This window comes from Brachyistius frenatus, unplaced genomic scaffold, assembly GCF_029030835.1.
Source record: "Brachyistius frenatus isolate BFR_SWC_R1_liver_20210118 unplaced genomic scaffold, ASM2903083v1 Contig_9, whole genome shotgun sequence".
NCBI lineage: Eukaryota > Metazoa > Chordata > Actinopteri > Embiotocidae > Brachyistius > Brachyistius frenatus.
Window position 1 is genome coordinate 1,363,963 of NW_027210608.1, and position 144,179 is coordinate 1,508,141.

Genomic DNA, 144,179 nt, shown 5'->3' on the forward strand with positions numbered 1-144,179 from the left:
CAATCAGACCCGACCAGTGATGCTGTAATATGATCTTCATGTTCATATAAGTTTGGGGATGTTTGTCAAAATACTGGATCCTTTCTGCGACATAAAACATTATGAGATGTCGTATTACCTAAACCGTTCAAAATCCAATGTTTATTCACTTAATTGTTCAGTTTATCATTTAATCTGATTGTGGTTTTAGTTGGTTTATGATTTTGACGTTATTGCTGTCCGAGGGAGGAGGGAAGGGAAATAAACTCCTGCACAGGCAAACCTTTGATCCCTATAACTAACGCGTGTGAAGGCAGAGTAAAGCGCTGTTTCGGTGGAAGCTGTGGATCCAGTGAGATCGAGCTGCCGTCCTCATCCTCCACTTAGAGGTATTGTTCTGTTTTATTGCTCTGCTCAGTTCACTTAAAAACTACTTTTGATCAGTTCGTTTGTTTGTTTATTTATTATTTTGCTTTTGTCACTTTATTGAAGATTTTTACCTGAACTAGTGCATTTTCAAATAACATTTTAATCATGTTTCTGTAAATTTCATTAGATTTAGTTATATTTATGTTTTTTTTTTTTTATTAATTATCAGCAAAAAAAATAACAACTCTGTTAGGTTTAGTTCAGCTCGATGCATACTGCCCTATTTTTCCATGTTCCCTTTTTACAGCTGTAGATATATTTTTGTTATATTTATGTTATTTATGTTATTTATCTATATATATATAGCTATATATATATATATAGCTATATATATATATTGTGCTGAAATTTGCATTTTTCTTGCCTCAATACTCTTTTTAGTTGATGACATGCACATTTTTATGTGGTATTAAAAATGTTTTAAATAGTTGTTTAACTATGTGGTAAAATAGATAAAAGCTGAGATTCCACTGTGTGCTCTCTACTGTTGTGTCAGAAGTGCAGCTCCTCTGAGGTCCTTCACATGACTCTCTGAGCTGCATGTGATCGTTGTTGTCAGAGTGTGGATGAATTTAGAACAACATCTCTGGATTTATGACTGAAGAGCGTTCACGGTCAACTGTTGGTTGCACTATCTGTGGTTTTGTGTGGGTTCATCCTTTATTGGTCTGTGTTAAAGGTAAGAATATAACGAGTCTTTTTTATTGTCCTCATACAGTCGTAGATTATAACACACACATGTATTATAACTGTACTTCAGTCCTTAGTTTTACACACAGTAGTTACATATTGTTTTTTTCTGTTGTGAAAAGGTTTACTGTAATGTAACAGAAGTCACACTGCCTGCCTTTAATTTGGCTTCAGAAACTTTCACACAGTGTAAATGGAGGTGAGGGGTCGACATGAAGAGGAGGCCTGCAACTCATTGACTCTATTTTCCCATGTTAGTTGTGAAGTAGAGAAGAATGCTGAGTCATGGTATCACAGCTACCACAGCATACTCAGTTGCTGTACATGATTTCCTCATTCTTTCCAGGTTCACGCTGATGTATATTTTTGATAGACTTTACAGTATAACCTTTAAAGCAGTGAGGGCACATTTTTGTGTCTACATTGTGAAAGATTGTTCATTCATCATTAGGTTTCTCTGGCTCTGTGAGGTAAAGGGATCCTCGTGGGGTCACTATGACACCCTGTAATGTGTGTCGTCATGGGCAATCCCGTTAAAAAGAGTCCTTAATGTAAGGGCCTTGTGAAAACATGATACATTGAACACAGTGAACCATTTTTTAATGCGCATGGCAACTGGTAAACGCATGATTACATTACATTACATTACAGTTCATTTAGCTGACGCTTTCATCCAAAGCGACTTACAATAAGTGCATTTCAACCATGAGGGTACAAAACCCAGAACAACAAGAATCAAGAAAATACAATTTCTTCAAGAAAGCCAAACTACAAAGTTCTATCAGTAAGTGTCATTTTAAGTGCTACTAAAGTTCTACTATTCAAGGTAAAGTCTGAAGAGGTGTGTTTTTAGTTTACGGAGGAAGATGTACAGAGTTTCTGCTGTCCTGATGTCATTGGGGAACTCATTCACCATTTAGGAGCCAGGACAGCAAACAGTCATGATTTTGTAGAGAGTTTATCTCAGTGAGGAGAAACAAGCTGATTGGTGGAAGCAGAGTGGAGGGAACGGGCTGGGATGTAAGGTTGGACCATGTCCTGGATGTAGACTGGACCTGATCTGTTCACAGCACAGTACGCAAGTACCAATGTTTGGAAACGGATGCGGGCGGCTACTGGTAACCAGTGAAGGGAGCGGAGGAGGAGGAGGAGGAGGAGGAGAAAGAGGAGGAGGAGGAGGAGGAGGAGGAGGAAGAGCGGAGTAGTGTGAAGCTGCTCAAAGACAGCAAGGAGGGCCGTCTCTGTTGAGTGGTCTGTTGAAACCAGACTGGACTCGAGGGGGCAGGTGGTTGGGGAGAGGGGGGGTACCAAGGTGAGAACTAGATTAGGAGACAGGAGGGTGAAAGAGGAAAGTGAAGGGGATGAAGATGGAGATGATGGAAATGTAGTTACAGAAGCTGGGTTTGAAAATGAGGAGCGTATGTCATCTATCTTTTTAGTAAAGTAGTTGACAAAGTGGCTCGGTAGAAAGGTGGAAGGAGGAGGGGGGCGGGGAGGTTGGAATGATGACTTTGTTATGTTGCATTTGGCAGCTTCACACACAGAGTGCTGATGTTACATAACACAGGATGAGGCATGATAACAGCCTCCACTTTGTCATTAGTAAAAGTCTGTCTGGTACATCAGGGCCTTAAGTTTGTCGATTATACTTGTGACACAATGTCAGCTGTTTTGTGATGGAAAAAAAGATTTGTTTCTTCCTCTTGTTTGCATTGTGGCTCTGGAAAGTTTCTTGTCAAGCAGGCTCTGAAAAGTTTCTTTGGGTTTCTGTCTTATTTGCAAGTGATTCCTTTTTGTTTCACTTTCCGCATCTAATTGACAAGTCCCGTGTGTCCTTATCTTGTGACCTACAACCAACTCTGTATTACCATACGGAAGCAGATACAAAGGGAACGGGAGTGATGGTCTACTGTTTGTCAACTGTATAAAAGCTGCCCTACGGAGGAGATCTGGGAGCACTGCTGGACACCTCTCTTTGAGGGTGTATGTAGTTGCTTCTTCTTGCAAGAATAAATGTCCGATGTGTTTGATTTTGAACCAAGCCTCTGGGTAATTTTTCTAACATTATGATACTGACTTTGCACACTTGTTTTCTTTGTCACAGGACAAAATGAAGACCGAAAATTCTTTGGAGAATAACAGTACTCGAGGAGTTTCTTTTGTAAGTAGAGAACAAACAGCAGCTCCCAGCAGAAAAACCCTGACATCTCCACGTGTTGCTTTTTCTGCCTCAGATCTTTTCCTCCCATTGTTTCGCCTGTGTCCGGTGTTTTTGCTGCAGCTGTGTTTGATCTACTTTTTGAGACTTTGAAGCTGGCATATTGACCAAAGACAGCACACATAGTCTGTTTATTTCTCTGGCCAGCTCTGGATTTCAGTCAGATTCTTTAACTCTGTTTCTGACTCTTCAGGTAGAAGATGGTGAACGCCGGAGAACTGGATCCATGGTCTCCAGTCCAGAACATCCTGACGTGGATAAGAATGAAAAAGCCCACACTTCCACATTTAGAAAATACCACCAGAGCCTTCAGACCCTCAAGCCCTTCCGCTGGTCCTCACCACAGTCAGTTTCATAGTCTTAAGGTAACATTGGATATTTAAGGCCTTCCCTTCACACGGCTGATATTGGATGATTTTTTTTTTTTATGTCTAGGTCCCAACCTTTGGACAATGCAGGTTTCCTTTCCTTTACAACCTTTGCCTGGATGACCCCCATGATGTGGGCCATGTTCAGGAACAAGCTGGACATGTCCTCTCTCACCCTGTCTCCTCTGGATATGGCTGACACCAGCGGAGAAAGGTCGGACACTCTTCTTGCTGATTCGCATTTCTTAACTATCATTTGATGCCATTACAGTGTAGTTCTAAAACACAACACACCATAAACGTAGTGGCGGAAATTTGTATCTGGAAAAGGACATGAAAACATGAGAGGAAAAGGTCCAAGTCGAATGGAGGACGTGTTGATTGGTGAAAGGGAATGTCCTCTAAGAGTGCATGTTTTTTAGGCTCCAGAGACTCTGGGAAGAAGAGGTGGCGAAGGTCGGCCTGGAAAAAGCCTCACTGGTCCGTGTCATCCTTCGCTTTCAAAGAACCAGGCTGATTCTGGCTATCATCGTCGGTATCCTGGCCATGGTGGCGGCGTTTTTGGGCCCGGTGAGTGTTGGCTGGATGAAGTGTCCAAATATCACTTGAACTGAGAATCATGTTTGATTAAAAAGCAGTGGTGGAGGACGTACTCAGGTACTTTTATTGTAACTCAGACTGAAGTAATGGGCAGTAATTGGGCAAATCCAGACTAAGGTGCCAGTAAAAACAAGGCAACATGTATTTAGCATGCAAATGAGTTGCTTACTGTGTGACTTTTGAAAGGGTAGTGTTGCCTCAAATCAAACATGGCTGTTTAATGGAAATGACTTCCGCAACCTTTGAATGCATCATCCACAAAAATATCCGTCGGCTTTGTTTGGTAATTTTACTAAGAAACATGTGTTTGGGCTTCCTTTTCCTTGTGCACAATAAAGGTATTGATGGCTTATATCTGACAGCAGCAAAGCGCTGTTTAGTGAAAAAAAAGACACTTTAATGTGGACGTGTACATTTATTGTGGTGGTGACCACAACAACTAATTCTGTCTTTGATTTTATAATATTGTGACATGGCATAACTCTTGTCTTTTGCTGGTTTTAAAGGCTGCATTACAGTAAAGTGATGTCATTTTTGGTACATATCAGACTATAATTACTGTTTTATTATTTGCCTCAACCCCCCATTATATCCACATTAGTGAGGATTGTTGATCAAAAATCCCTTGATGTAAATATCATGTGAAAGCAACATTAGTCGTCCCTATAATATATATTTATTGTCCAGCATTAGTTTGAAATTGGTTGGTGGTCTCTACTCGTCCTTTATGTCACTCAGATGGTGACTGTAGAGGGTGAGAGGTGTCCAATGTTTCATACTCAATATTTTGACTGCTATGAGTACACCATCATCTTGTCAATGTGAACGCACTTATGCACACAAAAGCGCAAAGATGCAAATTGAGATGCAGCCAAAGACTAAAAGGCAGCACAATGACATCGTGCTCTTTTCAAGTGTGACAAAGCTCCTTCTCCCTCTGTCCTGTCAGGCTTTTCTGGTCTATGAGATCTTAAACTATATCGATGACCCCGGGAAGTCCACCATGTTCCACGGTGTCGGTTTGTCCGTCGCTCTGTTCGTCGCCGAGTCCTCCAAAGCTTTCCTCATATCCCTAATGTGGGCGGTGAACCTGCGCACTGCCGTCAGACTGAAAGGCGCCTTCTCTTTGATGGCCTTTCAGAAAGTCATCTCTCTGCGGGTGCACAGCGGCATTTCAATGGGAGAGGTAAAGACCGGGTAACACGTGTACACCTATATAATGCAGTGTACCTGCGTTTGACTCACAAAGTTGTACTAAACAGGATTTAAATTGAACTGCAGAATCATTTCACCCATCATTTGTGATATCTTCTTACGCTTGGAGGGCAATAGTTAGTGACAAGGTAACATTTTTGAGTATAATTGATGCATTTCTCAGGGCATACATCTTTTATTCGTGAAGGTGACTAGCTCTGGCAGTGCAGTCTGTCTCTGATCCTCTCTCTGACTCTCTCCCATCCAGATGATAAATGTCATGACCAACGATGGCCACCGGGTCTTTGAGGCAGTATTGTTCGGGAGCTTCGTGTTGTCCACCCCGGTGCTCTTTGTTGTGTGTATTGTCTACGCCTGCTACGTCCTGGGCATCACCGCGCTGACTGGAGTCTCCACCTACATCATCTTTGTCCCCCTACAGGTCTTTATGTGAAGTATATAGATAGATACATTTTTATTATCTCCTTTGTTACTTGATTTCTGTAGTCAACAATAATGTCTTCTTTTTTTTTTTTTCTGTTTTCAGTTTTTCTTGGCCAAGCTCATCAACATATTCCGATGGAAAGCCATGGTGATGACAGACAGCCGTGTTCGCACAATGAATGAGATTCTCTCCAGCATCAAGCTCATCAAGATGTACGCCTGGGAGGATTCTTTTGAGGAGAAGATTTCAGGTAAGACGGATAGCTGCATGTTGACCAGATAGATACGTTTTTTTTTTTGTTTTTTTTTTAATCATTTATACTCTCCGTTTTTATCAAAACACCAAACCAACCTACGTATCGCAATACTGCTGCTAGAGGAGGAAGACGAGGCTACCAGATCCTCTCTCACCTTCGTCCCCCAGTACCGATCCAAAACGAGTATCATGGTGTGCTCATTTCCCACCAGTCCATGCTCTGACAGTGGACAGCAGCGTGCCTTGTTTCATATCCATCAGAATTCCCGTTCAGTGGAAAACTCAAAGGCAGGTTGTAAAAGCAAAAGGGGGGTATATACAAGAGATGGTTGAAGGTTACAAAGCAGCTGGCAGGCAAACAAACCAGGAGAGACAAAATCCAGAGTTCAAGTAAGATCAACAACAGCAATACGTAAATGTTTTTTCTGCTTGTAAACTTTTGGAACAGATTCTTCACAGCTTTACACGTTATATGAGTTTCTCGGTCTTGTGTTTATGTTTCTGTACCTTTTAGCAAAAATATTACAATATTCAAAATATCTCAGCAGCTTAAATAAAGTCATGTGAAAAAAAAGCTTATCCCCGGTTGTTCCCCCATTGAAGGTGTTCGCTCTGTGGGCGCACTGGACAGCTGGAGCAGGACGGCTTTTAAAATGTACAGCAGGTAAAAGACCAAAAACTTTCTCTCTTACAGGTTTAAGGGAAAAAGAGAAGACACACCTGCGGAACATCAGTTACGTCCAGAACATAAACACCAGCATCACCAGCATCATCCCCACGCTGGCCACCGTCCTCACCTTCCTGGTACACACTCTGTTGGACTTACCGCTTAAGACGTCCGTGGTGAGTATCGCAGCGACGCAGTAACACAACCTTTGCCAACAGGGTGATTTTAGTGGGTACTAGAGATGAGTTTATAAGGATACAGCAATATTCAGGCCTGAGACATTAAATATGGATGATTATCTTTCAGTTTTTTCCACATTTTTGTTCCTGTCCAGCAGAGCAGGGCTATTCAAACTCCATAGCAACAACGCTGGAGAGGAAGGTCACTGGGGGATCAAGGGCCGCACGCAATATTTTGTTAATTAAAGGCTAAAAATAACTCTTGATGTTGATGATATGTTAGTACATGGAATAAACTAATCACAGGCATCCTTTTTATGGCTGTTATGGCGTCAGTTTCCAACAGCAAAATGCAAGATGTACATAGTAAAACAGTGTGGGCTTGTTTAAGCAGACATGAGATGCTGATAACAGATTAATATCTATATTTAATAAAGGTGAAAACAGTGAAACAGTATCCAGACAGGCTTCTTCTTGCAAGCCATAGAAAACGTTCAAACGGGCCGTACCTGGCCCACAGGCTGCAGTTTGAGTAGCCCTGCTTCAGAGTGTAGTGGACCATATTGTGTGACGTTTTAGTATTGAGCTTTATCATTCTTTGTTGTTTCCAGGCCTTTACCACCATTGCCATCTTCAACTCCATGAGGTTCTGCCTTGCTCTCATGCCCTTATCTGCCAAGTCCCTGGCTGAGGCTACTTTGTCAACAACACGATTAAGGGTAAACTCTTTTGATGGTGCCCTGCCCAGCCGTTATGACTGGTGTTAGTAGTATTCATTACTACTATCAACTTTTACCATGATGTCATTAATTAATACAGCCTGCAAGACTGTAATATCTTACCCTCTGGTGACAGTTGAAATGTTCATAATATACAAGACAGATTTATTTAAATACAGAAATAACAGCTTGTTTTAACAGTTGTTTGGTCACTCTCATTGATCTCACTTGCAATCAGAAAACGCAATAATAAAAACCTGAAAAGGTTTGTAAATGTAGATTATGTCTCTTTCAGAAAATACTGCTGATCCAGAATCCAGAGCCCTACCTGCTGCAAGAGAAAAACAGTGTCTCAGCTATAGAAATGAAGAATGCTACATTTTTCTGGACCAAACCAGACAGCCGGGACGACCCTCTGCCCAGCTCGGCCAACGGGGTGAAAGAAGACAAGACGGATGAGACGTCGGAGAATATAAAGGCTGAAAGCTTACCGACCCTGAGAAACATCTCCTTCTCACTGTCTAAGGTGTGCTTTACCTCTGATGAGAAGAAATGAGGTTAACGAGACTGAAGGTAAACTAATAATCTGTGATATTTCCTGAAGGGCAACCTGCTCGGTGTGTGTGGGAACGTTGGAAGCGGAAAGACATCACTGATTTCCAGCATTTTGGAACAGGTTGGTTCCTCCTTTGTGTTTTTTGTGCTTCTCTTTTTTCCTCTGACAGCATTTCTGACATTTCTATTATTTTACTGTACAACTCTTCTGTATTTCTAATTTAAGTGATGTGGTGTAAGATACTCGACAGCTTTCCTCATGATTGTCTGTTATATTGTTCTATTTCAGATGAACCTTCTCAAGGGCTCCCTCACAGCTGACGGGACGTTTGCTTACGTTTCCCAGCAGGCCTGGATTTTCCATGGGACTGTACAAGAGAATATCCTGATGGGGCAACCTTTGGACCAGGCCAAGTAATTCATCCCTCAACCCACATTAATTATTGTTCTTATTCTTGTGCGCGTCCCATACAAAACTGATCTTTACAAAATGTAAAAGTAAAAAAGCTGAGCAAACACAAAAATACAAGTTTTAAGTTGCAAGTTTTAGAACGCACGCACCTCATAGTCGACGTGCCCCACTCGCCGTGTGACCACGAAGGGTCCTCGCCACTTTGGAGGAGTTTAGAGCTGGAAGAAGGAAGCAATACAAGCACTTTTTCATCTGGGACCTAAATTAACAGTAATGGGTACAAGGGCGCTTTGGGAATGGCCGGCTGGTTCACTCGCTGACACTCCGGGCAGGACGAACACTGACGGAGCACATCCAATAAAATTGCATCATTTGCTGCATTCAAATGGAGCTCGTGGTTACGACAAGGGAAGTCGTGTCCACTATATACTTGGCGTTCAAGCAGTTGTAAAAACACCGTTGCTCGGCAACAGCACCGTCTAGAGGTCACAGAGGCGAAACATTTAGCAAGCTAACAGGGAGGTAATGTAATGCAGGAAATGCAAAGGCACAAAGGGAGAAGATGAGGTTGTTGATAAGATCAACATTTTCCACAGAGGTAAACTATTATCTAAGTTATGAAGGCAAACTCCACATGACTAAAATTACAATATATTAACTTAACATCCAACAAAAAAATGACTTCCGTGGCTTCTGTCATTTCCATAAACGTCAGCAAACAAGTCACAACTCGTGAACTCAAAGCTCATAAAAAAATGTAGAGTTCTGACGTAGTGAGTACGTAGAGTACATGCTAAATATTCCCCAATTTAAACGCAGCCATAATCTGATCTGGTGTTTCCAGTATCCCATGTGACCAGCCGTTCAGTACTACTGCTGATATAAATAGGAAGAGAGAGTAATCAGTGAACGCCTGAGCTAATTACCTCCCTCCTTGGCACTGTTCCCTGGACTACTCTCACCACCTCCCCCTGCTGCAGCTGACCCACAAACCATGACCCGCTACCACAGAAGTATTGAAGGAGAAGGTTTTTCTAATACCAGCTGAGCCTGTTATTTGCCCCCTGTTCCTGTTCAATCAAATCATTAAAAGTCTGGACCAGATGCAGTGGTGGGACCTGAAAAGAACTTTCATGCTTGCAAAGCTTTCAGTATAGCTGCATGAAAGCATTTCTGCAAAGAAGAGTGGGCTAAAACTAAACCACACAGCCACGTCAGAAACTCTTCTCCAATTATCAGAAGTGTTTGGTTACAGCTGTTGCTGCTAAAGGTGGCACAACTCCCTAATTTTCTACTACTTTTTCCTCATAAAATTTAAAACTTGCCTTTGTTTTATGTTCATTTTTTCAGATCTGGCATAGTTTGATATGAGATACACACATAAACAGAGATCAGGAGGGTGTTGAATACTGACAACTGAAAAATAGAAAGAATAAGAGGTATTATTAAATAAGGGCGAAACGTATTACTGCACTGACACAGACTATGAAAACAAAGCTGAGTCAAATGTCTTTGTACTTGAATAGGTTTCTCTTTTGAGGTTATTTCACTTGAAAAAAATGTAACTGAGAGAAAGTTCATCTTTTCTCTGTGAGGTAGCCAAACAAGATCAGAGATCATCTCTGTTATCTGACAGGATTATTACTGGACAGATCACATGGCAGAAGCGACATGAAGGGAGACTATTGACAGTGCACACTGTGTAGGCTTGATAGAGACAGTTTTCTCTCACAAAACCTCTCATAACCCACCAGGGACTTTATGTCTGAGCAGAACATTTTAAAGCATTATTAGGATGCTTATGACAATCAGTAAACTGATCTGAATAGTATATAATAGTAATATTTTTTTTGTCTTAAATTAAAATGACAATGTAAAAGAAATAGTGACCTATAATTTCTGTATGGGTTATTATTAGACTCATTAGATGATGCATACAAAATATAATTTATTTTCAAGACAGAATTTTGGGTTTTTCTTAATATTTCTTGATGTATTTTTGATACATTTTTCTAAAATAATTTCAGTCACTTTTTATTGTTAGCTTACTTAAATTGAATACGTTACTCTTACTGTACTGCCCCCAGTGTCAGCTAATGAGCTATCTTCTTTTCTTCCCCCACAGATATGACAGAGTTGTGGTTGTCTGCAGCCTCGAAGCTGACTTGAAAATCCTGCCGTACGGTGATCAAACTGAGGTAGGCTCTGTCTAAACTGACAGTTTCAGATCCCTCTAAATGATTTCTTAAAAGTGTTGAAGAATGATAAACCTGTATGTGATGTATCAAAGCACCTGAGGTCACTTCAGCATAGAGAAAGACACCTGACTGTTATCGCTGAGCGACATCTAGCCTGATTCCTTTTAGTAAAGTAATTAAAAACACTCAGAATGATGTGAAATGAAAATTGACATAAGGCTTTAAATAAGTGACTACATTTCTACCAATAATAATTTGTCCATTATAAAGAGAATTATCATATAATGCCTGCTGTGTGCATTTAGTGTTATTCTGCTTCGTGTTTTCAAAGCAGAATAATGGCAACCAACACTGACGTCACCCATTAGTTTGTGAGCAGCTGTTATGAAGCCTCGAGTTCAGAATTTGGCCGGCGCCATCTTGCTATTTCGGAGCGGTTTGGAGCCGGTAGTGACCATATTTGGACAAGCTGGGGGGGAGGGGGAGGAGGGGAATCTGACTGATTAGAGACCCAGCCATACTTTATTAACAGAGAATTTCATGAGACAAGTTGAATGGGAGTCTATGGAGCCGGAGGCTTTTTGGAGCCAACCTCTAGTGGCACCCGATGGACTCGCAGCTTAAAGCCCTTCTGCATTGGCCTCCTTTTTCAGAGCCAGAAGCTACGTCCACTTTTATATACAATCTATGTTTGAAAATTAGTCTGGATTAATTTTCTATGTTGTAGTTTTATCATCCTGAATCCTACATACTGGACCTGGAAGTCAAGTTAAAAGATTCATGAATATACAGTCGTAGTTGAGTCACAAGTAAACACGAGTATCATTTTAAACTAATGTTCTGGTCAGAATAGTTCAAGAGTAACACAACACAAAGATCCTCAGTTCCATGATTTCTGGATAGTGTTGGGTTTTTTCTGTTCTTTGACCAGATGACTCACAGTTCAAAGTAACTGCACTAATATGAGTGTCAAACAGTTACTCAGACAATCTATGTATTTTCCAAAGAAAATACCGTTTTCTACATAAAAACTGCTTTTTAAATTATTATTTTTTTTTAAATAGAAACACAGTTAAATGAAACTGAAAAGATACTGTGGAATTAGCTGCTTGAAGTTAAAAAAAAAAAGAGCAGCATGAAATGTTATGACTCATGATCACAGTGAACTTTCCTCTAGCTGATCATATAAACATTTAAGTACATTATTTACCAGTGTCACACTTTTTGTATTGTTTTCTTCATTTTACTTCTACTAAAACCAAGGCATACCCCGATTTTAAACATTAGTTGGAACAGTCAATGATTTACTCAGGTGGTCTTTATTTGGACAGTTTTAAAAACCATTTAACCTTCTATTTGTGTTAATTACGGCACAATCTGTGATACAAAATGGTTCTGGACAGCATCTCAATCCCCATCAAAAAAAACCTTAACTGAAAACAGTGACAAGCATGCCACTTAACCTTTTACTACAGTTCCAGAGACTGAACAATGATCTGCTGTGCAAAGTAAAGTTCACAAAAATAATTATCGCATTGCACAAATGATATCTTATTAGATGCTTGCCAATTGATTTAGGACGTTTCTGGGTCAAGTCCAAATCGGTTTGATGTTTGGAGCCGCCAGTACTTCGCTCTCATCAGTTTCTTCCTTCACTTGCCCTCTTTTTTGCACAGATGTGTCATAGATGTGTTTCTTCTTTTGGAAAAGTGGAAAAGTGAAATTGGTGGTTTGGTTTTTAGCAGCTTTCTGCTGTTTTGTTGGCAGATCGGAGAGCGAGGGCTCAACCTGTCAGGGGGACAGAAGCAGAGGATCAGCCTGGCCAGAGCAGTCTACTCCGACAAGGACATCTTCCTCCTCGACGATCCGCTGTCTGCTGTTGATGCCCATGTGGGGAAACACATCTTTGAAGAATGCATAAAGAAGCAGCTCCAAGGAAAATCCATCATACTGGTGACCCACCAGCTGCAGGTAGGCAAATAAAACTGCTTCGCTGTTCAGAACACACTGAATCTGAACCTGAACAGGTTACTGTATAAAGAATATTACGTTTTAGAAATATAGTTGTTCACTTTGTCGCCAAGAGTAACATGAAAACAGCAACAGTTTACAGACACTCAAGCACATAGCCCAGTAAAAGGAGGAGACAGACCTTTGTCTTTCCCCGGTGATTTTTATGAGGTGTAGATTAATTTAATTTGTTTTTTTTTACTAATATCTGGGACTGATTGGTGTACTAAAGCATCACACTTGTTGCCTACTTATAAGACCTGACAGTGAATCTGCCTCTCGCTTTGAATTGTGATTTTATATTTATTTCTTATTTGCTTCTCAGTCCATTTGACACGCCCGGGGCTGCAGGTGAAATGATAAGACTAAAACGTTCATACATGTCAGTCATGAGAATACATCTAATAATCAATTAATTTAATGAAATATGTGCATGTAATTAGTCGTGATTGGTCAGACACTGCAAACACCTCCTCTTTTATTTGAACGCGCTCAGAGCCGAAAACAGAAAGCCTGAGTTAACAGACAAAGTTGATACAAAAAAACGTTGTAACACCGACTATCTCTGACAGCGAGTTTCCGCTTTGTTGAGCAACTCAGACAAAGACGTTGACGTTGGAGTGTCGTTGACGTTGGAGTGTCGTTGATGTTGGTGTTGTTGACGTTGGAGTGTCATTGACGTTGGTGTTGTTGACGTTGGAGTGTTGTTGATGTTGGTGCGTTGGTGTTGTTGACGTTGGAGTGTTGTTGACGTTGGTGTTGTTGACGTTGGAGTGTCGTTGACGTTGGTGTTGTTGACTTTGGAGTGTTGTTGACGTTGGAGTGTTGTTGACGTTGGTGTTGTTGACGTTGGTGTGTTGTTGACGTTGGTGTGTCGTTGACGTTGGAGTGTCCTTGACGTTGGTGTGTCGTTGACGTTGGAGTGTCCTTGACGTTGGTGTGTCGTTGACGTTGGAGTGTCGTTGATGTTGGTGTGTCGTTGACGTTGGTGTTATTGATGTTGGTGTTGTTGACGTTGGTGCGTTGTTGACCTTGGTGTTGTTGACGGTGGTGTCGTTGACGTTGGTGTTGTTGACGGTGGTGTTGTTGACGGTGGTGTGTCGTTGACGTTGGAGTGTCGTTGACGTTGGTGTGTCGTTGACGTTGGTGTTGTTGATGTTGGTGTTGTTGATGTTGGTGCGTTGTTGACGTTGGAGTGTTGTTGACGTTGGTGTTGTTGACGTTGGAGTGTCATTGATGTTGGTGTGTTGACGTTGGTGTTGTTGATGTTGGTGTTGTTGACGTTGGTGCGTTGTTGACGTTGGTGTTGTTGACGTTGGTGTGTCGTTGTTGGAGTGTCGTTGATGTTGGTGTGTTGACGTTGGTGTTGTTGATGTTGGTGTTGTTGACGTTGGTGCGTTGTTAACGTTGGTGTTGTTGACGTTGGTGTTGTTGACGTTGGTGTGTCGTTGACGTTGGAGTGTCGTTGATGTTGGTGTGTTGACGTTGGTGTTGTTGATGTTGGTGTTGTTGACGTTGGTGCGTTGTTAACGTTGGTGTTGTTGACGTTGGTGTGTCGTTGACGTTGGAGTGTCGTTGATGTTGGTGGTGTTGACGTTGGTGTGTTGTTGACGTTGGTGTGTTGTTGACGTCGGTGTTGTTGACGTTGGTGTGTCGTTGACGTTGGTGTGTCGTTGACGTTGGTGCATTATTGACGTTGGTGTTGTTGACGTTGGTGTCGTTGACGTAGGTGTCGTTGACCTTGGTGTGTCGTTGACGTTGGTGTGTCGTTGACGTTGGAGTGTCATTGACGTTGGTGTGTTGTTGACGTTGGTGTTGTTGATGTTGGTGTTGTTGACGTTGGTGCGTTGTTGACGTTGGTGTTGTTGACATTGGTGTTGTTAACGTTGATGCTGTTGACGTTGGAGTGTCGTTGACGTTGGTGTTGTTGACGTTGGAGTGTTGTTGACATTGGTTATCCTCTTGTGTCTTCTAGTATTTGGAGTTCTGTGATGACATCCTGGTTCTGGAGGAGGGGCAGGTCCGGGAGGCTGGAGACCACCAGGCCCTCATGAACGCCAACGGCCGCTACGCTCAGCTCATCAGCAACTACCAGATGGAACAGTCCAAAGTAAGAGTCACAAAACCTGCTGTAAAAAAACATACTTCACCTTAGCTTGTATTGTTTAACTAGCCGTGAAACCGAGTCATCAGTTATTTATCATTTTATTATCTCAGTAAAATGAAATTGTTTGCTAAAACAAGGGACAATATGTTGTCAATAAAGTTTGTTCACAGTGACTGAACTGTAACACTGTGTTTTCGATTCTCTCGATTATCAGACTCAGAAAGAGGAGGAGGAGGTGTCACCTCACGATGCTGCCGAGTTAAAAGAGGTTGATCTCCAACATCGAGCCAACAGTGGGACCGTGAACCCGGGTATGACAACCAGCAAATTAAAACATCTGTGGATTTGCAGAGGACTTCAAATCAATGAAAATCACGCTCGTTCATGATAGAGTTCAGTATGAAGACACACCAGTGAGATTGTAGCATGTTGAGGTCACTTGCAGAAATAAATCCCTAAAAGTAGTTTAGGGAGAAGAATGAATGAGAACATAAATGTATTGATATGGTAGGATTGATGCAACATGTTGCTGTAATCTTGTCATAATTCTCTGTGGAACAAAGTGTCATCGTGAAAGTGTAGCTTGTAAAAGAGCAATTGTATAACTAGGAGGATGTAAAAGCTTGGGAAGTCATGACAAAGCTTTGTAAAGCAATAACAGAGAGTCAGAAACAATACAGTCCCGTCTGGTCAATGCAGTACACTGATTTTATTACATCACTTCTATAAATCTGTTATTGGAGTCTACAGAGAGAGATCAGAGGAGAGACATGAGACATTTAACAAAGGTACCCAGCTGGGTTTTTATTGTGGTTGGTAGTTAGTACTTTAACAAAGATTTTAAAGAAGAGGAACCAGAACTTCCTGTTTATCATACACATAATTCTATCATGATGGAAGCACCTTTCTTGATTTCTCCTGTTTCTTTCCAGCATCCAGCTAGATTTCTGTATGTTTACTGTAAACAGCACAAGCGACATCGTAGTTATAAAACTGTCATAAAAGGAAGTGTAGTGATAGATATATATGTACGTTGTTCATCACAAGAGGGGGAAATTAAAATATCCAGCAACTCAAAAAATTAAACCAATAATAACTAAATAGATGAACACAAAAAAAGTTCGCAAAGTAAAAACACAGTCTGTTAAAATCCTGGAGGTCCTGAGAGAGAGTTGTGATCAGCTAAATAATCTGTGCTTCCTTTCAGCATTTGACATGTCGGATGAAAAGGATGACGGAATGAAAGCTGACCAAATATGTAAGTCTACAAAGTTAATTAAACTCTGGTGTTGGTGTCGGGTCAGCTCTGGGTTCAGATTTAACGTAAATATGAAGGATATGTATTGAAACATAACAGACAAAGAGTGCACAACTTAAGTGACTGCTATGCTTCATACACTCATTGGAACCCAATTTACTTGTGTTTGAGAGCATTTCTGTTCCAAAACCGTCAACGTGACATTGACGCCTAGTGACTGCAGTGATTGGCCAAGTGTGTGAGGTGTCAGTAAGCATGGTTACAACTCTTATTTTCATTCCTTTAACATCTACATCTGTATCTTGTGCCTTCCAAGACAGAACATGTGTGCATATTTAAGCAATTATCATGTATGTACAACTATCTTTGTATAGACTCACTATTTTAAAGCACATATGTGAGTTTATGTACTGAATCATTATTGTAGTAATACTGCAGTGGGTTTAAAATACAGGCTTGCTTTTTCTTTTATCATCCAAGTGTCTGTATGAATATAACACATTGATAATACTTGTCTAGTTATGTCAGGCCAAACTGTGTAACACCAGTTATGTCAGGCTGTGACACATTGTATTTACACTATGTTACTGTAAATCAGTGATCCAGTCAAGCTAGTCAGTATATTTTTACTTTTTAGTTTTATGAGAATGCAGTCTGATCAGTCAGTATATGAGCTGATGTTAATGGAGGTAATTTGAATCGTTCTCTGATTCTATGAAATGGTTTTCTTCCTCTGATGCAGCTGTCAAAGCCGGTGATCAGCTGGTCAGTCAGGAGTCGTCCACAGAGGGCGCCGTCTCCTGTGGTGTCTACCATCAGTACTGCCTGGCAGCTGGAGGTCTGACATAACACACACACACACACACACACACACACACACACACACACACACACACACACACACACACACACACACACACACACACACACACACACACACACATTTGCATGATTCTGAGCAATAACACACAGTTCACGTGTAAACCACCCACTTGGTTAAGTTTGGTGTTACTGTGTTGCTTGCAGGCTACTTCATCATCTTCCTCACCATCCTGAACATCGTCCTGCTGATCGGATCCACAGCCTTCAGCAACTGGTGGCTCAGCTATTGGCTGGGGCAGGGTAACGGGGTGAGGATCCTGTCTCTCTCTCTCTATCATACATCCACACACTCTAAACCCATCACGGGCTCTGGTTGAGATGTGAGAGCTACTCACATGTTGTCTGTGTTGGTGGAGATGGAGGTTGTATGCTTTTCGAGAACAGTCAAAAAGGTGGGACTAAAATCATGATTATGTTAAACACCAAAACCAGTACGGACGGTCTCTGTTTATTTGATGCCCAGCTCACACAGATCAACTCAGCTTTATTTATTAGCAGAGTCACAGTTGAGGGGACACAGTCTGTTTCAGTATATGGTGCAAGACATAAACATGAACATACTGATTCCTACAGAGGGAAACAGGAAGCCTGTTGACCGCCCCCACCTGTTAGCTGTTATTATCACTAGAATACATTGATTATTATTAATTTTATACATTGATATTGCAGTGGGGTCCGAAAATCTGAGACCACCAGTGAAGATTCCTCTATTTTGCATAATTTCTAATTTAATCCAAACTTGTTTTATATCAATTTAACAATTTTAGTGACTTTAGTTGAATCTGTGAGAAACATAAATTGTTCCTGCTTTAAGGACAGCATGCACTCATGGACAAAGTTCGATAACCTCTGTGCTGCTTAAATTTTCTAACTTAAATTCATAAGTGGACTTTTTCCCCATCATCCACTGTGAAATGACGCCATCTCTTAGTCCACCCCGGGAGTTTGGCCTTGTTTCCCCTCCTGAGAAGTGGTTCAGAGATGCTGCTTGTCCTCTCAGAGCTCCAGCAGACAGCTGTCTTTTGACAGGACTTTGGCTGACTGGAGTCTTGTGTTCTTTGTTTAGCAAATTCTGTATGAAATTGCTTTTTTTTTTTTTTTTTTTTTTTATCTCTCAGGGAACAAAGTTTGATGTATTGATCTCCTGATGGCTTGCTCACTTTTGATCTGCCTGATATTGATACAACTAATCCAGTTTCCATGAACTGTTTTAGAGCTCCATACACATACACATTTCATTACCCTTCAGTCTAACTGTGATTTAATGCAGAGAAAGCTTTTTGCTAAGAATAACAGTCAGACATCTGATACTTCCACTTTGTTCTGATGCCGTGTTTCTCGCTATCACAATTCAGCTTAGTCAGCAACGTTCTGCTAGAAACTTGAGGCAAAGTGTTCTAAAATTGGGAATAGGACACAAAGTTAGACACTTTTACAGGTTACCACAGTTTAACAGGCAGAAGTAGATACAGGGAATGTCCAGAAGCTCAGAAAAGTCTGTGATCCAGTCTGTGAGGTGAACACAAATTCCAAAAGGGAAAAAAACAACATAAAACTAGCTTGGAAGGAACACTGATGATCTGACAAAGGAGGTAGGGAGCACGTAGACTTTATACACAGGAGGTCAGGGGATAACTGAACACAGCTGGAAACAATCAGGGCAGGGAGGACAATCACGAAGGTGGGAAGACATGAGGACAGGAAGTAAAGACAACAGAAGTGAGACAAGAAGGTGAGTTATCGAAATAAAACAGGAACCAAAAGAGGAAGAAAAGACAAAACTAAAAGATGAGGACAGATTAAAATGGACTAATAAACTAATAAGATAAAAAGACACAACGAAACAAACAATGATGCACCGTGACACTCATCACATAAATAAAACAACTGAATTGACCATTTGTATAAAAAAAATTACAAAATTCCTTAAACTTGATTGTTGACCTAAAAGTAGTGCAGAATCTTTCTGACTGTTTCCAGGTTTACATGAAAATATGAGAAATTGTGGTCTCAGACTTTTGGTCCCCACTGTGTGTGTGTGTTATGAAATATGTGTTATGTGTATATGGCAACAACATTTACAGAAGCATAAAAAACATTCCTTGAATCAAGTTGTCATATATTTTCTCTTTGGTCTCAGTCTTCCAACAGCACGGCTTCGAACCACGGTGACATCTCCCAAAACCCAGATCTGCACTTCTACCAGCTGATTTACGGCGTGATGGTGGTTGTCATGGTGATGCTGGCCATTATCAAATGCTTCTTTTACACTCACGTCATGTTGAGAGCGGCCTGCAAACTCCACGACACCATGTTCAGAAAGGTACCGTGGAACGTCTGAACCCCTGTACGTGCAGTAACGACCATCGAGCTGCTGATAGTGAAGATTTATTTTTGTCTTTTCCTTTCTCAGATCATTGCCAGTCCAATGAGTTTCTTCGACACGACGCCGACAGGCCGCATTCTGAACCGTTTCGCTAAAGATCAGGAGGAGGTGGACACGGTGCTTCCCCTCCACATGGACCCCTTCTTACAGTTTGCTTTGATGGTGTCATTCACCATAGTCATCATCTCCTCTGTCTTCCCCCCCATGCTGGCAGCTGTGGTTGTCATCGGAGCTTTGTTTACCCTCATTCTCTTGTGAGTTTACACCAGACATTTTTAAACATGTCACCTATGTCACTACTGGGGCTTTGATTTAGGTTTAGACCTCCATATGAATGACTGTATCTTAGAAGCATGCTCGTGACAGTGAATAGCTGTTAACTGAGTGTCTGTTGTGATTTATCTGCAGTATATTCCAGGGGAGTATTCGTCACATGAAGAAGATGGAGAACATCAGCCGCTCTCCCTGCATCTCTCTCACCACCTCCACCCTGCAGGGCCTCAGCACCATCCATGCCTACAACATAAGAGACAGCCACATCAAACTGTAAGATAGCAGAGCTCCTCAACAAAGACTGAAGCTTAATGTTTTAAGTCCAATGTTTGCTCTGCTCTTCTCAGCTTCACATCCATCCAATGCTAATGTCTCAGTGACCGTGTCTCTGATTTTTAGGCCATCTGGTCTCAAACCCTCATCTGTCCTTTGTCACGTCGTAGGTTCAAGTCCCTGAGTGACATCAACTCCAATCACTATTTGCTGTTTCACTCCGGCACCCGTTGGCTCGCTTTCTGGATGGACTTCATGGCTGCCTCAATGACCTTGTTGGTGTCTCTGTTTGTCGTGCTGAGCAGTAATGATGTCATCAGTCCGGCCTTGAAAGGCCTGGCCATGTCCTACACCATACAGGTACGTTTAGACAGCAAACTAACGGGTTTACTTTTTCAGAGACATGTTATAACGTGTCTTTACGGAGTCTTCGTATGTTGTCCAGTTGACAGGCATGCTCCAGTACGTGGTGAAACAGTCAACAGAAGTGGAGGCGAGGTTCAACTCGGTGGAGCGACTGCAGGAGTACATCACGGTCAGACTTCTCTCCCGCCACCATCTGTCCTGGTCCTGTGGAGACCAAAGACAAAAAAAATTCCCCCCTTTCTCTTCTCTCAAAGTTGTTATTTGTTACGTGTGCAGGGTTGCACGTCTGAAGCCCCCAGGCGCATAAAGGCGGCTCAGATCCCAGAGGACTGGCCTCAGGGCGGAGCCATCACCTTCCAAGACTATCAGATGAGGTACAGAGAGAATACTCCAATTGTCCTGGACAGGCTGGATTTCATCATCGGAGCTGGAGAGAAGCTGGGCATTGTGGGAAGGACGGGCTCCGGTAAGGCTCTGAATCCTGGAGGTGTCACCCATATCTGTGCTTGTTCATTCAGAGGGAGAGTGGCGTAAATGGGGAATATGGAAAACGTCACGTTGATTTACACATTCAAATAGTTTAGTGATCAAAGAAACTCACAAATGTCAAATGATCACAGAGCTGAATCACAGTCCTGACTTTAAACACAATCTTAGGCAGCTCTGACGCAATAGTTTAATGTTCACTGCTCCGCTCTGTACTTTGTGTCTGAAGGGAAATCCTCTTTAGGCGTGGCTCTGTTCCGACTGGTGGAGCCTGCAGCAGGAACCATCCTGATAGACGGAGTGGACATCATGGCCATCGGCCTGCAGGATCTGCGCAGCAAGTTGTCCGTCATCCCGCAGGACCCCGTGCTGTTTAGTGGTCCAGTCAGGTAGTCTTCACTAAACCCTCAGCTCCACTGAGGTTTATGTTTATGCACGAGTACGCACTGTTATGGGGGTATATCACTGCCATAAGTCAAGAGCATGTTCTCTCAGTTTGAGAGCATTATTTCTTGTTTCCAATCTTGAGTGCAAGCGTACAGTTTTGGAAGAGAGCCGAGCAAATCCGCGAGCGAGCAGCGACTATTTGAGTCCGAGGGAGACTTTTGAGAGAGAATATTACGATAATTGATTGTCGAAACAAGAAATATTGCTCTCAGACTGAAAGAGCATGCTCTTGACTTATGGCAGTGATATACCCCCATACACTGTCCCCACTGCTGGGGGTTGGTCACTGGCTGATCAACAGGCTGTGTCTGCCTACAGATACAACCTAGACCCGTTTGCTAACTACAGTGATGAGGAGATCTGGACAGCGCTGGAGAAAACCTACATGAAGGACTCAGTATGTTACCACTACATTATGAAGCTCGGTGCATGAACAGAACTGTACAGCCTTGTTATTTACTTTGGTCTATTTGTTTTTTTAGAGGTAACATTTTCAAAGACTTTAGACTTGGTCATCATCTCAGCACCATCTATAGAATCACAATGACAACTCTCTGTGATACATATCTTTATAGTAATCTCATACCGGGTGCGTGCACATTTGGGATTTGACTATGTACTTCAAATTTTGTTCAAATAGTTTTATCTTTGATGGAGTCATTTTTAACATTTGAAATAATTGTTGGCTAGGCAACCTCAGCGTTGTCAACAAAAACAGGCCGGGAAAGATTCTTTAACTTTTTCAGAAGACCATTGGTGCTAACTTAAATAATCTTGCCCATGTTTATCAAGTTACAATCAATCAGAGGGACACTTTCAGCAGGAGGGCCAAATCAAACAGATTGTGGTCTGGTTACTTTTGCAACACACTTTAACAAATAACTGATGGACTATGTGCTTTATATGTCATTGTAACGTTATTAATATGACATAACTGTGTGTTATATGTCTTCTCTATCTTACTTTCTTTATCTCTATCTCTCTCACTATCTTTCTCCCTCTCGCTACTTATCTTTCTTCCTATCTATAACGCTCACCATCTCTCTCTCTATCTTTCGCTATTTTTCTGTCTTTTTTAACACTGTCCATTAGGGGTGAAAGTATTGCTGTTAAATATGACTGTGTGTCCTCAGATCTCCCGGCTGGAGGGGAAGCTACAAGCACAAGTGTTGGAGAACGGAGAGAACTTCTCTGTGGGCGAGAGACAACTGATGTGTATGGCTCGTGCACTGCTCCGAAACTCCAAGGTCTGTAAACATGTCGCTTGTTGAATCCTCTTCATTGGCACACCTACCAGTTTTACTTCTAATACACAGACGACTGGCTCGAACACTGCTGCTACATACTCCAATAACATGCATCAATCAAACTATGAAATTGTTGTTGTTTGTTTTAATTTGTATTTCCCTCAGTTGCCTCATGACCACCTCTATGTTTAGGCAGTAGGATTACTTATTATGTCTTTTCCACTTTTGATATGTTTAATGCCATCCAAGTTATCTTCCTCTCAGTCCCTTCATCGACACTAATCATCCCTCCTGCTGCCTCACAGATAATCATTTTAGACGAAGCCACGGCCTCCATCGACGCAGAGACGGACTCTCTGATCCAGAACACCATCAAAGAGGCCTTCCAGGACTGCACGGTGCTCACCATCGCTCACCGCATCAACACCGTGATGCACGCAGATCGCATTCTGGTCATGGACAACGGAGAGGTAATGAACAAACACAAAATATACAAAGGTAAACTTCATGTGATCCCAAACCTGGACGTGCTAAGTGTTCTGTCCAACAGGCGGCGGAGTTGGGCCATCCAGATGTGCTGAAGCAGAGACCGGACTCTCTGTTCTCCTCCCTCCTCACTGCTGCTAACACGGTGAACACGTGAACCGCAGGAGAGCCGAGACACCCACCAACCCCGGTGCAGTAATCACTGCAACAAATCACTCATTCAATTTCAAAACCGTTTCTTAATCAATATTGTTACAGTGTAATCTGGACTGCTGTGTTTACTGAGTTTTCTTTCTTTTTTTTTTTTTTTTACCTTTCAAGCTGTGTTAATAGCAATGTGTTTAACTTTCCTGTCAGCACGGATGATGTTCTGTCATAGGTTTTCAGCGAATATGATTTGTTTTGTGTATTTAAAGCATATTATTTATTTTTGAGAACTTTGCTACCACTTTGGAAACCTCTACCTGTAACATATGAATGTACATATTCATACTGCATTTCATCACTGATATGGAACTGAAAATAAAACATTATCACCCACTCTTTGTTAAATGACAGCAGCCGTATGCCGCTGCTGACACAAATGAGTGGAAATAAATTCTGGAAATGTATTTACACTATAAAACATTCTTGAACACATTAATAGCTTTATTGTATTTTATGATGCTCTCTAGTTTTGTAAAGTCTGTGAATTTGTTGCAGGATCGGTTCATGTGTAAAGTTTGCTGCTTCAGTAGCGGCTCTTCTATAAGAGAATTTCACACATATGGGCATCAAATCCAGCCAGTGTCTCATGAGGAAAGAGGTTTTCTGCTGTGAAATCCTATTAGGACATGATATTCCTCTCAGCTGTGGTTCCTGTCTTTTAGCGGTGGGGTCTCGTCCCCAGCCTGCTTCCTCCATCCCTCCTTTATCTCTCCGCTCTCCATCCTCTCACCTTCTAACCTCATACAAACCACGGGGCTAAATATGCAGTTTATATATTAGGATATATAATCTGCACACATAAAGATATAAGGGGATGACTCACTTTTAAAAAAGCATGTTAAGAGCTCATCGAATGAGTGCTTCATGCTCAGTTCTTTCTCTTGTTGCATAGAAATCTTGAGGAAGAAGGTGGAAAATGTCTCTGAAGTGCTTTATATTTTTCTCAGTTTTAATAGATGCTGGTTAAAAACATGCATTGGGATCAGTTCAGCTGATGTGGACACACAGGACCTTAAAAATACAGGGAACCTCTGGACCTTCTGAGGGGAGTGACAATGCAGAAACCCACCGTGATGTCACGCAGTGGTCTGGGAACGGCTGTTTTGAAGCTTCGTGTCGGGCATCGTTTTGGAGCCAGAAGTGACCATATTTGGATGAGCTGGGGAGGATCTGACGGAGAGCCTGAGGACACCGATACAAAAAACCTCACTGCACCCCGGGCATGTCAATCAAACCAGACACACCACGAAACATTGCTCCCTTTGAGGCTTAAAGTTAGTTAATTATGGAGTTATTTTCAGGAGTGAAGGTAGTAAATGACACCATAATGACTTTTGGATTTGAATTTATTGACTTTGCATTTCATTAGAGAAGTTAACACGTTTTGAATGGGAGTCTATTGGAGCCAGAAGTTTTTTGGATCCAGCTCCTCGATACCCACAGTGGTATTGCACCTAAGCATTGACTTACATATATTTTTATATGCAGTCTATGGTTTACCTGTGAAATTCAACTGTTTGGTTAAGAAATAAAGTCACAAGCTGGAGTAAAAATAAAAATAATAGATGTCACATAAATTAAGGTTTAATGAATTAAAACTGCTGCAAAAATAGGCTTAAATAAAGCTGTCATTTTTTGTCCTGACAGAACAAATCCACAGAAGCATCTTCCGAATATTGTCAAAAAGATTATTAAGTGCTACTCAGACTTATAACCCACCTTAACTAATTTTAATGCAGGCCTAATTGTGCACTGTGGATTACGTGGGTACAAATCTTAAACAACAGGTTTACAATAGAAACCCGGTTTTCCATTCGTCATCAAAGTAAGATATTGATATTGTCTGACCCTCAGTACAAAAGAAACAGATGCTGGAGTCACAGACATTCACTGATGATCAACAACATTGATAATGTTAAAATCGTACAGGGATAGTACTCATCAAATGTCTTCTGTTCCCAAATCATATTTTAAATATGAATAAACAGTGGATAAAACATAACTGCATCACTAATGTGCAATGGGTGCATGTGAGTGAAGTTTAGAAGAATCACATGAATGTCTGGCTGAAGATGTTAAAATGTTCACAGACGGTCCTGGTACTGTAGATAAATAAATCAAACAGGAAAACTTTTATGAATAAACTATTAATAATGTGACAGTTAACATGAACTCTAATCATTTTTTTTAGGGTGTATAAGATGACATAGTAAATAGTTTTACATAATCAGCTACAGCATGAGACAGATTGGACAGCAGTGTGATACAGAACTGATTTATTTCTGTTATGAATTCAAACTATCACAGCCAGCATGTTTAAACCTACACATGCTTTGATTTCAGGCATACATGCTGTGAATTTCATGTTTGGAAAGGGACCAGTTTGCCTTACTGAGCTGCATATGACATGTATATGTTAGTTGTAATAATGTAATATGAAGTTATTTGTCTAAATAAATCATGTATCTATACGAAGGTGACTTCATTGTGATAAGATGTGCATTTGCAGTTTCTTTTCCCTGTCAGACAGGAGTATTTTCTACATCTCAGAACATGTTGCATCTTCATCAAACCAAACTGGAAATGATACGAGTCCCCGTGTATCCATAGTGACCCAATTAATCCAGAACAGAATACAGCTGATGCTGCTGTGGAAGAAAACTTCACTTAACCACCAAACACACCAGAACTAAAACACCACTGTAGCCTTTATATTCTGCTTTTTGAGTATCCCGTATACTTTAATGTGTAAGTATTTCAGTATTTCAGCTGCCATGTGGCTCAAGGACACATGATGGCACTACAGCCTTTCTTCTCTTCCTTAAGAGGGCTGAAAGGTTTCATTTTTACTGCGACTGATCCTCCGAGGACACAAATATACGCTCTCTAAGAAATTCTCAGAGGTAATTTTTTATTTTACCCAAGGATTTAAAAAACATACTTTTTGGGGGCTTTTTACATCACTGAATTTTCATTTGTTATATTTTGCACATACAAGCTTATTCACACCTACTGTTCATACTGAACACATCAGTCTCCCTGTGGTTATAATTCATTGTGATATGTATACATGTTGGTGATGAAATATGTTGGTGTGCCAAAGTTACAGAGGAAATGACACATTTTAAAAGAAATGAGGGGCTGGGCATCTTTTTTCTTCAAAAAGATGTCTGACTTTATCTCAAGGTAAATGTGATTTCCCTTTTTGTAAATTCTTGGAGAAAACTTTTTTTAATCACTTAAGCCCTAGTTTTTGTTTTGTTTGTTTATTTTATTTACTTCCAACAGAACATCCCAAAATTCATTCAATAACAGCTGGAAAACTATAAGGGCAAGTTGATCAACCATGAGCTCTGTGAGACACTAGTACAATAAGTCTCTTAATCCGAGAGGCAGAGTGGGCAGAGTGAGATTTTAAAAACCTCCAGCAAGAATCAACATTTTTGTTTCCACCTGATGAAAAGCCTGACTGAATTTTTCAATACCTCATTGTAAACAGCAGCCCTCTGGTTATGTATAAATAATGCACCACCTCATCTGCAGTCAGCAGGCTCTCCTACCTCATCTCTAACTTATCTAATCTTATGTAATGCTTGTGTAATGCTCTTTTACTGAACCACTGATGGGTTTGTATGACGGAATTCAATCTCATGTCAGATTCAAATAGTCACAAACTCCTCTTTGCTGCCTCTGTAAGAGTCAGTTCAGCACTGACAAAAACATGACTGGAGGTGAAGGAAGAACTGCTGTACTTCCTCAGGAGGAAATACACCATTACAGAATAAACTGAAGGTTGGATTGCAAATCACAAAAGGAAAAGAAAATAGTTAACATGGTGGCAGCTCAACCAACACACACACAAGCCCTCTTTTTGTGTCCTTAAACACAACTTCCCATCCATTTTCTGGTGGTTTATTGCAGATGAACTTGACCTCTGACCTCTGTAACAGCAGACAGGATAGTTTTGTTTTCAGTTTGTTTGTTTGTCTGTTTCTCAGTTTGGCGGCAGTAAACCTACTAGTCTTCTTTTCATGAAACTTAGTGGACCAATGAAGAACCCATAAAACTCTGGAGCAGATCCAAGAATTATTTTGACTTTAACTAAGACTTAAAGTTACAGCTCACCAACACAAATCTCTGTACAGAAACTCAAGTTGTTGGGTTTCTCGTTATAATATTGTAAGGTCTCGACCTTACTGTGTAAAACACCCTGAGATAACTCATGTGATTTGGTACTACAGACATCAAACTGAATTGACTTGAATTAAAAAAAAAAATCCAGCAGATAGTAGAATGGCTAAATACTGACAAAACAAAGGCAAGTCAAGAAATATGATGACCCCATACAATTCACATTTAGTAATCCTCTGGGATACATATATATTTATTCAAACTTAATAAAGCAAGCAGTCGTTATGGAGCGCTCGAGGTCAGTAGTTTCATCGGGGAGAAGCATAGCAGTACACCAGCTGAGATTTGAGGTTTCATCTGGACACAAATGTTTTTTGACATCATTGGTAAATAAGTCCTGGCATACAATATATATAATAGTTGCAGTAGTAGTTGCAATAGTTGGGTTTTTATATCATGGAAAAGTAGACGACTGGCCTTGGTGGAGGTCTACACTCTCGGAGTGCCCTTCTGGTTTAAACATTCATGTTTACTGTGTTTATCCTTCTGCTTGTCAGATCTGTTTTGCCGTTCAAGTGATTTTTTTGTAAATTTTTCAGTCATGAAAACCTTTCATACTAATGATATTCTCTTAAACATGTTTAATACATGTGATCTCCAGGCAGCTCCACTGGAACAGTCAGGATTTCAGTGAGGTGTCCAAAGCTTCATCAGCAGTGTTGGTGAGGAATCTGCTCTGAGCAGATCTTCTCAGCTGCCTTATGCATCTGAACCAGTGACCTCACAGTCACAAGCTTACTTTCCCCTGCTTTAGGCCAAATAAGATATCAATGGATGAGTTATTATACTGGGCCCGTGTTTGGGACCAAGGCGACTCACATGCTATGCTGGTTTCTAAAAAGTCTGCTCTTTACTATTTTTGATATAACAATCCCTGGTTTAATTGAATCGCATTCCAGGTTTAAAATAGGACTGTTATTATATCATACAGCCATGGACAGATGCGATAGCAGTCTCTGGGATCCACAACCCACCAAAGACACCCAAATCTAAATGATCCTTTTTGTCTCTTTGTGCTCAGATTGTGTCTTTATGCAGTCATTTAATGTGTCTTTGTTGGCTCTGCGTCTTTGTGGTTGATTCATGTCTTTTGTACCTCTGTGTAATAGATTTTCCTCTTTTTGTATTCATTTTGTGCCTTTATGCAGTTTTATTGCATTTCTTTTTGATTTATTTGGCTGTTCTGAGGTTATTTTGCCTCTTTCGTGGTCATTTTGTTTCCATTTATGGTTGTATTACTTGTAGTCATTTTGCATCTTTTTGTGCTTGTTTTGTGTCTCTTTTTTAAGATGGTGTAGTCTCTTTTTGGAACTTTTATGTCTTTCGTAGTCAGTGATGTCTTTTTCAGTGAAATTTTGCAAGTGAACCTCAGGGGGGGGGGGGGGGGCCCTGACTCATCTGGCCCCTAGGCCTGTGCTTGACAGGCGCCTTCAGTAATCCACAATACGCCACCAGCTCCAATTTTAATGGGACTGCTGCTCAGTGTTTGCCCCACAGGCGCCGTTACCTCCCAGAAATCTGGTCCTGAGTTCAAGCCCTGCAGGCTGCTGTGAACAGTTTGCATGTTCTCACTGCTGCTCAGGTTTTCTCCCACTAAAGACGTGCGTGCTCGGTTAAATATTCCTGTCAGTACTCACGGGCACAACACGTAACAACACGTATCAGAGTTTACTCACAGAGTCACATTTAAAACATACAGATAGAGTCACATGCACTCTGACTGAAACACTGTACACACACAAAAGCGCACGTTGCTCTCTCGGTACAGTCGTCGCTGTGTGCGGGACGGTCCACGGTTATGATCCTAACGCGCGCGCACGCTCCGGTGGGAGGAGCCAAAGCTCTCGCCGCTCGGAGTTTGTCAGTTTCCTAAATATAGCGGACGCGGACCAGTTTGTGTCTTTCTGCCGGAGACACTTTGATCCAAAAAAAAAAAAAGAAAAAAGAAAAAAGCCCGTATTTATAGCAGCAGCGGGAGGGCAGCGGGGTAAGTGGAGCAAACACGTCTGTCTTTCTGCGTGGAAGTGCGTTGAGTGGCTTTTCTTCTGGGCTGTGGAGGCGCAGCTGGAGAGGAGCCGCTGCTCTTCATCCAGCGGTGCGATGTTCTGCTTTGAATGTGTTTTATAAACACACGTAAATAGTGACAGCAAAACACTGTGCGCAGCTGAAACGGTGTGTTTTTAGTGACAGTTTAACGACGGTGATGTGTCTGTGTTGTAGTTGTGTGCTTTGAATACGGTACATGTTGTGATAAGCCGAGGTCTTCTGATGGAGAGCTTTATAAAACTTTGATGAGCTAACTGCGCTCTGTACAAATATTTAGCTGGTTGTTGCCCCTTAGCGTCACTTATATATAAAATATAACGGAAGTGCCTGTTTAAAAAATACACTGTATTGTTTTCATAACTTGTATCATAACGTGTATCCTTTTTTACAAAGGACAGCGGTAGCTGTGGGTGTTGTTGGAGTACCAGAAACTAAAAGCATAAAGTAATGTACAAATTAGAGGCGCAGTCCCTGTAGGAATATGACAGTTCCCCTGTAGTGACCCTATAGGAGGTAAGACGTACTGAGTTAACTGTCTTTAAAAGGATCTTATTGGATTACCAAAACTAGTTCCTGCAGATGCTGTAAATGAGAGTATAAGATAACATTGCTCTCAGAAAGCCAGCTGTATGTGCCCCTGTGAGATCCTGCAGGAAGTCACTGATTGAAGCAATATTAGAAGTGTGAGAAACACCACAAACATTACGCCTTTTCTCAAAATGTGTATCGTCTCCGTGCCTTCAATGTCAAAGAGAGCGTAAGGGAGTCTGTGGGGGATTGATAGGAGCCACAGTTCACTATGTAATAGCAGTAGTTGCTCGGTCAAGGTCATTTTTTAAGTGGTAGGGTTGAAATCTGATACAGTACTTTACTACCCTCCTTGATATTACCTCATTAATATTACCTCATTGATATTTCCTCCCTGATATTCCCTCCCTGATATTCCCTCCTTGATATTCCCTCCTTGATATTCCCTCCTTGATATTCCCTCCCTGATATTCCCTCCCTGATATTCCCTCCCTGATATTCCCTCCTTGATATTCCCTCCCTGATATTCCCTCCCTGATATTCCCTCCCTGATATTACCTCCTTGATATTCCCTCCCTGATATTCCCTCCTAAAGTGATTCCAATGTAAGTGACTAAATTTAGTAAAAATATATTCTGTTACTGTTCCAGTAATGCCAATATAAGTGAGTGATATTTTTTGGTTTGCAACTAATGATTGTTTCTATTATCAGTTAGTCTGTCAAATGATTTCACCATAAATTGATTCGTCATTTGGTCAATAAAACAGCAGAAAATCGTGAAAAACACCCATTATGACATCTGAGTAAATGTCCTCAAATCTAAAAAAATTTCCGACCAGCGGTCAAAAACCCCAAAATATTACATTTTAATGTAAAAACAAGAAAAGCACCAAATTCTCACACTTGAGGGGTTTAAACCAGTAAATGTTTAATATTTTCTTAATTGCCATTTCATTTTCTTTTGATCACCTACCTGATTATTTAAATAATCATTGCAGCTCGTAACTTTTTTTGCACAGAATTCCCCCTGCGTTCCCACAGACAAGACTTTTGACACAAAGCAGGACTGTCAGGCGCTGACAAGCCAAAAAAGTTTTCCAGCTTCTCGGTTTGCTTCCAGCCAACAATATGTAAGCATTCGAGTTTCCCCCAGTAGCCCTATACCCACGTGTTTTGTCTCTTCTGATAGACTTTACATTGGGATACAAACAAAACTCCAAATAAAACTTTTCCAATAGCAAAATTGAAAGTTTTTCAAATATGAATATGGATTAAAAATTCATACCATAAAGACTACAACCAAAACTCACTTACAGTTTGTGGTGTCCTGCCCAAAGTTTATTTCTACTTGTAGTGATGATCTATGGAGAAAATGTTTTTTGGGCCGCAGAGCATTTGCTCTGTTTCAGTACCTTGAGTGACCACCAGGAACAAAATTAACAGTCAGCCTGAATGCCAGTGCCGTACCCAGCGCTCTTAATAGTGATTGGTCTGGGCGATTTATCAGCGGTAAATGGCCGACGGAGGAAAAATATTTATTAATTTCTTCACATTAAGCAGGAGACATTATAACTCTGTGTGTTCAAGACTCTCACATTTGTTCCAAATTGGCCCTTTTCAGTGCAGATAAATTGTATAACCGAAAATAAAGTCTGCAAGAAAAGAGATAATGATGAAGCTCAGTGTTAAATAAAACTGTTTTATGTGGTTGCTTTTTCAGTGTGTTAATTAATAAAGAAGCCAGCTCATCAAGGCATCTCATTTAGATGAAGCATCGATAAGCTCTAAGCAGCTCATGGGCTGGGCGAAGTTACAGTACTAATATTAATGCTTGGTTTTACCCAGACTCTCACAGATCATCTGTCAGGAAGTTGTATTAAAAGGCAGCATGACGATGGTCTAATGTGATCAGCTGACCTCGACAGATAGTTTAGAATGAAACAGCAGATTGGAAAATGTCCTCTAGCTTCTTTTAATTCAAAATGTTATGTTTCAGCTGTATTGTGTTCGTTAGTGAGGCCTCAGATAACCGGTAAACCCAAGTCCACGTTTTTAAAGTATCTCCAGGATGTTATGGACGACGTCACTGAAGCAGGATTCATTTTTTAAATAGTTTACACTGTAACTGTACAGCCAGGAGGGGAACTATGCTGCGCATTAGCATTTTTTATTATATATAAAAAAAAAGGATCATAGAAACTGTAAAGTGTAATGTTATTGGCTGCTTCACGGTCATCAAACACCAGACAGAACAACAACAAGAACGATAATACTACTAATTATGGAAGTAATAATCGACCAACAACAAACAATGATAAACTAAAATACCCTAACTTTATATAATATAAAAATTTGTCAGATGTCAACAGCACTACTGTTACTTAAGAATTGTAATGTTTTAACATTATATAAAGTTTCCTTTAGGGCTTCCCCCTGAAAGTCGATGAGTTTGACGCTTTTTCATTCGGCACATCAGCCGCATCAAAACAACAAAACTTAATCCCTCCCTCAACGTGAGACATGGTATAAATGTTTGTGGAAAACGTATCGCGTTGGATTGTAAGAGAGTCTAATCTACAGATCAGTCAACTCGTATTTTACCCGTCTGACTGTCAGGTAAAGTGAAGAGAACATATTGGCTCTGTGATTCAGGCCTTCCTCCTCCTCCCTGCTGCCCCCCCGCCTGCTCTGTGTTTTCATATTTCATTAGCGGGGCTAGCAGCATGTACCATCAGCTTCAATTATCCTCCCTGTCAGCGGACCCAGTGCCTGTCTGCTGGCCTTAGTGATTACAGGCTTCAGGGGACAGATAATCAGGTCACGGTTACACTATCACCCTGTCAGACTGCCGAGACCACAGGGAGCATATGGGATGAAATAACTCTCCCATCTTCACTCTTACCCAGCTTAGATACCTTGAATACTCGTCTGGAGCAGATATACTGTATTTAAATGGTGTCGCAATACAGTGTAACATGTTGATGTCTTTCTTTTGTTAGTTCGTAGTTCAGTTATCATATGAGTGCCGTTAAGAGCACAGACTTTCTACAAAGAGCCAATAACACAGCCAGAGTCAGAACTTACAAGATGTGCCTCTGTTGTTGCCTGTAAAACACATATTCTATTGATATTTTCATTTCTCTGCCAGGCTCTGATTCTGAACTCAACATTGTGAGCATTAACACGCACTGTCTTCACCAAGTAGCTCAAAGTGTTTCTGTGCCGGCCTCACAGAGCCACTAAGTATGGCTGTGGACTCTTTGAAGTGTTTTATCATCAGGACCTCAGCTGTTTTGTTTCAGTCTCTCAGCCTTCATCACCGTAGCTTTCAGCTGCAGGAAACAAATTGTCTTCTAGAAAAAGAACTCTCAAAACTCATTGAACACTCGTCCAGCTCAGCCGGCCTACTGCTCACAGCTTCAGTCTTTTCTGTGGTTGTAGTCTGGAAACCCTGTTTGCATGAAGGTTCGCTCAGTCAACAAAGGTGTCGGTGGTAGAGCACGATGAGGCGATGCAAAGAGTTGTAGCAACGCTTGCGAGTCAGAGCAGGAACAACGCCTTAAAAAAGTACGCAAAGGTCCTTTCGTGACACGGCGGTGCACTCCGCTCACGCAGGAGGAGGGTCTCTGTTGTTTACAGCTAGCTGAGTTTCAGTCCACATCATAAGGTGGTTAATGCCCATTGGTTAAAGGCTGCTCCAGTAGTTTCCAAATGAACCTGAGGTTTAAGCCCATTCGGATGCAAATACTGGAAACAATCCTCAGAGGAGTGTGATGATATTTTTGCTGAGTGAATTTGGGTCTGATAATACCACGATAGCAATACACCACCTGCTACACACCTAACGGCCGCTGGTGACCACAGTGGAGATTTAACAGCTGAAGGAGCAAATATTTCTCTCAGGTGTTGGTGGAGACCAAAAATAAAGGTAAAAACTTTAATTCATCAGGTTGTCGGATACAAGACTCCAAATGAGCAGTAATTTCCCTTTGTACCTGCTGGATGTGTGAATAAGCAACTGTTTGCAAAAATGTTTGTCAGATTAACTTTTAATAATCGGTTGTCATTGTTCTTTCAGCTTGTTTCTGCTGCCCCATAGAGGGCGGAAACATTTGTGACACAAGTTATCTGGATACATTTCTGGCTATAATCCTGGACTAAAAGGAAAACAGGTTGTGTCTTTTCAATTTTGAAAATGCTTTAACTCAAATTCTTGGTCAGATTAGGACCATTGTGGGAGGAACTGTATTATATCAATACATCAGATGTTAAAATGGATTGTATTGAGGATTTTTGTTCATTGCACAATTGCATTGCATTATGGTTACATGCACACAATGTTCTGATTTCTGTAAATCCAATTAAGATGTATGTTTTCCAGTGTTTACATTTGAAGGAATAAAATCTCCCTCGAAAGTTGTGTCAGACATGTAGAGAAGATTGTCACACGAAGGGACCTCGATCATTGTTCCAGTTCAAACATGCAGGGAATTATGAAGCTTGCTTGTAAAATCCATTATCAAGATTGTAAACATGTGGAAATCAGAGTAGAAATCAGACATTAATAGACACTTTCATTCCATTTGCCAAAATGAAACAGGGCAGCCTCCAAAAGAGTTGGCTTAATGCTTGATATTGTTTCAAGAGAATGATGTGAGGGTTGCAGATACTACAACTACTGCAATGTGAAGTTATGAATTTTATTACAATGGTCATTTATCTAAATGACGCTTAAAATGCAGCTGCAGATTTTACATTTGTAGTACCTGCCTAAAGAAAATACTGCAAGCTCTGCTTTATGTTTAAACTACTTTTTTCTTTAAATTAATGAAACGACTTGCAAATGAGGATTTACCTGCGTCTTGTTTACCAGATCCATCCAGAGATGGATGCATCTCTGTTTAAAAATGTAAAAATGAGGTTAAAGTCTGTGATGTATTTTTAGAGAAATGAAATGTGCCGTTTGGTGAAGAAAGCAGTGTTCTTTAGACAATCAGTAGAATATGTGCGATGCTCGCAGCTCACGGTTCTGCTTTGAACTAACTTTACTTCCATTGACCCCGAGAAAAGCAGTGAGCCACAACACCAACCAACCGACGTCACTGTGACACCTTTGAACTGCAGATGACAAAATAAAAGACGATGGTTTCAAGAAGTCAAATGAACTTTGTAAACCATAATTTATTTGGAAAAAAAATAATTTATTGAGAGCTGTAATAAAGATTTAGTCTTTTGTAAAGCTAATACATCTAAAGCCACTGTTACTATTTTACCTAATCATAAGAACAAATAAATGAAAAGTGGTGTACCAGATTTAGAACAGTAAATGTTAAAGTCTTGATGACTTGGCCGTCGGTTGGGTGAGTGCTGAATCAGTTTGTAATAAAAAAGTAGGAAATGATGGTGCTTCTCATAAGATATGAGAAAATTTCACTTTTTCACTCATTTATATAACATGACAAGTGGATATTTTCCAAATAAATGTGTTACCAATAACATGACAGCCTTTAATCACTTGTCAGTCGGGTTCCTTTGTGTGGCTGTACGGAGTCCACGTGCTCTCCAGTGGTATTTCCTTTCCCTCCTCGTCTCTCCAATGATAGAATATTTGCCGCCTTGTGGTAAACAGAAATAGCAACACTTCTGAAGGATAGACTTCTCTTTGCACCACACACTGAAGAAATAGAGGCTGCACTGTACGTGTGTGTGTGTGTGTGTGTGTGTGTGTGTGTGTGTGTGTGTGTGTGTGTGTGTGTGTGTGTGTGTGTGTGTGTGTGTGTGTGTGTGTGTGTGTGTGTGTGTGTGTGTGTGTGTGTGTGTGTGTGTGTGTGTGTGTGTGTTTTATTGAGAGGCTATTTCTAGTCTCTGTGACTGACTGAGTGACTTAAGCTTTTCTTCTAGTCAATTACATGGCCTGCTTTAGAGGACCCACGCTCACGCAGTTTGCTGCAGTGTGGACTTAATGCATTTCTCATCCACTTTGGTTGGCTGTGATGAAGACTGGCTCAACCTAAAGCATGCTGTGTGCAGTGCAGAGAAGATGGGAGGTTGTAGCTGCCTCTAGGGAGCTTGTTACCTGTCTGTGCTGATGCTAACATCCAGGCTGATGTGATTGTGGAAACAAACTCATTTTATTTCCACTCTGCATTGACCATCCCTCTTTTATCAGTGATGTGATTATACAGAGAGCATATCTGTTTTGGAAAAATTGTTCTCGGTGATGGTTTCATCAAAGAATGGCTTCATTCATTACAGATGGGTTTCACACAAACAGTTGAGTGCTTATGTCTGTGAGCATTATGACATATTTGAGGAGAAAAGGAGGCTGTTCTAAATGGGAGAAGCTCACTTTTAGCATTTATTAACCAAAGGAGAAAACTAACATCTTTTTCAGCTGAAGACAAAACTTGAATTCAATAAAAATACAAATTTGTGGCACTTTTACGATTTGACTTGGTCAAAGCCAGTAATAACTGAGGAAACTGACACTCTGTTAACTTTTCTTCTCTTTCAGAATCTAAGTGGAAGAACCTCCATCTGTAACGTCTCTTCTGTATCTTTAATCCAAGTTTGGGATTGAAGAGGTGTTCGTCGCTTTCCAGTCATTGTACCAAACATATCAAGGTAATATCTGAGACCTTCCCAGTGTTGGTTTGTCAGTCCACCACTTTGGTCCCGGCTGAAATATTTCAACAACTCCTGAATGATTTGCTATGACATCTGATAAAGTCCTTCATGGCTTTCCTCAGGATGAATTCTGATCTGATGTAGCACCATCATCAGTTATTTGTCCAAAACTTTGGTTTACGACCATCCTGCAAAGCCAGTGGCTCTCCCATCAGAGTCGGCTTTACTTTGTGTTCAATGCTACTTAGCACATGTTAGCACACCAATATGGTGAACGAAGATCGTGTTTGTGGGAAACATAATGCTGAATCTGAGCTTGGTAGCATTTTCACTGCGAGCGTGATGACATGCAGATGTTGAGGTTAAAACACGGCTGTGCCAAAGGACTGCTCATGGTTGTAGGTTCTATCTGAACGCGGTACAAAGCAACGCCAAATGCAATGGAAGTGTCTTTGCTAGTTTCAGAACAATGAATTTCATTTTCTGGCCCTCGCTGTTTAAAAAACAAAATGCGCTTGTGTCCATTTGAGTACCTGTGTGCTCATTGTTGGAGCGCAGCTGTCTTGGGTTTACAACAACGCTCTGCTTGTTACACACAAAGGGACATGCAGCAGCACACAGACACACAAAACACTCAAAATCAAATGATTACAGTGTGAACGACTCATAATGACCAACAATCTACTCAATATATGAACGAGCAGATCTGTGTCCCCTGCTGAGAACTTCTTTTCTGCTAATTATATATTATAATAATATTATTGGCAAATCTGACCAGAACACACTTAGAAAGGAAAGAGAGAAAAAGTGCCACCTGTCTGAATCATGCGTCGTACTGTTTTTTTTAATGAAAGCAATTATCCACCTTTAAACTAGAAAAAGTGGATGTGGACACGCTCTGAATGCATTTATGCTTTAGAATGTACGCTTGATAGAAAATAGCCCGTAGTGTTGTTTTGATATTTGCAGATGTTGCTGGGAACACCCTGGAAAGGTCGGCAGTCAACTGAGTCAACACAGAAAGACGGACAGAAACAGACATGCAGAGCGTCTTCTGATCTGAAGCCCTTATCGGCAGCACAGGACCACATTTTTCTTCCAAAACAGTTATAAATCACTTTTAATAAATAAATAATAATAATTGACGTTGCTATAGTTAAAGATTTGTTTCGCCTCCAAAATGAGATGATTTGGTTTAAAGAAATATCATGGGTTGCATTAAGTTATTTAGGGTTTGTCATGATTACAATTATCAACAGGTGGTACAGTTTCAGAAATGATTGTAATTAGGCTTAAAAACAAACAAAAACAAACTTTGACTGTTGGTTTGAAACAGGGAATAGACAGTGGCCTCCAGTAATAACACTGATCCCTACGCTGACTTTATTGCTGTATGATACCATCATCTGGCTTCCCAAATTGCTTCTTGTCATAATTACTACAGCGACCCAGGAGATCTGTCACTTGAAAACGTAAACATACAGCATGTTGTTTTGAGGCAGCGGATGTTGTTTCTTCTTCTTGGGAGGACAGCTCCATCAAATCTTCTCTCTTACATGGTTTGGCTGTAACTGATAATTACAACCATGTATTTCTGTTTTGATATGATGAAATGTTATCTTATGCAACTCTGGTTCTCATGATTCAAATTACTTGCAGACAATATTGAGGGGTCAGGGGAAATATAAAATATGTTTTATGTGTATCGTTATATGGAAGTAATATTGAAAAAATGTTTATTGTGTTGAGCAATACTTTCAAGCAGGACTCCTCTCCTCTCCTCTCCTCTCCTCTCCTCTCCTCTCCTCTCCTCTCCTCTCCTCTCCTCTCCTCTCCTCCCCTCCCCTCCCCTCCCCTCTCCTCTCCTCTCCTCTCCTCTCCTCTCCTCTCCTCTCCTCTCCTCTCCTCTCCTCTCCTCTCCTCTCCTCTCCTCCCCTCCCCTTGCTGTGGTTTCTGGAGGAGGTCCTAATCTACTGAACTTGAGAACTCTTCCTGCGGGTCACCCTGGTAATCAGGCCTGAGCCAGTTCCCTCCGAACCAGCCAAACCTCTGGCTGCCTGCCGTCTGACCGCTGGGCCACACACCCGCATGTTTGATGCTAAATATGCTTCAGAGGAGCTCAGAAATTAGACTCAATAAATACAGAAATCAAATAAAACAATTTCTAAATATTAGCCTTGCAATCTACTTTCCTGCAGTCACATAAATCTGCCTTTGTTGCTCACAGTAAATAGGTTTCCCTCAGCTCTGCCAATTCAAACAGTAATGTTGGGTCAATGGCAGTGTGGCTTGGCTTAATTAAACTCAGTGTTGATTTGCAGGGACAGGGTCCAGACCAGGGAGCGGTTTGGGCCTGACACTCTCCTGAATGGTGCCAACACTTCATTAACGCTGGCTCTACATGAAGACGCTCTCACTCCACGCTGAGCTGAGGTTTATACTTCCACACACTCTGTGTGACTTTTCCACTACCCTGGGTTGGCCCGGCTCAGCTGAACTGTGCCGTGTCGTGCTGCAGCGTGTTGAGCTGAACCTCGATGACATGCGTTTCCACTGTAGCCTCACAGCAGCGATGTTTGCCAAGCCGTGCTGCTGTAGTTTGTAGTTTTCTTTGTGACTGTCTGTAGTTTGGAATTATTTTTTTTCATGGTGCCTTTTTTTTTTAACATTTAGTTGATTTAAGACTTATTGACCAGTTTGACACGGCTTCTCTGCTGTTGCTGCTTCAAACCTAAAGCTTTCCACTGGCAGATGCTTTTAATGTGAGGAGGGAAAGGAAATATGTATTCATGACACAGTGAGGGTAGTGGTTCAGGTAAACTGCTTTACATTTTCTGCTTACCAATACTGCAATTTCATGAAGAAAAAGAAGTTCAAAATGTTGTGTTGTCTGCATTTACTAGCAGCTAAAATGACTTCTTTAGCTAATATAAGAATAAGGCTTCATTCTGATTAAAGAGAGTGCAGACCTGAGCTCAAACACTAAACAACTGCTATTATAATATGATATATAATATAATAGATTTCATAACAATAGCTAGTTATCAGTATCACTTGTCAAACTACCACCCTGTCCATCTATATGCTTAGTGTGATTTGAACACTCATTTTCCTTCATGTCAACCCTCGTGCCCAGCCCTATAGACGAGTGTTCAAAGTACCCCCGCCTTACCTCTATTGATCAGGAGACATGGCTGTCTTTCATGTCAAGCTCTCTTTAGGCTCACCATAAAAAAGTTCTGACATTTAAAATCTGTCAAAGCTTTGAGCTTGTGGCGGTTATTCATCTTCATATGTCACTGACACCTGTAATACTGACATGAAGAGGTCGTTCGGCTCGCTTTCTGTGTGAAGTGCCAATCGCAAGCAGAATTTATTTTACCTCTGAATACACGACCTGAGTGAGGTTGATACGAGGTGAAGGCGAGTGTAAGGGCGTATATGAAGGCTCCAGCTGAACTCTACATGTCCTGTATATACACCAACTTAAAAAAGGGTCCACTGTTTACCCAGTAATCTTAAAGAGAGAGAAATGGTAATGTTGAAACGTGTGTGTGTGTGTGTGTGTGTGTGTGTGTGTGTGTGTGTGTGTGTGTGTGTGTGTGTGTGTGTGTGTGTGTGTGTGTGTGTGTGTGTGTGTGTGTGTGTGTGTGTGTGTGTGTGTGTGTGTGAGGGGAGTTCGGTGTGGGCGATGGAGATCGCCTGGAGGACCCTCAGGATGGAGGCCTCAGATCTACTTACCATTGCTTCATAACATTAAAAGGATTTTATTACTTTGCTGAAAGCACAGAATTTCAATGAGAGCAGGAACAAACAAAAATGTTAAAGAATTCATTATAATATCATTTAGTAGATCAAAAGATTGGGCTGAGGCTACAGATACTTCTCAGTGAGGGAGTTATGTGGCTCTGCAAACTCATCTGCACTGAGTCGTGAAAGTGTTGTATATGCATGTTGTGTGAATGTACTAACAGGAGATCACTTTACAGTCAGATTCTCCTAACAACACACTGTTCGTTATCAGCTTTAGCGTCGCTGTCAAGACGTTGCGGGGGGATGGGGGTGGGTGAAAATGTGGAGCACAACTGAAGCTGAATGAATCTATTTCCTGTTGAAACAATAAACAATCAAGAGTGCCTTCACGGAAGAAATAGACTTGTGAAGTGGGAGGGTCCAACACTTCAGGAAGTGTTTTCTCCCACTTTGTATTCTTGTTTATAATTTTTCTCCCAGATAATGTAACAACCTTATTGATTTGTGGTATGTACACCACCTCTAATTATTTCAAGTTCAGAGAAATCATGTTTATTTTGATATTTATAGTTTTATTTAATCGCAATGGCTTTTAAAGATGCCAGTCAGAGGTGAACATCTGAGCTGTTGTGAATTCAAAATAGAGGTGAATATCACTTTGCCTGTTTGAATCACTTTTTTCAATTCAGAGCTAAAATTGAGTGACTGTGTAGTTTGTTTTCTGTTTGCTAACTGTTCAAAGGCACTTCATTGAAGCACCAAGTGAACACATGACTGATTGAGACTGGAATCTTATTCACATCTTTTCTCCACTGATTTCTGCAAGGAAATCTGCTTTTTATACTCAGCATCCATGAAGTTTCTGGGATTCAGTGTCTGAGTTACGAAATGGTTCACAGCAGTGCTCCTCTCTGTGAGTGTGTTTGGGGGGTCTTTGATAAGGAATTGTTTGGGAGCAGTTGTGATTTTATTATTGGCCCATCAGAGCTGCAGCCTCTTATACCTGTTAGAAACGTTACACTGTGCATGCTGCATGATTACAGTTTGAAAACGGACACTTAATGCAGTCCAGGATCACCTCACCCTAATTTCACAGCTGACGGCTTTGCAAGGAAACATGACAATGGCAGACAGCAAAAAAACAAACTTATTCTGTTAGTATTGAAAGTTAAGTCTGAGACCAATTAGTGTTTTTTATGTAAGGAACAGAGAGTGTGGAAGTGCAGCTCTATTTTACAGAGCAGCTTGTGTTTCAATCTGTGTTGCAGGCATGACATCAGTGTCTCTGTGTTGAGACAGGAAAATCTTAGCCCACTGCTACTGCCATAAAAGCAACACAATAATGAAATGACATCACAGCGGGCCAGTAATTAAATGAGCAGACTGCTGTCTTGGTGTTTTTACTAGGCTGGGAGATTGTGAGTAACATTGCGGCACACAGGAGAATAGGGTGTCAGGGAATGCAGCCCCGAAGCAATGGTCTTACTGAATGTGAAATTATTATGTTTTCTTTTTTAATACACATTTTTAATGTTTTTTTTCATCATGGTTTGATATTAATGTATACAGACACTGACCCAGCCTTTTGTGCACTGCCTTCTCCTCCTGATTTACTGCATCTTAGCTGGCTAACTGACTGAGGGAGTCTGGTGGTATGGCAGATGACAGTTTAACCCGTCTAATCTGCCTGGCCTTCAGCCTGGCATTAAATGGCCGCGCTGCTGGTGGAGGGAGATGAGTTTAATTATTACATTTCAGGCAAAAACTCATTAACTTAGTGACCTGTAAAACAGCTGAGGCCGGCGTCAATACGCGAGCTGCCTGATACCAGTGGCGTGCTCGCCTGACTGCGGGTGATGAATTAATCACAGTTCCTGCCGTGCCTGGCAGCAGACAGCAGCATCACTCGGTTTCCTTGCTTTGAAAGACATGTTCCTGTCTCACTAAGCCATAGGAAAGGGTGAAATGGAACATTTTAAGACTGACTTGACTGAACGTCAGGTTTTGTCATCGGGTAGATTTACGAGAAGACTCATTTGTAGCTGTTGTGGCTGCTTGTGATGTGTGCATTAACTGGTGCTTATTCAGAGATGCATTGTGCCAGACCATCATTTGCATAAGAAAATGCTAATTTCATCGCTGCTTCTTTTAAGTAGCTGCAACTCTATTATGTTTTAACATAAATTGTCATTCGCTTTCCTTACATCAAAGAAAACTCACATTCACAACTGGGTGTGTGGGGAGGGCTGGAATATAAACAGGGAAGTGTTAAACACTTGAGCCAGTAAACAAGCCTGATCTCACTCCTCCTCCCTCAGGGAGCAGGTCTACCACATCGCCTCCCTGTTTACCATGAAAGTTCCCCCAAGAACTTTTATAAAAACTCAGTTTATGAGAACTTCAAAGAGTGTCCAGGCTTGCTGGGGGCAGGGAAGAAGAATCTTCTATCAGTCCGCCTCATTATGCCTTTAGCTAAAGAGCCTCTCTTTCCCTGCTGATGGATACCATGCAAATAAGCTGCTTGAAGGAAGAAGAACGACGCTGAGCGAAATGGGAGCTAGAGGAGAGTGAGGAGATGAGCAAAGCTGCAGGATAGGTAAAGATATGAATGTAATCTCTGTCATCAGTTCTCAACACTTTAGCAAGCCGTAATGAAACAGAGACTCTTTCATGTTCCAGCAAATGGCCATGAATCTCTCCACGGCTGTTGCTGCACTGACAGCCAGGATCAGCTCCATAATCTACTGGAGCAAAATGACATTCACTCTTGCACATTATCAGGAACAGTGGCTCCTTTATGCTGTTGGTAGCAGAGGATTGGAGGGTTACCTAGTGGTGCATGCTGGGATGCAACAGCTTGAAGCCTCATTGATTTATTGTTGGAGTGGCTGGAGCAGAGGTCATGGTGGGGTCAACACAATTAGAGATGGACCCATAGTCTTTAATGAGCAGGGATGAAAGGGCTGCCAATTACTTTGTGCTGCTTTGTACTGAAAACACCGTGGTGCTGTTAAGACCCAGCATGATTAACCTTCTGCCGCTCTAACTTTGTTTATTCCTTACATGAGGAGAAAGGGGAGGCTATTAATTAGTGCTGGTGATGTTAGAGCACTTCTTTAGAATTTGCTATTTTCACACTCGTAGTGTTGATCTACAGTATAAATGCCTTTTCATTTGGTACCAAATTTTGATTGATCCTCAGTAACAACGATTTTGTTTTAAAACATATAACTTTTGCTACATTTACACAAAATAAAAGCTCATCAATGTCAGTGAACCACAGCATTTCCAATACATAGACTCCACTGAGGGCTGGTGAGGCGTGTAGGGAAAATTGTTAAATAGCTTGCATCTGTTAATTGTAGCCATAGAAAATAACCTGGGTTACACTCTCCCCCTCTAAACTGCAACAAAAAAAGTGTGTAATTTTCTTTTTGTATCGAAGAAAGTATTGCTCAGGAACCATTATTAATCCAAATCAAACTGGTTTTACTGGGGTGAAGGAGTTTTTTGCGACGTGGACAGTGCACCTCTGTACCTCTTAATCTAATCACCCGAACTTATGCATTTTTCTATCTATTCTTTTCTTTTCTTTTCGTCCACAAACAGAACAGATACAACAGCTCCAGCTGAGTGTTTGGTGCTTTGTATTTTTTTTCACTCTAGATACTTTACTGTGTGTTTGGACAGATCATGAAACAGGAAGTACTTTAGTTAACATAGCTAACGGGAAGTCTGCAGTGTGGAGGAGTTTTGCTGTGTACTTTAGCTATGTACAGTCCTGCTGTTGTAACATTGGTGATTGATACCCTTTTTTTTTTTTTTTTTTTTTTTTTTACTTTAAATGACAGATGTAGGTGAGATTTCGAAACTCACACTGGTTGACATCTTTAATCGTTATTCCAGAGGTTTTTTTTTTTAAATTGGACTTCAGCAAAACTCAGTTTCAAAGTCCCACATACACTTCCCTTTTCCTTCGAACTGCTCAGTACACTCACAGGTCATTCATAGGTCATTCATGGTCATTCATAGGTCATTCATGTCCAGCTGTTAACCGTGTGTATTCCAGTCTTTATGCTAAGAGAAGCTATCACCCTGTTTCCACCTGCCATTATCAGTCCGTTCTGGTGTGATCGGATCACAAGTGGGGAGCTAAAGTCCAAGTGTGAAGTCACCCGGGACGCATTGAGAGCCGATCTGCTCAGGCCCCATTCGGAGGTGATCTGGGACGCTTGTGGCTTCATTTGTTTAGCGGTGTGTACACAATGCATCCTGGGTCACATTTGAAGACAGCCAACTCTCGAGTGTTATCATTTGACTCTCCCAAGAAAGCATATAAGCACATTTTCCAAAAGTTATGTTTGTGAGATCCAAATAATGGAAAAGAGTTCGCAAGCCCAAAGCAATAGATAATTTCTTATCATTTTATTCAAACTGGCAAACATCAATGCAGGAGTAAAATATTCTTAAATTGATAATGGAAAAATCTATTGATTTTCGGTGTACTTTTGTACAACTGTATTTTGGACTTTGTTTTTTGATTTCACGGTCACCGATGTCATATTTTTCTTTCGTGTGATGTCTTTTGATGTTTTCTGCTTATGTTCGTGGAATGATACACTTTGCACAGTTTGTTGAATTATAAATATCTTAGAGTCAAGGTAAACCTTTAGTACATTTAGTGACTGCTATATTAGCCATCAGGAATACTATTTATAGCAAACAAAGGAGGTAACGTTCATTTTCTGCTCATCATGTGGTCGTTTGCAACATTTATTATGTGTAGAAAAATGTGAGATGGAAACCCTGAGGCTCTATTTTCCAAAACAACGATAAGTGAGATTCTGCTATTGTGGAGGCAGAACGGATATAAAACCCAGCGCTACCCAACCTTGGAAAAGTGTGTTTCACACCCTCACAAAGCATGGTTACGCTTCCAGAGATCCACAGGAATTGGATTTCATGGGTGAGATAAAGAGGAGGGTCTTTGGCTGTGAGGTTCGCTCCGGGGCTTAGCACTTCTTGTTAAGGATGTATCTAGAGGAGGAGGGGGTGTTGTTGTTTTTTAAGTTACAGAGAGGTCAGAGCAAGTATAGATTAGAAAACTACAGAGTTGTTTCACTGATGTTTGAGCATTTTTCAGGCCCAGTGTTAATGTGTATAATTTACATTTTTATTCTCAGAGCTACATGTCCATATTCATGTAAAATGTGACACTTGAAAATCACCAGAAGTTCAGTATTTAAAATATAAAGAGCCTTAACAGGATAAATTCCTGTTGACTTACTGTGAAATATTGTTTATTCGCCTACTCCTTTTCTTTTAAGGTGTAGTAATATTACAGCGTATACTGCAGCTCATCCTTGTAGAGGTCTGTGTGAGTGCTGGTTGCCGCAGCCTGTTGGCTCATCCCTGTGGGTTGTATTGATTTTCATGTCAGCCAGATGGAGTTTCTGCCACGGTAACATATTACATCTGCATTGATCAGGGAGGCATATGCACAGGAGATGTAGAACAGGCTCCATTGTTGCTCCACCGACTCGGCAGCCTGAGATTTATCGTCTCACGTAGGCAAAGTTGGCCATAAACATTTGTTAAATTAGTGATTTATTGGTGCTGTAGGTATTCTGTATTGAAGTTTACATTTGTTTTCAAATTTACTACAATGAAGCAGTGAAAGGACAACAAGTAGACACTAGATTACTGTCAGTGTGAACAATGAATCTTAACGACAGTGAACATCTATTGTAGGGCAGCGCTGTCAGCAAAATGTTCACCGACAGTGTATTTTATTTCCCTCTAATATCCTATCTGGCAATACATGTGCAGTACATGCAGCATGTGGCAAAAACAAATTATTAAACTATTTTTATGGTTATATGCAGATACTCAGTCCAGTCATGTTTTTGGATGATCATTGTTAAAGTCCACAGTGTGTTCAGTTTATTTCCGTCTCACTGAACCCACAGTCTCTCCCTGACCTTCACCAGAAGGGCTTCTGCTGCCCAAAACAAACACGACACAAGACGAGACAATGTGAACCCGAGTCTTTAGTGCCAAAGTCCTGAGCCACTGTCCACCCCAATCTCTCTACGCAGGAATAGTGTGTAATAAGTAAATGTTTCAGGGAACACAGTCCAGCCTTTATTTTATTAATTTACACAGAACAAATAAGGTCTACCATGAACCAGCACCATTTACAAAAGAAATCAACACAAATCATTTAAAAACATTACAATAATTTGTCCAGTTTTTATCCTCATTGTCCTTTTTGAAGTTGAAGAGAAGAGTGATTTGAACTGTATTCGTAAGAAGGGCAGTGGTGGGAATCTGATGCTTTTATTTTTATTAATTTATTGGAGTCAACAACAAAATGTGTCTGTGAAAATACATGTATAGTATACACAAGATTAATTATGGGTACAGCAGATGATTATATTCAATATGGTGTGTTGGCGATTCAGTTCCGATGTAATTATTGAATAGATTTTAGAAACCATGTTTCATTTTAGTAATGACCGGTCAAAACAGTAGATTCATGAAATCAACATACTGCAATGATATGAAATGATGCTTAATCCCCTACAAAATGAAAAATAAACATCTGCATTATTTCCTCAACATTCTTACATAAGACACATTTAGATTGCAGTATTTCACAGAAATGACGTCACTAAATATATAACAGCAAACATTGAACACTGTTTCTAATACAACAGTTTGTGAAACCAGAAGATAAAAGAACTTCACATCTAAAGATTTAATGCCTTCTGCACTACATAAAAAGAAACTAAACTATTTAAGTAGTGACACGAGCAGTAGAGCCAAAATATTTACTGCTGCTATCGGAAGCAGTAACTGCACTACTGGTGTCCATTTTTTTTTTTTTTTTTTTTTAGCTTTCCAGTCCTGACAATCAAGGGAATAGTTTTGATTCAGTTTAATAATTGAGTTTGGTCGTCAATCAGATGTAATCTTTTATTGCTAAAGCTAATGACTTTTAGCAGATCACTGTGTGATTACTGACACAATAACTCAGTCGCTACAACCCTAGAAAGGGCCTTCTGCATTTCAAGGACTTCCCTACTCGACAAGAGCACGAGAGCGACTTGGCACTACGATGGGGATTTAGCTGCTTCATACTTAGCAATGTGACATAGCAATTAAACTGAACCCTCACTCAAGCAGACACGCTAAATTAAACGTTTGCAAAAATGTATGCAGAGGAAAGCGTGGCGGAAAGGATTTTGTTTTTTATCTCTCCTTTTGAAATGTTTGTCTTGCCATCAAATCATCCAGATTGTCAAACAGATAAATCCTTGTGACCTTTAAATCCCAAATATGTAAGGAGTCTTTGTGCGTTCCAGTGTGTGTCTCATGCTGACTCGGGAGGTCGGCTGGGTTCAAGGCTGGTGGTGGTGAACTGGAAGGGTTCATACGAATCATAGCATGCAGCCTCTTGGAAACTGATTGCGATTACATATAACTTAGCTTAAATGTTCCAGGACAACTGAGCAAAATGTAAAATGCAGGCTCTTAAATAATTACTTAAATGGAAGAAGACCAGAACAGGCTGAGGAAGGCTTTGGGGAAAAAGCCACCAGACTTTCAATGCATTTTAAATCAACATGGATTTAGTATTCAATTTTGTTTATTTTTCATTTATCTGCTTCATGTAGCATTTAAGTGACTGTCACTCAACAGGATTATCTTTTATAAAATATAGACTTCATTTAAATCAGCAGTAGTCGCAAGTACATCTCCCTTGGTGAAGGACAAATGCATTTGTTCAATCTCTCAACCCTGTGAAGTGGGTCTGCAGTGGGGGTTTTTGGTGGCTCTGCTCTGGGCTCCACATGCTGCAATAATCCAGGGAGGGTTAGGATAAAGCCCGGCTTCGTCTTCACTCTCTGCCTCCTCCCAGATCAGATGAGATTAGGGAAGAGCTAAGGAACTCTCGGGAAAGGCAGGGCTCAGAAACACTGGGGCTGGAGAGAGGAAGGACACGGCGAGCCAGGTGGGCGCTCCTGCAGGAGGAGATCTTTGGTTGGTGTTGGGTTTGTTGGTGCAGATGAAGGAGAATTTGGAGCCAGCTATTCAAGGTGCGTGATGGAGTAGATGCACTTTTCTTCTCTTTGGATTTCTCCTTGTGTCTTTTCTGGTGTGGTTTGGACTTTGAAAAAGACTCTGAAGAACAAACAGAAGTTGCATGTTTAATCCCTGACTCAGTTGTTGGCAGTGTTTGTGGGTGGGAAGCCAGTGAGGCGCCATATCCTCGTTCCTCGAGTAGGAAGTCGTGCTGGTCGGTCAGTGAACCTCGGTGTGTTTTGTGTCCTCTTGCTGGAGCTCCTTGCTGTCAGGTAGCAGCCGGTGTCCTCCTGTGACAGTGAAATCAGCAGCAACACAGCAATTTACCTCACGTACCAAACTGTGAAGAAACGCCTGAAGACTCATTGCAAGGATGACACATCAGTTCCAACCAAGCTGCCACATAATATAGTGTGTAGGACTGTCATCTTTCAAATGGTTAAGATAGTCAATGTTTGTTTCCCTAACCAGCTGTGTTAATGTTATTTTTTATCTTAAGTAATTTTGCCGAAGTGACTGAATTGAGTTTCTTGATACCTTATCTATTGTCTTGCAAATCACCTGTGTTTACTAACCTGACTGTCTGGAATCTATGACCTTCTGTTAGGCTGTGCTCTTGCACCGTATGATATGTGCCAACTCGTACTCATCCTGGGCCTCAAATACTGCCGTTTAGTTACAACCTGCTGGTGTCTCACAGACAAACACACGGTGCTCTTCTGCATCGTGTACATAAGCACAAGGTGACTTAAGTATACGCACCAAAACCACTTGGTTCGGGTCAGGAAAAGATTGTGGTTCTTTGACAAAGTGGCAGTATATGACATGCTGGGAATGAGAGCGGGCCGTTCGTGTTTACATTCGAATGTGTTTGCAGAATATAACCGTTTGTGTCACTGTTCATACTGAGACGGCTGAATGACGTTAAGGTGACTGTGACTGTGTCTGTCTTGCAGCGAGCCATGCCAAGCTGATACCGGAGTAACAGCGACAGATCGTGAGACTATGCGTTAAGGATCGTCTCCTGAATTCTTAACGACCTGAAGCCCGCTGATATTCTTCTTCGGCTGTTCGTGGAAGTTGTTTTGGCAATGGGGAGGAAGAAGATTCAGATCACCCGGATCGTAGATGAGAGGAACCGACAGGTCAGTGTCCTCTTCTTCTACTGTCTTCTTACATTACGTCTGATAATAATTATGTGTTGCTTGTTGTCTGTACAGAAACCTCAGGGTAAGAAGCTTCTTTCCACATAAACTGCTGCATTGTCCAAGTTTGTTATGCGTGCTGTATTGTATCTGTGCAAGAAATCCAACTTCGAGCTGCAGTTTTGGACTTTTTTTTAATTAATTTTTTTATGATGCGTTGATGTATGTGTCTCCTGAATCCTGTTGAGAGCACACCCTAACAAAGTGGGATTCACTGTTTAATCCAGGATTCATGGGGAATGGGGAACTGATATTTTAGTCATAAAGATTAATGAAAGACAAAAATATTATGTTGATGTGCATGTATAGACAAGCTCCTGAACGTTTTGTGAAGGGAACCCTCAAGGAACCTTTTGTGGATCCCAGTAAGTTTCAATCTGAGGAGCTCCTGAAGAGTCCTCTAAGTCATTTCACTTTTGAGAGTGCAGCGGTCACAGCTGGTGGCGAGGGCAGTAATTTGGGGTTAGCTGGGTTCGGACAGCACCCTGTCATTAGCAGGGTGGGTCAGTGTTAGGGACACACAGTGGCCTTCTCTCCTCACCGTCTCCTTCTGCAGCCACACTGCTGCCCACTGGAATCCTTGTCTGTCTGTCTCCTCTATATATATCACCCCCACAGCACAACAAATACCATCCTGTCTGAGAGGAAGGCACTGCTGCTGGAAATAGGGATGTGGCTGGAAAATAAATATCTGGGATGATGTTTATATTTGATGTTTGGTTGTCCTGGCCGAAGCATTTTTAGATAGACACTGCTGTAGTTGTTTGGTGTGTACTATCACTGGAGCCTGCCGTATATATTTAGGTTCCTGCACTCTATTTTGGGAAGTTGGCTTGTGCTCTTGTTTTATCTGTCAAGCACATCAAGAGTTTTTAGCAGTTTTATTTCCTCTTTTTTTTTTTAAATGATCACACTATTGCACATTATGCAGGATATGTAGCAATGACACCAGCACACATCAGCAGCCACAAACTCCAACAGAGAAACCATTCAGTTCTTTGTCATCCCTTTTCACAGAAATCTAGGTTAGGTTAGGTTAGGTTAGGTTAGGTTAGGTTAGGTTAGGTTAGGTTAGGTTAGGTTAGGTTAGGTTAGGTTAGGTTAGGTTAGGTTAGGTAGTTACTTTATTAATCTAACCTAACCTAGATTTCTGTGAAAAGGGATGACAAAGAACTGAATGAATCTATGTGCAAATCACGTTCACGAAATAATTTACAACTTCATTTAAAGAAAAGAAAGAAACAAACTTCAACATTAACTGTGTTTGGACTCATAGTGAGAACTGTGGCGTCCTTCTTACCACTATCATTTAATCTGGTTTACATAATGAGTTTGTAACAATTATTCTGAGTCCTACCGTCCCAAATGTCTCTGGAGTTAGTACAAATGTGTGGCTTGGTTGAACATGAACTTCGTTGGCCCTCTGATTGTGTTTTTTCCCCAACTGGAAAATGAAGGAGCTTGGCTGAGGCCACTTCACCCCTCAGACTTTTCAAAAACAAATTAAATTGTACTGGAGACAAATGGTATTATATCACCCCGCTGGGAAGAAGATGTTGAAATGTTTAAAGAAAAATGTACTTTTGTCATCGTACAGGTGTCCAAAGGATTTGTTAACAGCCCACATCTGTCTCTATCTGCCTTTCTGTGGTATGAAAAAAGAAAAAAGCTACTGTGCTGTACTCTCCACAGTTTTCTGAGTGAAAGCCTTTAAGTGAGGCTGAAAGTGGAGAGCAGCTGTAAGTCACCAGCTTCCATATATGTAACTCAGTATCTGACATGATTTGGCTTTTGTAGGCTGTTTCACACTCTGGGTAATGTTGTTTTCCAATGAAAACCAAGGATCTCCAAAATGTCAGCTTTCAGTAACAGCAAGTGAGGTTTCACACTTACCCAAACACTACTGGAGCACCTACTCTCAGAAATACAGCAGAAGAGCAGCAAAACAAACACACAAGCTTTTGTCTGTAGCTCTTTAACTACTCACTAACTTGTTCTTTTGATTTAAGAAACTGTAGAAAGTACAGTTTTCTTGTTCTGTATGTGCATTTTTGATGAACAGTCGCTGTAAGCCCCTCACCTCAGTGACAAATACACTTTCCTGTGACTGCTTCATAATAAAACCACCCTGTATTTCACCAGTTGAATGCTTTTAAAGTAATGTTGGGTTTGTAATAGTGGCAACTAATAGAACAGTAAACACTGAGGCTGATATTAGTAAGATCAAATCACACTGCACCTAACAATGAAAGTTACTGTATGTAAGGACTACTATAAAATACACAAAATGGATATTACAGAAAACAAATGCTAACCATAAATAGTATGAAAAAGAAGCTACGATTCATCACTCTTATTTTTCTTAAGCTTCATATACAGGAAAATGATCTGACCCCACAAAAGTATTTAGTTTTACAGTTAATCTAAAAAAATAAAAAAAATAAAAATAAAAAAAAGACCCAAAATGTATATATTTTTTCACCAGACAGCAAGACTATTAAAGACACAGTAATTTGACCTCCAGTGAGTTTGACGAAGTATAATTTCTTGCTCAGTCGCTACAGATTTTTGATTGGATGGATATTCTTGTGACCACTGAATAACCTGTAAAAGTGGCAAGGTGCTACATAGAGTAATGAGATGTATGATGCCAGCGTGTAGAGCATTGTGTTTCTTCATTTCTGGAGCATGTAAAAGCAGGAAGAGCAGAGCAGTATGGGAGAGGAGTTGCCGTTTTTCTTCTAAACAGATTAAAACTTGGTGGGAAAGGCACACATGGTTGCTTTAAACAACACTAAATCATCACCATGTTTATAGGATAATGTAGACTTGAGTTCCCCTCGGAGAAGTGAAACATTTCACAGGAATTTCTGAGCCCGGTGTCAGTATACAAGTTTGGTAGGACTGGAGTGTTTTGAGAGTCAATTATAGTCTTTAGTAATATTTACAGGAGAATTCATATTGTTAAAATTTAATAGTTAGGACTACCTTTATCATTTCCTGTCATGACACCTTGAAGGAGTACCTGAACTAACCACTCAGTACTCAACATTTCTGGGCAACTTTGAGGTGTGAGGGTGTAAGAAAGCCTCCAGATACGAGATGAAATGAGTCAGGGTTCCTAGGAGCTGTTATGGAAGATAAATCCAGATGACTCACTGCAGGGAGTGACAGTGTGACCCACGTGTGACCTGTGGGCTGTGTGGGCTTAATGTGAGCTGTAAATGGTCCACTCCAAACAATACATTTCATCCGTGTGGTTTAGAGGCACACAGAGGTGTCAGAAAAGACTGTTATTATTTTAGATGGCACGTGGCAGTAACAGTAGATGGTCGTTGCGTCTATGAGCTGTGTTTCTCCTGGAAAGGTTTACGCTCTTTAAGGTGCTCAAAGCCCTCCTGCTCTGGTTACTATTAAGGCTATGTGACACTGATCATCCTGGAAGGGGAAAAAAATTAGTCAGTAGCGTTCCCCACCCACATAGGAGAAGCAAAATTCAATGGCATAACCCCCCTCCCCCCACCCACACACACACACACACACACACAAATCTGTCATCAGCTGATTGTGTGTCAGTAGTTTCATTGCGTTTATTGGCTCAGAGCAGTTAAACGTTTCTTTGTTGATTTTTTAAAAATCCACTGGATGGCAAAGAAATACTGAATGTTCCTGTAATCAGGTGTTTAAAACGTTTTATTCTGTTTTCAGCTTTTGGCACACTTCCACCTTGGAAGATTGTTTGAACCTAAAACATTTAAAAGTTGTGTTTTTTGCTGAAAGAAGGAAGTCTTCAGATTTATAACGGTAAATATATATTTGTTGCCTTTAGGAAATGTTTGTATAAACTTGCTTGACTTCCACTGCCCCTTCATATATCTATTTAGCATTATTATTGTATGTCTTCCACCATGACAGCTTAATTATATACAGTACATAATGGAATTTACTTGTCTCAAAGACATCTCAGCATATGTAGGTAACAGAAAAATGATACAAATATGCAGATGAACAACTGATTATTGTGCCAGCAATTTAAAGATATATTATTTGTTACATTGCAATTTTGCATCTGAACTGAGCTTTGGTTTCTGTCCTTCCAGGTGACTTTTATGAAGAGGAAGTTTGGTCTGATGAAGAAGGCTTATGAGCTGAGTGTCCTGTGTGACTGTGAAATCGCCCTCATCATCTTCAACGGCTCCAACAAGCTGTTTCAGTATGCCAGCACCGACATGGACAAAGTCCTGCTCAAATACACCGAGTACAACGAACCCCACGAGAGCAGAACCAACTCGGATATCGTTGAGGTACGTGGGAGAAATGTATTGTCAGCCCAGTACAGTCTTATTTACAGTCTGATCAGAGAGGAAACTTTTTTGAAGGAGCTGTTGAAACCTGTTATGCTGCCATGTGCAGCAGTTCTGAGTGCAATATGCAAATGTGCACCACATGCAGCAGCTTATTTTGCATTAACACAATGACGTATTTGATTGTTTTTGTCATTTGATAGTGCAGATAGATGCTTTCAGGCCAGAGGAATTGTGTTTTATTCTCCACGGACAGACGCTTTTATCATCCACTTAGAGCATTAGTGACTGAAATGACTGCAGTTGTGTTTCAGAGAGATGAATTGCTAGAAAGCATACCACCAGAGGTTACGGCAGAACACTTCCAGCTGTTGCTTCCTTTAATACTCTTATTTCTTTTAAAATTGACATTTTGAAAGACATTTGGTGTATCTGTGTCATTCAGTGTGGAGCACATGAATGCTTAAGTTGATGAAGAACACAAAATGCAATGCAGGCCAGCTGTAACAACAGAGAGGCAGAAGAGACAAACAGAGATGGGACTGTTTCTCTTTCACTGGTTTAAAATGGTGTATCATGTGAGAAAACCAAACTCCTCCACTGTAAGTGAAAATTAGAATGACCTCCTTCACCAGTTACAGTAATGCAGAGGAATTCATGTAGGGGACAGTGAATCCGAAGTCAGTAGGGTAATCTCATCCTGATTTAAAGTAGATGGTAATCAGACCGTCAGAGAATATTAGGACATGAAGTGGTAAAAACATGGAACTGGCTCTAGTATGGGATCAAAGCAATAAAAGAATCCGTTACGTATTAGAACATCCAAAACAATACATGTAGATACAGAGTTTGAACATTTAAAACTCATGTAGGGAAATGTTTTGAGCAGGAAAATACCATGGATAATGCAAACCTGGATTTCTTACATTTTAAATTTGGCAGGTACTAATTTGACCTTTTATTTTGTGCGGCTCAGAAACTTTTTCTATTATGTTGCTTTTCTAATTGAATTGATGGTTCCCTAAGGCGCCCCATCTGGAGTATTTCACTGAAGGGAAACAAACTGGGTATTGAGTCAGGTTTAAGAACAGGGTGGGTTGTTTAATGTGTATACCGTAATTTCCGGACTATTGAGCGCACCTGAATATAAGCCGCACCCACTGAATTTTTAAAAAATAATTATTTTGAACATAAATAAGCCGCACATGTCTATAAGCCGCAGGTGCCTACCAGTACATTGAAACAAATGAACTTTACACAGACTTTAACGAAACACGGCTTGTAACAAAAATAAAAAATGAGCGGTAAACAGTAGCCTACCAAGAAAGTCATTGGTCACTATCTTCCTCCTCCTGTGCACTGAAACCACTGAAGTCATCTCCTTCAGTGTTGGAGTTGAATAGCCTCAGAATTGCTTCATCCGATGTTGGATCGTTTTCATTGTCGCTCTCGTTACTTTCATCCGGAGGCAAATTCCCCGCTGAGCTCATGCTGCCCTCTTCAACACGCAGCAGTCTAGCCTTTCGAAACCCTATGAGACTAAGTATCATCTTAGACTTCTATATTAAGTATAGAAGCAAGTTCTATATGATGCAATATTTATCGACACGTGACCCAAGATTCATTCAGAGATTGCAGGGCGAAAGCCCAGATCTCTGCTGGGCCTAGAGACGCCCCTAGTATTATTTTTTTTTTACATTTTTTTTGCAATTAGTATTGTTGTAAAAACCAAGTAGACTGTTTTAAGCCTAAATCTGCCATCATTGTTTTTAGTGGGTGGAAAACATAAGAAACTAGAATTGTGCTCTGAAAGCAGAGATCTCCGCCAAGGCCAAAAGCCAATTGTTCTACAATCTGAAAATCTGCAACTGCACCCAGTATGTACTGTATGTCTGGATATAGTTCCAAAAACGACTAGAATGATGTCAAAAAAACACTTGTACCTCTGAAGCTCACATCACAGCTGTGGTACATGTTGCGGTTCTACCAGTGAAACTACCCTGAAACCCTAAGTGCTCCATAAAGACTGCTTACATCATTACAGTAAATCTGACCAAGTACACGTGTATCTCAGTGGATTACTAGTCTGTGAATGTGGACTGTGATATGAAGTCACTGTATTTCTAGAATGGCTTATGTTTTGTCTCTATTGAACTTTACTAAAATCTAATGGATGTTAACATGCATGGCATTTGGTCATCCTGAGGGTCTGTCTCAGTGTTAATGAAAGTGAGACATAGTTGCTGGATCCACGTTGTGTTTTGGATCCGCTCCAAAATTGAATGGGTTCTTCCTTGGCCTTTCACTACATCCCTCCATCAAGTTTAATGAAAATCGGGCTGGGTGGTTTTCCATAATCCTAACAAACAAATAAACAAACAAACAAACAAACTTGAAAACATAACCTTCTTAACAAAAGTAATGGATGTAATGGCAGAACATTGTTATTTAAAAAATCAAAAGGTTTGGTGCTAATGAATCAGGAAATAGAAATAAATAAATGGAACAGGTTGATCCTCCAAATCTGTTTGACTGTTTATGAAGCATTAAAACACAGACCTTAACTGGCCTTATGAAGACAGATGTTTTGAGAGATAAGACCCAGCAGTTCACTCCCTCTCTCTGGTCACACGGCGTCCTCTGTGTGGTGATGTGATGCCGACATTGTTGTGTCACAGATCCTGAGCAGTCCCTGTCTTTCACAGCATGTACTCATTGCCACCGCCATTAAAATGAATGGCCATCGTGACTCACGTTCTGCCTATTTATGTAAGCTGCTAATGCCTGTTTGCTTTTCTGAGAGCCTGAATTTACTGCTCTCGCTTGCTCTCTCTCTCTCTCTCTCACACACACACACACACACACACACACACACACACACACACACACACACACACACACACACACACACACACACACACACACACACACACACACACACACACACACACACACACACACACACACACACACAGCAGTGCCGTACCAAATGCAAACAGCCACATAAAGGAAGCTGAACTTCCCAAACTAACCGTGATTATTTTTGAATTGCTTCTTTCCATCCGTCTTCTTCCTTACTCAGTGTTCTCAGTCTTGCCAGTAACACAAACGTTTCACCTTCCAAAGTAAATCTGAGATTACAGGGAAGAAAAGGAAAAGAAAAATCCAGCGTTAGGGCTGGACAGGAACATGTATGTCGACCTGTAAAGCCTTTAAAATACTGTTAAATGCTGAATTCCTCCTGTTGGACGTAGTAATAGTAGTGGTGGAGGTCGTTAATACGCATCATTAACATGGCCACAATAATTCTAAAGAGTATAATCCTGTCTATTCTCCTACTGTAAACCACATGGAGCCACCTGTGAAAGCTCTGTAAGCCTTCATTTGCTTACTTTCAGCTTTTAATTTGTTTATTCCCACAAATGTCACAGATGGACACGCCAGTTAAAACAAAGCCTGGAAAGAGAGAGGTTGCTCTTTTACATATGGGTCAGGCCATTTGCAACATTGAAGCATGAAATTTGACTGTGTGTCAAGTAAAGCCCCACTGGCTGCAATAGATGCTTCATGTCAGGAGGGACAGCTTCTTTGGATTCATTGTCTTTGTTTGATGGATTCATTGTCTTTGTTTGAAGGGACACGACTTTGACCGATAACTATCTTAAAAACACAAATAGGTCCCTGGTCCCTTTGTCACACACACACGAGCCCCACCGCTACACAGCCAGCACTCTGTCTCTTTGCTTGGTTTGTTCAGTAAAATTTAAATTCTCCTGAATTTTTCTGTAAGAAACTACAAACCATAATTAAACCAAAGTTATTTGTCATTTTCAAAGAATGGCGGATTCATTTTTGGGCACATTTGTGGAAATCTTATCCGTGGTAGCTGACGTGCTGTATTACAGATTAGCTATCCTAACCAGAGAAACTTCATACTTTATAGCTCAACAATGTTTATACATTTTCCCCTTTTCAACAACACCACGCAATTGGCCAACCACAGTTTTAAATTAGTTTTAAATGAATAGTTCAACATTTGGGGAAGTAGGCTTTTTGTTTTTCTTGCCGCTAATAAATAGTCCAATCCACAACCTTGTCTTAAACAACATGTTGTTTGTACACTAAGATTTTTGTACAAGATAAAACATGGTGATGAGCTGTAGTAGCTGTTTTCCTGTTTTCAATTTTATTTTGTGCCAAACTAAGCTACCTGGCTGCTGCCTGTAGCTTCATATTTATTGTACAGATACAATATTTGAGTTGAGTCTCATCTATCTCACTGAGAAAGCTGTCCTTTTACAATATTCAACATTTAGGGAGTATCCGTTGTCCTTTCAAGCTGCTATTCCACTTAGTATACAAAGCTATCAAACCAGTCTAAATAGCACTAATATCCATCTCATTTTGATAAATGTCTCATTTTGTTCAATTCAGTGGACTCTCTTTCATGGGTCCAGTTGTGATGGCAGATGACCAGACTGTCAAAGCTTACATCAACAACTAGTCCAGTCACCTCAGCATTGGATCCATTACAGTGTGATTCTATTGATGATGCAGACTAACATACAGAAACCCCAAATACATCAAAGATGACGCTTAGCATCAATCAACAATGTTGAAATTGACATTTTTTTGTGATTCTAACAGACAGGTTTGCAAAAAGAAATATGACCCCGGATACAGTGGATCACGATTTCTTAAGATAACTGACATTTAATTTCTGTTTGACTTGAAGCAATACAAATCTTTTGAAACTATCTCTACAGATCTATCTCCATATGGAGGAGATCAAACTGTAAGGTCAGCCTGAAATGAAGGTGGAAACCAGGAACAGTGTTTTTATTTCATGACTACGGCCTGACAGCTAAAACAACTACAAGCCTCTCACCGGTCAGCTCATCTCCTTGACAGATTACTTTTGTCATGATAATTGAGACAGGTTTGTGTCCAGCAGAGTTGAGTTTCAGTAACAACAGAGCAGCCATCCAAGGTATGCAGTGGAGTCGTGTCGGGCTGCGGAGCCCGGAGATGAATGAGAACCATAAGAGAAAGAGAAAGCTGCAGTCCAGTGAAACCTGACGCTGTGGAGAACAACACAGCAGCTGATTGGGTTCAGCTCTGTATGATACAAAAAGCAGGCTGTGGAAAGTGTTTGTGCTGCGGCCTTGGATAAGTGTGTGAGCTGAGCGTTTCTCTGCCAGAGATGTGTCGGATCACATCTCAAGCACTCTCGTGCCTGCCCTATTCTTAGCCGATGGGGCAATCGCCCGACTGGAAAGGGCTCAGTCCAGTGAAATAGGGGGGGCCTTATTTTATCTTTGATGCCGCCCCAACAGCAACAAGATATCACCCTCACATGTTAAGATGCTTAGCGGTGCAGCTCGTGCCTCGTGGTGGCAGCGATCCAGATGCCTTTGGAGATCCACTAAAGCTGACTTTGACATTTGAGATGATAAGGAGACACACACTCTCAGATCCTGTAACAGACACTTTAAGATAGTCCTCAGTGCCCAGACATGATGTAGTGGTTTAAACCAGCATCTGTGGAGACACATATATCCAGGACCAAATCCCACTTACAGAGCCCCCCTTCTCCTGGGTCCACTCTGTCCCTCTCTGCCCTCATACCGTCCACTGTCACTTCTCTAAAGCAGATTTTGTAGGAGCTGGCGCTGTCCTGTGTTTTAAAGCTGAACTTCAAAGCTACCTTAAGATGCTGTGGAACGTTTAAAGACCACACGATTGGGAACAGCTGTTCTCTAAAAGCAACTCTTCCCTTCATATTTTGTTGTAAGGTCAAGCAGAGTTCACTCCAGAATCAGAGAACAGTTTATAAACTCCTGATGCTGAGCAACTAAAAACGTCCCATCTGCTTCGATTTGGCTCACGTCGCCTCACATCATTAATAATAATCGGTGTATGCTGAACATCATTGCTGGAATGAAAGTTGTTTTGCTCTTGAGCTGTGTCACCAAAGTACTCAGAAGACTTGCACCACATTCACCTTCACATGCAGCTATGTTGACGGTCATGATGGCAATCAAACAGAATAGATGTAAGTGAGGTCATTTGAGCTGAATTAGCTGTTAAATTGGATTCATGCCTGAGTTTTATTTTCCCATGACAGGCGTTAGATTTTAGCCTTTGAAAGCAGGAACAATCATTTAAACAGCATTGCTGGGCTTGTTTGTACAGACACATTGCAGTGTCCTTTTATGTGTTATTGCAACATTGGTTATGCATCACCGTGTTTCCCTGCAATAAGCTTGTAGTCATAAAACAGATATATGACACTGCAGTGCTTTGCTGAAGCAAGGTCAGGACCTCGGCTCTGTTGCAATAAGAAAGCAGTTAATGTCACTCTCTAATTTGTATACTGGAATGACAGACTCTTGTTCATCGATGGACTTGTCATTGATGCAGGAGTTTTTTTTCGAATTTGGGAGCATTTTGTGTCGTCTTTTTTCTTTTGCAATGTGTGTCAGAATGTTTGTCAGGGTCAAATTATCTGTAATGCACCAAATGTTTAAATCACTGATGGATAATTTTTATCACCTAGCGTTGTGACTAATAACAAATAATTGCTTGTGTAAATCACATGATGTACCATCCTATAATTCAATGAAACGGCATAATTGTGAGACAGAAGGTCCAACAAACAAGCAGCACAATCAGACAGGATTTGGTAAAGCTTGTCAAACAAAATTAGAAAACAAACATGTGCTTCCTTAGTAATTTTAAACCATTCAATTTACTTGTGCATAGTAATGAACAACCATTCGTTTGAGCGGGAACTGAGCATGTGACTTCTTAAGCGTAAATAGACTTGTGAGTGTGTTGTTAAAGGTTGGAGTAACTACTAGTGTCTGGGAATGCGGAGGACATGTGGCAGACAGACAGTCAGTTGGCTGTTGGTCTGTCAGTCTGTCCTTTTCACGCTATGACGTGTAATGTAATAAGGAGCAGAGATGAGATGATGGATACCAGAAAAGTGATGTCATCGTCCAGGCTTGAATGACGTTGGTATGTTTTTTGTTTTTTAACAGGTGCTGTGAATTAACATCCATCAATTTATTCTTCTATTTTCTAAAGCAATTATCTAAATGTAATCTTTCTGAGCCAGCTGACTGCCCATTCCACGCTTAACTTGATTTATTTACACAGAGAATTACATGTCTCCTTTTAATATAATGCATAACACATGTCTAATTGAAATATTTGAAATATGCCATCACACAGTTCTCTATGTATTTATGTATATTCGAGTCAGCCCTATAGAGAGTTTCAGTATCTTTTAGCTCATTGTTTTGGTTACGACCTTCATCAACTTCATTTCACCTCATGAAACAGCAGACAGCTCTAGGAGCCCCATTACACATCATCTAACATCACTGAACAGCAGATTTGTAAAGTTAACAACAAGCTGGGGAACATACCGGAGCATCTAACAGATAAAGAGCTTTTTATGTCCCTCAGGAGTTGGTGGAGATCAAACACAGATCTAAAAGCAGAACAGTTTCAGCCATATGAACTTAAAAGGTATCCTTTTATACTTTATTAACAATTAATATATTTCAAAACAAAATATACAATCTGTCTTGAAAAAAATAATCTATGACAGATCAACAGATGACAAAAAAGCAGGTCTTTTACAACTCCTGCCTTCTTCAAGCAGGGGTCAGACTTATTATTATTACATGAAATTATGGATATGTTTCATCTCTGATGAGATGTAAAGACACTTTTGTGACCCTAATATATTACAACAGGAGTTAAAAAAAACATTAAACTATAAGGAGGATGTTGTTATAATAAGAGGAAACAAATGTTCTCAATTTTCTTCAAAACCATTGAGGTTTGAGGTTCCACTATAATCATCAAAAGAGCGAGGAACTTTATTAATATTAGTTCCACATCCTATTTTCATGTATGTGTGTACATATTTAATTGTAACAACAACAACAACAATTGTAACAACCTTGTACTTATGTAATGAATACAATAATAATAGATAATGTTGATGATTGACAATGCTTACCTTGGCCCTTAGCCTTTTTACCAAAAACTAATTTTAATTCTATCCTAACATTTCATTGCATCTTCAAAGCAGTGCTTTGGTCGCCCGGCCTGCCTGCCTGCAGTGCTGTAGATATTTGTCCACGCTGTGCTGCCAACAGTAATAGGATCTTCCACAGACAGAGGAGTTCGTGCTAATGAATCTAATTTGACCGCTTGCTCTCCACGGGGCTCAGGGATACATTAACAAACAAATCTCAGCCTTTTATTTCCCCGTTTGTCCGCCCGGCACCGCTGTAAACACTTTAGCAAACTCAAAGTTGTTTCAGGCACGCCATAAAAAATACCTGCTTACTGTAGTTCACTGTTTAAAAGGCTGCTGTGAATATAGATGAGTAAATGTGCTATTCGGGGCAGCGTATCTTCAGAGGAGGGCTTTCCTTAACGTCTGCACAACACAGATCAGCTCTTTGTCTGTCACACTATTTCAGAGCTCATTAACTCAAACAAACTGTACAGAAACACAAGGATGTGTGTGTGTGTGTGTGTGTGTGTGTGTGTGTGTGTGTGTGTGTGTGTGTGTGTGTGTGTGTGTGTGTGTGTGTGTGTGTGTGTGTGTGTGTGTGTTTGTGTGGGCAGATGATGTTTGGTTAAAGCAGGAACTCAGGTGCTCTGCTACTCTACGTGTAAAACATTGATGCATTACTCAAAGTTGACACCATGTGTACTTTGTCTAATTTCTAAGGGAAGGTCATTATTATCGTGCTTCATAAAAGACTGAATATCAGATCAAGCGGTTCAGTAGACAATTTATCCGTATTCAGAGTCTAAGCTAATTGTATGTCAAAACTTCCACAGATCAAATCTACTTGTTCGTGCGTTGGTACACTTCAGAGTTCTTTTTTTTTTATGTGAGAGCAGACAAAGAGGCCCCACATTTTCAAACATTTACATCTTTAATCAGCCGTGTATTGATGGTGAGACACAAAGTATAAGAAGAGTTGTGCAGGTATTTGATGATGGCACTAGATGAAAAGTCAGTGGGTCACCAATGTTACTGCAATTTATCCTATTGGGGAACATGAATATCTGAACCAAATGTAATTGTAATCAATTCGATAGTTGTGAATTGTGCTAACCGATAAAACGTATTTTCATCGCAGAAGACTGAGCGATCATTTTATTTATAGGCCAACATTTGATAGAGATAGATTCCTAGATACGTGGGCCATGCTATTTATGTTTTGTTTAAACGGTTCCATGTACACTTTGTTCAATAAAAGCATGTCTGAAATCATTTATTTATTTTCTTCTTGGGCATATTGTAGGCTAAACGCTTAGGGTCTTTGTTAGCAGTGAACCTACAGTATAACAGCAGATAAACACACAAACTGTATAGCTCATATGCACACTTCAATATTTGACTGTTTGTTGAAAGTCATATCGCAATATTGAACAATGTTATCACACATTTTCCTCATATCATGCAGGCTATTAAGTGGAAACAAATTGTGACCTGACAGTGGCGCTACATGACAGTCAGGGCATCACCATTAAGACATGTCCTCAGTGGACCATGAATTGCTGAAGCCAACTGAGAAATCCATTCAAAAGTCGCTGAGACATTTCAGTCTGAACCAGAGTCGTGGACCGACTGACTGACATCATCATTCCTAGAGCCGAGCCAACACTGTGGCTTAAAATTAAGCAATTACTGTGCTGCGAGGTTTTGGTTTATGGTTGTAATTAATGAATTATTCACAGAGACATTCAGATACGTAAATGCTTGACAAGTGTGAATTAAACCAACAATCTGTACAATGAAAACTCCCTCTGCTATGAACCGTTAACAGTTGGTCAGTCAGATGGAAAAAGCTGCCTGAGAAGTCCATACAAATATCAGTACAAACAACAGGAACATTACACCAGCAGGTCTTTGTGGTGCTGTTGCAAAGTGACCAACACGTGTTTCCCCCCATCCTCACTTCAGTAAGAAATAAATAAGGAACTCACCAAGACTTTATTTACAGAAAAGTAATCCTGGCCTGAGTGTTAGAGAAGTAATCAAATACTGTGAGCCTCAAATCTGGTTTCACGTCATGTCAGTGGTCGGTTGTCCTTCCTGCTGTTTAACCACATAGCAGATATGGAGCAACCAGATGCATACACATCCTGTTTTTGATTACAATATATGTCCAAAGTATTTACTTAGTATAGTGTTTTTGCATTTTTTATTAAAAAAAAATCAAATATGTTTTTCAATCATTTTCACAAACCGTTTTATTTTGATTCATTAAATGCTTCACAAGAAAACAAAACACACAAGGAAGAAATATGTTCCTTCATTGCTGTCAGTGGTTAACTTTAACATGGCTTCATTATGAAGTCAACTACAGACCACTGTAAGGTTTTGCCAAAGACCTGTTATAACCCTTAGATTTTTTTCCCCCAATGCTTTTACCATTTTTTCCCAACTAAATGCTTGATTTGCCCCACAGGCCCTGAACAAGAAGGAGCACAGAGGCTGCGACAGCCCAGACGCCGAGGCGTCCTACGTCCTCACCCCCCACACTGAGGAGAAGTACAAGAAGATTAATGAGGACTTTGACAACATGATGAAGAGCCATAAAATTGTAAGTTACATTGTAATTCATTGTTATATTTCATCAGCTCCATTGTTCTTCACATTGATGTGATTGCAGTATATAAAGTTATGTACATTCAGTACACAAATCACAGCCTTGCTTAATTTAGTTTGAAGTTTCTTCAGAGACAGAAACCCACCCTCTTTTCCTGCCCACATTTCTCTGAAAAAGCATGAACCGAAAACCTTCCAGTCATATAGCTGCTTCCCCACTGACCTGCCACTTTTGGTTTTCATTGGATTTCTCCTCCACTGCCTTATGTTCTTACAGTACTACAGAAAATACAGTAAAATGCGACAGTCATTATTACATTGTCGTTACTCGCCCTTTTCAAGCCCAAAAGAACCCTTTGCATAAACACAAAGATTCAGATTTCAGAAAAACAGTCGCTACCATTTCATATAATCTGTACTGATATTGATCAAGCTCTTGTTCATGTCCTTTTGTCTGTCACTTCCTCCTCAGTCTACTGGCCAAGCACAGCAGCACTTCATGCATGTAGCAGCAGGCAGCATGGCCTACAGCTCTGGTGGAGGAGGAGGAGGAGGAGGAGGAGGAGGAGGAGGAGCGATGTCCCAGGCTCTAGCTGCAGCCACAGCAGCTCTCGCTGACAGCGGGATCCTCGCCTCACCTCACACACATCTCCACAGAAACATAAACTCTTCACAAAGACCTCCCAGCACTGGAAACACAGGTGTGTGTGTGTGTGTGTGTGTGTGTGTGTGTGTGTGTGTGTGTGTGTGTGTGTGTGTGTGTGTGTGTGTGTGTGTGTGTGTGTGTGTGTGTGTGTGTGTGTGTGTGTGTGTGTGTGTGTTTACTGCATGTGCTGTTAGGGAAAGGCAAGTAACAGGAATTTTGCTCGGCTCTTTGGAAAATAAACTCATCGGTAAACTTCACACTGATCTGATTACAATCAACCAAAGGAAACACAACAACAGCTTTGTGCATTTATCACTGTCCTTGATGGACCAGCAGCTGTGCAAAATATCACTATTCAAATTAGTATTACTTAACAGAGAATCTGGAAAAAACACACTCATGTATTCTGACACATGTACACAGACCAGTGCATGCATTATTTCTCTGTTTTTCTACTTTTGACAAAAAAGGCAGTCTGGCTATATTTATGTGCATAAATGTGATAGAAAATGCTGCTGCCAATATATTTGAGCAGGTGACGAGTGTGAACCATTTGAAACCATTTAAAAAGAAAGAAAAATCAACCAGTGTGTGTGTGTGTGTGTGTGTGTGTGTGTGTGTGTGTGTGTGTGTGTGTGTGTGTGTGTGTGTGTGTGTGTGTGTGTGTGTGTGTGTGTGTGTGTGTGTGTGTATATCCTCAGGTGGCCTGCACGGCAGTTCTGATCTGGCTCTGCAAAATGGAGCTGGTGTGTATCTTACAGGAGTCTTAAAAACACTCTCTGACATGTACAGCACACAAACACATTTCTCTACATCTCGAGCGGTATTTGTAACCTTTTTGGTTTATGAACCCTTAAAATGCTGCATTTAAATTTTTTTAAATTTTACTTTTTACAATGAAAATTATCCATTAATTTGCAAAAAAAAAAAGCAAATACGAACAGAAACGGATTATTACTGTTTCCGTTCCTCTTGTTAGCTCTGAATTATTTTGCATCTTGGTCCCGATCCTTAAGTCGGGAACTACTGATGCACCTGGATGCACCTCAGTGTCCCCTCTCCTTGTGTAGCTGTATTTGTCCTCACTCACCTGTCTTCAGTCCTCGCTACAAAATGTCCATGCGGACCACCCGCCTTGTCGTCTTCGTGCTCTGCCTCCCAGAAGCACTGCCATTATATAATGTCAAGAGAGAGAAAAGATCAATTATTCAGTATCTCTTGTATTATATATAGCCGTACTTTCTTCTTTCTGCATTCAGAGCCTGGTGGTTGGACAGGTTCATTTGATGGATCTAATACATGGCACTTCCTTTTCAAGCATATTCCAAACCTCTAAATAGTTTTACATTTCTACTACATGCATGAAGTGTTTATGGTGAGGAGATGGCAGCACCGCTCAGTCTGTCGATCAGTTCTTAAGCACAAATTGGGATTTCCTTATTTCACCTTTCAAATATCCTCCCTATTCCCCATGTCGGTGCCCAGTGAACGGATTTGTGGTGTCACCTGGGGGTAGCAGCTTGGGCAAGATCATCCCTCCAAAGTCTCCTCCTCCTCTTCCTCCTCATGGGAACAGCCTGGTCGCTGCCTGCCGCAAGACCGACCTGCGAGTGGTCATCCCTCAGTCCAAAGGAATGATGCAGACACTGGTACGTGTGGGCTTGTTTTTATAATTAACACCTCAACAAAAGTCCTCATAAATTTTGGTAATGAAGAATAATATCCTACATTTTTTGTAAACTGATCCTGCATACATTAATTTACGTCCACTAGAGAGCAAAACCACCTTTTACCTACTTCTGAAGTAATCCATGCAAAGTTAGATCTAATGAAGTACATTAACACAAGCATCTTTAACTCCATCCCGTTAACACATCAAAGCAGAATTAGAAAGTGTTCTCGAGGACAACTCAAACATAGACTCTCGCTTTCTGAGTCATATTAGGATCCCGAACAGTACATGATGTGCTCCAAGCCTGAGGGATGCTGGACTCACACACGGACAGGGTGAATAGATGACGCAGACGAACAGAGTGACTCTCCAACTTTTCACAACAATTGGTTCGACACCGGTTTTTTTTTTTTGGTGGACTCATGGTTCCTTTAAAGAAGACAAGAGATTGGTGCCTAATTTAGTGAAGAATGGACTCCATTGCAGGAGCTGTCAGTGCTCCAACCAGGAATCCTCATTATGGTCTCTTTCAGTCAGTCTTGATTCAGCACTCCACTTTTCATCATTTAACAGCTATAATCAAAGGTCTCTAACCAGAAAGACATTTTACTAAATGTGCATCATGTCTGATGCTTCATGATAGAAAGCTGTGCATTGCAGGCTCTTAATAGCAGCTATCATCAACACTGAAATATATTCTATGTAATAACTCTGTCTGTGAAATAAGAAATAATTTGGTTGGACATCAAAATAACAAAGTTTGAGGTCTTTGATGATCACAAGAGCGTCATCTCTGTAGCCTCTGCTGACATTTACAGAAAGACCACAAGTGTTACTTGTGTGTAGTTTTGAGTCCATTGCTTTTTCACACAGACAGACACCTCCAAGGACCTTTTTGCCAGATTGAATTTAAATGAATTTAGATGAAACATCTAAAGTAAAATTCGGCCTTAAATTTTTGAAAGACAGCAGGCTGCTCCTAAAAAAAGACTGATAACATTTCTAGCAAACTGCCAAATCATCTCCTTTGTTGCAAAGGGAGTGCACACTCTCCGCAGAGGCTCCAGTTAGACTCACTACCACTAAAAATCGAATGCAGAAATAATATCCCGTTACATTTGAGTCACATCTCAAACTGTGGCGTAAGTAAATCCTCAGTACAAGAAGCTGCGGTGATTTGATGCACGAAATCTTGGTTTGGTAAAGTGCCTCTGAAGCCTGGAGAAGGAGTCAGTTTCTCCTCCTTCAGACTCTCCACTCTGCAGCTGTGCTGGGTCATTGAAGTTATTGATTTGCCCTTAACTCTCCTACTGTTGCCCTTCCCTACCACACTATGCTCAAACATGATGTAACGATTAGCAAACAATGGAAACGGAGACTTTTTTTTTCTTTTTTATGGTGACCGGGCGGCTCCATTACTCTGCTGGCTGCAGTGTCCAGGGGATTTTTACATTTTACTGCAATCCATTACTAAAAGGACCAAAAAGGAGTTTCTATTCTCTTTTGTTATAAGCATTAATGTGAAAAAAATATCTTTAACCCTGATGTAAGCATACGTAATGTAACAGTTTTATATACCGCACATATGAGAAGAAGAGACTTTTTATGAGTTGATTACAAATTAAAAGCACATTATGGGTATCTTTTAAAGTCTTTTATTAAGACTCAACAGTGTGTGACAAAATTTCTGGTAAAGTGACAAATGAATCAACATCCTTTCATCCCACATGTGGCAGTCAACACTGCCTCCACTCATCGTCATAATTCCTCATCATTTCTGCAGCAATTACTGGTGATCGCTGACAACAGGAGCGGTTAGCACGGTCTGTTTTAAGTCGTCTGTTAGTGTGTTACATGGGCTGACAGTGGTGGGAACCTGCATCATGGTTAAAAGCAGAACCATCATCCTGCTATGTCTTTTTAAACAAGCAGAAGAAAAAGTAGCTGCTCAGATGACAGCTTGTGTTTGTTTCTCTGTGTTTGCCAGTGCAGTAAAAGATGTTGCTCTGTGGTCAGACAGCAGCACCTCACTTTGATCACATTAAAACTGCCTTTCACTTCCTCCTCACATGAAAGTGTGTGCAGTTTGCTTTGTTTAAAGTGACATCAACAACTTCTTGAGATTCAGTTAACATTTTTACCTTGTTAGCTTCAACTTGGATTGTGTAGTGCATTAACTGTTGCTCACAGAGACAGGGATTCCACAGACAGCGCAGGGAAACAGGAAGGAAACAGTGCGATACTTCAGGCAATCATACTGGGTTGGCTTTGATAACATGTCGGTTTCAAACGTGCATCGGTTTGTTCACTGATCGTTTGTGAGTGTGTGTGTTCAGTGAATGACCTCGTTCAGGCTGATGTCACTGCTTACATTATCAGACTGGAACGCCAACAGCTCAGAGAGGAACAGCACAAAACTTCGAAGTGCTGCGTGACGTGTGTCGAGTTTTGATCTTTACCAACCAGACGCAAAGTGTGCTGAACCTAATTTAAGACATAGACTGATTAAGAGTGAATTACCTGCTCGCATTTGTTTTTGTTTTTTTATAATTGTTGAAACACTCAATCAAGTAAATAAGTGCTGAAGTTGTAGCAGAAGGCTTGATTAACAAATCTTAATTAACAAATGACTTTAAGGTCTTTGTCTTAAAGTGGATGTACAGGGGTTTATGAAACTGCCGTTGGTAGATTGGTGAATTTCTGATAGACTTCTGTTATACAAAACATTCAGTTTACCTGAGAAGGATGCTGAGCCCCATCAACTTTATGTGGAAGTTGGAGGCATTCTGGGAAATGTGGAAAATTAGGACGTAAAGGATGATTAAATGTGGCAGTTTGATTTAAATAAAGTGTGAATATTTGAGGTTTAACTTTTTCTTAAAAGGGAACCAGCATGTCTTCACCGTAGAAGGGTTTCACGGGAAAATGAGTTTATACTGACATCATGTGGTTGAAACACGGCATCATAAGTCCAGTTATACACAACCGTATAATTATAGTCAAACAGAGAAGTTTTTAAACTGTGTCTTTGTTTTTATTTCACAGAGCAACCAGAGGCTGAGCGGCAGTCAGTCCAGCCAGCCTCTCTCCACACCGGTGGTCTCCATCACCACACCCAGTCTGCCCCACCAGAGTCTGGTCTACTCCGGCATCAGCTCTGCCTACAACAATGGTACCTGATCATCACTGTTGGTGCCGTGTTGCTGTCATTAGTGAAACCCTTGTTGATCTGAAAATGCCACAACATGCCTAAAAGACATCTCTATTTAATTAACAGGTTACATTTTTGTTCACATGCTCTTAAATTACAAAAGACTGATGTATTTCAGTCACCTTCTTCTCTCTCTCTTCAAAAAATGTCTTTTAATTTTAGCATAGCTTGCTAATAGTGAGACCTTTTCGTCACTTCATGCTTCTAAAAAAAGTCTATTTAAGTGATGATTTGACTGAACAGGGCTGGTAGTATTCAGGCTGGCTGTATCTAGTCCAGCTGCACACTGTTATCACTGCACGGGTAGTTTTTCTGGATTTAATAACTAAAGCTGACCCCACACACTGGAGGATAATTGAGATGATTTTGGATCCGATTCTCACCTCCCAACAATCATTGGGAAGATTCAAATCTGGTGTGAACTGATTATCTACTCAAATGATGCCGTAGTGTGACGGATTTACTCTCATAATCTTCATCTTACACTCTGGATTGGAGTCTCCCTGACACACAGCCCAGAGAACAATAATATGAACATGTCGCGGCCTCCTTGTAGTTGTTGAAGTTCACAGAATGTGTAAAAACAACTTTTTTAATATTGGCAGGTTTCTTTCTCCGCTCCACCTGTGTTTTTAGAATAGGTTAGGACTTGAAAATCCTCTTTGTGCATCAGGCATAACGGGGCAAATCATACTTTCCTCACAGGCCCAGCTGGCATTTTGCTCTGATACATTTGAAACCTGTATTTTATGTTTGCTCAGGTTGCTCTTGTATAATAATAGATTTTGTTTGAGGATCTCACACAGTTAGGTCGTTTTCACAGCACTGTATCTGCTGTATACTGAGTACAGTATATTACTAAAATGTTAAATCATACTAAATTATATCATTTTACAATAACTTAAGATGAAGTGCAGGGTATTTAACCACATATGAAATTTAAAACAAACACGTTAGGTACACTAGAAAGAAAATAAGGTCCCCAGAGTACAACCAACAACAAACAGAAGGGAATTTTATGTGTTATTGCTAATCAAGGCTGACCTCATGAATGAGGTGTTAAAACAACACAAGAGAGGTTACAACAACTTTAGGAGTCACTGAACATGAGCGTAAACACAGTTGCAGCAGTGGTTAGGAGAAATAGGAAGAGCCGTACTTCTAATAACAGAGGGTGCAGTGACTGTCCTCTAAAAATGACACCATGCAGAATTTACACAACCTTTCTCTTTAAAAAAAAAAAAAAAAAAAAAAAAACCCAGATAACTTCCTCTGACTCACAAGGATGTCTAAGAGGAAAACCATCACTTCCAAAACAAACACACAAACTGTAAGATTAAACTTTGCTGAAAAGAAAAGAAAAGAAGCCAGATGATTATTGGTTATGTATTCTTTGGTCTGATGACACCAAAATATATTAGTTTGGATCAGATCCAGCATGTTTGGTGTAGATCTCGTCAACACTACCACAATGACTGTATAGTGGAGACTGAAACATGGAGGTGGGAATGCGCTTATATGGAACTTTGTGAGTGCAGAAGTAGTAGTGGAGAGGACATTTATAGATGCACTATTAATACAAGTTTGTATCCCCATCAACTGAATGAGAAGATGACTTCCAGTCTAAAAAAGAGGCAGAGTTTTTAAAGAAAGAAAAAGTAAAAACTGTGACTAATATGCATCCTGACTTGAATCATAGCTCTGGAGAATTTCAAAGTGGAAAGGAGAGCCAGAAAACTCCTCCAAAAGAGAACAGCTGAAAAGAGTCATCTGAACATATCCACAGATTTCTGTGAGAGACCGGCAACATTTATTATGTCCAGAAGGATCCAATCTGTCATTAAAAAAAAAGACAGATGTACTAAATGTAAGAAAAAACAACAGAATGGAATCTCACTCATGAATGTAATTAGCCCAAAGTTGAAATAACTGAGTTTTGTTTCATTGAGGTTGTACTTCAGGGCCTCTGTTTTCAATGCATTCTACCCTTACTGCTTGTTTTTGATTATACATAAGATCAAATACCCTACTGTTCAACTTGAAAGTAACACAATTCTACATGTAGATATGTATAATGATAGTAGGTCTTTTTAAATATACAGTTTTTTTTATCCAACACAGAAGTCTCCTCAGAAAGCTCATGTCAGTCTGCTTGGGTTAAAATAGCTTCTGTGTATGTGGACCATCACAGGACACTAACACTCTGCAGCAAACCACTGACAGTGAGCTAGTTTTAGGTGTATCTTACTGGAGCAGCTCGTAGGGGGAGTGTAAGCAAAGTTTCACTGCAGCTCTTGGAGACTGATGCTGAAGCTGCGACACGGCAGGTCGACACTGACTCAGTGTATCTGTCTAATGCTTTTTGAGTGCTGTCACGTGACACGCCGTCTCTCTCTCTGTCAGATTACTCCGTGAACAGTGCAGAGCTGTCGGGCTTCGGCTCGGCTGCAGGTCCCTCTCTGGGCTCCATGGCAGCATGGGAGCAGCACCAGCTCGGCTCCTTGGGGTGAGTACCTGACACAGTTTACATTTCTCTCCTCATGACTTGAAGGTTCAATGTTTCCCTGTTTGTTTACTCAGTTTTGTTTGTGGATGTATTTTATCTACTCTAAATGAAAAATGTGTAATAAAGATAGTCATATTTAAAGCAGAGGGGAAAAAAAGCCATAGGGAGTTGTTAAGAATCTGGTTATTGAGATGCAGCTAATTACTGAGGTAATAAACTGTAAATGACTCGCGTTCAGTGCTGGAGGAAATATTCAGATTCTTAATGAAGTTAAAGTAGTGCTTCTTATTATAGTTGGTTGAGTTTGTTTTTTTTGTTATAAATTTATGCTCATTTGAGTGGTTTACTGTATCAAAGTGTGATTTATTAAGCTCATTATATGTTTTACATGTAAAATCTTTTACAAACTTGTATCTAGCTGTCAAATAAATGAAATGGAGTGATAAGTACAATAATTGCCTCTTTACTGAGGCAGTGTAGAAGTATGAAACAGCATAAAATGGAAATACCCGAGTATAATTTAAGTACCTCACACTTGTTTTTAATTACAGTACTCATTTACATGGAAAGTTACTGTACACAATTTTCTGAATGAGCGAACCAAATGAAAAGTTTTCTTCTCTGTCCACATCAGTTAGTTTGACCACCAGGTGGCGCCTCCAGTCCACGTTCACAGCCTCAAACAAGCCTCCTCCTCCTCTGTCCCTCTGTCTGCAGGTTGGACAGCTCCAGTCTCTCCATCAACACCAACCACAACATCAACATCAAAGCCGAGCCCATCTCCCCGCCCCGCGACCACCTCAGCCAGTCCGGATACATGACCCATCCTCATGTCCCTCCTCATCCTCACTCATCCACCCGGGCAGAGATGGGGAGGTCCCCTGCAGACAGCGTAAGCTCGTCCTGCAGCTCCCACGAGGGCGGCAGCGACCGGGAGGAGCAGCAGCAGCGGCAGCGGCCGGACTTCCACTCGGTCGCTGCGAGCCGGTCAGAGGGTAGAGAGAGCCCGACGGTCAAACGGATGCGAATGGACAGCTGGGTGACATAAAGCCCTGAGTCACATGACGTCACGGCACCAGAGCAAAGACAGGATGGACACTGTTATGCAATTTATATGTGGATTTAATTGATGTGTTGTTAACTTTTCTTTAAATTATCTCTGTTCTTTGTTTTGTTTTTTTGTCAGGCCAATTTTTGGGAAAGGTTGAGCAACCTTAGTCTGAACGTCACTTTTTTAAACAACAATTAGCATCGCAGACTGATAATGAGGGTCCAACTGCAGTACAATCATTTATTTTCTTATCCAGTGGGATGCCCGTGCCCGTCTTGTGAGACCATGATTTTTGGCGGTAAAGCAGAGAAGTGCTCCTAAATGTCTCCCACTGGGTGTCAACCAATTCATTTCTGATCTTCTCAGGGTTTGAAACATTAAATGAGTGCAAAATTAAAGCAATACTCCCTCCACATCATCATCATCTCTGTTACACATCTTTGTATACAAAAAAAAAAAAAAACACTTATTTATATCAGCCAAAGCAGTATCCTGTTTTTTATGTTGTTTGTGAGTGTTTTTATATTGTGCACAGAATATTACAATATTTCATTCAGATTTGAAACTGAAAGCCATGGACACTTGTTCTGTATGTACTACCAAGATATGTCCTGTATATAGTATCTTTAATATATATCACTTTTGGTGTAACTATATTGTATTGTGCATTCTGTTTTATCTGCCTGAGCGAATGATGACATCTCCACCAGGATCTACAAAAGTATATTTCGGTGGGTGATTGCTATACTTGCAAGACGTTTCCCTTTCATTTCTCATCAGGTGCATGTTTACAGGATAAATCTGTAGTGTGAAGTACACTAGGCTGCACTCTCCTGAAAACAGCTCTCCAAACCAGAGTGAAAGGTAAATCCTCTTTATGCAGTATTTTCAATGAACGAAACAAATATAACTATAAAAAGTAGGCTGTTTGGCATACATGTATGTACCTGATCAAATCGACCAAAGTGATGAAGTGAGGTGAGAAGACATGAGGTCTTATGAGAGAAGATTAAATCTGCTTTATTAATCGGGTGAAAAACACACACCAAACCAAACACAGTCCCTACGAGCACGAGATCTCTAGTGTGTACATAATACTTAGATTGTCTTTAAAGATAGGAGCATTGTTGGCCTTCCACTGTCTTAATGAAGCCTGCAAACTAAATATGCAAACAGAAATTAGAGCAGTCAGTCACACCCTAATAAAGCGTTACACCCTTTGACTGTTCCTCTAAATACCTTTTATGCATTTTTTTTAAGGTTGTACATATAAACCTACCACAGATGAACATGAATTTAATTTCACTGAATAAATCCATGAATTAATGGACCCATTGAAATTCAGTGCTGAGAAAAATGACCCTCGCTGATGTCCTGTCTGAGACGAGAATTTACCGAGCAGCGAATGATTAAAGCGGAGAAACTGGAGCGTCTGGGTAAGTAAGAAGACCGCACACGTGCTGAGGAGTGCACAAGCTGCTGAGGCCTGACCACAGTGTCTCCTCCGAATGAGAGTGTGAATAGGAACTGTGTGGACTGATACAGCAAGGAAACATCTTCAATGATTACAGTATGTATGGGAAGGTCATCAGAGTACTTTAAAAAAAAAGTAATCCTGCGTTTCAGTGACACCAGTCACTAAAGAAGGCGTCTGGTATCTGGATGTGCAAATTAATGAGGCCCCCGTAAATGGAATTTTGGAAATTACAACTGAAAGGAATTATCCTGCATGGGATAATGCAAGGAAGGAAAATACAGGAACAAAATTCTGTTAAGAGGCAGTCAGGCTGTGTGAACATATAAAGCTGATGTTGAGAGCATCTGTATTTATTGTTTTGTATTAATTTAATAATTAGACTACACTAGCCGGCTACAAACAGGAACTATAGTTCACTGAGGATGAACTGAGTAAGTAAAAATATAATCTGTATGAAGTTGACCTAATTTATGTGTTATGTTGTAGAGAAGTGGAAGAAGAATGTACTCATCGGGGTGAGATGTGAATTAAATGGAGGAAGTTGAGGCTGATGTAACACTTGTGATGTGTAACATAGGCAATGATGCTAACTTAGTAATTAATCATGTGAAAACACATCACTGTAGAGTTATTTATAAAACATTTGAACGGATCATTTTGGTGATTAACTATATACTGACAGTTTGTGAATGTCATGATTACCATTAACATGTACCAATGGAATTTAGTCAACATGTTGTAGGAAAGAGGTCTGCAGAATTATACTAACTCAGATGAAGAGAAACCCACAAAAGCCTGAGTTACTGAGTACAATGAGGAGGGTTTGAGGATTCATGTATTAAATAGAGCAAACAGCTGTTTAAGGAAAGATTAGGTTTCCATGAGACAGAAAAGACAGCTCTTAGATGTACGGGAGACATATTGTAAGAGTATAGATTTGTGATTCAGCCCTACACGAAACTATCTGGGTCCTAAGAAGATTAAACTTCAGTGACCTCAGGTAAAGGTGCACCACAGTGTTTCCATTAGTTGACCATGCAACATTTTAAGTATGTATAATTAGTGTGTAACAGATTTTTCACCTACATTAATGTGAAGCCAAATTCAATAGGCTATGTGTATGGGAAATACTTTCAAGAAGTGAAAGGAGTCAAATAAATGTAAAAAATATAACACAATCACAATCCCTTGCTGTCATACTTTTGATGTAATTATGCCAGTCCAGTCAAGTTAAGGGAGTGATAGCCCACCGGAAAATGCGACTTTCAATTTCAAAAATAAAATAGACTTGAAATAGTTAATAGGAGCCAATTGAGTGAATTACAATTTCTTTTACTGGAATAAAAATGATATTTTTGTCTAAAGACTGACTGAAAGGCTGTGAGTCTAAAAACAGCAATATGTAGTTTTAAGAAAAAGACATATCTTTGAGACGCAACACACATGATTGTTGTTATATTTTAAGGCTGGTATAAAATACTGTCAGTTTGCCTATATATTATCTTTATTGTATTTTTTAATACTTTTCGCTACTGGGTGTTTCGTGCACGCGCTACCCGGAAAAGCCTTTATTTTGAAAAGCTCCGGAGCGGCCTTGTTGTGTCGCACTTGATTTTGTTTTTTTTTGACGCTATAGCTGAGAGGGGGGAAGTCAGTCAGAGCCGCACAATACGACCGATGTCTGGACCTGTTGGCGTCCCTTCTTCTAACCACGTTGTTCAGCAGCCATGAAGTGAATGACAAACACGTCGGAGGTTCCAAGCAGCGGGAAAAGGTAAATGTTATGTTTCATCCTGTATTTTCTTGGCCAGAAGCAGAAAGTTCCACGTGGTGGTCTCCGAGGTGGGCTCGGCCAGGTGAGTCCTCTTCCTTCCCGGAAACATCCCCCCTGGCGGGCAGGTGAGAAGTCCCCGTTTGAACTGTTGCCTCGTGGGATTTCTCCATGTCGTTACCTTGTGCAGAAGGCCCAGGTGGAACTCCGCTCAAACATGCGCCTATTTAACGTTTTTATTATATTTTATTTTTTTATTTTTTATTTTTTTTATTTTTTTATTCACGGTCTTACAAAGCTTTTGAAACACGATTTTATTTTTTTTTAAAGTTGTAATGTCGGTAAAAGTAAGCCAGTAGTTCGGCATTGATATCAAGTTAAAAGCGTGTCGGCAACAGCGCTGTTGAATCCCGCTCACATTGCTTCTAAAATGTCGTATTTGCAGGGTTGGTGCTTTTATTTTTATTTTTTTCAGATCCTATTAACACAGTTAAATGTTTGAGATATAATACTGTATGAAGAAATGCTGTCATTCATAATTTAATCTCTGACAACCTGCTATTATTGACATTCAATGTTTACTACCCACATACACTCAGGCTCCTGTTTATATTGACACAACAACTTTGAAGCTGGTAACTACAAATCGGAGATGTACTGGAGTTGTACTAATTTTTGTTGTTGCGTGTTGTCTGCAGTGAGTGTTAGACATACCCCACATCAGAGTAGGAAAACCACAAGCTGTGAAAGTCAGGAAGTAGCTTTCTTGTCTTGTTCTGACAAGACAGGGCTGCAATGCAGTTGCTCAATACATCCCACTCACTGAGGGGTAAACATAAAGCAACACTGTAAAAAGCCTCCATCACTGCGACCTGCAACAGTAGACTACTTTTAGTAGCTTTCTCCAAAAAGATGTGTTATTATGAGAACAATGTGTACAGCAGGTATTTTTTTTACAAAGATCATTTAAACATTGGACCGGTGCTTTTATTATCCGTTTCAGGAAAGAGGACCTCGTTGCCCGTTTATCTGTCAGATCTCTCCGGTCAGCAAAAGTGCTTTTATGTTTAACAACGGATTAACCCAGTATTGTTTTAAAACACTATCATCCGCTATTTGTGGTCTATCAGCCTTTTTGTAAAATCAGTGTCTCGTTTTTTGAAATGGAGGTGACCTCATTTGGAAGTAAAAATTCAAGTAAGGTTTTCTAATCGTCATCAGTACATGTGTCAGCAATGAAATAACAATGACTGACGCTTACTGTATCAATCAGATTACCTTACTACCTTGTACTTCAGACCTCCGTCTCTTTATTACTAACACACCCTGGCGTCAGTCACATTGCGACCTGCTCTTTGCATGCAAATTTCATTAAAGTAAAAAAGCGAGCATGACAAGGGAAACATCCATGAATAGCATGAATTTAGCTGCCATCCATAAAACGGGTATATTTTGAATAACTACACATTTTCCCAGTGATTATTGCCTTTGTATTTGTAGCAACACAATCTAATATGTATACTCAGTGACTGTACCAGCCTTTACAGCACTGCATCCGTTTAAACATTGTCTTTCTTGATACATTTTTTTTTATCCATACTGACACCTGATTTACGTTAGTGTGTGTACTTCTGTTGTCAATGGTCTTTTAATGTATGAATGTCACAACATTAGTCTGTTTTAGATGTTTTTTTTTTAATATATATATTACATGGGCTGTAGCTTAACCACTGTTCTCCTCTGTCCCCTATCCTTGCTTATAACTTTCATGATCAAAAGCTATTGACAGTCATTCTGTGTTTCCTTTTTTTGTCCCCTTGCATAACCGTTTAGCAGGGTTTTTTATTTGTATTTTTTTTATTTGCACTCTGACCTCTTGTTGCTTGTTTACTGTGAACCAGGGGGACTAATCCTGTTCTACAGCCAATCTCACTGAATGTTTTTTTTTTGTTGTTGTTTTTTTCCCGTAAAACAGTCAGATAAGTGAGATGGGTTCAGGGACAAGGTTGTCTGCAGCACAGATGGATGGTATCTCCTTGAACTGGGCTGGCTTTGCACTACAGCCTTCACTTGGACCCTGACTGGGCTGGCAGCAGGAATGTACCGTAGAAGTGATGGTAGAATCAGTGTATTTAACATAATTGGCACTTTAAACCTAAACTGTGTTATATATTTAAATCAGTTCTCCCCATGTAGAAAATAAAACTGAGGCTGAAGTGATTGTAATCGGATTATCTGTTGCATCCGGGTTAGCAGTTCATATAAAGACCACCTGGTTAAACTACCCCCAACTACTGATAGCTTGTAATGCTGTTTGATCCTGGAATATAAATTGATGCTCTAACTTGAGCCTTTGTAGTTAAACACTTCACAATAAAATGCAATGGTGAGAAAGAGATGCAGGCCATTAGCCCTTTAAGCAGTCATGCATAACTTGGTTGGTCTGCTGTGACCACTAGAGAAGTCATAGAAAGTAGATCAATGACATTCCAGTTTCATACTGGAGCAACAAGCTGCTGCTCCTTTCAGGAGCGTTTCTCTCTATATAAACCGCAAATTTCTTAAAAAAAACAAAAACAAAAAAAACTATCTACAGTTAGAACAATTATATTCTTAATGTTAGAAGCCAAATAAAACATTAAACAGAACACGTATGGCACCTGTCTTAACAGAAAAATGTTGACAATAGCTATAAAGGAAAGCCAGTAAAGGTGGTGATCTTTAACCTGCATGAAATGATTTCTTTTTTTTTGGCCATTTAGGAGCAGCAATAACAAACTGTGTACCATAAATTGTATTTAAAAGTGCACGTAGCTTCTGGGTCTGACAAGTGAGGTCAATGAGGAAGTGCCATAATTTGCAATACTGCCAAATGCCACTAGGGCTTGGTTCTAAAAAGCTTCTGGCTCCATAGACTCCCATTCAAATTATCCCATAAAATACAGTCAATTAAAACTGCAAGCAGTGATAACGGGCCCTCGCACTCTGTGCGCCGCCCCCCTGAAGCCGTCTCCCCGACGTGCAGCGCGCGAGGGATCACATATCCCCGATTAAAGTTGCTATTTTTGTCTCGTTTCCTGTCTCCAGCAGGGGGCGCTACGACTATGATGGAATATTACTATCAGGTGTCTTCAGGGCGGGACTGATATCAAAGATGTAATGTTTGAGGAAGATCGGAATATGTTCATAAAAGTTACAGTCAGTTGCAGGTTCATGGCGAGATGCTCAAAATGGCCACCACAACACGGTCACCGATCCACGAAAACAAATTCATGATGCCGAGACACTTTTCGGTCCATCTCAGTGTGATACACAAGTCCAACAGATTTGGTGCACGTAGGTGAAACTAGGTGCCGGAGCTGAAGTTTAGGGGACCACGACCACTCGCAAAACACATCAGATGTCTCGCCACGCCGGATGTATGTGACACGTTTCGTGAGGTTTCAAGCATCCTTTGACCTTAAACATCAACTTCCTGTGTCACGGCGAGGCATCCAACTTTGCCGCATCGTTACGGCGACGCTCGTTGACAAAGTCGAACGAATGTCTCAATATGTCATCAACTACATGTTCAGGTTATTGTGACCCGACTTTACGTTCATGGGATCAACCAGCTCGACGTAGAACGTGAAAGTATGAAAAGTGTCATTTCCAGTGGCCAACAGGGGGCGCTATGACTATGAGCGAATATTCCCCCACAGGGGTGTTCAGGGCGGGGCTGTTATCATACCTGTGATGTTTGGAGAAGGTCGGTCCATGTACATCAGATTTAAAGTCACTCGTAGTTTCATGGCGAGACGCTCAGAATGGCCGCCTCTTTACGGGCACACACATCGACGAAAACTAATTATTTTGATAAGATTTAATCCCAAACATGTTATCTATCCATAGAAACAAAATTCAAGTCGGTGCAACAAAATCCCTCGGAGGAGTTCGACAAAGTACAACATGTCAGAATCGCCCAAAATGGCGACTAAATAAAAAATGGTGGACTTCCTGTGGAGTTGACGTAATGGTGAATTTAGGTAAATGTGGGCGCCGGGGCATCTCTTCAGGGGGCGCTCTCGAGCCGTTTGGCCGCGCCCACTCGCGACTCCACTAGAATATGAAATTTTTCACCGGGAGACATACGTGTCTCCACTTTCATGAGTTTTTGAAAATGATAAAGCCTCCAAAAAGGAAAATCACTTTACGTAAGAATATTAACAAGGAACGAGAAAAGTAATTCCTTGAATAACAAAAGGGCTTTCGCACCATCGGTGCTCGGGCCCTAATAAATATGTTCCACTTGTCATAATGGTGCGATTCACTAAAGTCCCTCCTTCCTATTTGTTTTCTGTCAGTCCGTCTGAAAATCATCCCATCATTCATTAGATATCAGGCCTCAAAAAGCGCCAGGTATTGATGCGTTGCAGTCAGGTTTCTGCTGCAGGCGGACATAAAGTCATCGGGTTCCCAATCAGATTGAGTCAGATCCACCAACTTGCTCCTCCCCAGCTCCTCCAAATACGATCACCTCTGTGGTGTTTTTTTTCCCACGAGCTCTTTCTCTGAAAACGGATGCCTGCTGCTGCCGAAAACGATGTGCGCCATTGGCTCCGTCACTTAGCATCTGACTGGCGTAGCTGCCGTTGAGAAGAGGACCAAGTAAGGCCTCTTAACAGGATGTTGAAGCAGAGACGAACTAGATTTCTGTGTCTGTCCGAACGAGCACATGTCCAGCTGAACGGCAGTTAAACCGTCTGTCTGATCCGTCCAACGCGTGTCTGCCAGGGAGCCAATCGTCATGAAGCTTACTGTGTAGGCCTGTGTGATGGCTTACCAGCATGCACTGGGGCAAAAGAATTACCATTGTTGACAGTAGTTGCATCAGAAGATCCTCTGTGACAGACAGTCAGCCACGCAGCGGTAACACCAGCAGTAACACACTGCAGACCTCCACTCTCTCCTTCGCTGTTGGGTCAGGGATTAGAGTGTAACCTTTTTTTTACCAGCTGATCCCCAAACACACACCTCCTGCTGTGACAATGCTCTGCTCGGTACCTGCAAGTCAAACTGAGTCATCAAAAATAGTTGAATGTTTGACAAGAAAATGAAAGGGTGTGACCTTGGCATAAACACGCATTGAGCATGTGAGAAGTGTAACACTTAACACAAGAATACTGGAGGAGAGGTTGGACATTTTTTAAAATTTTTTTATATCACTTTGGCTTTAAAATTTTAAACCTGAATATTTTGTAACCATTTCAACAGCTGTTGAAACGGTTAGATAATGATAACGACTACACTTTGGATGAACTACAACAACCGTAAGTCATCACTTGAATAATAGAGAGAACCACCATCAGGCTTATAGTGGTCCTCGTCCTCTGTGTCTCCCACAGTTTCAGCGATCCACCATCTAATCCTCATATTTGGGTCACGCTGCAGTTTCCAATCTAAGCTGCAGATTTGGAAGTCATCGGTTTGCTCACTTTCTCAACACTAGAAGTAGAAATACATTGTTTTTGACTAATATCAGCAAAAACTACTTTTCACATCTGCAAACATTTATTTTGGAAATAATATGCAAGTGACAACTTAGGTTTGCTGTCAGTGTCTGAAATTAGGTGTCTCATAGACTCTCAACATTAAATGATATCCGTCATAACCTTTGTGAATTTTGTCACACCGCCCCTTGTCTTGTTTCTCGATCCGTCTCCTCCCTCTGTTCCCACACATCTCTTCATCAGCTGATAACAAGGCAGCAGTCTTCGGCTGCAGTTAATGACAATACAAACTGAGAAGCTGGTAAGAGGCTTACAGCAGCTGCTTGTTTTACAGAATCGGGTTTTGTCAGGAGCGCTGGGCAGGTCATGCTGCTGTTTGTATTGCAGCGATCATTCAGAGAGATGACGGCTTTAATAACACGCCACACGATGCTTTGTCCTCTCCTTCTTTGTACATTTCATTGTTAATGCATTAACTTAAGCAGTGGGTAACCTGTGAGCGAATGACGGATGACTCGGCCAAATATGCACACAAAAGCTGAAGGAACAAAGCATTAAACACGTTGTGGCTTCAGTCCACAAATGAGTTCAAGCAAACCTCTGAGCAGAATACCTGCAATGCAGAAGTTCATGAAGGCCTTTTGTTGCCACCTTGTAATTTTAGACAACCGCACCTATGGTATCACATACAAGTATGCTGAGTTAAGGTGTTCATGGTGTTATTAATGTCTTGGTTGATCTATTATTGAACTATATCTGCACTGCTGCTGCTGTGTTTAACATGGAGACAGTTGATATTATTGAGTAAATAAGTTTTAATGAAGGTTTGTACAGATGGATACAGGGATTTTAGCTTGTCTGTATTTTGGCTGATTGCTGTATTTATTGCCTATTTCAAAATTACGAATCATTTTATTGCTCAACATTTAAGCATTTAAGGTCTTGGCTGTGTTTTGAAACATCTTTTTTTATAAAATGCCTGTATTGTCAAAGTGGTGATCTTTTCTCATAACTTGTTTGTATTTTGTTATGTTGCAGTGCAGAGCCACCATACTTTTGATTAAACACTGCTCTTGTTAATATCTGCTGTAACGAGCTCCTTTTTATTGCAGTGTTTCCGCTCCACATGCTGTAAGTTCGTTCCTGGAGTTTACCTCGTTTCTGAGATTCCAGTACGAAGGATTTTTACAATAGATGAATTTAAAATGTCCTGCTTGAATACATTTTGTTATTGGTATTTTGGCATCTGACACAGAAGATTGATTTATTAATGTGAGCTGTCATGAGGTAATGATCAGGACTGTTTACTTTGTGGTTTGCTGAAACATTCTTCCCCCTTTTCCTTCTTCCTTTTTGTTTTTTTGTTCCTTTTCCAACAACGACATTAGACCTGCTGTAAATAAGGAATAAATTCTGACATGATCACACATGTCACATTGTTTGTGCAATGTAATATAATGTGTAAAAGCCCAGTGGGTGCTAACTTTACAGTAAAGATTAATAATGAAGGTGATAGCGGGAACACGTTGAACAATTACAAGTCTTGAGAATAAAAGGTTAGGTTAGGTAGTTACTTTATTAATCCCCGAGGGGAAATTTTTTCGCTACAGCAGCATACAGGAAGCAATATATAATAGTAGAATAATAGAAAGCAATAAAATAGCAGTAAAAGTCACTGTATTCAGTTTCTTCCTAATGGTTTTCTGCTTGTCATTTTAGAGGGAATATAAGGTAAAATATTACATTTCCAGACTTTTAAAGATATACTTTTTTAAATTTCCACATAAATGCCAACATCTTTTTAATGGTTGTGTAGTAGTAAGAGTAGCAAGAGAATTTCTGAGCTGGTTTTGACTAAGAACATGACATGACATGATTGATGACGCGCAGCTTGATCCGTCATATCTGTAGATCTATGACTGATCGACTCCCCTCTTTCTTTCTATCTCTTTTCACAGTCGCTGTCAGTGATGTCCAGATCTTAGACACAGACAGAACCTCCCTCCCATCATGGACTCCAAGAAGCCCGGCGTCCTGCGGCATCTCCGCCAGAAGGTCCTGCCACACCTTCGGCGAGGCAGGACGAGCCACAACAAGCCAGCCGTCCAGCTCGATCACACCATGGACCACCGGATGAGCTCCTCCGTCCCCGACATAAGGGACATGAGGCGGGACTACACTCCCGTGTCCTCCGACACGCAGCTCCAGCAGTACAACACTCCCAGCTACAGCAACCCCTCCACACCGTTTATCAAGTCGGCTAGACGCCCAGGAGCAGGCGGGAGTGGCCTGAACGTGGGAGCAGCTGGTGGAGGAGCTGGGAGGAGTGAACACAGACTGATCGTGCCTGCAGACTGCACAGACTGGGCTTCCTCCCAGGAGTCCTTCAACAGTCTGTGTGGAGAAGAGAAGAGCTCTCCGGAGACGTACTACAGACCTGCAGGAGGCATGGAGGCTGAGGAGCTGGCCCTGCCCGAGATGATGACCGTCTACAGCCGGGACGTCCCCGCTGCGGAGAGTTCCCAGGATGGCTCTCGGGTACAGAAACATTTTGGTCTCCAAGTATTGTCTCTTCACTTTTCTTCATGTTTCCCTGTGCTATTTAACAACTTTTATACAGTTGTCACCAGCGACAGCAGAATAAGGTGGTATTTAGGTGCCCTGTAACACCCAGGTAAAAAGATAGGGACTTATAATGACTTGGATGGTTTATTGTACTTAGGTGGGTGTCGGGTGTATTTACACAAGACGTACAAAGTTTAACTTGGAGGAGCTGGATACTGGAGCGACATCCAAAATCAATAGTTTACGGCAGCACTGCATAAACTGTGCCTGTGTGTGTTTGTTTTACTGCTGTGCTATCAGATCTGAGGACGCATCGTTGCAACATTGTTACACTCAACATTTATTTCAAAGAAAATCAATCAGAAATCAATGATTGTTACTTTAAACTGACTGCGTTAAATTCAAGTCTTGCTTGTATTCTGTGTTTTCAAAGGTAAAAAAAAAAAAAAAAACCTAAAGGATGAATAAACATGGCCCTGTTTGGTCCTGCCCAAGGGATTTATTTTATTTATATGTAACACAGGTCATGACTGCCACAATGTAAACATCGTTTATGCATTTGCTGCCTCATTTCACATTTTAACAAAACAACGAAGGCAAGAACACCATCGGAGACATCAGCAGATCAATTCACAGACCTGCAGCAAGGCTGTGAAAGACCTTTTGATGCAGCTGTATCTGCATCTTTGATTCAATATTCAATAAGTCTGACGTATAAAGCGGGGTCCAGAAGTATAAGACCATGCACAAATCTGTTATATTTTATCATGTAAACTGGGAATAATTAGTAAGTTTGAGGAGTTAGAAACACAACATGTTCTGACATGTAAAATATGTCAGATTCTGCACTAGTTCTAAATCGGCAATCAAATTGCAGTAAGTTTGCAGCAGTGACCATGTATGCTCCTTTATACAAAAGGTCGGCTTTCCTTAAGTTGTTTCTCTGCTATTGAAGCAGCGTTCAGGCAACGCTCGGGCTGAATTTGATTGACTGATCAGAGGCTTGTTTATGTAAATTACCCTGCAGCTATTGTTCACTTTTTATAAATATGGCTGTGCCTCAAATTTCTAGCAGAACATTGCTGAGTAAGCGGTATTGTGATAGTGGTAAACATCAGAGCCAAGTGACAGACTGTTCTGAAAAGAAAAAGGCTTTCTGAGAATCATATCGTGGCTGGATTAAAGGTTTCTAAGGCGGCAGTGCAGGGACTCTAAAACACTTTGCAGAAACGGGATCAGTTGCATCTAAAGCGCGATCGGGCAGACCAGAAGTGAGCTCGCCATCAGAGGATCAACACATCCGGTCTTGTTCACTGAGAGATTGAAAAGCGGCGTCATCACATAATGAATTTGTTCAATAAAAGCTGCAAAAGTCCTGTCGAGAGAAGGGTGTTAAGTGGTGTTCTCAGAGGATGAGTGACATCTGTAAACTTCTCAGGAGGGGAAACAAGGGGAAACTCGAGGGGTGGTCCAAAACAGACCTGTAATTCACAGTGGATGACGGGATTCTCTAACTTTAACACACAAATAGATCAGTCTTTCATGGTCAATAGTTTTTTAACAGTTAAATCATTTACTTTGGTATTTTTGTCCTTTTTAATGGTGCATTATTTTGAATCCCTCAATATTTCTTCACCGTGGGTCGGGGTCAGATGAGAGGGGGGTGTGGCCACAGTGCAGTCGGTCAGGTGAAGACGCGAGTCACATTTGTTCTCCTCAGATAAACGAATGTGTTGCCACACCATGACGGCAAATACGGAAATGTTGTTTGATGCCTTTTCACCACACCTTCGATATGTTGACATACGCATTTGTTACGTAAAACTCTCGCTCCATGTCAAGAGGACAACCTGTGGTAACCTCAAACATCATCAGTAATGCTATATTTCAACATGTGCCAGATGGGGTTTTAGTGAACTATCTCAACAGATTGCTGTGAAATATTCATGCTGCCCCAAGGATGAATTATAATCACTTTGCTGATCACTGAACATGTTATGCACCATCGTCAGGCCAAATTCTAGTTTTCTTTTTAATAGTTCTAAGTTTTGACCAAATACCTTAAAACGGTTCCCATCAGCTTCTGTATTTTGTTACGTGCTAATTAGCCAATTCTATGGTGCTAACACAATAAACTAAGATGGTAAACATGGTAAACATGGTAAACATTGCACCTCCCAAACATAAGCATGTTAGCATTCTGACATTAGCATGTAGCAGCAGTGGGTCTCCCAGAGCTTCTAGCATGGCTTCGTCCTGTTGGTCTTGTCTTTGTCTAGTTTTTAGATCAGTCAAATTGATTTGACTACGTATTGTGCACAGTGTGAAAACCGAGTGGTCCAGTCGGGGGCCGGCTGCTTGTGTTTGCCCCCGAGGGCCTCGGAGCAGGTTCAGTGGAAACCACGTCAGAGAATAAAGAAACAAAACAGGAAAAGGATCATTCTTGTCTTCATTCCAACACACTGACATTATTGCAACGCCTTGTTGTGTGACTCGTCCATATTATATGTCAGGGTCCCAAAACATCTGTAAATGATGTGTAATGTATTAAATATTTGTGGACACAGCTATGGAGGAAAGAATTGCAACTTTTTCTAGATTTTTCAATTTTTATAAAGAAAAAATATTCAATGTGCCTTTGAGCAAATTGCACAGGAAAGAAAGAGAGCAGAAAATAAAATTCTCTTTTCCTGATGAAGCTGTTTGGGTTAACTGGGTTCAGTCCCCAGGACAGGAATTTTTAATAAATGCTCAGAGGACTTGTGCTTCTGGTCGAAATACCAGCGAGCCCAGTTCCTGCATCTTTAGCTGATCAGGGGACTGAAACTTTTCTCGTTCATCATCTGGGACTTTACATGCTTATATAACCTTCTTCAGACAGTATCACATGATACATTTCTTAAAAAGTCTTTATCTTTGTCTCCACAGTTTGAGCATCATGATTCCAACGGTGACCTGGTAAAGGATGGAGACAACCAACATGTAAGTGCTCCTTCCAATTAAGGCATTTATTTGGCAGATTCTGTAAATATGATTGATTTTGTACTGATATAATTTTAATATTCTTTATAATGTCTATCTCAGAAATAATGTCTGAAAAGTTGTAGGTCTGTAGTTTTATCCTGAGCTACGTCTCTGTGGTTAGAAGGACTGTTTCTGTGAAGAGGCAGCGTTGCGTTGGTGTTTTTTTTTATGTCCTGCAGACAGCAGCATTGTGTTTTGGCTGACAGACACTCGTGTCAGAGTTTAATTCAGGATTATTGTTCCCTGTTCAGGACAGAATGGGACAGTAGGCTGCTTGTAGTTTAGTATTTGTCGTCCTGACTTTTGTGGTCGGTCAGGGTTGGGAGTGACGCTGAGCCGGATGATTCGGTTTATTCACTGAGAGGTGCATGATTTGGTGGAGAGGCTTAATAGTGATTAAATAATCCATTGCACGGACAGGAAGCAGCACGACTGTAAGCAGAACACAACTGCTTACAGCCTTCAGTGTGGTGTGCTTCAACAGGAACAGCAGTGGAGAGTTTAGCCAAAATGATGCAATAAAATGTTCAAAATGAAGAATAAAATTTCAGCATGTTGATAATGTGACTTTGAAATGAAGTGAAAGTACAACCAAACAAAAAGTCAGTCATCCTCTTCGTCATAATGTTGTGGTTAATGCTCATAACAAGAACAATATTGAAAACACCAATAATGTAGCATTGGAATTACAAAAAAAACCAACAAAAAAAAAACCTCTGTGCTTTAAACCCCTGAAAAATTATTTTTATTGACAGAAATAAGTCTGGCCGGTATCAAATGTCTGGACAGATTTCGAACTCATTGAATTCAACAGTAGAGTATGAAAGTCCTATCAAAAAGTTCCAAGAGGGTTCCTGTTGCACGCAAACGCTGCACTGTGCAGTCACGTGCACGCAGCAGGAAGCAATAACCTTCGTCAAAGTTACATCGCTTAATCAGCATCAGCACCTGATTGGTTCTTGTGATTACTGATGTGTGCATATGTGATTTCACCATAGAAGGTTGAGCACAGAGTGCACATCATATTTTCTGTCAAGTTTTTGGGGAAAAGAGAGAAGTCGCTGGAATCTAAAAACCTGCGAGTAGGGCCGGTGGGAACCAACGATGGAGCTGTTGAGGGTGAGAAACTCGGACGTTTTCAGCGTGCTGCGAGCCGGCATGTTGTCATGTTGGAGAACCCAAGTGCCTTCGCCCCACAAGGGTCAGCTCATTTGCAAAGAATGTTTTCCCTCAGACGCCTCAGAACATCACAGTAGGAGTCGGCGTTAACAGTCCGACCCTGGGGGACAAATTCAGGGTGCACAACTCTGCCAATGTCAAAGAAAACTCACCTGGTTGCTTCTGACCTGATTCCTTTTGTGGTCTTAGTCAGTGACATTCTGCTCCTCTTGAAACACAAATACCACTAAAGCATCTTTGCCCGGCTCATTGCTTCATTGTTGTTGGCTCCTGTTGCAGCTTCCCCAAGAGTGACACAACATTTTATGCGCAACAGGAACAGTCTCTGAACTTTTTAAATCACACTTTAAATGTATGAATATCCACATGACTGAGCTGTTGGCTTTCAGAGAAGATCCAGATGTTATCGTGTGTACTGCTGCTTTGCTACAACTGGTAGTGTAAGTAATGGACTGATCTGTGTGTTCAGTGCGAGATGGGGAACGAGACTGTGAGTGCGTCAGAGCACATCAGAGATCCTCCCAGGTCCTTCCTGCTCACCATCAACCTGAAGGAAGGACGTAACCTGGTGATCCGGGACCGCTGTGGTGAGAACCTCCTCTCAGCACGGCCACAACTCTGCCATGACTCACTGTATTAGCTTTACCATCTGTGTGCATAGTAATAAGCTGACACACATAATACTTCTGGACGATAGGGAAGATCATATTACACACGTGAATAATACAATCTATACTTGGGCTCTTTGTTTGGGTATATTGTACACAGCAGGTTGCAGCTGCAGGAGTCGAGTCCAGTAGCACTACAGACACACTGTAGATCATGTAGGTAGATATTAAAACACATTTTGAGGGACATTTTGCAAACAGCACTAAATTAACAGAAGTAAAATAATACCTTAATGATCAGAATAAGGAAACTGGGTCGATGTGGAAGCAAACAATACTTTACATTGTAGGGAAGCACGGCAGAAAATGAGAAGTACGGTTGTGTAATGATGTTGTTGATGAATGATTTGCCCTCCCATCCTCAATCTGAAGATTACTGTTTGATGACAACTTTGTCATTTTAACTTCCCTGCTTGCTGCTCAACTATTTCTGTCCATATGATTTCTACCTGAAAGCTTCACGAGCTCTGAAACAGGACACGCATGAAGCCAGCGCTGCTGTCCTGCCATGTCATCAACGGCACCCCTATTAAAGTTCCCCAGCATAGTCTCTGTATTACGTCATTTCTTTTTCACATGGTTCATTTCTCACATTTGTATATTGTGGTTTACTCCTGTCGGTTTGTCACCTACGTCATCACGCCTCTGTGTGCATGTCTGTCCAAATGAATGAGTGCTGCTATTGTTATACCAATTGTCTTCTCTTGTTGCCACACGTATCTGAGTTGATGTCCTAAATCTACTAAACATTTACAATTACATGAGCTGTGACAAGAGTTTTCTGATGTTTGAAGCTATCAGGAAATATCCCACTCAGTGTGTGTGTGTGTGTGTGTGTGTGTGTGTGTGTGTGTGTGTGTGTGTGTGTGTGTGTGTGTGTGTGTGTGTGTGTGTGTGTGTGTGTGTGTGTGTGTGTGTGTGTGTGTGTGTGTGTGTTTTTGGCTGGCACCGGCCTCAGTGTGTGTGTGTGTTTAGCCTTGCCTCGTTTATGATGGCCAGGAATGTCTTGTTTGATGACGCACCATGTTCTTGAGTCCAGGGACACCAAAGACAGCAGACTGTCAGGTTGTCTGTGCAGCTCCTGCAACAGCCTGGCCAAAATTCCTCCCAGCGTATTAAAACCTGTCTGAGCCGCACCCCAACATTCAATCCACCGGGCCTTTCACTCCTGGCATGTGCTTGGGTTCCTTTTGTCTCTGTTGTGTAGCTGCGTTTTTACACAACCAGACAGGGTGGAGATAGTACAGACAATGAAGGGGACGATCAAGAGGAAGGAGGTTTTGGTTTCATGAAAGACTGTATGGTCTTTAAACGCAGCACACGATCAACCTTTTATTTTTTTGTGTGCAATCAGATTACACACAGTATTCGTAGCATGTGCTAACAGTTATGGATATAAATGCCAAGGAGTATATGACTGTTTGGTAGACTGCTGCCCTCACCTAGTCGTTTGAAGTGCAAATTATTTGACTGATTAGCAACAAAATATATAAAAATATGAAAGCATATTCATAAAAGTGCATAAGAAAGTAAGAGTTGTGTATTCTGAATCCTGGTACCGTCATTGTTTCACGTTGCTCTGCCTACAGCCGTCACAGTGTTCAGAAGAAACACATGTAAACAAACAAATACAAAGTTTCCTGTTGCTGTCATCTTTCGCAGTGGAAGTTTAAATCTGATTGGTTATTGATTCAGGAAGTTGTGGTCCCATCATTTGGGGAGTGAAAAACACCAAAGAAAAAAACCACATCCTCCACACTAACACATGAGAGATGACACTGTGAGCAAGTCAGGCCTCCCTTTTACTGGAAACCAGCACATTTACCTAGAAGTAAAGAAAAGAGGGGAGATGACTATTTATAAATCTGGTTTGGGACTTTGAAGCAGTGTCATTTCATTGGTCAGTCTTAATGACAAGTCAACTGTGTTCTTTGAAGAGTTGTGATGTGCCATCAGTTCAGAAATTCAGAAACCAAAGCTTTTACAACTCAGGAGGAATATTCTGTGGCATGACTGAAGTCTGCTTATTTAGTTCAGGTTTTAAAACCTTATGATCTTATTTTCAGGTTGAGGTAAAATCATCATCTGGGATTTAATGTTTACTCTACAGTAGCAAAGTTATCTCCATCAGTAATGTGTTTTGTGTGATGTTTCGCAACACATCTAAACCCCCTACCAGTTTGAGCAGTAAATATACATATTTTTTTTATCATGTTGATTTTCAGGTACCAGCGACCCGTACGTGAAATTCAAATTGGACGGAAAAACGTTCTACAAAAGCAAAGTGGTTTATAAAAACCTCAACCCTACGTGGAACGAGTCCTTCTCTTTCCCTGTGAAGGATCTGAATCAGAAACTTTACATCAAGGTAACCTCTCAGTCAGAGATTCATCATGTGGAGCTTCTCTATAAGGGTTTATGTTTTTCACTCGATATTAAGAGTGTTTGCATTGCGCAGTGCTTTAGGGGGAATTACCTTGATTGCACCTCAAGTTGTGTAGCCTCAGCCATTCATGAAGGAGGTCTGATCTGCAGCTGTGTGGGAATAATTAACATGAATTAAGTGTTAAAATGAAAATCTGTCTGTCGTGAGAGTTTGCTTTTTCAAGAAAACTGATGCATGTTTTCCATCTTGCAATATTTTATCAGTAAATTGAATTTATGATGAAAACTTGTGTCTCTGGAATTAAAATAAAAACACTACAAAACAACAGCGATCACATTGTGAGAGGTTCAACAGATACTCTACAGTCAGCCGGTTGTTATAACCTGAACTGTCTCCATGATGCTCTTTCTCTGAACAGCCTCTTGTTTGATATGACGTACACTGTAGGTATACGACCGCGACCTGACAACTGATGACTTCATGGGCTCTGCTCGTGTCCTCCTGACTGATCTGGAGACAGACAAGTGAGTGTGGTGGTAAACTGGTGGAGTGAAGGATCTCGTGTGTTGAAGGCAGATGGAGTGAAAACTGTTCGTGTTTAGATTGTAAATGGGCTGATACTGTTTTTGAGGCTTAAAATCTGATATTTGACAGTAAAAAAAAAAAAATCGGATCTTTACGTAAATACATTAAATTATAAATTTTTAATGTATTCATTTACAACATTTTTAAATAACTGAACTTGTTAAAGTGTAAGTGAAAATGCGCTCTCTGGTGGACAAGTAATGAAACTGCTGTTTTTACATTACCTCAAACATATCTGTCACATTTCTTGTTGCTTATTCTAATGGCAGCATGTGCAATAAGCTACTGTGAGCCACTATATTTGTCCCAAACATTAATTAGTCCAGCAGGTGAAGCACGACTCGGCTGACATGTTGATATTTAGTTGGTTTTTTTTAAAGTGTGGTCATTAATTTACATTAAGAGTGTAGTAGCAGGTTTCACTGAGGAACAAATTTCACAGCAGAAATATATTTTATAATATACTGAACTAAATGTCCTTTTAGTTGATCATTATTTTAGTGTGTGCTAATAGTACATGATGCATAAATAGTACGGGGTTGTAGTATGTGTGGTTTTCCCCATTTCTCCACTCCTCTTTAAACCTGTACTGTTATAAAGGATGTAAAATAAATAGAACAGCTAATGTTAATAGAGAAATGACATACTGCAATGCAGTGCACACCTTTTTAACCAGCTCAGTCACCCGCAGCCCACCTCCACATGCACTCAGGGCCAAACACTGACTTAACACGGTAGAAATCACAGAAATACATTACAGTCAATGACAGAACTGCAATGAAGAGACCTGTATCCTTATGAAGCTTCTTTAAGTGTTGATTTGACTGCGTTAAATTTCAACACCACTCTGTTATAAAATAATACAACTAACTGACAACCTTAAAATGTCCAGAGTGTTAAACACTTCTCTTACTCTGTGTCAAATAACTAAACATGGTAGAAGTGACATTTACTGCAGTGCTGTTGTATTGTATTATATTACACTCCTGAGGTGCACATAATAATGAAGTAGCAACTCAGTGTGTTTAAACATTATTGTAGCTGCTTTCACAACCCACATTAACCATGTAGCACTGCTGTGCTGCTTGTTCAAACCCTATACAGTACAGTTGTGTCTAGTAATAACTATTTAATGCATCATCCATGTCACATGACTGCCCGTCTCTCATCTAGACATGTTTAACTTCAGCTGTTATGCACTTTGTCCCAGGGTCAATGAGCTGTGTCTGCCCTTGGACGATCCAAACAGCCTGAACGAGGACATGGGCGTTGTGCTGGTGGACATGAGCCTGTCACTCAGAGACAGAGACAGCAAGAGAAGCAATGTATGTGCATGCTTCCCTGTGTATTCACTGCATGTTTCTGTGCATTGGATTTATTATATTATATTTGTCTGTAACATTTCTGTCCACAGCCTACTAACCTAAGTGTCATTATGTTTTGCACCTAACATGCACGCTCCTGGTGGCAGAAGTGGCCTCAAATACGAAAACGAAGTATTAGGGTAAGGCATGATGGATGGAGCACACTGGACAGACATTATGGAGCACATATGGGGGCCAGCTTTACGCAGATATCTGCCAAATATAAAAGAGAGACTAGATTACATCAGGGATAAAAAAACTTTAAAAAAACTATAATGAAACAAGATTCATCGTCTGGTCTGTACAATGGTGAATCTGTGTTAAAATGACATTATCTTAGGGTTTAACCTCCTTCTGATAAAAGTCTGATGAATCAAACTGATTCACTTTAATGTTGGCAGTTATCTGTATTTAAGTTGATCTACATAATTTGTGTCTCTTGTCACAAGAGGGCAGTAAATCACCACGTTTTCGACTCCGGTGCCTCCTGAAGAAAATGTAACAGATCAATGTCATGTTTTAAGATGAAACATTGAGACCAATTAACAGTCAGTCTGGAACTGAGCAGAACCAAAACAGCATAAATCCGATTTTTTTTCATGCCGACTTAATACAAAACTGAACTTGTGTGTTTAGAGTTGTATTTTAAAGTTAATAATAAAAGCTTAAACTCTGTGTAAGAGGAGCTCTCGTACAGAAGAGGCATCAAGTCAGCAAGCTGCCTCTGATGTCGGCTACAACTTTATCTACAGTTTGCAAACATTTTCCACTGTAAGTTAGTCGTCTTAGAGACCAAGTAACTTTAAAGCAACAAACCAACTGAATGTGCGTAATTTAGAGGAAGTAGAAGGAATGCAATCTGTCTTTTTTTTATTATTATTTTTTTTTTTTTAAGGTTGCATTAGTTAGAACAGCCTTTGACTGTTTCGGCATGCTTATTGATTACATTTCAATCCCATGATTCTGGGTTTGGATGTTATTTGTTTTACTGGACAGGTGTACCTAATAAAGTGGCCCCAGAGTGCATGTTCTCCTGCTGCTTCAGATACTTCCTGTCGTCTGCCAAGTGCATGCGTAGCTGCTTGTTAAGTGGAACACGATTTCTTGCCTGTGCATGTGGCAGACATTACAGCAGTGTCAGCTTGATCTGCATTGATTGAATGTGGGATACATACATGGGAATCAAGATTCTTGTCTGCACTGTAGCTACTGCAGGCTTTAACTTCTCCTTTCTCTCAGTGAAATGAAGAATCAGTGTCATTCTCTTTTCATTGAAATGGGGAGATGATGCTGTTTCATTCAGCTGTGCCTGTTTTAATGTCCAAAGCTTGTCGCCATCTGATTTAAGTTGTATATTGTGTAGGTAATAGAGGTAAAGTCCCCTTTCTATTTAAGGTACTGGTTTGTTTTTGGTTGTTGTCTCTTCTGTCTGCACTTCATGCTTTTGTGTATCAGTAGAAAAAGAATTAGATTTATAGAAGTGTTAGCTCAAGTTTGGGATTTGTATCCCTGCCTCTCCCCCCTTTCTTCCACCTTTTCCTCATGTGTGTCTCTTGCAGTCGGCAGGGAGTCCTCAGAGCTTTCGTTTATCAGAGACGCTGAGGAAGAATCAGCTGTGGACTTCTGTTGTGTCGGTGACTCTGGTCGAGGGTCAGGAGCTGCCGCTGGACACTCCAGGAGGGCAACTCTTTGTTCGCTTCAGACTGGGAGAGCAGCGATACAAAAGCAAGGTACCCGATGGAGGAGTGAGAGTTTACATCTCTCCCAATCCCTTCCACCTCTTTATTTGTCATTGTTATTTACAAACCCAATTCCCTTTTCCCCTTCCTCTGCTCCTCTTTTCATCCCAAACCTAAACACTCAGTTCCTAACTACTATATTTATTTACTGCCTCACCCCTTTTTATTTTCTTGTTTTTTCTCAAACCTTCTTTATATTTTACTGTGTAGAAGATGCTCCATTAGCCTATCTCCACTTTTGTTTTCCATTGCTCAAGAGATCTTTGTCAAAAGTGTTTGATCACCACATCTACTCACAACAAATTAGTCTAATATAAAGATCCTCTTCAGTTGATATGGAAAACTTTGCGATGATTTGGTCCAAATGAAGTTATAATACTTTTATTGAAATATATTTGCAGAAAAAGACCAAATCTCCAGTCTTTGCGTTCACACTGAGAGTAAGTCATGATGGTCGAGGAACCCAAACAGTGTGTCTGACTTGCACAAATTTACAGTCGATTTACAGTCCATGATATGTAATGGAGTTTATGTAGATGATTAATAAAGCTACAGGGCTCAGCAAAAGTTTAGGCTCTTTGGATGTTTCACAAAAACACATGTAAAGAAAAGAAAGCCTAAGACAAATCTTCGACATTAATGTATCAACAGGAAATATCATATTTTCCTTTTGCAAATAGTGAGGTCATCCAGTGAGGTATTCATAAACTGTTTAAAAAAAAATAGCAGATCACTTTCCCAGAAACAAAACAGCAAAGTACCAACATATATTTTGAAGGTTGAACTGAAATCATTCACTGAAACAGTATAAAACCGGGTGAAAGATGCCAGTTTAAAAAATATTATATATGAAGAGTGAGCTCAGCAGCAAAACACTAGGTGGTTGTCTTTGCATCAGCAAGGTGTCTCTCCAAGGTCCTCTTCAGCAGCACAAAGAAACCGGCAGGGCTGAGGTCTGGTGATGGAGCAGCAGGCCGAGGAAAGCCGAGTGTACCAGATGAAAGCTAACGTCTCTTCAAAACTAGAAGATGAGAAGTGAGGCCTTGTTAGACAAGTGAAGTCTCCTTAGATGTGGACAGTAATGGAAGATTTACAGCCAAAAAGCCATTCCTCTGATGAACAAGCAAAGCCAGGAAACCAAGTAATGCACAGTAACATAAGAAGTGGGGTGAAGAAAAATGGCAGCAGGTGCTCTGAACTGATGAGATGCTGCAGGTTTAGGGCTGTATTTCTGAAAATAAAGTAGAAGTAACTAAAACAGCTTATTTTTTCTCTTCACCGCACTTTAAATGAAGTTAATTGATAAATAAAAAGTGTAAGTGGCAGTATTGTTTAAAAAGCATCTTAACATTAGAGCATTTTGTAGGTGTCTTTTGCACAGCATGTTTGCTGTTTAGCTGATTTTTGTGTCCAGTGTGACTTACAGTTAATACAACAGTACAACAATCTCTTCAATAGTGCAAACCTTATGGAATTAATGCCCCGCTAATCTCTGATGTGACCACAGATCATGTATAAAGCCAGTCCTAGAAAAATAAATGGAAGAAGAGCCAAGACGAGAGATCAAATGGATTTGTAGTGTGTAACATGTCTAACTGCTGCTCATCCTGGCAGCTGGATGATGTCTAGCACCGATGCTCACTTTCATGCGCTGCTGGCTCTGCAGCGACTGTCATCGATGATTATTCTGCTATTGCGCAACATCATCCGTTACACATCAAAGCTGCATGCTAATGAGCAGCATTGCTCCTTTTCTTTTTCCTCTTCTTATAGGCAGGTTCAAGTGACTGTAATTACTTATGCCTTCATGAGTGACGGGAATTTCTGATTCTGATGTCAGAAGCTGCTGAACTTCAGTAAAAGAGCATTCACACACTAGTCAGCTTGTAAATCAAATTCACAAAAGTAGTAGAATGTGGACATGCCTCAGTTTGTTGATCTGCATCAGTGGATCTGATATAAAAACAAACTTGGTGTTTAAAGTCTGTGTTTTTGGCCTCTAGCATACAGACAGCATATAGATAAAGCTAATGACTATGCCTTTCTGATTGTTTTATCAGTCATTGCTCAGTGTACATGCTCCTGAATGTGAGAGTAGATTTGAATGCTTCATGTTCTTTCTGATTCAGAATCACTGCAAAGTGGCGAATCCTCAGTGGAGAGAGAGGTTCACCTTCAACCAGTTCCTGGACAGTCAGGAAATCCTCGAGGTGGAGCTCTGGTCCAAGGAGGGACGAAGGAATGAGGAGTGCTTGGGGATGTGAGTCTCTGTTTGGTTGTGCTCGCCTTATAAAGACAGATTATATGTCACAAAATGAGTTTACACAAGTGTCCGGTCTATTCCAGGGAAACAACACGTGTTTTTGAACTGATCTGAAAAGACAAATATTGTCACTCAACAGCCGTGAAATGCCTGAATCTTGTGAACATCTATTCACTTATTACAAACATTTTGTAAATGCCCGATCGCCTCTTCAGAAGCTGATGTTGTTAGATAACTAAAACAGGATTGGCAGCGTGACCAGAACGGTTACTATGATTTCTCCATTTATGAATACAGAGTAAAGGTCAGTGAGTAGCTACAGAGTGATGCGTTTATCCTGTCAGGTGATGGACTCAAATTAGTGTCTGAATGAAGACGAGGAATGCCAGTCATCCGTGCTACAGTATGTTGATGACATGATGTACGTGTGACATGCAATAATATCTTTCAGCGAGAATGCATGTACGCTTGTGCAGACCCATATTCTGAATGCTGTATATATTTATGGTTGATTGACACTGCACTGTCCGTGTGTTTGTGTGCGTGTGTGCAGGTGTGAAGTGGACCTGTCCCAGGTTCCTTTCAATCAGAGGCAGCTGTTCACACACTCTCTGGACCAGGAGAGAGGACGCCTGGTCTTCCTGCTGACACTGAACACCTGCAGCGGCGTCTCCATCTCCGACCTCTGCGCCGCGCCGCTCGATGAGCCTCACGAACAACAGAACCAGTTCGACAACTACGTCAGTATCCACACTGTGCACTTCTGTCTGTACTTTACGGTTGCATCACTTCACCATCTACATGTCCACCGTTTACTCACGGAGCACTTTATTAGGAACACCGATACTGGGTCGGGCCGCCGTTTGGTCTCAGTTCTTGGAGTCATTGATTCTTAAAGATGTCGGAAACATTCCTTTGAGATTCTCCTTCATGTTGACATGACTGCATTGTGTAATTTCTGCATATTTGTCTGCTTCACATTCATGCTGTGAATCTCCAGTTCTACCACATCACAAATGCTTTATTTTTAATTCAGATCCGCTGACTGCGGAGGAAGTACTGTTAACTTATTATGATCTTCATGAAACCAGCTTGAGAAGACCTGTGATTTTAGACATCATCAACAGCAATTCTCAGATAGGCTACGGCATTCAGAGCATGATGGGTTGTTATTAGGGGCTCTAAAGTGTCTCCATAAAACATTCCCCACACCATTGCACCACCAGCAGCAGCAACCTGGACTGATGTTGACACAAGGCAGGTTGGTTATTTATGTTGCAGATGCAAAATCCTGAGCCCACAATCTGCAGTCTCAGCAGACCAGACTGCATCATTTCAGTCAGTTGTGGAGAGCTCGTGTCCACTGCAGCCTCCACTTTTCTCAGGAGCAGAACCTGCTATGGTCTTCTGCTGTTATAGCCCATCCACTTTAAGATTATCTGAGTTACAATAACCTGCCACCTCCAACCTGTCTGTCCAGTCTCCATCTGCAGAACCGGCTCTCAGTGGATGTTCCTTGTTTTCACACCGTTCTGATTGTATCCTACAGACTGTTGTGTGTATGTGAGATCAGCAGATTTCATCCCCGTCTGGCACCAACAATCAGACCAGAGTCAGAGTCCCGGAGATCACATTTTTCTGATGTTTGATGTGAACATTAACTGAAGCCCCTGACCTGTATTTGCAAGATTTTCTGCATTGCACTGCTACCACGTGATTGGCTGAATGGATATGTAACCCTAATGATTTGCCTGACCTGATAACATGCCTAACTAAGACCTTTGCAGCCCTTTCTGTGTTCTGTGTTGAAGGGCCAAGAGGTAGAAGTCTCTGGTGTTGTGCCGAGAGCCTGAAACAGGATTTCTGATGCATCCGTGCGAAGCGAAAGACTCCGGCTCGGCAGTCGTTCATTCGGTTTCATATTCAGAATGTTACAAGCTGAAGATGCAGCTCTGCGTCATGAGTCTGATAATGAAGGAATGAGGAATAAATTAAATAAGGTTGCCCTGAGAAAGTATACACACACAAAAGAAAACAAGGTCCTCCATGTTCCCATTCAGTAAACTGTGCTTGATGATGTACAGTTAGGAGGAGGCAATAAACACTTTGGACTGTTTTGTAGACACCATCCCATTACAGCCGGCCTTAAATATAGTCATCAAAAGCTTTCTGGTTAAGTACTGTGCTAGATTGTACGTGTTACATTATGTTCAGTTTGTGCCAGAAAATTATGAAAATACTTGCTGGGACTTGATACCTGCATGTGATGTGTAATCTATTGTGGTGAGCATTTATTTACTGCCAGTTGTGAAGCACTGCAGTTACAAGCATGGACTGTTGTCACGTTGTGTTTAAGGTCTTGTGGAAAAACTGACATATGAGACTTGCAAGTCAGCTGGTGAGAAGAAAACCTTGAATGCAAAACGGAGTAAAGCTTCATCGTATGTCTGGGCTGAGGACCAAAATGTCTGATTATAATATTATTGCAAGAAAGACGATAAATGGAACCAGAAAGAAATGATTTTGCTTGATGCAGTTATATCAATCTGGGTGTGGATCTTTTCATGGATTTCTTAAATTATGAGATGATCTATTGTATGTTTGAGCAAGATTTAGAGTATTATGTAGTCTCTGCTGAGTTATATGCTCTCTTTCTGATTTCACATGCGTCTGTCTTTTATTTTCTGTCCCCTCAGAGTTTGAGAAGTACCCTGAAGAATCCCCGTGATGTTGGTTTCCTTCAGGTCAAAGTTATGAAGGCTACAGATCTGCTGGCTGCTGATTTAAACGGTACTTCACGTATTTGGATTTTATTCTGTGGGTGGTATAGGGAACAATGACAGGAGCCCACCGGTAAAGTGTTGTGGTTTGTGTTCTGCAGGCAAGAGCGACCCTTTCTGCGTGTTGGAAGTGGGGAACAACAGACTGCAGACCCACACCATCTATAAGAGCCTCCACCCAGAGTGGAATAAAGTCTTCACGTTGTCAGTTTCTCTCTCTGTTATTAATACTGAGACACGTTTATCTCACTGTTTCACAACTTGTATGTGCTGGTTTGTAAATATCTGCCTCCCCTGTTTGCCTCTGCAGCCCCGTCAAAGACATTCATGATGTTCTGGTGGTGACGATCTTTGATGAGGATGGAGACAAGGCGCCAGACTTCCTGGGAAAAGTTGCCATTCCCCTTCTCTCGGTACACACTACCTCACAGAGTCCGTCATGCTGACCATAGACTAATCTATTTACACTCTGCATCTAAATTAAAGTGAAGAGGGCGATAACACTTCAGCGGGTTGAAGACTTGCTAAGATGTAATCCAGCGCGACTGATGGTCAGGTTCATGGCCGAGTTCAGGACCTGATGCCCTTTCTGTCCCGCAGATCCGCAGGGGACAACAGATCGCCATCCCGCTGAAGAAAGAGGATTTAGGTGGGCTGTCGAAGGGGAGCATCACTCTGGAGCTGGAGGTTATTTTTAACCCCGTAAGTAAAAGTTCACCCTGCAATGAGGACATGACGGCTCTGAAGGATGGGCCTGATTCTGTCAGCCTCTCGGTGCTTCATGATGGTTTTTTTGTTTTGTTTTTTTGATCAGGTCAGAGCGAGTTTAAGAACCTTCCAGCCCAGAGAGAGACAGTTCATGGAGGACAATCCCAAATTTTCCAAAAAGGTTTGACACCGTTTTGATACAACTCTGAAACTCAACTCGGGCTGAAATAATTTGTAAATCAAGTTTTTGTTTGATAGAGGAGGCATCAGGAACTATTTTAATAATTGTTTAGCAAAAAGTTATTAAGCAAAAATGACACACATTCTGTACTTACAGCTCTCTGGTTGTTTTATGTGACAATAAACAACATCTATACATTTTAGAGAAAGCACATGTGATGTTAGATTTCAGGAAATTCTTAAAAATTTCAGTTTTTCACATTGTATTGACATTTTATAGACCAAACAATTAATCATTTAATTCATAAAATGATTGGCAGATTAATCAGTAACGAGCTTAATGCGTCAGGTGGTCGGGGATTGCTGCTATCTGAAAATATATGTGATCCTTGTGTAATTAATAAAAGAAAAGGAAGTAAGAAAAGACAGAGATGCACAGATGTTTAATCAAGTAGCTCTTTATGAACTGTATAAAAAGTTGTACTTTTTTTTTTTCTCTAAAAAGCAAATCAGCTCCAGAAGCTGATCTTCCTTTGCCTGAATTAGTTGAATTGAGCTTTAATTAAACCCAACTGTGACTGAATTCTTGTTCACTGTTCTGCTACATTAGTTTGATATACAGTGTGCAAGACAGGGTGTGAGACAGGGTGCCTGACTGTCTGTGCTTCCCACAAAGACTCATTGTTGTCAGACAATTGCGGCAAAATTGGCTTACACACTGAGGACCCGGTTTGTAACGTGCAGGTTTTCAATCTGTTTAAATGTTGAAAGTCTACTTTGACAAAATCAGGTCAGATTGCTGAAATTTTTTCCCCCTGGGAGGCTCAAGCCAAATCACACTGACCCCTCTCAGTATTTCTCTGGCTCACTGCATCATGTCTTTTGTTTGTTATAAGTGGAACTTCTTACAAACCCTACACCTTGGAAACTTAATTAACTGTAATATTTTAAACACAGCAACTGTAATATCGATCTGTTCTATGTGTTTATATTGTGTATCTTTCAGGCTCTGGCCAGGAACGTGCTGCGCGTTCAGACGCTATACCGGGCGATCATGTCGACGCTGCAGTACATCAAAAGCTGCTTCCAGTGGGAGAGCGTTCAGAGGAGCCTGCTAGCCTTCCTGGTGAAGTGCTTTAACTGCTTATCAACACACTATCTGCATTTCCCTCTCTGTTTTCCCTCCGAGGCTGCGGAAGACAACCGCAGCCTGGCCAACCCCTACTTGAACTCTCCCAGCGAGAATCTTAATCAATGCGGCGTTGGGCTCAGCAGAAACGCAGGCTTGGCCCCGGCTCTGTGTTGGAGTGGACGCTTTCAGTGGTGCGTGTCTCCTGGATGCAGAGTTAAGCCTCAGCTGGAGAGAGTAGAGTCCCAGTGGAGTCCAGAGAGTCTATTTTTGTTCTACTTCTCTGACAACTCATTAACCCTCTGTCCAGTCTGCGTGCGGTTTGATTTAGATGCTATTATGCTGACAGAAGTTCAATTAAAAGGCTCTTCAGAGATAAGGCTGATTCTCCACCCTGTCTTTGTTGAATACAAGTGTGAAGCAAGTGTGGAGACAGAGACACAGGAGTCGCCTCTCAGCCCCTTGTCTTTAAACTACAAAGTGAAGTGGGTGCTGATCTTTTTCGGCATTTCTCTCTCTCTCAGATCGGGCTCGATAAAAATGGCACACTGCAAATTGTTCATTAACTATGCAGGCAATCAAGGTCATGGAGAGTTCCCCTGTTTTTCTAGCTCTCGGCCTGTAGGTGGCACTGAGGTTTTGCTCAGCGTTTAAGGCTGATGAAGAGATACTGTACGCCGGCCAGTAGTACAGTTTGTCCAATTTACTGTGAAAAATGGGAGCTGCGACACAGAGCTTGTTATCTGAACGCAAGCCGCTCTGTGTTTTAGCTTTGAGTCGTGTGTTCGGTTTTATGATTTAGGATTACATTGATGCAAACTGTGGCATCCAGGATGGGGTCGGAGGTCAGTGTGCTTTCATCAGGAGCTACTTGTAATCAAAATGTTCAAACCAAAGTAAAATAAAGCTACAGATTCTTATAAGTGTAATTCTTTAGACTACCCCTCCAGCCCCGCATATAGTCATATACTGTTGATTATTAGGGATGATATTAATGTTTTACCTGACAGCTCAGACACACTAACACTGGAGCATAAAATCATACGAGCAAGAACACACGCACACACACACACACACACACACACACACACACACACACACACACACACACACACACACACACACACACACACACACACACACACACACACACACACACACACACACACACTTACGTCCTCCCACTGCATCTCTGTGTTTGAAAGACAGTACCATCTGTACTCATGTTTTCACACTAATGCTCGCTGCCTTTTCAAGCCTCAGTGAGAAGAAATAAATGGCTGCTTAATACCACCACATAAGGGTCATGAATCAAGGCTTCATCTCCATGACAGGATACAGTGACGAACTACCTGCACCATCTGCCGATCGTCAGACAAAGCGTTTCAGTCGGTGCAGTGTGCTTTAAATGTCGCTTCATAGGAGCTGGTTATCTCGGTGAGAAGCTTCAATCCTGGCAGTGTTAGTGTCGAACCACTGGACTGTAAAAGATCACATAGCACTTCCTCCCATCATCCCTCACCCCACCCAAACACAGGATAGCATTTCCCACATGGAAATCCGTGTTGTCGATGTTCTTCCACCTCCTCCTCTCACTTATATCTGTCATTCTTTCATACGCAGCAACTTCTCCCTCCTCAGTCACCCACTCCTTAAAAGGAGGATCTCTTTGCATACTCCAATATCTGAGTATAATTTGCTGTATAAAACTATGCAGTCTGATCCTTGAGTGGATGCAGATAACTATGTGACACATCTTAAAATGTACAGCTCTGACTACAAAACTGCACACCCACGACATACACTGTGAATCTTCACCTGAAAGGGATGGGTTTATGTCCACAGTGCCTGCACCAGTCTACCCGCATCAACCAAGTGTAAGAGTGCTGAAATAATTAGAGAAAAAGTCATGTTAAATTCTGAAGCTTTGTAGACACTGAAAGTAGTGGTGCACTTCAAGCTAATTAATCACATGTTCACATAACACTGGCTGGTATTTTTGAGTCAGTATTGGTAACTCAGCCAGCATTAAAGTGATACTATGCGAGATCTTCAGCAGAGATAAAAAAAAAAAAAAAATGAAACATCAAGCAATGGTTTACATTTTCTATTAGCCTTGTCATTTGCAAATGCCTTCCTTTTTTTTAAGTATTAATTGTAAAAAAAAAAAAAAAAAAAAAAATGAACACACATCCCTCCTTTTATAACTAATGAAGAATAAAAGAGCACGACTGCTCGATTCTGTAGCTACTTTCTCTGGTAGCTTGTGGTGGCTAAAATTAGCAAATGTGTGTACATTTTGGGTGGAAGCTCAGTTCACTTCAGTAACTTTGACTCCCCTCCGCTCATGTTACACCACATTTTAGCCGCTATCATCATGCCATAATTGTTGCTTGTGGCCACACTAGGTGTTCCGGTCGCTCGTATGTTCTCACTTTGAAACAGTGAACGGTGTAAAGTGACTTCCGTGCCATGCGAACCCTTCCCCGGAACATTAGTGTGGAAATCCTGCTGCTCTCTGTGAATGTGCTACCCTCCAGTTCAGTAGCTCTCCCAGCACTCTGTAGCCTTTCATTCCCCCCCCCCCCCTTTTAATTTTTTCTGTGATCTGGATTGTATTCCCAGAGCCCCTTTTTGCTGTCGAAGACTGTGTAATGCCTCTCAAGCTCAAATGGGCTGCAATTATCACAATCTTTATGGGCTGAGTATACATTTCCACCAAAGCGTGACTCGGCTCCCCCGCCCCCTTATCCCAGCTCGCCCAGTCGTTACAAAGTCCTCACTAATAAAACATAACCCTTCCAGTGAGGAACTGGTTTCATCTCCTCTCCCAGGCCCTGTTTTGGCTTGTGATAACAGAGACAAGAGCCCGCTTGGCTTTTTGCACATTAAAGCTGATGCTGGTAGTGGTGGCGGCGGCTGAGGGAGGACGGGGGGGTCTGATCTGCCATCTTTTATGTCAGTTGGTGCCTCAGAGGAGAGTGATGCCTTTACCAGATGTTCACTTCTATTTTTATTAGCATATAAAAACCTGTAAACCCTTCCCGACGCCTCTTGGCTCGCTGCCGTTTTGGCCGGCGCTGCCTCTCTGACAGGATTATTTTATAGTTCCATTTAGCCGTTCGATGGAGGCATCACAGGCCGTATTTCTTCATCCTCTAATCCTTTTTACCTGAGCCACACACAGGTTGAATGTGCATCATAATGCCATTATGGATGTTAATGACATATTGACACACAGGCTCTCTGTGGCTGTAGTCTGCTTTAATGTACACTCGATAAGAGCGCAAAGAGAAAATCTAAAAAAGGAAAACGTCTTTAATGTGACTTAATGAAGGTCCGTTTGTTTCATCCTGCCACCTCTGTACTCTCTGCCTGCAGGTATTTCTGGTGATGGTGTGGCACTGGGAGTTTTACATGCTGCCCCTCCTCCTGGTTCTGCTCATCTCGTGGAACTACCTCCAGATCCGCTACGGGCGAGTCAGTCAGGATGTGGTGAGTCCACAGCAGATTCACACAGCCTCCATCTCTCTGCTCTTTCTGCCAGATGACCCGCTGGCCCCTGTTCACACTCCTCATCTCTTTATTTTGTCAAAAGAAACGGCCGCTCCAGCCACATTTTATTCTTATAATTAAATACGGGTATGTTTCCATAGCAACCAGTTGCACATGGCTGAGTAATGCATAATAATAGAAAAACATTTAATACATAAGCATAGAAAACTCACTGAATAGACGGATGTAAGAGACCATTATAGCTGAATCTAATTTCCAGAGCTTGTCCTTTACCGACGCTGCTGTGTGGTTTGTTCCCCTCCGCTCCGAGGGTTTTGTCCTGATTCCTGCCTCTGCTTCACTGTAATTGGTCTGTTGCCCTGTTCTTGTTGTGACTGGACAAATTACAAAAAGAAAAAAAGTTTTTAGCATTGTACTCTGAAAAAGGTCAAGGTGCACAATGTTTCCTTCCTACTGTATTGCTCTGTTTCACAGAAAAGAGTGTATTCTCTGTCCAATAACTGTTTTTAGTCAATACGGTGGTCATAGCTGAACACAGACTAAAGCTGACAGCAAGTTAGATATTCCAAGTTCTATTCAGACACCATGTAACTTCATTATGTTGTGAAATGTATTGGGCTGCAACAATTCATTTGATTATCAATTAATCCTGTTATTATTTTTTTTTCCAATTAAGGAATTGTTTAGATTATAAAATGTCAGAAAATGTATCATCTTCACTAGTTTGCACAGCTCAAGGTGACATTTCAAATAAAAAAAAAGTAATTTAAAATGATGCAAAACAATAATAAAGAAGTTAAATGATTAATCTGTTATCATAATAATTGAACAATTAATCAACTGATTGTTTCTGTTCTACAATCATGTTGTTAACTGATAAACTGCAAAGGTATAGTATGAAGAATATGACAATAATCCATTTAAAATAACAAATTTAGACGTTTGCTATTCCAACATGTGATGATTAATTTTACACGAATAATTGATGATGGGAAAATAAAAATGAATTGAAGGAGTGAATATTTATAGAACTGATTTTAGAGCTGGAATTAATTCAAAGCCCCCAAATTCATTGTTTAAGATTACTATAACACACAGTACTCATTGCTAAATATGCAATGGGAAGAATTAGAATTTAAGTACAAACCATTCAAAAACTCTTTGCTGCTTCACCACAGTGTATCATAAGCGAACGACCCTGCAACTGTAAAATGGTTTTAAACCTTGATTGGTCCGCAAAACATGTGACATCACCTTTTTTCATATAAGCTCCACCCACTTCCAACCGCGCAAAACAAAGATTACGGAAAACTCCTCGTGCAAAATAACCAGAATAGTTTGTAAAGAAAATAGTTTGCCAGGCTTGCATGTTTATGTTGGTTTCAATTTACTCAGAGGTTAGAAAAAATATGTTCAGGTCCTTTACTTCTGTTGTGCCACATCACAATGCAGTTTTAAATCTACAGAAATGCATTTTTTTGCCCCCCTTTGGGGCAGCAGAAGAGAACAACACTGATATTTTAAGTTTATGTGGCAACATGTTGGCAAGTATTAAAACTATCTTTGTTCTCTTCCGGCCACCCGGCAGACGTAGACACATTGTTGAGTCTTCCTTTAGCAAAGGTTTTGGTGTCAGCCCTCTCCTGAGGAAAATACCTGGCTCTGTAGCTGCTCACGTCTTCACTAGCTCGCCGCTAACTTTAGCCGTCTGCTGTTTGATGCTGTTTGATGCATCTGGCAGAAAAGAAATGCAAGAATGCCGAAGAGTTACGAAATCTGAGAGTGAACCAAAACAATGAAGTCGTGGGCCGAAAAACCACAACACTGAGCTGAAAGATGCTAAAACCCTTCTGCAGAGCCGAGGGTCGCATTTCTATTTGGGTTTATCGCCCGGAGCAGCTCCCATCACACACAAGTAATCATGGGATCCGCGACTGAAAGAAACATATTGATTACAGCCACTTCAACACGCTCTAGTATGTCAGTGTGGGCTTGTGGAAAAAAAAAAAAAAAAGCCTTGTGACCTGTCAATCAGCTGTGAGGCTAATCTCAGGGTCACCGCTGAGCCACTCGAGTTAATGCAGTGTCACAGCGAGTTTATGAAGTCTGGATTTTGAATCTCACCTCTTCATCACAACTCTTTCTTTCTTTCTTTCTTTCAGGACAGCATGGATTTAGCAGATGAGGATGAGGACGATGAGAAGGTACGTACCTGTGCCTACTGTTTGTTTTTTTTATATTTCCCTGCAGTCTTATGTACGCGGATGAATATAAAAGATCTCTGCTTTTTTTCCCTTCATGTTGACAAAGGTATCTCTCTGTGATCTGTGGGTCTGTGTGGCTAAGCTCTTTATTCATCACTAAATCTTCTGATGCGGTTTGATTCCTGCCAACCAGCAGTCGTATTTTTTTGTAAACTCGTGCTTACCAAAAGACATTTGGACTTAATGAAGACCTCACCAACCTGTTTCCACTTGTCACAAGACATTCATATGCAAATAGAGGGGTGGGGAAAAAGGTCCTGCCGCATTTGAAAAAGTCTGTGAGCTTAACACGCCATATTATACCATCAATATGGAACTAATGACGGCACTTAGACCTGCTTTTTTACTGCTCATTCTCAAAGTTTGTGTTGAAAGTGTTAAAATGCTTTTAGGCGACGGAATATATCTTCAGAGTGACAGCAGCTCATTCTGGATGTTTTGAATGGCCTGATGAGAAACGGGTTCTCGTACTGGTTCCAGTGGGAACGTGACCCTGAAGTGGTTTAGTGCGCTGATGGATATTTGACTGAGGACAAGCTAGATTTGTGGTTTTTGAGACGGAGTCTGAACATCTGGAATATCCTTCAGCCCCATGAACAATCCCCCAGTAACCGTCCACACTGCTCCTCTCTTCAGTCCTGTAACCCCTTTTAGTCTCCGTGTGTTTGATGTGGACATTTGTCTCTGATGTCTGGATCTCACTGCACAGACCTTCAGAGAGTCCGTTTACTTTAAAGTCGTTCTTCCCCTGTGGGATCTGGACCAGCCGCGGCACATTACATTACATTACATTTCATTTAGCTGACGCTTTTATCCAGAGCGACTTACAATAAGTGCATTTCAACCGTACAATAGTTCATCTCTTTTATAATTCGATGTCCAGTCTCTTTCAGGAGAGTTTTCACTTCTAAACTTTTTTAGAAGTAAAGCTGCCTTTACATTCACATTTTGCAGACACTGATCACTACAATAGGATTGAATGAGTCTGTTCAGTGTTTTGGTTTCTTATTCTGATCAAACTTGTGGTTTTGTGAATGTTGCAGTCGTCAGTCTGACCAGACAAAGATAAACCAGCTCAGTTACTTTATATTTGAACCGACTAATTATCCCTAAACTTTAGGTTTTTTTTTAATCTATTTTGAAGCGGCCTCATTTTACTTATTTGTAGTAAATAATACTGAAGTCCCTTCTATATACAACAAATGACTTTGTTATTTTTATTCAACCTTCATATTTATTTATCATCGTTACTTTTAGAAAGAAGAGCAAAATAGGGAGTCCAGTATTTTAGTGTAAAAGTTTCACAGGAACACTCACAGACCGTCTTTAATATTTGTCCTCCTCCTATCTCCTTGTCTTCTTAAAATAACAACGACTTGTTTGTTTGTGTTGCTGCTGAAAGTTATGAGTAATTAAAGGAGCTGCATGTCTGAAAATCTGTCACAAGGTATTACACTAAATTACCACCAATCTTTTATTAGAACCTCGAAGATGCCGTCTTTCATTTTTAATTAGAGCGTTTGTTGAAGTACTAAAACAACGCAGTTTATTCTGTTACCATTCATTATTATTCTCCGTGTTCTGCTTTACTCTCTGTCCTGAAACATTGAAAATCGCACTTTCCCTGATTAAAATTCCCAACAAGACGTACCAAAGTATGAAATACGAACGGTCGAGACACCTTTTCCAGTTTTGTCATTAGCATTCTTGTTTCCTTTTGTCTTTTCCTGAGCTTCTCTTTTTACCGTTTACTGCGACAGGAGTCGGAGAGGAGAGGGCTGATGGAGAAAATCCACATGGTCCAAGAAACCATCATCACCCTTCAAAACCTGCTGGACGAGATCGCCTGTTTCGGGGAGAGGATTAAAAAGTAAAAGGAAAAGATCCGTTATAAATTACAACTTCATCACTATCAAATATAACAATTTTGTTGAAGTGCAGGAATTAAACAGGATTATGATCGTAGTATGAAATGATTTGTAATTACAGTATGTCTTTTTCTTGAAATGACCTAATTTAAATTATTTGAATTACCCATTATCCAGTACCAAATACAATCGTCAGTTACATTTTACTCTGCGTTTATATCAGTAAAACAAACATTCCTTCTGATGTTTCTGATCTTAATTTGTCAGCACGTTCAACTGGTCGGTGCCCTTCCTGTCGGGTCTGGCTCTCCTGGTGTTTGTCACTGCAGCCGTCCTCACATACTTCATCCCTGTACGCTACATCGTTTTATTATGGGGTGAGTTTCAGACATGTATATTATTTCCTTTGTTTGTGTTTTTATGTGTTTGTTTGCCTCCATTTGAGCTCAGTAGCTCCTCATCACCATCAAATCCTGTCCACTATTATAACTGTTGGAAAAGAAAAAAAAAAATAATAATTTTTGTCAGAATCTTTGTTATCCAGCAGATTTACAAGGTTACAGGAATATTTGCTTTCTGTGTTTTCTGCCTGATTCTTTTTTAACATTTGCGGTTTATAATGTTACGTAATGAAGGAAATCCCATTATTCCAAGTTCTACTGGTGAAATTATTGGCTGAATAATCAGACCGTAAAATATTGTGAGTCCTCCAGCCATAAAAAGTGAAAGTAAAAGCAGAAAAAGGCACTCACTGGGCCGCTCAGTCATATTCCTTGGACAGCATGAGTCTACCCTGCAAGGATTTGTTTGTGTGGAAACAAAGAGCACCGCCACCAGAGACTACTGTTAATGATATGTTGGTGTGAATCTTTGTTTTAGGTATCAATAAATTCACCAAGAAGTTACGGAACCCGTACAGCATTGACAACAATGAAGTGCTTGACTTCCTGTCGAGGGTGCCGTCAGATGTGCAGAAGGTAAGCTCTGCTGGATCAGCCGGCCAGGAAGCCTGAAATCCCACAGCCCGCTGGCTTCGCGCCGCACTACAACTCCCAGGCATTCCTCCCTCTTGTCTGTATAATTAGCTTCATCTGTATAATTATGTGGCCCCTGTATAATTTTTGTTGTGTTTTGGTCGTGATACATCCCTGGTGGAGGTCTGCTGCTTAGCAGCTTTGTAACGCAGTCTGTTCCCAGGCTGAGGCAGGAGACGCTGCTGCTGCGGGTGTCTGCTGTACGAACTCACCAACACCCCCGCTACACAAGTTACCGTGAAGGTTACACAGTCCTGCGTCGATGGTCTTCCATAAAAACATGCAGAGATTCACCCCCTGCCTCTAAGCCACATAAACATCTCTCTTTTTTTTTTAAGTTCTCAGAAGAAATCTGGAGGCTGCTTTTGTACTCCTCCTCCTCCTCTTCTTCTTCCTCCTCCTCCTCCTCCTCCTCCTCCTCCATCTGGTCTCGGTGCTGACCTCTCTACTCCCTTTATTCCTTCTCTCCTTTCTGTCGTCTCTCCTCCTCAGCCTCTCCGTCTCTCTAAGCTGTTTGACCCCATTTGTCTCCTCCCTCTCCCTCTCCGATGCCCTTGGGCCGCCGGGTTGAGTAACGGTGGCGCTCTCCAGTCTCTCCGCTCTTATTGTGTATGAACGATGACCACGGGCTTCCCGCTCAGCAGTGCTAGTGATATCTGTGAAAAGAATTTGTTTCGTAATAGGTGAAATAATAAGTGGGGGGAAAAAAAGGCACATTTATCCCAGGTGACTGGAGATATCCATCGTTCTCGTGCTGCTTTACTTCTCGTTAAATCAGTTTCGTTGTGTTTCGTGTTTAATTATAGAACATAAATATCATCACTGTATTCTGTATGAAATATCAGGCTGCTCACGAGCAACAAGAAAACATCTCGTTTTTATTCGAGCTGCCCGAGTATATTATTTACCCTCAGGTGAACTTGGGAGAACTGCTTTCACTGTTATTCACTTTCTAAATGGAATGAATTACTGAGGACTTTAAACTTTTCACTGTGAATCTGTCTGCGATCGTCTCTGCGGCTTTTGTTATGTTCATTCATGTTCTGATGTCCTGCAGGTTCAGTACAGCGAGCTGAGAGGCAGCAGGAAGAAGAAAATCTCGTAGGAAGTCCTGCAGAAGGAGGACGGTATGTATACCGGGCCTGAAGTTGCTCTTTGTGGGTTTCCTACCTGAAAAAAAAACCAACAACACTTTCCAGAGGACGGGAACGCTGCCGGAGCTCTGCAAAGTCTCACTTTGTGTCGGTTTCGGTACGCATGAATCTTTAATTCTCCGTGTCGATACACGACTCGTCCCTTTCAGCCAAAGAGGTCGTCGCTGAGGACCCTGCAGTCATGATCTTACCACATTTACTAATGTGTCTGTCTGTGCATGTCGGGAACAATTTGTAATATTATTTCAAAAATTGTAGGTGTATTTTTCTATGTCCAGTTAAAGATAATCAATCAGAAGCTGCTTTATTTGATGACCCGGGTTGTGTTCTCCTGTTTTATGCTGAATGTATATGTTTGGTATGTAACATACATGTTTATATATTTTACATAACACATATGAAGAGTCTTATTCCTAAATAGATTATCCTCTATTTAGAAAAATAACATAATTATTACAAAGATGTAATGACATAAATGCGATGACTCTGAGGTGTTTTTAAGGCCTTTGTGGTATTAAATATTGTCGATGATTTCCGGTTAAGAGTTTCTAAAATGAGCTTTTCATGTGTCCATATACAGCCATATATGAAAAGTTGGCAGTGTCATATTCTTTAATTTCTTACATTTACCTTTCAACATGGATAAAGAGCTTTGTACATACAGTAATTGACTGAGTAATTTTAGTTCAGCATGGTAACGGACTTATTTTACAAAAACAAGTGCCTGCTTTTAGTTTTTAGCTTTCATTCGTCCTCTACAGAGGATGCTCTGTACTCTATATAATTTCACTCTGCCTGCGAGTGGGATGGGCCACTTCTGTACACACTTGACTTTTATTTATTATTGACAATCACTGATGAAGGCTTTGTGTCCTTCATTTCTAACGGCAATAAATTCGCACAGCGACTCCGTGTAGGATTTCTTTTCTTTTTTCTGCGCCTCTCTGCCCGAGCTCCGTGCTGCATCTCTCCGAGTCCTCTTGCACGCAGCCTTCCTCCTCTGCCTGCTCCCGTGCTGCAGGATTGTGGGCGTTGGAACAGCACGGTTTCCGAGCCCCCTCTCTTCATTAGGCTTTCATGAAGCGAGGCGAGGCTGTGCGAGACCTCACCGGCACCCGGGCTCCCTGCTGTGCGGATGGCCCTTGGGCGTCGCCACAAGCCAGGAGGACCTCGGCGACCTCCTCTCAGCTGCTGTGACGAGATGCCTGCAGCCGGCATCCTATCATGCACAGACAAACCTCCAGTACCGGGCTGCTCGGGAGGAGGATTTTAAAAGCAGCCGCGAGCAACAACAGACGCACTAATTTAGGGATTGGAGAATTGGAATAGTTAAGATGTTGCTGTTCAGAGTAATACCGCAGGATTTATGGCTTTTAAGTCGGAGCGTGTGGGCTTTGAGTGAAATGAGAGGAAAACTGCTCTCGTGAAATACAATAAGAATCTTCTACTTCTTGTATCAGATATTATACAAATCAAGTTTGATGATTGACCTGTTAAAGATATCAGAATATGAGTATAATTGATGTCTATTAACATTGGATTGTTTTAAATTACACTAGAGAAGATAACTGCTCGTAGATATAGTGCGACACAATACATGCAGTGATTTGATGATTTGCCCAATTGTCTTGAGGACTGAGGATGTGGCAGACAGTGACCTGTATTTCTCTTCATCCAGTTAGAATGTTGACTTAGGTATTCAATATTAATAACCTGCTGTCAAGGACACTGGAAGGACATCTCAATTTGACACTTATAGGCTCTGCATGAATATGTATGGGCAGCGAGACGCTTCAGAATTACCAAGTAAAATCCTGGTTCACGTGTGGGGACTAATGTGATGTGGCACATGCATTATGATGAGCCACAAATACAGCGGCTGATCGGTCTCAGAAGACTTGTTATAGCTCGATATCGGACCAGAGAACATCCAGCTGTCTGTCTGTCTGTGTGTCTGTGTGTGTGTGGGAGGGAGGGGAGGGGGGGGGCTGCACATGATACTCTGCAGAGGCTGTGAATGTCCAGTATTGTCCATGAACAGTCTTTATTAACTCGCCGTGGACTGTTTGTATATGTTTGGGTTTGTCGATGGCTTTGATGGTCAACACAGTTTTCTCCACTCTGTCACTTCGTCTTGTCTTCCTCGACCTTTCACCTTCGACCTCTGGCTACTTGTGGAGACGTCCAAACCCAGTTCGGATGATGTGGACCGGTCCAGTCAGGTGTGTTCAGAATCGCAGGATCACATCTGTTCGCTCTCCCCGTCGTGCCTTCCTATTTCCAAATATCACCACTCATCACAAGAGATGTATAATTATCACACAGTTGTTCTGTGAATCATTATCATTCCCATCACTGCTGTTGACCTCTCACCAGCGGCCGTTAACTGCTAATGTGTTTTGATAAAGAAGGGCTTTCCAGACTCGCCCGGTTGGAGTGATGTAAACCTGAGAGGCTCAGGATTTTTGGTTTTAAAGGAATTTTTTTGTGTTCCATTTTATAGCTTTACACAGGAAAGTTAATGTCACTTTAATGTTTGGTGAAGGACCAGTGTGTAGGAGCTCAGGGGAGCTATTGGCAGAAATTGATTATAATATTCATAATTATGTTTCATTAGTGTATAATCACATAAAACTAATAATTTTAGCTTTTGTGTTAATTTAGAATGAGCCCTTCATATCTCGATGGGAGTGGGTCCTCTTCCTCTGAGCCAAAACCAACCAGACCACCCAAACACTGGCTCCAGACGGGCATTTTTTGGGGAGGGGGGTGGGGGTTTGCAGGTTTTGTGGCCAGCGTAGATTTTCTTACACTGGGACACCGCTCCTTGAGGCTGCTTCAAGTTCTAGTTCTTTTCTTATTTAAACTTTGTGTATTGTCTGCTGTGGCTCATGCTAACTTTGCAGCCTCCACCTTCGTTGTAGAAATTTGGGGAAACGAGGAGTCCCACAAAGATGTTATATCGGGGCAACTCGCTCGCTGCAGCTTCCCAAAAAAACTGTATTAGCGACCTCCATCCAGGGAACTTTGCCAACTGACCTAATTAACCTGCGGAGGCTTCATCCACATTAAGGCTGAAAGTGAGAGGCGACGACCGGCTTAGCTTCATCCAAAGTCAAAGTGAAAACTAAAGTTAGAAAGGCGAGTTGGAGTCTTGTCACCACCAAACAAGAAGCAAAGATCCCAGTCATTTACGAGGCCCAACCAACAAATAACCTTCTAAATATCCCATCAAAATGCAAATGTCACTTTGACTGTTGACTTTTTGTACGTATTAACAACAAACTAGGTGTTCATTATTGAGTTGCTGCGAATAATATGTAACTAATTACCGCAGACAGTTTTCTGTTCCCGCTTGTTTCCAGTGTTTATGGTAAACCAGGCCAACGTCTCGCTCTGTAGCCAGAGGACAGACATGAGAGAGATCTAAACCTCCAAGTGTCTGCAAGAGAACAAATCCTTCTCAAAATGTCTGACTTTTCCTTTTACACGATCAGTCCGTAGAGTTGTCATTTTGTCAGCTGAGGACTTCTGCCGTCTGCCGTCCTGCGGCACCACCGATTGTTCCAACATATCTGTCATTTTACCGCGTGACATCTCGTCATGGCAAGTCTTTTTTTATTTTTTTTGAAAGAGTTTGATTTCTCACAATCCTTTCATCCCCACATCAACAGTCATTAGCTGTCAGTAGTAATGAGCTTGATTCTGACCACGTGGACACCCCACATCCCCCGCCTTACGGTGTCAACAATCCCACAGGGAGTCGCGGTCCAGGTAAACCACAGGCGGCGTGTGTCCCGGCTGGGCTGCTGCCCAGAGGCTGTGAGGCCACCGTGTTGTCCCTCAGCAGGCCAACATCAAAGTCCGTGATCCAGAGGAGCCCGAGGCTAAAGGCAGCCTACAGCTGTGATTGACAGATGAGATGCAAAATGATTGCATGAAACCAACACAATGATGTGAGGTTGGCTTTTCTTTTTTGTCTGTGTTTGCTTTTTGTTTGAATATTACAGATTTTTATCGACCTAAAGTCCTGTCAGAATCAGAGTCGGGTGTAAATGTGTTCAAGATACACAGTACACACTGACCTACATGAAGGTCTGTACAAGACAGAAGACCTCAGACCGCCCTCAGAAACTATTGGTACAAAAGTTTTGGTATTTTCGTCTTTGTTGCCGTATTTAAATCCCAGGTGTTTATTTTTGTCTATAACTTTTTGCTCCTGGCAACAGGCGAGATCCATTAATCTTCAGGATGCGCGTGAAGCTCTGGCTCCTTTGTGTAAGTAATTACATCAACACACATCTGAATTACAATACTGTAATCAGAAAAATAAACTTTCAGAAATGCTCAATTCTTGGCAAAAGAATTCCTCTTGTTTTATCTTCAGGATTAAGGGCGGCCAAAATAAATTTTTTCGGTTCTTGTCAACAAATCCCACAAAAATACCAAAGCGCCCTCTTTGTACTTCACGTCGACTTCCCCAGCCTGCTTATACAAACTGAAATACATCTGTTTCTGCTGGAGACGTAAAACATTTACAAAAGTAGTCTCAACTGCTAAGTTTCATCTTAGAAAAGGAAAAACAAATGGAAATAACTTCCTAACACAGCTGGGCACTGTAGTTCAAAAGCAAACAGCTCTGTAGTAAATAGTGCATTTATTGGGGAGTATTTTCAGCGATGGATGAACACACGTGTTCCGGTATTGTTGTAGCCTTGAAGTACCCAGATGGGCGTGTCTATGTCAGGCTTTTGCTGTCATACTGGTTTGCAACTACAGTGAATATGGAGTCACCAATTCACCCAATTAACACACATGTCTTTGAACTCCGGGAGGAAGCCGGAGAAAAAACAGGCAGAACATGCAAACTTCCTTCGGAAAGGCCCCGGCCGACCAACAGGTTAAAACCCGGAGCCTTCTTGCTGCGAGGTGACAGTGCTAACCATTGCACCGCTTGTGCTTCTCTATGTGAATATGTGTTTCAATCAAATCATAATTAGGGCCCGAGCACCGAATGGTGCGAAAGCCCTTTTGCTATTTCTGTTTCTAATCTTTATGCAAACCCCCTGCAGCACAGATACCCCTGTGTGGGGATCAGTGCTCCTGTGTTCACGGCAGCAGAACTTTGTATTTGGGACTGATTGCAACTGAACAACAGTGTCCAGTTGTTTCTGTGCACCGATGGAGGTCTGCGCCGTGAAGATTAAACAGAATGAGACTCACAGGTCATTTCTTGTGAGGATCTTTCGATGTTGGTTTTTCAATGAATTGTTCCATCCAAGCCTGATATCAACGTGAGTTAGCAGTTAAGTCAAAGTAGGTTTGAGCTGATTTGAGTTATTAACCATTGGTTTCACTGGCTGTAATAAATAAAAATGTAACACAACAAACTTCAACTTTAACTGTAATTTAATTTATTTATAATTTATTATCGCAAATTTCACAGATTTATTGACTTCATTTGAGATTCTGGTGTCTAGTTGTAATTAATACCAGAAACTTGCACGCGTCATTGAGCTCTCCCAATAGATAACTAAGCTTTGTTGTTCGCTTTGGTAGAGCCTGTTGATCCTTGTGACGTCCCAGCGGGACAGGAGCTGCCTCTGGCCGACCCGGACTGTGGGGTTGGGGATGGGGGGGTGACGGCGTCCCTCCTGTTGATGAAGGCCGTTCTTCTGTCGTGCATGATGGAGGAGTAGTCGTAGGGCGTTGTCGCTGTTCTGTTTGTTGAAGGTGTACATTATGTTTCTGTCCACGTCCTCCCAGTTGATCCTGACGTACTGGTCGCGGTCGCTCCTGGTCTGCTCGTGCTGGAAGCCCAGAGCGTGGTTGAGCTCGTGCTGGATGATGCCGAGTCATCTTCAGGGTCGGTGTGGAGAGACTCTTTGAAGCTGGATGTCTGACTCAGTTCAGTTCGGGGTCTTTATACTCTCCTCTGCAGGTGTGTCTGCGGGCGGATTATGGGTTGGGGTCCACACTGCTAGGCCTAAATAAACCTCTGAAGGGAGGACTCCACAGACAAACCTACTTTTTAAACAACTCATCCCCCGAAGGTTTTCTGTGTACATTTTTTCCTGTTTGTGTCCCCCATTGCTCCTTATAGCTACACTAACCTTAGCTGGTTTCACATTTCTCTGTTTTACAAATGGCTTTTTCACAATCTTCACCACAACGTACACGTTCAAATGAAATTTGCGCGACCCAAATACGGTTCCTTCACTCTTTGACGACCTGCGTAATTGAAATCCCCTGCGCGCCTTTTATGACAAGCTGTTAAAGTTGTAGCAAAAGCTGCGCGTCCCTCTGTGAGGATGATAGACGGCCTATTGAAACTCTTGCATATGTAGAAGATGGTAATAGGTTCCTGTGGGACATGTTGCCGTGGCCGTGCCCAAGACGGCTCTATTCAAACAAGGAATAAGACATTTTATGAAACAATCCGAGTCATTGTAGAAACCCGTCATGGCCGCCCTTCCATCAGGGACAGCGCTAACATTTGGTTACTAATGTATGCATGCTGATTTATTACACATTCTCATTGAATTCGTTTTTCTATTATTTTGATGTATCTGCGTTTAAAACTTTAGTTTTCTTTCTGTTTTGTGTTTTGATTTCAGAATGAACTACCGGTAGTAAAGCTGAATAAATGGTTTTCAGATATATTCAGCCGTTGAAAAATGTCTTTAACAACAATGAGAAATAGTTGTTTATTTAACATTGTACCCAGGATATAATATGTCCCATTGTGTCCTGAAAATATGGACTCTAATTTGTTCCATTTAATTATCACATAAAAACCCACTATACCGCCCTTGAATCCTGGTCTCATATAAAGTGTAAAGATGAATTGTGAAAAGAATCTGTGTTTTCTCTCAAACGCTCCCCCCTCTCAATCTCATCAGCCACCGTGATTAAGGTTTGGCATTGGGGATTGTGCTGTCTTTTTGGAGAGATATTTCAGCTGCATTTCTGACACTCTGAAAGGAGAGGAAGATAAAGGAGGCGTCGGGGAAAAAACTCCTTCCCGTTGTGTGAGTCCTAGAGAGGGCCTTGAACCCTGCCATTCACGCCTTTCTCTCCATCAGCTGAGTCTAATTGCCAGAGAGGACAGGAGACCCCAGGCCTGATCGTTCCTTATCCTCTTTAGCGCTTTCAGGCGAGTGAAAGGCGAGCTTCTGCTTTTGATCTTTTCTCTGATTCGCTTTTTCTTCTCTGTCATCCCTACCATCCTCTCCTCAGGAGTGACACCAACTCCTTTCACCGCCTGCCCCCGTCTCCATCTGCCCAAAATAATGACCAAGGCCCAGGCTTTATTAAACAGAGGTGGAGAAGGGAGGTCAGCACTGGGAGAGGGAGAGGGAGCTCTGGAAGGGGACTCCAAACTCGTGTAAGGAGGGGTGCCCCTATTCCAAATCTACTCCGTAGCCTCTCTGTGTTCCCCTGGATTCATCCCTTACAGTCTTCGTGGCCTTATCCCGGAGAAAGCCCATTCTTTACCCGACCACGGACGTGCAGGCTTGTCCTTTCCCAGAGGCGCTGCTACAATAAGACCCCAGGCTGCTTGAGACAATGGGGCCTGTGTGATCTCTCAGCCAGACCCGGGATGAGACGATGCCTTGCTTGCCAGTCCCATGGGAGGGTAGACCCAGTGGTCATTGTTGACAGCTAATGGACAGCATCTTTCCACTGGCAGGGCCCCCTGCAGACTGTGTCATTTTAAGTTGCTTAATAACAACACTCGGCCTCCACCGACGAAGGAATTCTATCAGGAACAGCAGTTTGTTTGCAGATGAAAATCATTCCCCTCACAAATCTGAAAAGCTAACACTGGGGGGGGGGGGGGGTGATTGGATGAATGCAGCCAGTGAGCAAAGACAGCATTCAGCGGGGTAAATTCAATATAACTTGTGAAAAAAGAGCAGAATTTGAATCACTTCATTCAGCAAGAAGAATAAAATTACAGGTTTTTGTTTTTTTTAATAAATCTTAAACCGGTACAGAGAGATACTGAGATCTGATAATAGTGCTGGATATGCTGACACACAGTGTGCAGGACGATGTAAGACATCAGGGAGAAAATACGACACATGTCACTCTGGAGATGAGATCGTGTGTTTGGCAGGAGTCACATTAGTTTTAGATTCGCTGGAGCAGCTCTCTGATGGCTGCTGTAGTTTCCCAAAGGGATGTAAGTACAGTCCCACTAAAAACACACACTACACTGGATAAATACATACACTATTGATTTGTATTCATCACTTCGCCCTCTCGCAGTGTATTATCAATGTTACTGAAGCCGCTATCTGGGACACACACAAATGTGTGGACACAGTCCTCGGTTTTCTTTTCAGACTGCTCGTCATTAACACTGAGAGCTGAAAAGGACTCAAATCTGAAGAGTAAATATGGAGCCAAAAATCCAAGCCTCTCCAAAAGTTTTCCAATCAGAGTCAGCATGAAAATATCAGTTTTTTTTTTTAACTTTGCAAAAACATCCTGGAATAATTTACCTCTGAGAAGAAATTGCAGCATGTAAACAATTTTATATCTGTCCCTAAATTTATCTTACAATTTTTTTTTCACCGGGAGTCTAAGTGGGTGACATTTTGCTGAAATTTTATATTAAAATACGCTTTTTTGTAGATGAAAGAGGATTGAAAATATAAACCTCGCTCTACTTTTCAGAAGTGGTGTAAGAAATAATTATATATTTTACTTCTGTCAAAGTAGCAACACATTACTATAATGTGACATAACACAACGTCGGAAGTAAAGCCGAATATTGAAAAAGTCAAAATATAAAATTTGATTAGCAAACTGTCAAAATTAAAAGTACTGAATGCAGAGAAAGTATGCATTCATGTGTATAATTGTCAAATTAATGTGCTTCCTAAAAGATACGATATTTCCCTCTGAACTGTGGTGAAGTAGAAAATACATCAAATGAAAATACTAATACTGAAAGTACAGTAAGATAGTTACACTCTACATCTGCTGTTCTGAACTACTGTTGCATTTTTAGACAGTCAGAAATGCATACTTTACATGCCACTCGGCAAAACTCCTCAGAAAACAGTTCACAAATCACACTTTTAAACTGGAAGTTCTGTGGAACTGTCCTTTAAAAACAAATTTGTATTACATATCTGTTTCACTGATGAGAGTAAAAAAAAAAAAAAATACCTGGTAAGAATAAAAATGATATATTTAAACACAGGAGATAATACCTCCGCCAACCAAAGCGCAGCTTTTTCCTTCCGGAAACGTCTGTCAGGGATAAGAGACACTTCCAACACTCTTATCTAAATTACTTTTAAGGGCTGGAGGAAGTAAAGTGTTTATGTCATGTCTCGTTTTGTGCTTATATATATATATATATATATTTTTTTTTATTATATTCTTTTCTCTCTTTTTTGTGTGTGCAGCTCAGGCCCGTGTGTGATGGATTCTGGAGTGCACGAGGAGGAGGAAGAGGAGGAGGAGGAGGAGGAGGAGGAAAAGGGCAGAGTGTTAGGTCAGGCTGATAGAGATGTCAGCACTGCTTCAGTAATCTTGTGACGCCTAAGAGAACGGCAAAAAAAAAAAAAAAAAAAAAAGCGGGGAGAGGGAAGGGAGCGGGACGGCTGAAAGACCAGCAGCTTGGTGACAGCAGAAGCAGAGACCACCCCAACAACAGCAGCAGGGGATGCTGGGAGGGGAGGGAGGAGGAGGAGGAGGAGGAGGAGGAGGAGGGTGGTGAGGCGCTGGGAGGGTGTGAGGAGTGAAGCCGGAGGGGGGGGGGGAGGGGGAGGGGGGGTGGATCTTCAGTTACACATTATAGCTGATAGTTAACCCTCCTCCTCGCAGCGATGTGTTAGAAAGAGAGAGTAGTGAGCCAGTTTATCAGCACAGTGAAGGATTTAAGTCTTGTCTACCTTGTTTAGCATCTGCGACGGGCTGCAGTTAGTCACGCAATGAGAAGCAAGCGTACACACACTGGCAGGGACTCCACAGGGGATCCTTAAAAATAATGCAAATACATTTATTTTAAGCAGCTTTTTCCAACTTTTAATTTGAAAATGATTATCTAGGTCTGCAATTTGAATATTTCATTAGATAGCGCACCTCCACACACACCTGCTTTCGTAATACTCACATGAGCAGTCACTCCGTTGCCATGTGCACTCCTAAACATTAAATCTACCAGCAGACATACTGCCATGTTGTGTGTCAGGCTGTAAGTGGAGCTACTGGAGTCCGGCGTTCTGCTCACTGGGTGACCCAGTAATGAAATGTGATTCAGGTGCTAGATGGATATCTGTTGTGAAATATCTCTTGCCGCTCACTGGCTGCAGCCCAGACGTCGCCTTCTGCTCGCTCCTGCTGTAAAGTGTGATTTGCCGTGTTTGGCCTTTTGTCTCGGACAATTATGTTCACCATTAACAAGCTTTCTTCTGTTATTGTTCATATCAATTAGAGGTGGATGGTAATTTGAGCTGATGGTGGAGACGGTGCTGAGAGATTTAGTGCTGATGTTGTGGGTGTATGGGGGGTAATTAATGCCGCAGCAAAGTTCAGCTTTTGTTCAGGTATTTTGTGGCAGCGTGTGGGGAGCAGCAGCATTCCTCTGGATTTTTTTTAATCCTCTCCAGGCTGCATTCAGACCGACTGCTCCATGTCGAAAAACACAGCCTTTAAAAGCAACCACTGCAATGGCCAGTTCAACTACATGCTGGAGAGATTTCTCAAAAATGGTACCAGGGCCAATCAGGACATATGACCAGGTTGCAGTTTCCGATTTGTTTAAGTGGTGCTGATCATCACTTTTGACAGTTAAAATGACAAACGTAGACTCGTTAAATTGGTCAGTTTGGTTTGTTTGTTCATTTGTTGGGGAAGAAACGGTCCACTGTAACAGCACAGCACAGTCATGAGTGATCCATCTACTTCCTGAAGGACTGTGTTCGATTCACAGGTTTACTGGGCATCGAGGCGTGACCTGGTCCCAGAGTCGGTGGGTGCAATTTCTACTTTCAGGTCTGTGATTGTGCCGATGCTGCCCAATCTGAATGGCACTGAGCGTGCAGATGTAATTTCCTTTCATTTATAGTAACTGCAGTTGTTGCTGCAGGAGATGGAAATGGGACTTTCAGTTTTTGATATATATTTGTCTTTAAAACTAATCATTTTAGTTTGTATGGTTCCACCAGTGTTTGTGTTCCCTCTCTGGCTGTACTCAGGTCCCCTCAGATAAAGTGTCTCCTTCTTTGAATGTATACTTTCAGGTCAGGTTTCAATAGGTCTATTGTGATGAGGCCCACAAGTCAGAAGTTCCCAGTTGAACTTACATTCATATCACAACTGTAATCTAAGTTTATACATTTAATATAAATGTAAATATATACATTTAATATAAATGTAAATATATATGTAATATATAATATTACATAATATATATGTAAATATTTATAGTATACATTTAATATAAATGTATAAAATGTATTGCAGCAATAAGACTGTGATAATACAGCCTAGTATCACACAGAGTACTGCACGTCAGTCTACTAGAGGATACCGTGTCAGAGTCATGTTTGGCCTCGCCCAGTATAACCAGGGTCGAACAACGAGGTCATTTGACCAAGGGCAAAGAGACATAACGTCCATGTTGGTGGAGTTTAAACGGAACAAACACGACACTTTCACCCTGGAGAACGGTGTTCTAGTCAACGGGACAGCAGAAGTCAACGTGGATTTCTTTTAAGTACCATAAGTAAGTTGCTTAAATTACGTAACGTATTTAACTTATGTAAAATACCTTCGGTGACAAACGTAATGCTACCAAGATTAAATTGCTTTTTTAAACCCAAAAGATGATCTTCTCCTCAAGTAGTTTTGGCGCCTAAACCTAAGGCAGCTTACTTTTACCGCATAGGCACAGTTGAGAAAGCAAGGCAAGCCAAGGTCAGTCGGCTCCGGTTCATAAACAGATACGATCCTTGTCCACACATATATGGGTATTTTTGAAAATGTTGTTTTTCCCTTCTTCTAAAATCTTTTCAACATGCAAAATCACAATTTAAGTGCTGTCAAAAGCGTCCGAAACCAACATGATGTCCTTTACGAACCAAAGTTTTCTCAAAAATCTTCAGCAACAAACGGTTTGTTCTCAAAGTTGTCCAACCAACTCCAAACAGGTCTGACCCAAAACCAGCGACGTTGTCGTCGTGGTCTGTCGTCGGTGTTGAAATGTTTAGCATTGACCTTCATCTGATGCCTCTGTTCTAGTGGAAGAGTTATAAAAGTATATTTAAACATATCCGAAGTCCCGTTTGTCAGATTAGAGCCAGCTCTACTTTGATCATGTGTGCCATTGCACAAAATGTTGCCTCATGTAAACAAATTCAAATCTCCACTCCTGAGGGGGTTTTCAAAAACAACTGTTTTCAGTGACCTAAAACACAGTTTGCTTTTGGACAAAAAGCCCAAACACACAAAGTTGCTTTTTTAGAATTACCAATGTTCACGTGGATGACGTCACTATATATATATTTAATCAACCTTCCACGTCTTCTGCTTCCACCCAGCAACCTCCACCGTGAAAGCAGGTGAGTGTGTTTTTGTTGCCTGGGAGTTTGTATTTAGGGCATTAAAAAAAAAAAAAGGAATCACTTAATCACTCGCTGCTGCTCAGAGCTTTACTGTCAGTAATACCTGAGGGCGACTCAGACGAGCGTGTCAACAATTTTACAAACTCAGAGCTTCTCTCATCTTAATTATAGCGACAGTGTTTGCAGGGATCTTATAGAGTAAATAAAACTGAAAGTTTAAAAGTGGGCGGAGGGACAGAAGTAGGATTTTGAAAAAGAGAGGGGTCTGCCCCCCCCCCTCCCTCCCCCGTGCCTCCAGCCCCAGTCCCGCCGCTCCCTGTTAGAAATTACACCCGTGCCTTGGATCATTTTCCACCTTCAGATCAGGAGCTGCACCAACACCGGCCGTTCTAAATGGAACGCTAATTTTAGTGTGATCGCTCAGGTATGGCAGCTGTGGTGTCGCTGCTTTTCTTTGGCACGAACAACACCTCATACATGGGCAGCATTCCAACACTAAAACCTGCATGTGCCTCCTCTCCTCCTCCTCCTCCTCCTCCTCCCCTCCCTCCGCTTCCTCCCCCTACATCCTCTTTGTCTGAGCTGCAGAGAGGGCTGCTGGATGCCCATCAGTGGAATGGCTCGGATAATGACTTATTGATAGGAGAGGATGCCGGGTGCCCTGTGCGTACTACCATGATGCCAGCTGGTCGAGGAGCCGCTGCTTTCACCACCCAGAGCTCTGCTAATGCAATTACCTGTAGATGGCCTGTAAACAGAGGTAGCTCTGATGTCATTTCATACCTCTTTTTATACATCTTAATCAGGCGGTAGTTTGGTGTGATTTGTCAAAATGAATTGTATGAATTTTTTTTAAATTGTCTTCAGAGATCTCAATTTATTTAAATACTTCTTATTCATCAGCAAATGAGAAACAAATTTAAGTGAAGAAAGAGAAAATATGTCACGTTTTTAATTGCAGAGTTATATTTTGGTCAGTGGGATAGATTAATTCAATTTCTTTTCTATGGTGATGAATCTTGGATATTTATATTGGCACGAAGATATCAAGATGTGGGTTACATACATGTTTCCTTGATTTTTATTGTTTTAGGTCTTAGAATGAAAAGAAAGCAAAAGTTCACAGTAGCTAAGCAGCAGAGAGTTCCCACATGTTTGCCAGCTGACATCTTTGTACTCTACACTTGAGATGAAAAACGTCTCTTACTGGGCCAAAGAAATAATTCTGGCGTATGAAGGGAGCTTGGGAGAGGGGAAGGAGGGGAGGTTCCCAGCATGTCCGCATATGACAGTCCTTTGCCCAGGGCTGCCCGACGCAGCGACATTGTGCGCCTGTCATAGCTGCCCTTCAACAGCAGATGAAGCTGTCAGCAGGACGATGACTTTATTCTGACAGCCGCTCCTCCCTCTCTCTTCAGAGGGTTGCAAATAAATATGTTGGGTTTCAAAGCTGCCAAGGCAGACGTTGGACAGTGGGTCAGGGGGCCAAATGCAGACCAAAAGCATTCCCTTCCCCTCGTAACCTGTTCTCAATGAGCCTGGTCACCTCTCCGGGGCACCCATTCAGCGTGAGCCATCCAAAGGGCCCCGGGGCCCCAGATCTCACACACTGCCTGCCGGGGGAGTTCTGTGAGCCTCTCTCTCCCATCTCTTTTCTCTCTCCGTGCATCTCTCTGTTTGCCACGTCGGAGTGCCAAAAATATCCACAGAGAGGAATCAAGAGTGGACCGAGCAGTTCAGACCTTCTGTGACAGAATGTGATTCAATCCGATGGAGATGAAATCACTTTTCCCCACTAACTCAGCCAGTCAGTGCGAGTTTCTCTTGACGACGAAGTCAAGATGTCATTATGAGGGCCACATGCAGGTAATGGAGAAATGCTGGTTTGTATTTTTATGTTTGAAATGAGCCGACAGACCATCTGCAGTGTGAGATCTTCTGGAGCATCGGCCTCTCTTCCTCCTCTCCTCTCGCCCCGTTTTTTTTTTTTTTTTTCTTGTGAAATACACAAAATTATCATCATCTTCATTTTGCCAATCTCTAGGGATACAAATACTGTAAATGATCTTACATTTGTCATATAAAAACATGTTTGACAGTAAATTTGCAAACCTTTAGTGCTCTATAATATGATTCAAGTCATATGTAGCTCATGAAATATTTTCTATTTCCTCTTCTAAAATACTAAACTACAAACTGAGTCATCTTTAAAGCAAAAAGTACAACAGAATGTCTGGTTTAAGTTGGTGTGAATTTGTGCTGCTTTCTTTAGTCATACATGAGAGTAAATGTTGGGTTCTGGACTTTCAGCTGGATGTAAAAAGCATTACGTAGATGTCACATCAAAATATATTGATATAATTGGCAATTTGCAAGCAAATTATTAAATTAACGGGTAAAGAATATATTAACAAAATTTTTTAAAAGATATCGCAGTTTAAGCTATAATTAGTTGCAGCTTGCTATCAGAGTCAAATTTATGAAAAAATACAACTTTGTAGACACATTTGGCTCCAGTCTTTTAATTTGGTGCTCTGGCACACAGGAAGTTCTTTATTTTTTTTTTAATTTTTGTTTGAACTTAACTACTACAGATCAAATAATTAACACATCATGTTGTAGTTAAACGTTACTGAGATCTAAAAATAACACTTTGTTCACTGTAGCTACATTATGTATCCACAATAAATAATGTAAATGTGTTTGTGATGCAGCAAATTCTTGGAGGATCTCAAAGGGTTGCGTTCAAATTGTGTAAACTTAAATTTATTTTTCCGATAATCTTTGATATTTTATTAGATTATCAGATGTTGGAGGGAACAAACAATTCTGTCAGCAAGATAAAAACAAATCCTGGAACCGACCCATTTAAGTACAGTACATTTAACTTTCTCTGTCATTATATAACAGATTACAGCCTCCGGTTACATAACACATCTAAATGGAGAGACTCTCTTTACACACAACCAAATGTAAAACTGGTGCTAGATTTTGGATTAAGATTCCCCCTCTTCATTTTGTTGGACATCACGGATGTAAATGGAGGACTTTTTATTTAAACAATACCATGAATATATTGTCTTTACATTCATAAATGAGGAACTGTAAGTATGCTGTTATATCATATTAGTTAGAAACACAGAAGTGATTGAAAAACTTTGGGGGGAAAAAACTGACAATAATCCTCACTTGTACTGGATTCTCTACTCTGTAAAATGAAACATACAACAGTGTCATGCACTTCATGTAAAATACCTGCTGTTACTCCAACACTAGTTTAAATCACACAGCTATTGTAAGGTGTGTACACTGTGCAACATAATAACAATTCAGCCTGAACTAATGCATCTACTGGTACTGTAAAGATGTACAGCTTCAGTTTGGATTTGATGTTTTCCTCACTCAGTGATCTACACCGTCACCTCCCGGCCGCTCTAAACAGGAAGTACAACTCCAAATGTTCCATCAGCACTTAAATAGGTTTCGTTGCAGCAGAGTCCCATCTCCAGGAAAACACGGTATACCCACACCCTTAAAATAATAACTAGTATTTAATATATAATAATTAAAAAATGTTAGTGTGGGTCAGCAGAGTCATGTGAAACCAGCACCAGGGGCACTTACCCCCAAATTGTTTTGGCAAAATGTTTGGTAAATGATAAAAGATGTTGACTAAACCACTTTATATTTGGGCTTTATTCTTGCTGATGGATGAATAACACATTTTGTGACTGTTGTAAGGTGAATGAGAAACAGACGATAAACCACAAATGAAAAGTTTTGTCACAGACAGTCGTCCAATCACAGTCTGAGATCTTCTCCAGACCAGTGAGAAGTTTCCAAACTAAAAACGGGGGCTCAGACTGAACCGTACGAAGTCTTCAGAGTCGTTAAAATAGAATACAACCGTTGAAGAAAATGTATATGGATATCACGCTGACTGCTTGTAATAAGAAATGCAGAGCAGAGGGACAATTAAAGATCCTGAACAGCCTCCCTGTGTCAAACAGAGGACTCATCATTTTTATTTTTTTATTTCTTGACGTCACAAAGTCGTTAAAAAATTCAAACTGTTTATTTTTTGCTGCAGTTTTGTACCAGAAGACTTTCAGTCCGTTACTTATCCGCTGTCATCCAATTTCCTTAATCAGTAAGTCTACAAACAACCGGTAGTCAGGAGATCAAGAGGTCAAAGGTCACAGCTCACGGACAATATTCCTGTGACCCGTGAATGATCATATGTGATTAAGAAGTGCTGAAAAGGGACTCAAAGTCTCTCCGTCTTTGTTCGGAACAATGCTACGCTACGAAGCAAATGCAAACACGGGGGAACGGTGAACTCCAGAATACCTCCATTATCCCGGCACGTCTCACAGGCTGATGAAACTTCATATTAGTGGCCAAAACATGTCGTTATGCATCACTGAGACGTCTGTTTGATAGTTTACTGTCATGCTCAGAGCTCCTGACACAAGTTTATAACATCAGTGGACTTTTTGTTTTCATTTTTCTCCTGACTTTTCAAAATAAAACTTCAAATGCTTTAAAAAAAAAAATAACCTGCATTAAAAAAAAGAAGATAATTGGTAAATTGATAGTTGAATTTGATTTTATACACTTTATTAATCCCCGAGGGGAAATGTCTTCACTACAGCAGGGGGGCTCTCAGGGGGGAGATGCTGCCACGACCGCGGTGCCAGGTAACCTGACCTGAGGTGCATGTTTTTGGATGATGGGAGGAAGCCGGAGAACCCGGAGAGAACAGGGAGAACATGCAAACTCCGCACAGAAAGGCCCAGGACCGGATTCGAACCCAGAACCTTTTTGCTGTGAGGCGACAGTGCTAACCACTGCACCACCGTGCCGCCCCAATGCATTATTCTATATCACTGTGTGACACTAGTTGAAGCACTTTCAACCATGTTGTCACCACAGAAAGGATGCTAGACACCATGTTTATGTCTAAATGTACAGTATTATTAATTTCACCGTTCTGATTGAATCCACATGAATAAAGGAGATTTGGGATTTTGTGGAAATGGCACCATAACTGTGGCAGGAGACCTTTTAACAGTCTCAGGTCTGCTCAACATGTCAACTATATTACATATTTTAGATGTGTCTGACTGAATTTAATGTCTATAAGTTTGTAAGTGTTTTAATTTTCCAATAAGACCAGAAGAATAGTGGCCAGAGGGGTTTAAATTGGGTTTTAATCAGATTTACGTCACTGTGTAACTTTTGATCCATTAACTCTGGGCAGCAGTGAGTGTTGTGATGTGATGTGATGGATTACTTCTCTTTCAGTAAACACATCAATTTATGTAGATTATGGGTTTGACCTTTCTGAGTTGTTAACAGTTGCAGTCGTCCCATATTAAAAATCAATAATATTGGTCCTTTAACTACTTTTGTCAGTTTAGATGGAATATTTTGCAATGAAACATGGAGGCCTATTTGTTTCCTCTTAGTAGAAGATAGCAGTGTTTTACTACCATAAGAGCTGTATTTAACTTTTTCAGTGAAAACTGTTGCCTCCTGCACGAGAGCAGCGAGAATGAACCACATCAGTTAAGTTGCGAGACGATGAGCTCCCTAAAGCTCCTTAAAGCCAAAGGTGAGCGGCTCTCTGTATGAACAACCCCTGTTACATTATCATATCGGTTTTATTTTGTATTGTTATCATAAAAATACTGATTACAGATGCTTTAAGTGGGTAATCTGAATACTTTCTCCACATGAATCAAAGTCAAGTACTTTTATAAAGTAAGCTGTCATGGTTGATGAACACAGTTTTCTATATACATCCTCGGTCTGAAAACAACTTTTCCTTTAGATATTGGAAGATATTGGATAGATATTAGAAGATCCCCAAAAAATGAGTGTCTGATCTCATCTGAGTTTGCCATACTGTCCTCTTTCTTTCATCTCAGTATGTTTTTTTCCTTTTGCCCCCGTTGCCGTTTCAGTAAAGAAAAAAACAACTTTTTAAAAGGAAGATTTGCATGTTAATGGATCTTAGCAACAGCAGAGGCCCTCTCAGCACTCTGCTTTTCAGCCTCCACGCACTGCTGCAACAGTACATATCAAAAACAAACAAAAAATGGAATTTCACATCGGCCCAAAAACATCTATTGTGCCTTCGTTTAGATTAATGTCCATTCCAGGAAGCTTGTTTGGATCGTGTTGTAAAAACAGATCACTGATAGCAATGTATTAATGGGGGATTAACATGACTTTCGCCCTGCTTTCCGTGCACAATAAAGCTTTAATCTAGGCTTCGACAGGGAGGCCGGGCCGCCGGGGCTGGGCCAATGAGGTGCCGCGGTGTCTGTGGCAAATCCCCGCCCATGGGTGTCTCCCGTGGAGGTGGTGGGGGCCGGGCCTGGCAACAGACTACGGTGACAGACGCGCCCCTGGGACTCCACCTGTCAGCCACAAACGCACTAATCGGCAGCCCTCGTATGAGATGAACTCTGTGTCATCTCTCTGTCAAATCTTCATCTTCTCATTCGTCTGACAGACTCCCTCTGCCCACCCCCACCCTCTTCTTATACGTCCCAAACTCCGCCCATTCTCCAGCACCAACACCAGCCCTCCATGACGGCTGCGCCCAAACCACGTTCATTCTTTCATGTAAAAAAAAAAAAAAAAAAAAAAAAAAAAACGGGTTTGTTTTAGCTTTAATACAAAATCTTCCATGCAGCTTCTCCTTAAAACAAACTCCGCTCCCTCCTCCACCCTCCTGCTTCAGCTCTAATGTGACAGAGGTGAGCTTTAATGTGCAGTGGTAATTGGGTAGGAGAGGCAGAGACTGTTTGGGAGGAGGAGGAGGAGGAGGAAGGGTCATGGTCAGGTTTCTCATGGAGGTTATTCTGCATCTGTCTCTTAGCAACAACAGACCGCTCTTTGTACAGTCCTTGAGCTGATTGGTGTGTGTGTGTGTGTGTGTGTGTGTGTGTTTTTTTCCTCCTCAGTGGCTGAAATGTTTTGCGAGGGGGGCTCCTCAGCAGACAGGCTTCCTTCCATATTCACTGCTTTTAACATTTCGTTTCCATGAGCATCAGATGGACGCGCTGAGGCGTGGCAGTCGCCTCACTGGGTGGAAATGTTCACGTTTCAAATGAGGAAAAAAATGACAGAAATTGAATATTGTCAGGGAGGATTTGAGAGCAATGCTCCTTTAAAGATGATTTCCCTGTGAGTATTAATAACCTTTCCAGTCACATGGTTTCATAAATGACATTAAATGACGCGACAGAGCTGCTGGAGTCTGGTGGCTTCGTGCTGCAGCACATCATCCCCTACCAGTCTCATATCTCCCTTCTCTTTAGCTGGTGTAGGGTGAAAGGGCAAGCCGGGGTCAAAGGTCACTGAAGGGAGGCAGGGGGAACCTCTTGAATCACACCATCAGCTGGAAGGCATCTGAGCAGGGAGCCGGGGTGGCATGATGTCAGTCTGACATGTAGAACAGGATTAGAAGGGCAACTGGGGGACAACGGAGAGAAATAAAGGAGGAAGGACAGAACTTGTTCTCTTTTGCCAGCTTTGCACACAGATGGATGTACAGTCAATGTATCCATGACGATGTGTAGAGAGACCATGGAGTTATGGTTTCATTTTCACAATTCACTGAGGATGAAAATAATGGATAAAGACTCTTGAAACGGATTTTACACAGTATTTCCAACATTTAATTGAAGGACAAGAATTTAAAAAAAAAAAAGTCCATTAATTGTTCACTTGCAATTTTTGAACTGTAACTTTTCAATGGACTTTCCGCACAAAATGTGAAACCTTCAATGTTTCAGGTCCGTTAAACGCAGCTTCCACATACTAGGTCTCATTTCAGCTATTTACGTCTTTCTTTTACTTCCCCTGAACATACAGCGGCCATCTGTATCAAATCAATGAACTTTTATCCACTTGTAACATATTTAGTCCTGTTTTCGTGTGCGTGCAGACTTCAGCAGGCTGTAAATCTCCAGGAAGAAGAACTTCATAGGATAAAAGAGTTGGTTGTTTTAGCGTCAGTGTAAGTTAAGGCTGATTAACGGCATTAAATTAAACCACTGTACAGAATATACTGTTGCTCTTTCCTTAATGGGACAAAGTCCAGGGCGGCCGTGCTTCATAAATACAAGCTTCACAATAAGACGCAAAAATGACGACTAAATTAAGAGGTTCCTACAAAATAAAATCCAACACTTATTAATGTTTGATTAAAAACATTCTACTCCGGTAAATATTCTATCAGAGGAGTTCTGGGGATAAAATACCTGAAAGGACGGCGGAGCATTCTCTTATACTGCCACACACACACCCCGGGTCACTGCAGCAATATTAATGAAAAATATACAGTTTATGTAGCCTACATAGGCTTGTTTTTCCTTGTGTTACTTTTTATGAAGATTTTATTTTATTTTTCCTGCATTGGGCTTCGTTGTTAACAGTTAAAGTGTTTGATTGTAAAAGCACACCCGGGTTGTTTTTTTTTCCACTCAGACTTTGCTATCACAAGATAAACTTAAGAAAACACGTCAAACAGTATCTTAAAAATTCTAATATTACAATTGCAAAAAATGATAAGATTAAAAATACGTCATCAAATTTAAAAGAAATTGGAAAAAAAATAGTTTTTTGTATTTCAAACGATTGCGTTGCAGAAGGAGGGATGCATTTCAGCCTTTCAGAACTGGAGTTTTTTCTTTTTCTTTTTCCTATTAATATTAATAATAAATTGATCCTTTAAATAACAGATACAGCAATAACAGGAAGAGTTGTGTAAAACTCTTATATATCCGCTTCTAAAATATATCCACAGCGACTCCAAGTTATTAATTATTAAGAAACTTCCGTTTCAAGTATAGGCTACTAACATTTCAGTCCCAACTCTGCGGATCAACAGTTTACTCAGGAGTCTCTAAGAATTATTACCGTTGTTTTATTATATACGTTTCCTGTTTAACTTATTAAACTCAACCGAAGCAGTGAAACGCATTAAAACAAATGTCAGAAATACAACAGAGGCACAGGTTCGTCATCTATCAACGGGCTTTTCAAAGTAAAGTAAAACGACCGTAAAGCTGCTTTTTCGGTATGCAGGGTAACTTCATGTACAAATGAAAAACTAAAACAATGTTGTTGTTTTTGTTTTGGAGGACTGATCACGATTCTCAGCCTATTTAAGAGAAAAATAAAGGGCGTCGCGTTCTTTTGATTTTCCCCAAACCTCTTTTCTTAGAAAATCTTCTGGATTTATATAATACCCTACTCTAAAACAGTAAAATCACATTTTATAGATATTTTAAACCAACATGAGGACATTGAACTTGTATTTTTGAGAAAGAAAATCAATGAATCCGTTCACAGTCGTTATTCTTGGTTTAAGGCGTGTCACTGAAACGGATTCAAAGGCTGCAGAAGTTATTTCACAACCCCAAAAAACAGCAATCAACACGATTTAAATCACCAACAATCAATAAGTTATTCCTTATTAATTCTATTGAAGCCCTGTTTTTATTGTTCCACCGCACTAAAAGTTTTAAAAGCCAGCGTAAAAAAACAAGATAAATAAAAGCAATTTGATCTGTGCTTACATACAGTTAACACGGAACAGTTGAACAGCCAAACGGTTGAAGGGCTGTGATAATAAAGATAATAGGAAATGCACTTGACGTCATATAATTTCTTCTTCAGTCCCCCGAACCGTTTTTTCCTTCAAACGGGTAGAGTGAAATTCATTTTTATTGTCTTAAACACAGTTTCAGGACCTTTCCAGAAGCGTCCTCATCAATAAATAATTTCAAATCAAATATTATGGGCTTTTATATTCTAGAAAAATTACCCCAAATAATCGTAAACCAGGTTTAATGGATCGCCCCACGAGAAAGGGGATACTTAAATCATCAGATAATATTGAATATTGATCAACTTTTATTTTCAACTTTTTATTTCTGATTACGTTTCCTCTGCCACTTGAGCTGTGAACACCCTGAGAGCTTCCTGTGAACTCGAACATGTAGGTTCAGCAAGTGAGTCCTCACTTGACTCGCTGAATATTAATATTTAAAAAAAAGTCTGAAATGATCCGAGTGGCTGCACACTTTCACTCCTGGAAGCGGATTGGCTGAGTGCACAGCGGGCTGCGTAATGACCGATCCAGCTTCCGCGCCTGAGACGCAGCAGAGGTAGCTCTCTCTTGTTTATTACTCAGGCCGGGGAAAGAAGCCGCACATGAAGCTCAGTTTGAGCAGAGTGGAGCTCACGGACCTCAGCTTGAACTCAAATGCTTTCCCTCCACTAGATCAGCCTCCTTTTGTCATTTTCTTCTCTTTGGACCTGTACGTGTGTGGGAAAATGCTCCATTGTTTTACGTTGGCCCTTTGGCCCAGAACACCCAGGGGCCGTGGAGCACCCAGCTTCATCCTCCTCAGGGTAAACTGTAGTGACAGAGCACTCAGGGGCCCCTCATTAGCTCTCTGTCCACTAAGAAGCAGTTTTAATCCTCTCGTCTTCCTCAATCTGGCACCGTGGACAGATTACAACTCCATTTTCATTCTGCTCTCTCCTCCTATGCAGATTGTTAACCAGCTCTGTGAAAGGACGCAGCACTTAATGGCAGAAAGAGCTGTGAAAGTGTAAAAACTGGTTTAACTTGAGTAAAAACTGTTTGGTTTTTTTGTTGGGTTTTTTTTACATGAGAAAAACATTTAATGCTTTTATTTTGGCATTCTAAAAATGTAGGTTAAACCATATTATATTAAAATTTAAGTATCCTGAAATATCTGGTCAGAATCTGAGGATTTGTGTGTTTTCATTGTTGTTTCTTTTCTCTTTAGACACTTTAAATAGTAATTAAAATACAAAGAATTGATTTATTCTATTAAATGTGAAAATAATAAAACATAACACTGCACTATAAAATCAAAAACCTGATTTAAAATGATCAAATAAATACATTTCATGAGCCAGATCAACAGTTTTTGTTCTGCTTCGGTGTATTTTTTTTTTTTTTTTATATATATAATTGTCAACAGAAGTGGTTGATGAAGCCCAATATACCAGCAGAATAAGGAGAATTGAAATCCATCCCGACGTTCACCTACAGCTGTCACTCTCACTGGAGGCAATTAGTTTGATTAAATTGTCCAATTAGTGGCAGTATTACAGTCACAGACAGGCTCCGGGACACCAGACAGCTCTACTTGGCTCCTCTCTCTCAATTTACATACAAAAAAAGTCTCGTGCCCACACACACACGCGCGCACACACACACACACACACACACACACACACACACACACACACACACACAAACGTAAACACACTTTTCATAAACGGCATAAATAAACCAAATACACTTTATTTATAAATCTTGAGTTATAATTTAATACGGTACCAATATGTTAACCAATATGCTTTCACAGTACATCAGAGTGGTTGTCAAAAAGAAGTAAACACAAATACACACACACGCACACACACACACACACACACACACACACACACACACACACACACACACACACACACACACACACACACACACACACACACACACACACACACACACACACACACACACACACACACACACTCATTTCAGCAATACCCTGCAGTGGTCTGTTGTGCCTTTACGTGGCCTGGGCTCATAAATGCATGAGTAATAAGGGAGGTTGTGTACACTTTATCCCATTAAGAAATTCTAGCAATAAATCAGACCCAGTGCTCTTAAAAATCTCTGAGAAAGTCAGTGTAAAAGTTCTGGAAACATAAATGAATTTGAAGTATTTGGTAATGCATTAATCTCGTAGTGTCATTTCTTTTCTCTGTGAGAACGTTACCTGCCTCGGGGAAAAGGATTTGGACTGTAACCCCTCTGAATATATAAAAATAGCAGATTAATGTACAGCCTTACTCACCAGCAGCAGAATCAGCCGCCTTGCCCATTGTCTCTCAGTTTAAATGAGAAATAACAGAAAAGTTGACAAAATTTACTGATTTCATAAGAAATAAACATAATTTTATGACTATTTAAAGGAGAAATACTTCTTTTTAAATGTTTTTTTTTTTTAAAGGCAAACACAGTATAAATTGAACATTATGGCAAGAGGAAATAAATCTATCTGCCAAACTATCATCTAATTTATTTAAGGGAATATTCATGTAAAAAAGTAGTTTTACCAAACAAATGATTAACAAGTAATGCATTACTTGGTGCAACCTAACACTGACCACGAGAAGTGCAGTTTCCAAATGATTTTTGCTGTTCTCATTCATTGTAAGTCGATGATGAAATCAGAATAAGAACCCAAAACAGAGCGTTAATCTCACCGTTCTGTCTGAATATGAGCAAACAGGCTGAAGTAAGATGATGTTGGGTCTCAAACACTCGTGTTAAATCTTTCTGAAATGTTCTTTTAGTCCAAAGTGCTATGTCTGAAAGGTATGAAAACAACAACAACAACAACAACGACAACAACAATAATGAAAAGAAATATTCAACAGGTCAACACAAGACGATCCCTGCAGTTTTCTCACTGGCTTGGGCAAAAATACGGAATTTTTTTTTTTTTTAAAAAGGATCCAAAACATAATTTACAAGCACGATAAATATACACACAGGTCCAATAAATATTGTTTGTTATCCCAAAAACCATAGACAGTGAGTGGCCGCCACACTGCAAAAAAATGTCCATCATAACCAGTCATCTCGTGTTTCTCTTTGAACAAGTGGAAAATTCTGCCAGTGGGGTGAAATCATTTCAATTCATCAGTGTCGCTCATTTATTTCAGGGACCTTTCTATAAACATAGAATAATAAGGCATATCATTCCTTAAATCACATTTTTACCCTTAAAATGCCTCTAATAATCTCACTCAAGTGGCAGCTTTTTCTTTTCTTTTGTTTGAATCAGAGATTTCACACTCCATCTGAAATGACTTGATTAGAGGTGTGGGACCTTTCCTGACCTACGTAGCACCGCTGCAGCTCTCTCCTCTATTGAATAGGCATGTAAGGCCAGTTGAAGCTGCTGCCAGACAGCAGCATGTCCCTTATCAGAGTTTCAATGGGCGTTTTCCCCACCAGACGGACGAAGAAAAGCTGCTCTATGACAGAGGAAGAAACGGTGCGGAGGGAAGGCAAGCGAAGCAGCAGCTTCCCAAACCTGTTCGGCTGGTTGGGATACTGGCTCCTCACGTACTCCTCTAAAGCGCACTGGGATTTCTCCTGGATACCCTCCACGTGGGCCATGTCCGACAGACCACAAGCATCTGCAGACATAGAGGAGGACACCAAGACAAACAGGCAGGTGAAATCTCAGGTGAAAATACAGAATTTTTCTGGCTGAATAAAACATGTATTGTCTTATAATTGGCAGCTTTCACTGAGTCTGCATGAAATTGCGACAGAATAGTAAAGCAGGCACACCCTCTCTGCACATTATTTAACAATAATTACAAAAGTCAGTCAGACGTGGTCAGGTAATGAAGTGCAATAAAAGAACAGAGGGGTCAAAATTGTAAACAAAAATAGTCAGTGCAGCGTGTGGTGAAAAAAAATACTGCACATTTGATATTATCACTCTGGAGCCATCTGGGTTCAAAGATGGCGCTATTGCTCCCATCAAATAAAAAACGAATGCTGTTTAGGATATCGAAATAAGGAAACAGTACGAATGAGTGTCACTGCACGGCCACAGCACAAACTGCACTACCGGGAGACCTTTGCATTTCCAGAAACAGCAGACCACTGTGTTTGTACTGTAGCGCTGCAGGCCGGACGGCAGCAGGGGTTAAAGCGCGGTTACTGTGTCCCACTTTTAAGACACGTGTTCTGATGTGCTCATGGAGATGAAAATAGATCTACATAGGAGACCTTATTTTAGTTTCTACTCTGCTGCTACTCGTCCTTTTGATCCAGCCATCAAACATCACTCTGACTCTTATTAAAAGGCTGCAGAGTGACTAATACACATTTTGTAATGCAGCGACAACCAAATAATTTAAAGTCTTAAAGTCTTATTTAAAGACAAATACAAAGGTGTGACAAAAAAAAGAAATACTCATATTTTCATTTAGATCTGTCAAAAAAAAAAAAGTAAAAAAAAGAAGCAATTTGTTATTTATCTAATAAATAAATGCAAATCATATTTTAAGTGAATTTAACAGTTTTCTATTTGGGCATAAAATAATAAATAACTTGTCAATGGAATAAAACAGTCTGCTTGATAAAGTCCTTTGCTTATGTCTCTTTCAAGTGAAGCAACAATGAAATAAAATATTAGATGCTGTCAAATGTTAAACGCCCAGCTCTGCTTTCATTTGCATAAACTATTGTATGATTCATACAAAGTATTTAGGAGCTGCAGGGATTCGATGCAGTTTGTAAACCAACCAGAACCCTGAAACTCACTGCCTCTTAAATGCTCTGAAAATAATAATACACTTTATAAACTGTGGCTTTAAGAGCTGACAAGCTGCGCAGGGTCACGTGGGTTCACTGCAGAGCCCAGCCAATAAACACATCATGTAGGCTATATGAAGGGGATTTTTTTCAAAAGAAAACACAACATTAAAAACCATTTCTGATATATTTCCTCATCTTCTCTTGAAAATGATCAAATAGGTTATATTTCTGATCACATTTAAATTATAGAAAAATAAATATTTCAGTATATCACCTCTAAAATGTTTTTTGATGAACTTAATCCCAAAATGTTGATTTTAATTTTTATCTCTTTTTTCCCCCTATTTTTTTATTTCATAAAAATACACAATTAACATACAAAAAAAACCAAAACAGGGTTTTTGTGTTTTCCAACATCTGCTCATATAAAAGTATGTTAAGGGTTTTTAAGCATCTTTTTATATTCCACTATATCAATGTTCAGGACATCATTATTATAAAATTTAAAAAAAATAAATAATTCGGATTAATTTCCCTAAAGACATTTAACATATTTTACGACCTTATATTTTTCCATGTTATGGAGGCTACAATGCAGTCTACTGCAGTAATTTGTGTTTGTTTTTATTGCTATTGTATTCATAAATAAGAATAAATAATACATATTTCTGGAAATCTTTTTTTTTTTTTTCAGTGTCCTAAATTGTACGTTGTTTTTTTTGGTGCTAAATGTCCAGCCTGGTGCGGGAGAGATGGAGAGAGACACCCTACCTGTGGTGAACAGCACAATGGCCTTGATGCAGCTGTACTCCGCCGAATCCACGTGCAGCACCTTGAGCTTCTCCACCTGCTCCTGGAAGACCCGGATGTGGTCCATGAAGGCCACCACCCGGTCCGCGGACATCGGGGACGCGTGGAGGCCCGCGGCGGCCAGCAGCGGGGCCACGTGGACGGGCATGGAGCACTGGGCGGCGTTCAGGACGAACAGTTCGCTCCAGGTGAGGCGCAGAAGGGCCACCTGGTCCGGTACCTGCAGGTCCGGGAAGAAGGGGATGTTGCGGGCCCACTCCACCGCGCTGAAGAGCATCCGCGCCGCCAGCTCGCAGATGTTCTCTATGCCCATGATGTTGTTGCTCTGCAGGCACTGAGAGCCGAACCTGGAGGTCGGGTAGGGCTCGGCCCGCAGCAGGAGGGAGATGTAGCCCGACAGATAGGAGTGGCATTGCAGAGGGTCTCCGTTGGTGAGCGCGAACTGGCCGTGATAAGACTGAGTGGGTAATCTGCCTCTTTGGACAGCTGCAACGAAAAACAGCACAAATGCCACGTCAAGCTGGAAGGCGCTTAAAGCATCGCAGCTGACATTTAAGGAGAAAACAGACATGACAAATGCACGGCGCATCTTTTAAAACAACACGTCAGTTCAAACGCACACACACACACACACACACACACACACACACACCCTCTTTCGGCCATTAGCCATCTCTTCTGCAGCCAGCATCGCTTGTGGTCGGCTGACTCCTCACAAACGGACATGAAATGTCACATTGGGCTCGAAATCTGTTTCTAGGCCACGAGCCACAATGGCGCCCGAGATGATTTGGTCAGAGGCTGTTTGTGTGTCTTTAACGCGTCCTCGTTGTATTTGAAATTGTTTCACTTCAACAGCAAAACTGTCGCAGTTTTGAAATAATGTCCTCTAATGAGAACTACTTCGGAGTAGGCCTGCTGTAACTTTACTTTGATTGCACAGCCGACAAGGCCTGTTGTTGTTGTTGTTATTCTCGGTGTTAGTCATCGGTGGTAACAGCTGCAGGAAACTACTTTAAAGTTGACAATAAAACTGCAATTTTAGAACTTTTAAAATTGCACCGATGTACGGCCGGCAGTAACAGCGGGCTGAAGCAGGCTACTGTCGGGCCTGTCCCACCGTCGGGCACAACGAAGGCAAGTTGACACACACACACACACACACACACACACACACACACACACACACACACACACACACACACACACACATAACCTATCAAAACAAACAAACAAAAAAAAACCGTCACGCGCTCAAAGGCTACAATTTAAACGAAATTAACCAAAAATGTAGCAACGTCGCCGTTAAATCAGAGCACGTGACAATGAAAGCGTCCTCGCGCTGGTCCAGTTTCACAGTGATCGCGCGTGACAGCCGAACAGCGGGAGGGCAGCGACAATAACACAGTAAACATGCTACACGGGGCTAGCCCGGACACTTGTCTCAGGAATACCAACACACCGGCCGAGTAGGCTGCAGGCCTGCGTGATATAAACCTGTATCCGGGACACATCAAAATGAGAACAACCTATATTAAAAAATTAAAAAAAATTAAAAAAAATAGGCGGATTTAATATCTTCTCAATGTCACGGTCTAAACAAAGGAGACGCAAAGTAGGCTACTGTGTCCACAAAGAAGTCCCAAGCTAGGCTATGCAAATGTAGCATGCACAAAATAATAATAAAAAAATAAAATGAATAAAATAAAATAGGACAGACAGTGTGTTCAAGCGGAATAATACGCATGTCCCGTGTGAACCGTGTAGTGCTGGATAATAGCATGTGGTTATACCGATAGCAACAACAGGAGGATGCCAGCCCGTACCTTCCCTCCTCATGCCGACTTTGAGGCATTTCTTGAGGCGACAGTACTGGCACTGGTTGCGGTGGTGCTGGTCTACGGGACAGTTCCTGTTGGCCCTGCAGGTGTAGGACAGGTTCCTCCTGACGCTGCGTTTGAAGAAGCTCTTACATCCTTCACACGTGAACTGTCCGTAGTGCTTTCCGCTGGATTTATCCCCGCACACGATGCACTCGATATGCTGGCTCTGCTGTTTGTCCATGGACGAGGAGGAGGAGGAGGAGGAGGTGCTGTTGTTGTTGTTGTTGTTGTTGGTGGTGGTGGTGTTGGTGTTGGTGGTCGCGGCGGTGGTGCCGGACGGATTGGGCGGCGGTGCTCCCTGGGGCGCTGCTGCTGCTGCTGCCTGGGGTATTTCCAGAGAGGGCGCCGGATTCATGTGTCCCGTCAGCTCTCCGGGCAGAGACAGAGGTGCAACCTGGGACACCGGGGAGGAGAGCGTCCCTTGAGCGTCCCCGACGCCCTCGGTGTTTCTCCACGCTACCATAGCCATATCGACCGTCTCCAAAACTTTGCGCGCCCAACTTTCCTCTTTTTACGCGATAATTAACGCACGCGATTTGTCGGCATGAATCACTGCTACACTTTCAAGGGAACTGCGGCATTGTTTGACAACACTAAATACAAGTGGCAGCGGAATAGAAAACCAATAGAGCTAATAAGGTAACGTGATAAAATGATAACGCGCGACTTTACGGCTGGAGAACGAGCAGTCACCCAGAAACAGCTTCGGCGCGCTGGAAATCCAAAAAGACAGCTTCATTCAAACCGTTAAAATGCACTATAACATCCACAGAGGGAGACACGAAGACAGAGCCAAAATCCACAAGGGGAAGCAGCGGTATCCCAAAACACACAATCGGATCCTTTCTGCACTGTGTCCAGCTTTAAACAGAATGTCGTGCGTGCAGATCCTTCATCAGAGATGGAGACACCGGACCAGGCTTTCCAGACGCTCCCTGCTCTCCCGATCATTCAGAAGTTACATTAAAAAGACAACGGAGAGACAGGGATAGGGAGAGGGAAAGAGAGAGAGGGGGGGGGGAAGAGAGAGAGAGAAAGAAAGAAAGAGAGAGAGAGATGGACGGATGATTTTGATTATGCTTTGCTCCGGGACGGAGGAGGAGAGTGTGGCGTCCGCACGTCACCGGCTGTGACTCGATGACGTGATTTTGAGGCGGAGTTAAGGCGAGGAGAGGATGGTCTGGGAGCAGCGGCAGCGGGTTCAATTAGGTTTGCCGAGTGTGGTGAGATTTCCTCTCTTCACTGTTTTCTTTTTTTGTCTCTGTCTGTCATCCTTTCCTCTCTCGTGTGCGCGTGCGTGCGTGCGTGTGTGTGTGTGTGTGTGTGTGTGTGTGTGCGTGTGCGTGCGCGTGCGTGCGTGTGTGTGTGTGTGTGTGTGTGTGTGTGTGTGTGTGTTGCACTGGCTTGTCAACAATAGTTGCTGCGATTCTGTCAAACCATTGTCTCGGTCTTACTAAACAGAAATATATCCAAGGAGAGCTCACATTTATTTGCACATGAATATTTCTGTCTGCACCGACACTG

General features: G+C 41.2%; 4 protein-coding genes across 7 annotated transcripts; 3 read left to right on the forward strand and 1 right to left on the reverse strand.

The window, feature by feature from the left end:
• Positions 1-278: 278 nt before the first annotated feature.
• On the forward strand, positions 279-23,759 carry abcc12 (ATP-binding cassette, sub-family C (CFTR/MRP), member 12). Its single transcript, XM_069690296.1, has 31 exons — positions 279-368; positions 3,203-3,259; positions 3,510-3,661; positions 3,752-3,898; positions 4,107-4,254; positions 5,234-5,470; positions 5,747-5,920; positions 6,026-6,173; positions 6,873-7,021; positions 7,636-7,743; positions 8,039-8,269; positions 8,348-8,419; positions 8,588-8,712; positions 10,836-10,908; positions 12,676-12,879; positions 14,894-15,028; positions 15,240-15,336; positions 16,233-16,283; positions 17,026-17,121; positions 17,310-17,413; positions 19,306-19,488; positions 19,579-19,805; positions 19,960-20,097; positions 20,268-20,457; positions 20,543-20,632; positions 20,740-20,929; positions 21,179-21,338; positions 21,715-21,793; positions 22,530-22,643; positions 22,949-23,113; positions 23,194-23,759. The coding sequence occupies exons 2-31, from the start codon at positions 3,209-3,211 to the stop codon at positions 23,284-23,286; spliced, it is 4,131 nt and encodes a 1,376-aa protein (XP_069546397.1). The 5' UTR covers positions 279-368; positions 3,203-3,208; the 3' UTR covers positions 23,287-23,759.
• Positions 23,760-29,385: 5,626 nt separating this feature from the next.
• On the forward strand, positions 29,386-74,957 carry LOC138616176 (myocyte-specific enhancer factor 2A-like). Of its 2 annotated transcripts, XM_069690297.1 has the most exons (11): positions 29,386-29,514; positions 36,617-36,726; positions 49,527-49,715; positions 53,876-54,079; positions 64,594-64,728; positions 65,206-65,434; positions 66,081-66,125; positions 66,865-67,028; positions 70,097-70,223; positions 72,666-72,768; positions 73,486-74,957. In XM_069690297.1, exons 3-11 carry the CDS (start codon positions 49,662-49,664, stop codon positions 73,814-73,816), a joined length of 1,392 nt encoding a protein of 463 aa, XP_069546398.1. In that variant the 5' UTR covers positions 29,386-29,514; positions 36,617-36,726; positions 49,527-49,661; the 3' UTR covers positions 73,817-74,957. The 2 variants fall into 2 exon arrangements, with proteins under 2 accessions (XP_069546398.1, XP_069546399.1); XM_069690298.1 differs by lacking the exon at positions 66,081-66,125.
• Positions 74,958-76,945: 1,988 nt separating this feature from the next.
• On the forward strand, positions 76,946-113,869 carry LOC138616177 (multiple C2 and transmembrane domain-containing protein 2-like). 2 transcript variants are annotated; one of them, XM_069690300.1, is made up of 23 exons: positions 76,946-77,070; positions 84,515-85,094; positions 88,050-88,103; positions 89,794-89,911; positions 92,218-92,360; positions 92,826-92,902; positions 94,174-94,288; positions 94,435-94,467; positions 95,887-96,057; positions 98,196-98,326; positions 98,883-99,069; positions 101,026-101,119; positions 101,211-101,313; positions 101,420-101,522; positions 101,710-101,811; positions 101,924-101,998; positions 103,004-103,123; positions 106,508-106,621; positions 108,805-108,846; positions 110,667-110,776; positions 111,042-111,151; positions 111,654-111,751; positions 112,866-113,869. In XM_069690300.1, the coding sequence occupies exons 2-23, from the start codon at positions 84,567-84,569 to the stop codon at positions 112,911-112,913; spliced, it is 2,676 nt and encodes an 891-aa protein (XP_069546401.1). In that variant the 5' UTR covers positions 76,946-77,070; positions 84,515-84,566; the 3' UTR covers positions 112,914-113,869. The 2 variants fall into 2 exon arrangements, with proteins under 2 accessions (XP_069546401.1, XP_069546402.1); XM_069690301.1 differs by lacking the exon at positions 94,435-94,467.
• Positions 113,870-136,573: 22,704 nt separating this feature from the next.
• Positions 136,574-143,691, reverse strand: LOC138616178 (COUP transcription factor 2-like). 2 transcript variants are annotated; one of them, XM_069690302.1, is made up of 3 exons: positions 142,566-143,691; positions 140,734-141,258; positions 136,574-138,827 (listed from the first exon to the last, which is right to left on the reverse strand). In XM_069690302.1, exons 1-3 carry the CDS (start codon positions 143,122-143,124, stop codon positions 138,553-138,555), a joined length of 1,359 nt encoding a protein of 452 aa, XP_069546403.1. In that variant the 5' UTR covers positions 143,125-143,691; the 3' UTR covers positions 136,574-138,552. The 2 variants fall into 2 exon arrangements, with proteins under 2 accessions (XP_069546403.1, XP_069546404.1); XM_069690303.1 differs by having other exon boundaries at positions 142,599-143,690.
• Positions 143,692-144,179: the final 488 nt, after the last annotated feature.

Coding starts and splice junctions, on each gene's coding strand:
- LOC138616176 (XM_069690297.1), top strand. CDS start 49,662: ATGGGGAGGAAGAAGATTCAGATCACCCGGATCGTAGATGAGAGGAAC. Junction 66,126..66,864: donor GGCTCTGCAAAATGGAGCTG/GTGTGTATCTTA, acceptor GTCGGTGCCCAG/TGAACGGATTTGTGGTGTCA. Junction 67,029..70,096: donor AAGGAATGATGCAGACACTG/GTACGTGTGGGC, acceptor TTTATTTCACAG/AGCAACCAGAGGCTGAGCGG.
- LOC138616178 (XM_069690302.1), bottom strand. CDS start 143,124: ATGGCTATGGTAGCGTGGAGAAACACCGAGGGCGTCGGGGACGCTCAA. Junction 141,259..142,565: donor TCCTCCTGTTGTTGCTATCG/GTATAACCACAT, acceptor TTTTCGTTGCAG/CTGTCCAAAGAGGCAGATTA. Junction 138,828..140,733: donor CATTGTGCTGTTCACCACAG/GTAGGGTGTCTC, acceptor CTATGTCTGCAG/ATGCTTGTGGTCTGTCGGAC.
- LOC138616177 (XM_069690300.1), top strand. CDS start 84,567: ATGGACTCCAAGAAGCCCGGCGTCCTGCGGCATCTCCGCCAGAAGGTC. Junction 96,058..98,195: donor AGCAGCGATACAAAAGCAAG/GTACCCGATGGA, acceptor TTTCTGATTCAG/AATCACTGCAAAGTGGCGAA. Junction 111,152..111,653: donor CTACATCGTTTTATTATGGG/GTGAGTTTCAGA, acceptor TCTTTGTTTTAG/GTATCAATAAATTCACCAAG.
- abcc12 (XM_069690296.1), top strand. CDS start 3,209: ATGAAGACCGAAAATTCTTTGGAGAATAACAGTACTCGAGGAGTTTCT. Junction 20,458..20,542: donor CCATGTCCTACACCATACAG/GTACGTTTAGAC, acceptor TATGTTGTCCAG/TTGACAGGCATGCTCCAGTA. Junction 22,644..22,948: donor CACTGCTCCGAAACTCCAAG/GTCTGTAAACAT, acceptor GCTGCCTCACAG/ATAATCATTTTAGACGAAGC.